Consider the following 122,376-nt stretch of genomic DNA (forward strand, 5'->3'; position numbering starts at 1 on the left):
GAAGTGACCCCAAGGGAACCACCCTGAGATCTGACTGAAAATCTAGCTGAAAAAGTGACACCATAAGATAAAAGTGAGTACTTTTCAGCTGTATCAGCAAGCTGATCAAACTCACCTACAGCCATCCTTTTACTCATGTTGATACAAAGATAGAGGTGAGGGAAGACCTTTCAGTGGCAACATGTTTTTAAGTAACTTGAAAACAACTCTAGTGGTGCAGGTCCACAGAAATGCAAGCTAAAGTCATGGCTGTCACAGTCCTGCCCTCCCCTTCCTTCTGCCAGGAGGTCTGGGCCGTTCCTGGGTCCTGCTGTGGATACTGGGATGGGAGAGTGCTCTGAGTCGCTGTGACTGCAGGCAGTGGGAGGGCCCTGCCCTGTGCCACGTTCCCCCAGTGACTGTACTACTGAGCCATCTTGGTCTTCAAAGGAAATTGTAAACCATTCATAGAAGACTGGAGTCAAGAATAAGCCTTCAGGACAACATTTCCCTGGAGACAAGTTGCCCTGGTAAGAGCTAAAGCTGCCTGAAGGATCCCTGCCTTTTGCTGCCCTCATCTTGTTCTTGCAGCTGGAATCACTTCTGAGGAAGGAGATTCCTGTGACTTCCCTGTCTCCACAAACTCTGCTCCTCTGATGTCTTCTGTCTCTCTTCAGTCACAATGTATGGACTATGAACATGAGCATAACCCTGCTTTGTCTCTACCTGGCAGACTCCTAGCAGTCTGTGCCTGCTCTCACAGGCTTGACCTTATCCCGCCACCATTCCACCAAAATATAATTAACTCCTGTATGGATCCTGGCATTCAACTTAGCCTTCTCCCCATGGGAACACTCAGGAAACTTCATAAAAAATAACTAAATTTACTAATCCCATTCCCCTCTGGGCACTTTCAGCTTGAAATAAAGTCTTAGTCAGATTTATCTCACTGTGGGATTAAGTAAACTAAGGGAAATTAAAGTTACTTAAAATCTGAAGGTCTGGTAAAACCTTCTGTGGATTTCATGGGAGGTACTGAAGGCATCATTGCTTGCCACCACTTGTCAGCTGTATGTTACCAGCTTAAGTTGCAGTGCTGGAGCAAATGAAGGTGTGAATGCTGTGGTTAGATCAAGTGGTCTTCCTTGATGGTTGACCTGAGGTAGCTAACTTTGCACTGAGAAAGAAGTACCATAACAACAACAGTGTCTGGACGGTGGACAGTGAAAACTGGGGAGGAGGCTGCTGCCCAGAAGAGGCTACTAGATAAGAGCTCTCAGTGTAACTTCAGTACTGAGAACTGCCCTCTTCCTATAGCACAAATCCACATGTCCCCTTACTGTAGCTATCTTGGGGGAAGATAAGAGACTTATGCTGTAAGAGGAACATATGCACCCTTAAGGTCACCTCTCACAGATAGCCTGTTGTTGGATGTCACAGTTTTGGTCTATGCATATTGGCTGTAGCCCTGTGCTCCCTAGGGAAGGGCAGATCGAGGCTTGGATGTATGGGGGCCTCAGGCAGAGCAGGGCAGTCTTTACTCCTGCCACCTACGCTTGAGGTGATGTGCACCCCTGCCTAACTTAGCCTGTGGTGACCCTAGTGGCCTGTGCCCCTGGGCCACTGTCCCAGTTGCTCCCCCCTGAAAAACCCATTTCTGGGCACCTGGTCTGCAGAGTGAAACAGCCTTTGTGTGATATTTTGTCAGCTACAAATAATTGAAAAAGGCCTACATAAAGTCCTAATTGTGCGACAGAACAGGCTCTCCAGTCATCCATCTTCCTATTAAACTTGTGAATTTCAGCTACTCAGCCCAGTTGGAGTTATTTTCCCCTTCCCCTCCTCTTCTTTTAAGCTTCTATTTATATTCTCTCAGTTGTCTCTGCCAGAAGATCTCATGTGGATACATTAGGCCTTTTCAAAAGGAAAGTTGGATTACAGCGATTTTTCTCCCCGTAGGACACAACAGCTTCATCCTTCATAACAGGGCAATACACTATAACTTCATTATAGATGGCATGAAGCTGGCCTATTTAAGTAGAATACTTAATGACAGTCAGGAAGGCAGGAGAAATTGAATTCCACTGGTCTATGAGGGAAAAGGGAAACTGCTTTTGGTATTTACCAAAGATGACTTGACTCTTGAACTCTCACAAGAAAATAAAAAAAAAAAAAGATGCAACAGACACAGATGAGATCTGTTACCCAGGAGTTACTTCTACTTTGGCAGGTAGTTTGAAATATCCTGAGAGTTAATAGCAGACAGGGGGGCTGGGAAAGAAACCAGTAGTTAGTCTCCACTGAAACAAATTCCATTTTACTGGTGCTCTCCTGTATGGGCCACAGGTTCTTTTTTTTTATTATTGCTTTTCCACTTCTGCAATACTGACCTCAGAAGTGTGCTCTGCTTATTGACTTTGGCTGGGTAGAAGTAGTTTAGGCCTAAAGAAAAACGCAGGACTAAAAAAATCTCCTCTTTGGGAAAAAGCCAGAATAAACAGCCTTCTGTGAGCTCACAGCTGACATCAAACCACAGTTTGTGGTGATGATGAGGCAGGCTTAAAAAAACCCCAAGATGTATAAATTGATGTTTTCCCATATTTTGGAACAACTAACTTTTCCTCTTGCCTAGTAAGTTTTAGTGGTGCTGAAAGATGCAAGAGTTCAGCTCTACCGAGGCAAGTCCTCCACTGAGAGCTTGACAGCCCACAAGATTTTTTTTGTGCCAACCTAGGAACAATATTACTCAACATTGTTTCTCTTGAAGAATCCATGTGGATGAAGCTCAGCTGACAGCCATGATTTTCTATCCCATCCCCTCAAAAAGTAGGACCATGACTATTTATGCACCTTCATCAAAAACTCTTAGGAGGCTGATGGCCATCTGCTGTGGCTACTGTGGGTGTTATATGATGAAATATAGTGTATTGGTACCAAAGGAGTTCTTCTGGTTTGAGGGTCCCCAACACTGAGCTTCAAAGGGAGTGGAACAACAAATGCTTTCTACTTCTTTAACTAGCATTGAACACTGTCAAGGGAAGGCTAAGGAGCTTCTTGGAGCTGGGGGAAGAAGGTCTGAAGTTGAAAACAAGTGTAAGGAAAGAACAACTCCAGGACGAACAAATGCTCAGGTTGTTGAGTGCATGGTTGTGCCAGCATGTATCACACTTTGGCCAGAAATAGCTACCCTATCCAACAGGGGAGAGAAAATAATTCGTGCTATTAGAGCTCCCAGTAATTCGTCCTGGAAGCAGTTCCGTTTGACAACTGAAAAAGAAATGTCAAAGAATGGGATGCCAAGAGAAGCTCATCAAAAAGACATCTGGTCCTGCTGTCCTCAATAGGAAATTCCCCCCTTCCTCTAGCCACCCTTTTCCCAGCCACAATCTTTTGAAACAGTTAGTTAATGTCTGAGAGAATCCAAAATATTGCTGGAATGTATCAGCAATGAAGCTTTTGTATAGCTGAGCAGCTAAACAGCTCTGGTTTTGTTTGCGTTAGGGCTGATTATCTTGCCTTTCATTGGTGAAAGTCAGAAGTAGCTGGACAGCAGTCAGTGGAACAATACCAGCACAAGGCCAGTTTAAGCTGTAAAAGAATGTGTCCCTCTCTTTTACATGAAGCACTTCACAAGGAAGCAATAAGACTTCAAAAAGAACAGCATAGGATGCTTGCTAATCTTCTGAAATGAAGAATGCATGTCCTGTTTTCCAACAAAGTTCTCATCCTTCTTCTACTGAGAGCTGCCTACCTTTCCCTGCAACAACCATGCTACCATAGACAGTGACCCATCTGCTGCTCTGCTTCTTCTAACCCTTTCTTCATTGACTTAGCCCTGGCAGGCTCCCAGGTCCTTCCTGGAATCAGAGAATAGTTTGGTCTTCTATAAAGCACTAGTTATCTCTGGGGAAAAAGTTTCATTACCGTTCATGCTCCTGAATGGGTAGCCTGGGATTCTTAGAACTGTTCTGCAGTAAGTCACATGGCAATGTAATTTATTACAGCTTGTTTCATAAAACTGTGTTCCAGGAGTCTGGGTGGCTAAGGGTTTTGTAATGAGGTGTAGAGTCTCTAATCATGTGAATCAAGACAAAGTTAGCAGAGTCCAGCAGAGCTATTCAGAACTCCCCGAGGAGTAAGTGGAAGCCTCAGTTCAATTCCCCAGCACCAACTATCCCCTCAACCTGCCAAAAAGAAATTCCAGAACACAGGCAGGATTCAGTGGATCAGGGTCAAAGACATTGATGGGAGCCCCATAAATGTACTGAATGTCTTGTCTGTGTCAGCTCTTTGCTCCTGACTAGATGGGGGATCAAGGAGGACCATCAACAAGACAACTGAGCTTGCAGTTGTTGAAAGTGGCAGTCCCTCTTACTTAGTCATGGTTGTGTGGTTCCATCTGCTTGCCTGGACCTGCTGTAATGCTCATATAGTCTCTTTCTTCCTTTCAGATGTAGATGCTTACCATTTACCTGGTACTAGTGCCAGGTTTGTGAGGCAACTCGGTTTTCTAGCCTGAGAGAAGAATCTGCCATTTTAGTTTTCCAGCACTTCAGCATGAAAGCTGATCCAAGAATTTTGAAAATGATACAAGGAAGGAATCATGTAGCCATAAGCAGGGGGAGGAGAGGAAAAGAGATCTCTGCCTTTCAGATATAGCAACGTTGTTATGTTTGCTCAGCTCTCCGTAGATCCAGAGTTTTGGTTGCTGTTCAGAAGGATCTGAATATAGACGAAAGTAACAGTACAACATCTCTCTGTTTGGCAGAAGTCCTGTGTAGAGCCCCTGTACTAGAAGGGAATTGTCCCCCTGCTCAGATTATGCCAGCATTTCAGCCTGGCACTGCAGCCAGGGAGACCAAAGCGACGATCAGGACATTGCTGTTAGCTTCTCTGTTTCTTAGTGTTTCACAGAACACACCTCAGCTCAAATCTCCACTCAGAACTGCTACAAAACCTACCTCCACTCATACCTCTCACATTAATTGGTCTGAAATAGTTTTATGCCTGCTTGAACACTACTATCCACAGGGATGTTACACCCTTATCTAAATAAGTACCAGAGCTGGCATTTCAAAGAACAGTGGGGTGCAGACACTGTTGATCCGAGCACTTCTCACTGGCAGCCCTCGTCTGCAGAATCACAAACCACCGTCTTCCTCCATCTCTCCTCCAGGTGCCTGCACACACAGCCACAGTATTTTGGTATGGCTCTGCATCTTTCAGAAACTTAACCAGGACAAATTAATTTCACAACTGGCTGAACTTGGTCTTGCTGAAGAAATTCCTGAACAGCTTTGATAAGGACTTGGGGAAGAGGGAAAGGAAAGCCTTGTGAAAGAACAGATTTCCTTGAAGTGCGGTGGAAATGTCTCCGTTTTGTTCCATTATTCCAAATTTGGAATATTATTCCATTTGGAATATTTTCTATGAGGAAGTGGCAGCTTGCAGGTGCCAAAGGTAAGTGTAATGGCAAAAATATTAATGAAGCAGTCTGCACCTGCCTGGTTAATATTTAGGAAAAAAAAAAAGATATTTAGCATCATTCTGTGAACAAAAGAGAGGACCAGGATCATGTTTCTGCACCAGGTATTTAGCAAATCACGTAAACTGTTGAAAAAGTTGGTTTAGGTTTCTAAAATTGTATTTGATCTGCTCCACAGCAAGCATAAGTACAAAAATGATAGCATCCAAGGCCAGAGGAGCTGAAGAAGTGGCTCATTAAGGCATCTGATTAACTTGAGACAAAAGCAACCTACCACATGGGTTTGAAACCTGCAGCAGGATATTTGAGATCGTTAGCCAAATGGTGATAATCTTACTAGCAATCAGACTGTTTATTAATGCAACATTAACATATAGCAATGAAAGAAACATTAAAATTATAATCTGTGCACTCTGATCCTGTGCACTGAAGGACATGATGTCAGTCACAAAAAAAAAAAGGAAGGACTCAAACAGAATGAGATTGGTCCTCAAGGTTTATCATGAGTCATCACTCATATGCAAGAAAATAGCATGGAGTATATGGACATACATATTGAAATATGTGGTTGCCTGTTAATTTATTGGCTCCTGAGAAGCTCAGATAGGAAAACCAATAAGCAAATATTTATTCTAGTTGAGCATAATGGTAAGCTTCCAGATTTCAGCACTAACATTGGGAATTTTAGCTTCTTGCACTAAGAAGTGTCTGTATATTTCCTAGTTTGATCAAAGCCAGAGAACAACAGTCTGTTTGAAAAAGCAAGTTCCAAAGTATTTTAGGGTAGGTAATTCCTTCTGCAAAATGAAGAGGACAAACAGGAAGAATTTGAATTCCCCTGGCATTAGTATTTGTCCCATTGTCACTAACTCAGCAATTGCCATGGGCCTGGCCAACAGTCTCTGGATTCCGGAGAGTCCTTATTGTAGCAGGAGGGAAGGAAAGGGACATAGCAGGTGAGGTAAGGGCTCTGGAGTCTGAAGACAGGAATCTCAGGTATCTAAGTTCTTGATCTTTCAGATCATCTTTAACTAGTTTGTTTAATGGCTATTATCCTTAGTTAGCATTTCTGAGTTCAGAGTGACTACCCACTTCAAGATACATGCACACTGACAAAGTTTGCGAGATCAGGGCCTTCACTGCTAAATTTTGAAAACTAGACCCAAGAACTAGCTCGGGCTGTAAGAAAAGTATTGCTACATGACAGATCTTATTTTATTTTACCTGTTTCTTCTCTAGTCACTGAAGACTGACATCTGCTTGCTGGATCTGATAGTTCAGAAATGTGGATTGCCTGTCTTATGTGGTAGTTATGAATTGACCACTGGCTAGGTGAGCGCCAACTTCAGCTGCTACGAGTTGCAAAACTCTTTATCAAAACTTCTTCTCATACCAAAAATTTCCATTAGGTGAAAGTCACTTTCTGGTTCCAGCTGGTACACAGATTCTCTCTGAAGTGTCACCCCCTGTCAAGCACAGCCTCAGAGGATGGTGAGCAGAAGGGGCACATGGGGACCTGGTGGGTGGCAGAGCAATGCCATTCCAGCTGGGCTGCTCTCTGCAGCTGAACAAACATGCCACTTTCTTCCCCTCTGTGCTGAGGGAGCCTGCTTATTGCAATTTTTGGAAAATGTGAAGAGGGCCATATGATGCAAGCTTGATTTCTTCTACACACACTTGTATTTCCCATGGCTGCCTTAGACCACAGGTGTGAATAGTCTGTGTGTTGACAGGTCCAGAAATTAGGATATATGGATTCTGTGGAGCTCTTGTTTGGCTTTGTCTAACTAACTCTCCTCATCTTCCTGACTCCATGACCCAGCTATTGCACAAAAATGATGATACTCCCCCGCTCTGTCTCACTCAGCTGGATATGTGGAAATTAGCATTTGTGAGTACTTCAGGCCCTGTAGATGTGGGCGGATGGCCAAGAGCTTGACTTGCAGAGCAAAGTCAATGTGCAAGGGATTGTGTAGTTTGGAAAATCCACTCATCTGCCTTACAGTGTGAGGAGCTGTCTGCAAGAAGAGGCTCATTTCCATCGCACCCAGGCCACACCACCCAGCCTTTACCTTCTTCCTCTCCTCTCTTAAAACCCCAAGCCAGGCCCAAGCTCCCTTTTACCCAGACTTCAAAGTCTACTAGTCCCTTGAGGATTAAGGCAGTCGGATGAGGAAGAACCTCAAAACAACGTGACCTCAATGGAACCTCATCCTTCAGTGGAAGGAGGATTAGAGCCTCCCAGGGAGAGCCAGTGGCTACAGAAGATGGCGAATATGCTCTAGTGCATGATGCAGAGTTGATTTCTGATTCCTTGTTTTTCAGCTCTTGGGGATGTAACTTGTATTTCTTCTCACAGGAACAGTGAAACTGCCCTTCTAGATCAGATTCCTAGCGCATCCTCTTGCTACAAAGATCCTGTATGGACATATGTACGTATGGCTTCCCTGTCCTCACAGGCTTAACGTTAATTCCTAAGAACCTTCTTTAAAATCTGTTTTCTTCTCCTCTATAATTTTTGTATGCATAAACTATTGCAACTTTAGACATTCCTATTACTGATATAAATATTAAATTCCTCCTGTAATATCTCCAAAACATTGACCTCAGGTATAGATTTTGCCCTGGGCCTGCCCTGGGCAGGCAGACCAGGTGCCCACCTCTCCACTTGTTATTATTTGACACACTTTGGCCATGCTAGCTGTATCTGCTGCAGTGAAAGTCAAGTAAGAAAAATGTTGTTGGGATCCAAAGACAGGGACAGCTTCCTGTGAGATCAGCTCTGTCCAAGAAGCAGCTCCTACCAGGAAGCACTTAGCAAGCTACTGCAAAGGGAGAGGGCAAACTGATGAGCTCAGGGTTACAACTGGAAAATCCCCAGGGAAGATGGGAGGAGAACCCAACTTTCCTGACTGCCAGCCGCTAGCAGTGCAGGCAGTGGGTCCCTGGCTGGCTCCTGTCTGCAGTCCTAGCACAGGGGGCCACTGACACCACACATAAAGCTCTCCTGGGATAACCAAGGCCTTTCTCTCAGGATCCCCAAGGCCCACTGCAACCAGAGCAACCACCTTCACTCCATCCTAAAGACGGGAAGCAGACAAGGTGCCTCCACAACGGCTGCGGCTCCAGGGAGCAGCAGGGAGCCCATGCCCACACCCTGCCCTCCCTGGGCAGGGCCTCAAAAGCCACCCCATGGCCTCAGCCCAGGGCTCCGCACACCCGCTCTCCTCCTCCTCCCGCCTGTGTCACCGGCCCTAGGCCCGACGTTTTCCCTGGGGACCAGCCGCCAGAGAGGAGCCACCCCCACGGGGCAGGGCGGGGCGGAGCGGGGGGCGGGGCGGAGGAGGGGCAGAGCAGAGGGGGCGGGGCGGAGGGGGCGGGGCAGAGCAGAGGGGGCGGGGCGGGGCGGGGCGGGGCGGGGCGGGGCAGAGCAGAGGGGGCGGGGCGGGCCGCGCCGGCGGATGCGGCGCCGCCGGAGTGAGAGGCTGCAGGACCGCGGAGCAGCGGCGCCGTGTCCCGCGAGCCCCTCGGCAGCCAGCGGGCTGTGGCCGCCCGGCCCCCATGGATAAATACAAAGGTGAGGCGAGCGCCACGCGTGTCCGTGTCCCTGCCCGGCCCACCAGGGTCTCGCCGTGACGGCGGGGGGAGCCCGTCCCGGGCGCGCCTGGCCCCGCTGTCCCCACGCGTGGGCAGCCGCGGCGCCTGTGGCGAGTGGGGCCAGCTGGGGGGGTTCGTCCGTGGCCGCGAGTGGGGCCGGGGGCAGGCTGCGGGGGCGGTCCGGGTCCCCGCGAGCGGGGCGGAGGTCGGCCGTGGGGGTCCCGGTCCCCGCGGGGGGCGGCGCGCCTGTGGCGGGGGGCGCAGCTCGCGCGGGCCGGGGCGGTACCGGTGCGGGGGCTGCGCGACCCCCCGAGCCTGCCCCGGCGCTGGGCAGGGAGCAGCGGGGAAAGCTCGCTGCGCGCCGAGTCCGGTCTCGCCGCCTGAGCAGCGTCGCTTCGCCCTCCGCGGCCGCTGAGTTTCGCTAGCGCCTGCTCTGTTTTTCTCCCGAAACTGCCTGTCTGCACGGAGCCCCCTCGTGCCTTCCCCGGCGTAGCGCGGCGGCGCTGCGGTGCGCTGTTCCCCGAGCGCCCGCGGGCCGCGGAGGAGCTGGCGGCCGTCCACAGCCCTCCTGCTCCCGTACGGCCGGTCCCGCTGGCGCTTCCTGCGTGGTGGTGCGTGGTCACTGAGCACCGCCGGTCTGAAGTGCGTAGTGCGCTGGGCAGCTCTTAGGCTTCTTAAACGTCGGCGGGGGCCGGCTGGGGCGGAGAAGGCGAGGAGGAGCGGAGCGCCCGGGCCTGGGGCGCTCAGGAGCACGTCGGCGCTTCTCGGCTTCTCCTGTTAGCCGCTGCGCTCGCAGGGCGCGCGGTCTGCAGTGAAACCTGCCTCTTCGGAGAAAACGTGGCTCTGCTGGGGGGAGAGTGTGAGCTTCCCGAGGGGGCACCGTCCCCCTCGCGAAGCTCCAACACCCGAGAGGAACTTAATGCTACACAGATATGTTACTTACTGACCCAGTTTGGACCTGTTGGCATCACACTGGCAAGATTTGGTTAGAACTGAGCAGAGGCACTCAAGTTGCATAACTTACGTTCATTATTTTTCTTTCTTTGATGGGGACTTATTATGCTAAGGCATCATATTTTTTCTAGGACTTTTATTTATTATGCTATGAGAGTAATTTAGTGTTCTGATGTGGTTGTTACCATATTGCCTGTTGCATTTTGATCTGTTCCTTACAGTTGATATTTTGCAGGTGCGATACTATTATTTATGTGATAGTAATATGCTATTAAAGATAATGATATAAATACTGTATAGCCTTTTTTTCTGTACAATCCTATTCGCTTCCAGTAGTATAGCAGTACATTCATTAAAACTCAGCTATGTTTTGTACATCATCATCTTAAACATGCACACTGCTCCCTCAGAGCAGCAAGAATGTGTTCTGCACATGTGTAATGAATAGCAAGTGCCATAGATTTGCAGACACTTGCTAGTGCTGTCTGTAGTATTGGTAACAAGTGGGTGTGTGGGAGCCAGCATGCAGTAATGAGGGTACTGAGGCATCTTAAGCTCTGCAGGGCAATTGCAGGTGATTGCAACAGCTGGTTTAATGGGGGAAGGTGAGGCTAGTACCAGCCCAGTGCAGGCACCTGGTGCTGAGCAGGAAGGCAGGGGGAGGGGCCAGGTTATATGTGAGAATTGGGAATCTTTGGGAGCAGGTGGAGAAAGCAATTAACTTATTACTCCTAATCATGTACAGGGGATCTGTGGATATTTCTGGTGATCCATCTTAATGCATGGTTGGGATCTGCTGCTGCTGGCATGGTTAGTGTGGGATTCTTCATCCTTGCCACTAGCCGGGCTGAGCTCTTGTGCAGAAAAGTCCTGTCATGATAGAGAGCACAAAGAGCATTGTTGAGCAATATACTGGTGCTCCTTTGACTCTTAAAATCTTTCCTGTTAGCTTAAAAAATAAAGGTTGTAAGCCTCAACAAACAGCACGACTTCTTTCCTTTAAACGTAGTCAGGGATGTTTTTAATTCTGCCTCTTACCTGGGGTTCACAAGAGGTGTCTCACCTCCTACTTCAAAGGCATGGTGAAATAACCACAGGAGGACTGTGGAGAGTTGGAGGAAGGCATGGGGGGGCATGGCCTGCAAGGTGACATCCAGGGGGTGAGAAGGGCTCTGGGCAGTTGGACTCCTATGATAGGAAGTGAAGGAAGGAATGTGAGCACTCCTAGGAGGAAGTTTCCTTTTCTGGTCTCTGCAAATGGAGATGCAAGGCAAGCTGCTGAGGAAGAAACTCATGTTAGGTTACAGGAGCTCAGAATGGTGGTCTTGCTGTGTGGCAGCCTCTCTTTCCTGCCAGACTGCAGTAAAGAGTCTCTTCTCCCTTTAGTGAAGATGGTATCTTTAAAGAAAAAAAGAAATCTATGCTCTCTTCATGATTTTAGAAGTGTGTATGAGGCATGAGGAGCAATAGATGCAACAGCCCAAGGAGACAAAAGAGAGACTTGCAGGAAACAGAGGGCACATGTGAGCAAGAGGCAGTAGCTACACCCGCAGCCTGGTGCTGGAAATGACAGAGCTGCCTGACCTTGTTCCTCCTCTGTTTTTTGCAAGCACTCTCTCTCTTCCTTCCTCCATATTTTGTCTTTAAACATGAGATTCATGGAACTGTCCCATTGGTTCATTGGTACAGCAGCACTGTGGCTCCTTGTCTGCTCCTTAACCTTGCATGTCAAACAAGGCTGGTTTGGCGTGATCTGTGACTGCATGTCTCCAGAGCCATGCCAGGGGAAAGAGGAGCTGAGTACGCGGTGTTACTGATGAGGGGTGCATTGGTGGCATGCTCGCCCATCTCCTACCTTGTGTTGAGGCCTCTCAGACCAGGCCCTTGCCACTATGGTCACAGGTGATTCTGCTGTGATATGACTTTACATGTACAATCCAAAATGTCAAATAATATGAACCTTGAGAAGTTTTAAGACTGTTATTGTATTTTTAATTTTAGAGCTCTATAAAGGAAATCAAAGACTCATTGCAGTCTAGTCGTTCAAAGAAGGGTAGTTAGCATTCTTGTTTTACTGCTTCTCTTAAGCAAAGACGCAAGCATTGCATTTCTTCTGATCTAAGGGTTTCCCAGGGCTCTGCAGGGCATTGCTGGTATTTGCAGTGCTCCCTGTAAGGAGTTATAGAGAAGTTGTCCTCTTAACAGAAACAGAGTTTAGTGTAGAGATGGATTAAAATGGCAACTTGGTAGAAAGATGAGGTGCTAGCTTGCTTGTTTGCATGTTTTACTCAAGGGGAGGGAGGAACATTGTATGGGTCTACCTGGGACTTTGTGCGCAAGGTTTATGCACGTGTTTTAGCAAGTTCTTGCAAATACGAGGGATATGTTTGGGGTTAAACAGTAAAGCAGGGACAAGAATACAAGACAATAGCTCTGATAACAGTTTGAGGTCCCTTTTTAAAATCTAGTTAATCTGCAGTTGATTCATACTAACATGATCTAGTTTATCTGTAAATGTATGTGGTTTCTCTAAAGCTGAGCGTCAACACAGCTGAAGTCAATTGTCTTGGAGTAACTGGCAACTGGAGAAAACAGGGCAATGTATTGTCCTGTAGACCAAATCCAATACAAAACCAGATGAAAATCAGCATCCTGAGTAGCTCCGTAACAGGTATAATAACTTGCGCTTACGTAAGAGTGACCCTGCTGAGTTTTGGAGAAGGGAATGGACCCTGTTGGGGAAATAGCAGCAGGAGTGCAGAGTTGCTTACTCAGCAGAGACTTAGGAGATGAAACCTTTTTATGTGACTGAAGCCACAGCCCATTTCAATTATACATTTACCAGGTCCACCCTACCAAGCCATCCCACACAGTCATCCTTGCCAGTATATTATTTCTGTCTCTTCTAGCACAGCTGCATTCTTATGTAAACAGGGCAGCCAAGGATGCTCAGAGTTGACTGTGTGTACATGTATCTCTGGTGTGTGTGTGTGTGTGTAACTGCCTGGCCTGGGGATGTTCCCTTTGCTGTCTTTTGAAATAGTGCTGGGACTTGCCCCTGCACCTGAGACTAAGGTGCGGGAATCTGTGTGCAGCAAAGGGCAGTGGATGCAGCACGCCTTTAGTTTTGCTACTACTGTATCTGTGCCTGGTTTTGATCATTGAACAAGATTGCTGGGAAACTGCTCCCAGAGCTATCAGTGCTCTGAGCCTTTGGGCACCTGCTGGAGGCCGGCAGGAGCTTTGTGGCTTTTGCTATGTGTCATTCAAGTCTTCCTGTAACTCTTCCACACCTTTGCTGCTCCCTTCCACTCCCTGAAGCATGCTCTGTTTGCACTGTGCAACTGGGGGACCAGAGGTTCTGCATGTGAATGAATGTATTGTTCAGGGGCTTTCGCTGATCCTTTTCACCGAACACCCACAGCCCAGGAATACAAGGAGTGTCTATGCAAAAATGTCTGTACTGCTCTTCTTGGAGTATAGCACCCTCAGCTCCCAGCAGCAGCCATGGACTGGTGTGGTTGGACAGCCCACGCTCCTCCAGGCTCAGCTTTCTTGTACGCCGAAGCACTGTAGGCTTTTGAATCTAAATTCTAGACATCTATCTGATCACTCCAAAATGTTTCTGTCTCAACATAGAGCACATGTTAAGGATCTAAACGGCTTGACTGAATTTCTTAAGACTTTATGGTAAACCCAGAACCTAAACCCCGAACTCCCTAATCTGTGGCCAGTGCCTCATCCATCCTGCCTGGATTGGAGGAAAATGCTGTTCACTTCAGAACTCCTTTTAAGTTTCAAAGTAACTTGCTGTTACCTCTGGAAAGGCAGGAGTACACTTGAGGCAGGGAAAGCCTATCCGGGCGATAGCAACCAGAGAGCCCAGAGCAGCAGGGAACACCTCAGAGGACTGGAAATCAATGAGGTGCACCTGTGAGAAAAGATGCAGAGCATGAACAGATGGGAGATGAATTTTCCTCTGTGCAACTACCAGGTTGAAGCAAAGATTCAGACCTAGCAAGTAAACTTGAGCCCATTTGATAATCTGTGTGATGTTGTTTACTTGTCTAGGAAGCTGTCATGTGAGTTTTTCTCTCAGGTCAGCAGACCAGACAGACTAGCCCAGGCAGTGCTGTCAGCACACCTCTGCCATTTAGGTGTGATTGACGTGGCATTGCCATGAGGAGCTGCAGGTACAGATGCCAGCACTGCTGGCTTCTGGGCTGGAACCACTTGCTTGGTTCTGGCTTGAGAGGGAAGAGAAGTCCAGTGAATGGGTAAGTCCCTTGTTAGGAACTGGCAGAAAGCATTTCCATTGCTGTATTGCAATTTGAAGGAATGTAATTAAAGTTCTTGCTATGAGATATTGTAGATAGTAAAGCTTTCATGGACTGAAGAAATGACTGTACAACCTCCCAAAAACTATTTTGAACTCTTCAGTAGGAAGATGCTTCTCTGTAACTGAAGTTCTTAAATCTTAAAACCCCTTAAAAGGGCAAGCTGAGATTTACCTGAGCACAGGATCCAGAGCTCTAAGAGAAAAAGTCTGAAACGTAAACACAAGTTGCTAATGCTGGTAAAATGAGCCCTTTCTACATCCCTTGACTGTTCTTTGCATGCCCAGTAGCTGGTTTCTTAAACCTCTGCCAAGGTGCTGTTTGTGCTTTGTTGCAGGTAAAGCAGTGCTCTCCCTGTGCCTGCATGCACCCTTCTGCAGAACTGAATGACTTTCAAAGCAAAATGAGAGAATAACTGGGGCTGAATAGCATTGAGGCTGAGGAAGAAATGACAGGGGTAGTGACTGGAGTAGTGAAACTTACGGCTGGTGGGCCAGGATCACTGTGAGAACAGCTGCTGCTAAAGGAGAAATGAGCTTTGTAATAATTACTGGCAAGAGAATTGACTTACTGTCTCTGCTGCGCTGCTGGCTGGGAGGTGGCAATGGTGTTCAGCTGTGGCAATGTAGGACCCACAGTATAGCAGAATCCTACCCGAGGGAGGCCCTGGGAACTGCGCTGGTTTGGCCTAAAGTTCAAAACATGAGGGTCAGCATTCACTGAAATACTTTTTTCTTTTTTCTTTTTTCTTTTTTTTCTCTTTTTCCACTGACCTATTGCCTTCTTTGTGGGCAAGATTCCATAGAAAGCCTGTCTGATGATGGTTTGGTGTATGGCAACATTGTCTTCTGTTATAAACAGCCCTGTCTGGAAGTAAATATCTCAGAATTATGGGATTAGACTGAAACTCCCACATAGCATACAGATTTGGCTGCTTGAGATTTAATAAAGCCAGTATTTTTTCCCCTTGGGTAGACTGTGCTATGTCTTGCATAGAAGTTTTTCTGATATGTTCTTCCCCCTTTCCCCCACCTTTGGATCTGGTTAGGTTAAAAACATAGTGAAAGGCTTATGAAAAGTCTGGGAAATAGAGATCCACAAGCCTTAGCTGGCAGTTCAGCCCGTGGGCTTCTTATTTCAGTGTGTGTGGGGAATTTGAATCTCTTGAGATAACCAGGAGCAGGGGTGATGCACATGTTTTCCCCAAGTGTTCTTGTGATTTAGGAGACTAAATCTTTTTAAAAAATTATATTTAGACTCTAAGTCTGACTAATAATTAATGGATCTAGGCTTCTTCAAGCCAGCATTCAGTTTGAGTGAAGAGGTGGGCTGCTTAGCAGTTTGGAAGCTTTTTGAAAATGTTTACATAACACTTTGGCAGCAGTGCTTTCAAAGAGGTGGGCCTGAGCCAGGAGAGTCTTACAGCTCCTGCTTAAGTTGTGGCTTGAGACCTTCTGTCTCAGACTGAGTTAGATGGGGAGCAAGTTTTGGGTTGCTGATAGGATGAGATTGCCCTCCTGGAGCTCGCGTGCGCACTGAGGCAGCTAGCTTGGTCAGGTGATGATGGAAGGTATGTGTGCAGGCTCCGGTGTGCTGAGATAAGATGTCTGCAAACAAATCTCTGATCCAAAGTCATTCTGCAAGTCTCATTGTTTTTTATCATTACAAAGTCTTAGGAAGAAAGAGCTGGCTCACAGAGGACATGAGTTACCCAAGGCTTTTGCCATGTCACTAGTGGCTTAGCTGAATGTCTCTCCATGTCTGTAACTTGAGACTTTCTTCTGCTGAGGAATGTTGGTGGGTCAGCTGCAGCCTCACAGACTTCCAGCAGCTCCATCAACTTGTCGTTTCTGTGGAGCAAACTACTGCAAACCCCCAGTGCCAGACAACTCCAGCTTTTGATGGGCCTGTTGCAAATGGGCTGAAATCAGTAATAATGTAAAGGGACACTCTAGTATCTGCTGGTAACAGGTATACAGTCATGGTGGTCAGGTGGACAAAATGTATTGTGGCAAAAGACTGTAAATGCAGGAATCGGGGCTGCCCTTAAAAGTCAAGATGTGGCAAACCAGACTTTTGCAGTGGCTTATGGTGGCTGGAGTTGCTCTGTCCCATCCATCCCATCAGGAGCTCTTTCCTGCTACTTGCCCAGGGAGTGTGTCCTGTCTCCTAAGTTCAAATCCAGTGTGTTCAGGAATATTTTGCATTTTACTACAACCTCTAAAAATGCGCCTTGTAGTCTTGGATGGTGGGAGTTTGTGCTACTTTTATTGTCATGCTTCTTAGACTTCCGTATTGCCCTGGGGTGTACAGAATCGGGCAAAGAGTTGAGATTAAAACGTCCTGTTCCACATCTGTTATAGGATTGCTTGATTTTTTTGGCATCTGATTAAGTATGATAAAGCCCAATATGAGAAGAAAAGTGTTTAGTCTAATTGTACGCAATCTATAAAACAGCTAGATCATCTTTCTTTGGTGTAGTTAGCTGAGCTAAAGGATGGGGATCCACTTCATCTAACTATAGCCAGGTTCTTGTTTTCTGCTGGAAATTCAGTGTGTGCACACATGCCTGTGTGTGACAGTATCCCTTTGTTCAATTTATTTGAAGTTATTTTGTGGAGATCACAGCAGCTGTCTGCTCTCATTGTATGCAGTGCTTGGTGCCTTGCTTGTGAAGTTGGATGAGAGGTCTTAAAGTGTTCAGTAACTTGTTTGACTACCTAGTGGCCATATCCTCTGCTGAACCTTGCTCTCATGATGCCTAAAAAAGAGAGAACTGTAAAATGGTGAGGATGAGCTGTGTATGAAACTGCGTGAATCAGATCAGAGGGATGGGATACAAAGCCAGCCAGTCTGGCAGGCTTTGCAACTCCCTGTGGGCTGTGAACCATCCTTCCAGAGGCCGAGACTGCAGCAGAGCCGGCTGCGTGCTGGGCAGGCAGGCTCTCACGTCATCGTCTGTTGCTGCTAGGGTCTGGTAGCCCGTGTTCGCGAGGCAGCACTGTGGCTACGTGCTTCTCCTGAATTTTGCAAGCCATGTAGATGGTTTACCTTATCTGAGACCTGTTATACTTGATGCCTGGGGCTGTAAGTGTGATCAGTGCTGGAGCTGTAGTGGCTTTTAGAGTTCAGTAACCTCACCCTTCTCTTCATATTAACAGTCACCAGTACCGTAGAGGAGTACAAAATCTGCAGTGACCTGTGGGTGGGCTCCCTGCCTCTCCTGGTGTCTGTGCTCATCCCTTTCTTCTGTATTGCCCTTTTGTGTTGAGCAGCAGGCAGAGCTGAATGCTCTTGTCACTGATGTGCCGCCTGTGTGCAGTCCTGGTATCTCTAAAAGCTGGTGACCTCTGGAACAAGCAATCTCAGCAGAGCAGCTTCTCGTGTGTGCTCGATCTCCTTCATCCTATCAATTCCTTGCTGTAACTCCTTTGGCTGGTCTATGAGGCAGCTTTAGGAAAGTGGAAGGCAGCACTGGAGTAACTTTGCTTGTCTTGATGGTCCTAATTAAGTGTTAGTAGGTTTGTCTATAACTTAACTCCTCGGTGTTATGATGAGGTTAAAAATACAATGCCGTTTCTGCACACCAAACGAGCCCGTTGCCTTTTGGCTGATAAGGACCCACGTTGTTGCAGGCTGAGTGCTGTTTGGGATAAGGAACAACCTAAGGGCGTGCTGAGAAAGTGCAACCCAAATGTCTTCCTGGGTTTTAGAGGAGATGTGCTCACCTTCATACAAAATCAAAAAGCTGAGTTTCTTCTTTCTTGTACAAAATAAAGTCAACTTCCATGCCATTTAACACAGTATAGTTTGTAAATGATTTACTCTTGAGCTAAGCATAGTATAATTTTATATAAACACAGATTCTCATTACTGTTTTAACTTTAGTCTTTCTGTTTCCAGTCATATTATTTGATACATGTAAGTGTGCATGGGTGTGCAATGTCTTTCAACTTTCTAGCAGTGCCTGCTGATGGTTGCCTAGAAGCCATGTCAATTTAATTTTCTTGCTGCAGGTAAAGCTTTGAAATTGTTCCCCTAGTGGAGACATGACGCTGCTTTGTGGAATTAGGTTATCTTTCAGGTGCAGAAAGGAATTATTTGCTTGTTTGGTACTGATTGCCCTAATGCAATACTGTGCAGACAGTGGCTGATTCAAGTATATCCTTAAGTGTATCAATTTTTGCAAGCCAGGCATGGGTTGCAACTGATTCCATGTGGCTTCTAAGGCCTGGTTTAGTAAATTGATCTTTATGTATGTATTTATGCTAACCTATATTTTGAGTTTTCTAGGATGCTGAATTGTAATTCCTTCTCTGATTTTGATCTACAGATACTGAAATGTTAATGTAGTCTGTCATCTGAGTGTTTAGATCATGGTAGATAGTCACCCTTTTAGCTCAGCAGGCTCTTGTGATGTGTTTTCTTTCTTTCTTTCTTTTTCTTTTTTTTTTTTTTTTTTTGCCTGTATATGCCAAAATACTGATCAGCCCAAATATATAAGCCACAGTAACCTACTTATATATTAAATCAGTGTAAATTGGTAATAAATGAAGCAAAACAGACCTGAGTGAGAATGCAGTTGGTTTAAGTCTGTGTCTATATTGGGAATTTGTACTGGTTAAGCGAATTCAATTTAGTTCTCAGATCAGCCTGTTTAAACAGATGCACTCCCCTACCAGAAGAGATCTATTCCTGGAAATTGAAGTGGGAGTTGCAGGGGGGAGTGGAAAGGGAAGGAAAATGGCAGTCAGGATTCTCACAGGTTATCACAGACCCCAAATTCCCTTGTCTGGCTAAGAATGGAAACAAATGCTCTCTAGACCAAGGAGGATCAGCATTCCCAACAACAGAATGATTTATTTCCAATTCTGGTAGCTTGCTAGACTGGTCAAACCAAAACAAATGACAGTCTTATCACACCCTTTAGAACTGAATATAGAGCAAGCTTTGGGCAACGCTGGGGCTGAAAAACCCGTGGCCGCTTCAGGGAAGGAGTGCGGGCATACGCGCTGGTCAGGCACCTCCTGCACGCCCAGCCTGCTCCGCGCACACCTAGTCTGGGTCCAGGGCCAGCACCCATGGTTTGAATTTGGCTGAAACTTTTTAAAATGGCATGGGATTTAATTTATCTTCCTCCCCTTTACCCCAGACTGGCTACATTATTTAAGTGAAAGAATTGAGGGAACATTAATGTTATTCCCCTTAGGTTATGTGTTTTTTCATTTGCTGGTGATATCATTTCAGCTATGATGATTCTTCTATTTTTGTGGCAGTTGGTTACAAATACCACAGGAATTTCAAAGCACAAAGTGGATAAACAAGAACACAGCCAGTTGTTCAAGTATAATACGAGAGGGTTTGAAGATTTTACGTCGGATACCCTATTAATGCTGTGCATATAATAAAATGGAGTATCCTTTCAGCTAAAGTAGGTAGCTTAATACCTATTTGAAACTAGTGTTGCTACACAACTAGTACAAAAACAGTGGGCTGTTGTGTACGATTTCCAAATTACACATCCTTCCATCATTCAGCTACCTAGTGTCTCCAGTAAGAAATATGTATCTGGAAGATGCTCTATTTCAAAGAAATTCTTGTTATAGTTAACTCTAGTCAGACAATGTCACACTGACTCTCCTGGTCAGCTGTAAAATCTTTTCAGTTTGCTTTTGTTCCCATACTGAACTGAGTTTTTGTTGGAAATGCTCAGTTTTCAGCATATGTTCTTGTTTTTCCTGATAAACATAAATCTCTCTTGGCCCATACTTAGATGGGGTGGAAAGGGAAAAAAATAATTCCTTGTGTCATTCTAGCATAGTCAATGAACTGACCACAAAGATCAGATTGGATCTAAGACTTATATTAGGTTTACTACAGGTTTACCCATTTTATTGATACATCACTTAACTATGCTTCTGCTGCAATTGATAAAGATGCTTTTGACATGCCAAAAAAATCTAACATAACAAAAGCTGACTGGTGATAGAGCAGGGATGTAGAGATGGCAACTCATTAGCCAGATAAAAATGCTAATGGTCTCAGGTGCTAGTGGAACAGACCTAACTGACCCTTGCTGCAGACATAGTTACTTGGACCATGAAAGATGGGGAGGCTCTAGCACCCTGGAGATGTGCTGTATTAAAATGAAGCCACGTTACCTGTGGAGATCTCGGGAAGGGCTGAGGGCCCCCTGGTGTTAAGAGCTGCAGAGCAGACGGTGGGAAAATGTGCCTAGACGTTGTCAATATTTGGCATCTTGAGCTTCTCTGATGTCCTAAACTGAAGAGACTTCTGATAGAATTGTACTCTTGAGAATTTTTCCTAATCCCAAATTCTATGTTGCAATTTCAAAATTTCATTCAGAACTTAATTAATGATTACCTTTCCTTGTGCATACATTCAGTTTTTGGTTGTGTTATTTCCAGTCATACAGGCCTGTTCTGGACATGTCACAGTACAGAAAGAAGGTAGTAAAATATTCTATTTTAAATTTGTTAACAGAGTTGCTGCTTAGCATGAAGCTGTTGACTCTTCTTGATGAGTCAAATGGCAAATTTTTGATTTGAGCTGGGTAAGGAGAGGCTTTGATCTAGAAGAGATGATTTGGTTAGCAGCAAAGGACAATTCTTTTAGAATGGGTTTAGAAACAAAACTCTGAAATTTAGGCTATGATGGCTTCAACATGTCAGTCATGATGTATATTTGAGAAAATGAAAACCGTACCTTCTGAAATGAAGTGTGGAGGCTTTTCTGAGATAGTGGCTGAGAATCCGGAAAGGAGCGCAGGTAGGGAAAGGTCGCTTCTATTGAGATAGGAATAATAATCAGTCTGGACAAGCCAGAAAGGGGAAAGACTTAATTTCAGCATCACAACTCAAGCCAGAGGTGGAGCTGGGGTTACGGTTCAGGTCTTCTGTCTCTGAGCCAGATCTATAACTGATGTACACTCGCTCCTCTTCATCCTCACTTGATCTATGTTCTTTATCACTGCTTGCAGCTTACTGGATAAATAAGTAGAAGCAGTCAGACTTGTCTCAGTGACAAAATCAGCTTCAGTTGCATGGAGCAGGGATGGCCAACTTCTTGCTACTGAGCTGCTTTTATTTAGAGCCAGGTGTTCAGACCCAGATCAATACAGCTGTGTTTGTGTGGCACTGCAGCTGACCAAGTAAACACAGCTGGACCCAGTCTGGGTCTCTATGCCAGCCACAGCACACATGAACACAGTGAGCTGTGTGATTTGGTTGGTGTGCTGCACAACCAGGGTCCTGGGGATGTGGTGAAATTTATCTGGATCCTAAGCCAGCTGTTGGCAAAACTTAGTACAAAAGAAAAGTGTCCCCAGTGTGCCTTTCTTCTGCAGCTTTATTCTACATCCACCCACTGGCCTGTGTTTTGTTCTGTGCTGCTCGTCTTTGTAGCCTAGCATCAAATGGGTTATCTATCAAGAAAGCATCAGAGAGCATTTCTTTGTTCTTTTTAGTGATTGTGTGCAGCAGATGATGGAGATGTCATTGGCACTGTTGCCTTGTGAAATGTTGTCCATCTAACAGCTTACTCCGGCTGAGAATGATGGCCCAGTCCTCAGCCTTACAGTCCTGCCTCCTAACCTGCACTATCTCTGGTATTCACTCTCCTTCCCACCCACTCAACCAGCAGACAGCTATTAACTTTTTTGCCAGGCTATTATTCCGCTAGCTTAACTCACTGACAGACCAGAGGGGCAAGGGAAGTGAAAGCAGCAAAATTTCAGTGTTGAATGTTGCAAGTGATGTGGCTTCCCTCAGTTCTCTTGTGAGATTGTTGCATGATTTGGGAGATCTTATTACTTCTAAGAATGTGATGTAAAAGGGTTGTGAATTATTAGTACTGAATGTATATAATGGAAGAGTAAGGTAATTTCTTGGCATGGCAAAAAAAAAAAAAAAAATCCCCCTCTCACTAATGCCAAAGAACAGCTAGTGCTGTGCTGAGAATTGGAGAAAGTGCATCTGTTCCAGGGGATGCACTAAAGATGCAGCTATCCACACTGCATGCTCTTACCTAATTGGAACCATCCTGGGTCTCGAGTGTCTCAGCCAATCTGTGCTCAGAAGACAGCTGCTGCCCTCTTGTAGTATAACTGTGCGGTTAGCCAAGCTAGTATAAGTGTGAGTGCAGAAGTTGTTCTTGTAGATGATTCAGAAGCCCAAGGTTTGCAGAAGGGAAGTGGTGTGAGTGTGGTTGGAGGCAAGCAAGATCTTCGCCTTCCCTTGGGAAGGCTAGGCTGTGGAGCTGGTCTGTGGTCAGGCAGTGTGGACGGGACAGCAGGAACTACCCTCATTGTGGCCAACAGTGCTCCTCAAGCTCACTGTTGTTTGGTGGGGAAGGCCAGGGCAGCGTTGCCTGCCTCTAAGAGTGTATGGGCCAGCCTTGTGTGCAGATGAGGGACCAACCCTTGCTGCTGTACAGCAGGGCTGATTGCATCCTCTGCTTAAGGAAGGAATAGGGTCACAGGTCCTACCTTCATCTTTTTCCCCTGGGGTTATGTGCCAGAGGGAGATGGCACCTGATAGCTGTTCTTCAGCAGAATGGACTGAGAGATGTCAATATTATCAGATCCCAGCTCCTCTTCCAACTACTCTTTGTATGTATTACCATATTTTATTTTGCTGATGTATTTCCAGGTGTTATTCCCATTTTCAAAGTTCTGCAAAGATACACAGAAGGGAAATGCCTTCTCGGAAGGCTTGAGCTAGAGATAGTCCCATTTATTTATCTGAAGTAGTGTTAACTGTGGCAGTGGCTCCCATACCACGTGGACAAGACTTTGTCAGACAAAGAATCTGTCCTTTAGGTTGTCTCTGCCCTAAATACTAGTCTCTGTAATAACTGGTTCAAAACATATATAATGAGGTTAAATAGTTTTATGGAACTTTTAGATATATATATTCAGAATCAATTTTGGAGACTAGTAGTTATGTTAAAGGTGGAAAATGAGTTCAATGAAGTCAGAAAGGAAAAGGGTACTGCGGGGATATGAATGGGGTTATATTTGTTGTTGGAGATTGGACAGAAAACTAAACTGTTGTATATAAAAAAAATGAGAAACGTAATGGACTGAAAACATGTCACAGTTCTAACTAATCCCAAATGAACAGCCAGCAGTGTGTAGCATGGCAATACAGATGTACTCCTAGTTATTGGCAGTATGTTTGTTCTTCCCCTGCTCCAATTCACTCCTGTCTTGAGTATACAGCACTATCTTTACATAAAGAAGTATTGTGGAAATTAGTGACTTAATGACACCACACAAATGTTACAGGAATCGTATATTCTAGTGAGTAGCATTGGTTATGTATGTTAGCAAAAAGATTAGAAACAGGGATTCCAGTCCTACAGGGAGTAGCCTAAATGAGACTGAATGAAGCCACTGTGAGCTCTTCACACCGGATGAGACTTTGTGTTTGACAGAACACTCCTTTCTCTTGAGTGGTAACTGGGTAATATACAGTGAAAAGATTCATCTTCAGCCATAAAACTATAGCCTTTGAAATTTGTTTGAACAGCTTCCAGGTGTTTATGAATTATAAATGGCAGTCAAAGTACTGGAGAACTTTGGTGCCATAATGGTTATTAACTACTCTTAATGTATGCTGTGACAAAGTATTGATTCAGTCCATAATCGATGAAAATCCTCAAAGCTATAGATGTGTTTAATATTGCAGTGTTGTTTCACAGCCTCTTTCAAGAGGAGGGAAACTGATGTGATAAACATTGTATCAGAAAATCAAAACAAGGCTACTGAAATTTCTGTTTGACAGCAAAAAGCATAATATTTAAATAGTAGGGCAAAAGGATAATAAATGCAGTAGGGAACAAGGAAATCATGTAGTAACTGCAAAAGTTTCAGACACATGGAAAATTCAATTCTATGGAGAATTAAGTCACTCTTACATAATCAAGATCAATGGCAATGAGCTGGTGTCAGTATTGGACTGGCTTAATTCATGGATGGAAAATTGTGTCCTCTCAAAGGCCTGTTAATAGAGTAGAAGTTCTACCTACGAGGGGCCTGATCTAAACCCAGCAGAAATAGATGATCAGTTTCAGGTTAGTAGAAATCTTTTTAGAATAAGACCTCTCCCCCTCCCCCCCCCCCAAAAAAAAAGCTCAATAGTAGACAGCAAACAGTAAGAACCTACAATGAGCATCTGCCCTATTACTGGTTGTTCAGGGTGAATCCCTTGCTTTCCATCAATCAGCCTTTTGCACTAAGGATCGCTTCCTAGTCAGTCCAGATAGGACTTCGTAGGCCCAGCAGCCTTGGGAAACCTTTGTGCAGATGGGATTTTTCTTTCTGGAGCCCCAGCTTTTGGTTGGAAGGGGCTGTTCCTGGCCTCAGTGAGAGGGAGGGTTGTCCCTGGTGCCCTGCCCCAGAATCAGAGGAGGGGATGTGGAGACTCCAGCAGCATTGCAGAGTGACAGCATTGCAAAAGTGTCTGCAGGCCTCCCAGCCTTCTCCTGTCATGATTGTGGTCCTGTGAGACAGAACACATGATGAGGGGATGTGGGGCAGGAGAAAAGCCTCTGCAACTGCATGAGATCTGCCTGAGGGGAGCATGCCCCAGAGGCACCCAGGGAAGGTCCTGCACTGAGTGCTGTGCTGTGACAGAATTTGATAGGAGCAGCAGTCTTGGGGCTTATCCCTGGAAATATGCAATGATAAGCCTGGCAGCCATATAGCAAATGACAGAGCACTCTTTGACGTGAGCATACTGTGGTTAATGTTATCTGGGGATGATGTTATCTGTCCCCCCTGCAAGGGACAGTAGCAATGCGTAATCATGGAAGTGCCTGGCTGGTGTAAGGGAATATGCAGCCCATCAGGAGGAAGGGGCACAGACAGTGCTGCAGTACCTGACTCCTGGAAGAGCTATTTGGGTTCAGTATGACTCAGAGCAGCCCCCCTTTGGCCACCTTAAATGATGCTGGTTGTTGAGTGATCTGCTGGACCTGAGAATGCAGCCAAGCATCCTTGCTGCTGTTTTGAGAACCTGAAGGAGGTTCTGGGCTGGCTGATTGGGGCTTTTTATTTTTATTTGTCTTCCTCCTCTGTGTGTGTAGTTTTTTTCTGTTTGGGGAGGTGTTAGGTGAAGATGAAGTAATTAAGTATGGTTTAGTGAGAAGATTACCTTCTGGGTACCTCGGATGCTCTGAGGTGATGCTCAGGGTGTTGTGTTGGGACTTGCCAAAGGTGTGTCTCAGTGGTAAGCATCAGCCACCCATTGATTGAAAGGGATCCTCTAGTGAGTCAATGGTCCCTGAGAGACTCTTACCCAGATGAAATGGGTTTGATGTCCTGGACTGGTATATAAGAAAACATGCCTGTGAATCAACAAATTAGGGAAAATGTCAGCTGTTAAATGGAAGCGGATGGAGCTGTCACATGAAGTAGAATGTGTGGATAGGTGAGTACTAACAGAGAAGTGCCAGATTTGGGGGGAGAGTGAGAGAAAAAGGGATGGGATAATCTGACCTTTGACAGTTTCCACAGCAGCAAAAGGCTGACGGGAGCAGATGAAGCGGCTGTGAGGTGTCTAAGGGTGTCCTCCCAGGAAAGGACCTGAGCTGATCAACACCTCTGCCCCATCAAGAGGGCACACCATCCTTAACTTTGGCTCCTGGTTGGACGCTTCAGCTGCTTACCTTGTGCCAACTCTGATATTCATTCCATCATTTCCTGAGCCAATTCACCTGGGCAACCTAAAAAGATTCAAAAACAACCCTCTGCATTAATCTTCTTGTGGGTTAGAGTTGATATGGTGCAGTGCAGGGTGTGACTGAATACTCTTGCAAATGCAAGGAAGGGCTGAAACTGTGGCCAAAGGCAGGGAAAAGGAAGAAGAAAGAGTAGCACAGGAGTTATCATTAGTTCTGTGGGTTCTTCATGCAGAAAGCTTCTTAGAAATTAAAATAACCTTGGTCTTCCTCTAGGTTCACTTGTGGAGAAACAAAGTAGGAAAAGAATACAGAGGAGGGTATAACGTAAAAACAGCAAATAAACTTTCTGTTCAGTGTCTTAGATGTTTTTTCTGAATTTCTTCTAAACCTCTTAAGCTTAACCAAATTGTTTTCTGCACTATGGAATAATCACTCCTAAAAATGGTGCTAGGGAGGGGAGGACATCGTCAGATTTGAGAGCAATGTTAAAGTGACTGCATCTACTTCCTGCTCTGCAGATCTGTTGGAAGTTGGCCTATGTCTTTCCTGAGAAACAATTGCTCAGAAATTTGGGAGGAAAAATATTATATTCTTCACATTTTGGCAGATTTGAGACCCACCAGCTGGCTGAGGAGCCTGCCAAGGCTCTGTACTGTTGTGGAAATCTGCAGTAACTGGGCATGAGTAGCCGTAAGCCCATTTTGGACTTAAGTGAGAAAATGTCTTAATACTGGGAAGCTGTTGAATGCCTCTCTCAAAGTGGAAATAAATCAGAAGGGAATGTCTATATCTCTGCCAATAAAAAAAATCTTATTCTGGGGAGATCTGCAAAGCAGGAAGTAGACTCTGGAGTCTTTTAGGCTCTGCCCCTTGGCTGGAGCTGTCCAAGGCCTCCGAGGCCTTCGTGCTGTTAATGTCTATACTTGGAACTATGATGTTCAACCTAGAAAACTGATTCTTAAATTGATTTTTTTGAGTGATTGTATCCATTTTGTGCTTCAAATTACTTGCGTTATTTCAACCTTGGGACAAAATTTTCGTGATATTATGGGAAATCTCCCACTGCCTTCAAGAAGTTAGGCTCTAATCTGAACAGATTGAATTAAATGAGCAGAAGTAGATGCAAGACTTATGTTAAAGTGACTTTGCTATACAAACTCAATTTCTATCAGATACATATTTTAATACATATGTATTAAAATATATATATTAGGTAAATATTCTGATTTGCTTTTCTTAACTTCCCCATCCCCCATGTGGAGAGAAGTTTAATGAAGTATTTTGACTGCTGTCAGTCAAAATGAAATATGTTTGTCTAACCCTATCAGAGGGGGAGGGGAAGGACAAGAAAGAAAATATGATGCACTAGTGGAAGGTGTTCAGAAACTTCCAGGATTGTGTGATGTAACTTGACACAGTGCCAGTGTTTCAGCTATAAGCTGAATGCAGGTGATTGCTGATTAAAATGAGCCTGCCTGAGTAGTATCACACTACTTCATCTGTTTGGTTTAAGATAGCATCTAGAAATACAGGTGAGGATACCAGATTCCGTCAGTCTGGTGGTATGTATGTATTCTTATCTATGTATTTTAGTTCTAAAACACAAACAATCCACCAATATGCTTATGTTGCTTTCTAAGCTTAAAAACCCCAAACACACCTTACTGCTTATGTTTACTTTTTGGAATAGTGTTCACCTTAGTACACGCTATCATATTACAGTTTTGAGGTGTGAAAGCCTCCCATGAAATGACTGGCTTGGTGAATAATGGAAGAACAGTGAATGTTGTTTAACTTGATCTTAGTAATGCTTTTGCTGCTGTGTCCCACGACATCCCCAGGCCAACTCATGAAGCATGAGTTAGATGAGTGGACAGTGAGGCAAGCTGAAAATTGGTTGAACTGTTGAGCTCAAAGGCTTGTTATCAGCTTGAAGTCCAGTTGGAGGCCGGTCAATAGTGACATAACCTAGGGTTTGATGCTGGGGCAAATACCATCGAGCATATTCATTAATGATGTGGATGATGGGACAGAATACACCCTCAGCAAGTTTGCTGGTGATACAAAACTTGGAGTAACTGATAAGCCAGCTGGTTTTGCTGCCTTTCAGAGGGACTTCAACAGTCTGGAGAAAGGTGCAGAAAGAAACCTCATGAAGTGCAACAAAGAAAAGGGCGAAGTCCTGCACATGGGGAGAAATAACCCTATGCATACAGGCTGGGGAGTGACTGGCAGGAAAGCAGCTTTGCAGAGTTTGTGGTTTGTGGAGTCTGCATCCACGGAGATGGTCAAAATCTGACTGAGCATGGTCCTGGGCAACCTGGTATAACTGGCCCTGCCTGAGCAGAGAAGTTTGCCTGGACAATCTTCTGAGCTCAGCCATTCTGTGATTAGTGACGTACTGTGGTCAGGAGCACAGTACAGAGTCTCTTTGAAAGGACTGCTGCAGTCAGTTGGAAGTCTGGGACAGAGCATGATTTATTCTAGTGCTAGCACCTGCTGATACTAGGTGCACTCTTATTTTCAAAGGTGAAATTTGTAAACAAAACAAAAGATGCAGGCCATCTTATGAAGAATTTCCACTGAAGTACAATCTATCTTCATAAAAGTGTTACTGCTTTGTGCAGGGCATATTTCTATAATGTTACAGGGTTGCATGAATGAACTATCATCATATCTAGATCCCATTGGACCTACTTTTGGCATGCTCCAGGTGGAACTTGTGGCTATTCAGATATCCTACAGACAAATCTCAAATGTTGAGAGTGTAGTGTCAGGACTAGGAAAAGAGGCTTTCCTGTGCTAACTACTTGCTGCCTCTCTGATTTCCTCTTTGTACCACTAAATGTTGTGCAGAAAGGTGGTTTCATCAGCAGTTCTGCTTGGCTGGAGGAAAAATAGTCATTTATTCTTTTTTCAGCATGGGGTCTCTTGTCAGGTCAGCTACTTCCCATGCACTTGTAGGTTGTCTTTTTCAGTTTCTTTGCCATGAGTGAAAGGTGAATTCATACTCCTGTCAAGCAGTGGAACTGATCTGGGGAGAGCCTTTAGCCAGGTTGTTTTCCAGCCCAGCTGACTGGTTATTTGCAATCTGGATTCTCTTTGGCTGCCCTCTATTTTCAGATGTTTGGAGGTGTTGCTGGGATGTTCCTTGCCAGATGATATGGCACACTGGATCTCCTTCAGGTACTAGAGTTCAGCTGAGCAGAAGGACTTTCTAGTGTAAATGCACATCTGTTGTTCCTTAAGTGTGACCACTGTCAAGGTTTCCATCTCTCCAGCAAGACAGTCCTTTGCCAAAGCCCCGGTAATCTTTGATTTTTTTTCTTTTTTCCTTTTTTCTTTTCATCAAGAGGAGAGAGGAAGTCTTCAGGATAGCCTTTTCAACTGAAGAGATGAGTTCTGTGTAAATCTTAAGTTGATGTTTGTAACAGCCACAGCTGTGCTGGTGAAAAGCCACTGGAGGATTTGTTTGGGCAAAATCCCATTTTGTAGCTTTGAGAGATGCACCTTGGAAGGTGCTTTGCTTGTCTACAGAACTGCTCAGAGCTGACACTGCAAAGCTCCTGGGCTTTTCTCCTGTGGGAGCATTCCTGCCTGAGGGATGGGAGTCTGTCCAGGTAAACAAGTGATAGTGTTGCATGGTGTAAAACTCCTCCACCTACCCCTCTGCTGCACTGCTGCCCATATATCTGCTTTAAATCCTGAAGGGAAGCAGCAGGCTGAGTCATCTGGAGCTCTGTGTGTGTATTTATGAAGCAGAATGGTTGGAACACTGCAGGGGCTGGGAGAAGAGTATGTACAGAAGATCCTGGCCAGGGATAGTGGGTTCCCCCCCCACACACATGCACACTCTCCTCTCCTGTGTTTGGGCTTGATTGCAGACTGACATGTTTGAAGTATGAGATGATCAATAGGAGTTGGTTCAAGAAATCCATTGACAGAGCATCAAGCAAGTGGGCTAAACTTGCTTAGATTTTCCTTGCCAAACCTGATTTGTGAGCACAAGGGAGGGACAGAAGCGTGGAAAGTCTTTGAAGATTTTTGGTGCCAAGATAAGAGAACTGATTATGTTTTTCCTCCTCTTTCCACGGCACTGACTGTGATGGGGGAGGCTTAGTATGTAGCACTAGTAATTTCAGCTGCTATTTGTATTAGTTACAGCCTGTAGCAACCTGACTTTGATCTCACTTACACAAGAGTAAGCGAGGGGGAGTGCTGGACCAGCTCCCCGAGGCGCTTCGGAGCGGCACTGCCTGCTGCGGCAGGGTTTGCCCCTGGCTGGGAGGAACCTGTTTTGGAGCAGACTCTTCCTGCTCTGCCTGCCGGCTGTGCATCTCCTCCTAATGAGCCAATTTGCCCAGAGATGCCATTTATCCCAGGGAGCCAGTTCCTACTGCACTGCTATATTGATTTGTTGTGGTAACTGCACATTAAACCTCACTTGCAAGTGCTGTTCATCTCTCTCCCTGCTTTCCCTGGAAAAGCTGCTTTTCAGCAAGAGGTAGCTGTGTTTACAAGGTTTTCCCTTTCTGGAAGGGGCAGGATGAAGTGACCCTTGGTTGGGAGGTGGAGATGGAGAAAAGGTACGGTGGAGAGGGATTGCTCCTTTCCTTTCTGTTTATCCCACCCACATTATGAGAACAGGGAGTTAGCTGCTGAAACAAGCGGGCAGGAAATGGGAAGCGAATAAAGGAAAGGGCTCCTTTGCGTGCTCTGAGTGCGACCTGTGGGCAGGCTGCCCAGGCCAAGGAGTCAGTGCTATTAGTCCAGCTTTGAAGAGGGCTTGGTCAGCTGATAAAACCCAGGTCTGCCAGGCCTTAAGGTACTAAAAATCTGCATTGTACCTTGTGAGCAGACACTGTTAATCCACGTACCCACAAATCAGATACGTTGTGGATTCCCTGGGTGGGGGCTCGTACAGCAGCTGACAGTGGCACGGACATCCAGGCACACCTGGAAAGCCGGAGCCTGTCCCTAACAAGGCAGCATGCTCTAGGGAGGGAAGAATAACTCTCTAAGGTGTGCTACAGTATCTCAGTAATGACTCCCTGCCCTGTCTGGGCTGGGGTCTGTTATGTGCCATGCTGAGACCACCAAGCCCCCACCTGAACCTTCTGCCCTGCCACGGAGCCCTATGGACTCTTTGGAAGGCAGGCCACTTTGTGAAGGATCTGCTTTGCTTTGGGGCATCAAGTGTCAATTTGAACTCCTTGACTGAATGGATTTTTTTTGTTTAAGAATGTTTTGCTCACTTATTCCTAATCGTATACAGCTCTGATCACTGTCCAGGCCATGGGTTTCAGCTCTCTTGAAATGAAAAGAAAATACATGGTTGTCTTCCAGCACCTTGGGAGCCAAGGGAAGCCTTAGCCAGGGCCAAGCTGTAACGTGGCAGTACAAGCGCTAATATCTGATGTTTCCCCCAAACTTGTAATTAAGAGCTGATGCCTTTCCTAAGGTTACCAGAAGGACACTGCCTACAGGACCCACTTGTTTGGCTGCCATAATGCTAAGCCTGTTCCTATGGCAATGAGCTGACTGCTGTTTTCTGTGCTGATTTCAGGTTTGTTTATTTCTTTTAATGTGTGCTGCTATATATCTCCCTTTCTCTTACTTCTGGCTAAAATCAGACCAAGCAGCTTTTAGGTGAATGTGCTGTGTCCTCTGCTTCTTGTCTCCAGCAGTGCTGAGGAGCCTCTCAGCAGGGCTTAACCTCGGAGCTGGTGTGGAGCAGTGGGTAAGGAGGTGCCTGTGGAGCAGTAGGAAGGGCAGGGCAGGTGCTCTGTGCCCTGCCTGATGGCAGGCACCCTGTGAGCCTCCTGAATCTGGGCTTTACTTCTAAAACTCTCCAAAACAACAGACTAAGACTTTTCCCCTGGTGTTTGTGAGCCCATGATGCTTGCTTGATACTCCCCTCTCAGCCCAAGGACCTGCCTGCATGTATGATCAGGATCTCCATATAACTTACTGGTAGTGCAGCAACCCATAAAGGCCACAGTCAGCGAAAGGCACCCTGGGGGAACATCAGGAGAAGCAGACCTTTTTCCAAAGCAACTTTCAGACTAAGTGAGATCATGTAGGTGAACAAGGCCTGTGCAGCTCCAGTGACTGCTGCAGGGAGCTGAGCTGGCTCTGCTGCTCATTCATTCTTTCTCATAGTATTTTTAGTGGAGGAATGCACCTCCTGACCTGCTGATTGCAGCACTGCCTGTGAAAGCTGAGCAGTGGGAGGCCTCCGCTGTGCAGAGAAGTGAGGTCCCAGGCATGTTCCAGCTGCAACTTTCCAAGCTGCTTCTATTTTGGGAATGGCTGGTGTTTCCAGGTCCCCTGGGTGTTCTGTCTGTCTTCTTGCCTTTGTTAATACTTCTTGGTCGATAGTAAGGACCTCAAATGTCCATAATTAATGATCCTTTTTTTTAGTGTAAACAAGTAACAGAATGCATTCTGTTATTACCTGACCCTTTCTGAGAAGGGTTGTGCATCTCTGTGGGTAGGTGGATGGTGGGGGCTGTGTTTGTGAAGGAATCAGCTAGTTTTTCTTGCCTGATTCATGCTCTCAGGCTGCATGTAATGTGGTGAGCAAAAAGAAAGGAGTATTTCTATCCTGTTGAAAAACTACCTCTTGATTTGTGTCTGCACTAAAAGATGACATGTTTTGGGAATGAATGCTGTGCATCTTAGGGGCAATTCCTGTTTGTCTGCTGATTGGGATGCTTTAGGAGGGCTTAAACTGGCTACAAATTGGAAAAGCACAGGCATACTCCTTGCCTGGTTTACTGCTGATACCTCCCATCCTCCCATCTTCCCAGAACTCTAAGCATGGGCTCACATCCATTACAGACTTACTTGAAAGTGAACTGTGGTGTAAAAATGCATTGTAAAGGGATGGAGTTAAGCATGTGCTCAGTATCTCTTGTTCAGTCAGGGCCATAAATAGGCCAGTTGCAACAATACTGTGTTTTGCAAATGTCTGCACTTTTCCTGAGTTACTAAGAAGATGGGCTTATTAGTCATGGATTAGGGGTAATGCATGAATTTGACACAGCCTTCAGATCATCAGTCTGTTGTACTTGGTTCAGACTCCTTATGGCCCAGCAGACTGTGCTTTAGGTTATGTCTAAGCCCAAATACTTTGCTGGGTGGGGATGAGTGTGTGGACTAGTTCCTCATTGTTCTTCAAAATCTTGAGCAAATTTAAATTCTCTGTTCACATGACTGCAGCGGTGTATTTCAGGCTTTTCATTTCCCTTTTCCTTTTCTTCATAGACATAATGAAAAGTTTTTGTTCAGCATAACTCTGATGCTGAAGTCCTTCTGGAAACCAGATGTGTCAACTCAGTAAGACATCCTGTCTAAATATTTTTCAAACAGAAGTTTAGGGTTGCCTCATGACTCTTCATTGTAGAGTTGCTCATTTGTCAGTGTTAGTTTTCTGTCTTGTTGCGGAGAAATAGCCAGAAAGCCAGATTCTTCTTCCAGTCTGTCCCAAGAACAGCTTTTACTGAATTAGGCTGCACAAAAAGGGAGGTTGGAGTAGGCTACTTTTTCCTCTGAAAGATGGCTAAGACTTATACTTTTAAGTGTTTCCTGTCACTGGGAGAATAAGGGATCACAGTAACTCAGCTGAAGCTACTGGGCCAAGTTTATTGGTAAGTTGCAGCTGCTTGGTGCTCGTGAGCTAATGCAAGATGCCCATAAACTTAGTTTTAGTGCAGTTAACACTGCCCTGCTTTATAGCACCACTCTGGGATGAAGTTGTCAGAACTACCCTGATAAGTTTGGCCCAGGGGAATTCTATTGGCATAAAAAGGTCTGATCCATATGTCCTTTTACACTTGCAGATAGTAGAAAGCTTTTCTGCTTTTTGTCTGAAAGTGCTGACCACCCCACCCCACCCCCACCGAATGGTGTTAGACTCAAGTTATTTTTCATGGAAGTTCCTCAGGTCCAGGTTGTAATCTGTCATAAACCTCCTTTCTGTGTGCACGCGTGTGTGCGCATGTCCCAATGAGAGAACTGATCCAGAGGAACTGGGGTTTGAAGTCCAGAGGAGTTGTTTGCAATGCTGACAAATCTGAGCTCAGTTTTGATCCATTCTGTAGGAGAGTCTTAGCAGCCCAAAGGGATTATTGGGTATCCAAGAATGCTGGATTCATTTTCTTTTGTTTCTTAAAAACAGAAACCCTGAAGTTTTGGCTTCACATTGAACATAGGGTGGCTTGTGGTTTCCTCATTTAAATGAGATATAGTTTATATTTCTTTCATTTTTGTCTTGTTTTTGTTGTGGTGTTTTGGGATCCTCAGAGTTGGTCATCTGGACCTCTGAAATGAATTGGGTGATTTCTTCACTGTTTGCCTTTTGCCTGGATAAAATTGAAGCTTCCCTGTAAGGTGGCATCCTTCTTTGCTTAAATGAAAATTTTATTTAGGTGGCTTTAGTGGGACTATATAGACTATACCAAATGAAGATACAGCTCAGGTAGGTATAGCTTGTGATTGTGAAGCACACTGAGATCTTTGTATACTCAGAGCACTCCTGGATTCTCAAAGGAGCGCTCATTTTATATGTAACCCAATTCATGTTTAAACTCTAAGCCCCAAATGTTGGAGGCTGTGTATTTAAAACCGTGCAAATGACCGTGACTTCACAGCCTTTGGATCTCTTCCCTGCTGGCTGCTTGACAATTCAAATTTGGTGGAGTGGGTGGGTGGTGGTTGGAAGGTGTGGGTTTGGGTTTTTTCTTTTTTCTTTTAGTCAGGGACTTGATGTTGCCATTGCATTAGCTATTGTGTGTGGGTTTTGTGCTTGGTGAAGGAGGAAAGATAACACTGGATCTAGCCAGAAGTTAGAGCAGTGGGATTAGATGATACCTCATCTAGCCTACAGGCTGCTGCTAGGAAGTTAAGCCACTGGAGTTCTCTGAACACCTTTGAGCCCTTGGGGTGAAAATCAGATCAGATCAGTGCCTTTTGCAATGTGGCTGGCCTGTTTTTGAGTCGGCATGGAAACACTGTCACTATATCCTCTTGCTGTGGCTCTTGAGGGGGCTAAAATGGACTGTTTGTGATCATTACGGGCTGCTTTTACTGTGAATGTATTGTGTTCCTGAGCCAAGAGTATCAGCTCCTGAGCAAAGATGACTATTTCTAGTCTCTCTGGTATTCAGAAGCCACCCAAAAAGATTCTTCAGGTGTTCTAGAGTTTTCATTTTGTGTTGGCAGATACTGACTACAGAGAGCTAACTACTTCATTGCAGTTGCCACTATTTTTCAGCAATGTCTGTGGCTGTGCAAAAGACAAGGAGAATGGTATACTGCTGCATGCACAGAATAGCGAGCTAAAATGCTTGCCAGCTTCTCAGCCCACCTTTCCTTTCCCCACCATTGGCCATTTGAAAACTGTCAGCAGTATGGTGTCCTAGCAGTTAGTTATAAAAAAACAAGCATGGGCTTAGCGATGCTTGTGCCAGTGGATGTTTCTATGTGGAGATACAGTAACGTGTGTGGATTTCTCTTTGGCAAGAAGTGGCCAGACCTCCAAATGCTGCTTTGGAAACGGTGCGCCTTGGTGTGACGAGTCAGACCCTGGGCTCTGACCCACATATATGCAGTGAGAGTGTTCCCAGGGATGGAGCTTGCAGGAGTGGTAAAGGTAGTGGTGACTCAAGTCGCCTCAGTGCCTTTTCATTTCTAGGATGCCTCCTAGAAGGTGTGCAGAAACCACAGGGTACACAAGAACAGCTTTCTTATCCGCCTCACAGACTGGTATGATAGGTCGTGCTCTTCATGTACCTCTCACAGGCAGATGAGGTTTGTGAGGCAGTTTGAGGGTAATATCATCACCTTTGCATTGTCTACTGGGAAAATCCTTCTCTTGTCAGATAAAAGGCTTTTAGTGTCCCTTTTCCTCTGCTCTAGCATTTTACCATGGCAAACATGGCTGGCATGCTGGCACTGCCTGCTATTCTCCATGCTCTCTTGCATCCCAGTAAGTAACTCCCCTTTGTCAGCTTTAACACCCCCTTTTCATCCTTGTCCACCCAACTGAAGTCTCAGTGTAAAAGCAGAATTGTTTACTTGAGTTTTCAGAACTGCAGGTGGGGTGATACTTTTGAGCAGGTTTTGTTTTGGATAAATGTGCATGTTCAAACGTGGTGGTCATGTGCGGGCAAAGCAGAAACAGAAACCAGCAGTTCTGCAATAGTGAGCTATGTCTACAGTGCTGCAGAAAGAGATGACATGTTCTCCCCCACCCCCCCCATAGCCCCACCACAGGATCTCTTTGGGCTTTAGTGTGATTCAGGTCTGCTGTCCCTGCCTCAAACAGAGCTGGAGGGCGTTGAGATAAGCAGGGAGGAAGAACACATCTATGCGCTGTTTTAGGGCATGTATCTTTGAGGCTCAGCTCTACTGCTTTCTTTGTGTATAGGTGGTGTAGGTGTTGGAGCTGTGGATTGATTCTAGTGGTAAGTGATGCCCCAGGGTAAGGGAGAAAAGTGGGCTCTTGATGAGAGTCCATGCTTTTACTCTTAGGCTTTTTGATGTATGAATAAAACCACTGCTCACTGCAGATCTCTTCCAGCCACTTTGTTTAGAGCAGGATGCTCTCCATAGGCACCCACATTTCAGGCAGGACTTGGCAAATACGTTGGTTTATCAGCCAGACTTGTTCTGTTATGAAATCATGCTGCTGGCTTTACACTGTGACTAGTGGTGTGCCTACATCCTCTCAGCCCTAACAAACCAAGAGGGGTCACCTCACAGATGAGTATCACTAAATGGTAGCCTAAGCTGCTAAGTGTGATGATACTCTTCAGTCTCAGACAATTATCTGGGCAGAGGGCTGAAGCAGCTCTGGTAACATCATATCATTTTTCAATTAATTGTTGCTATTATATAGCCTAAGTGTTCTTGTCTTTTGAGTGGTTGTTTTTGTTTTAGGCTTTTTGTTGTTGTTTGAAATGCAGGAATAGAATAGCGTGATGGGTAAATTCAAATCTGCTTGCAGAATTTCCACCTTTCTCAGTTAGGTTTCCAACGTACCTCCCTTGTCCTCAGGTTCTGGTCTGAAGCTGCTGCCTTGCTTGCAGTGGCTGTGTCCTAGGGTCAGAGCAATGCTCTTACTCACCTGTATTAGCCAAGGATCCAGAGCACATGCTGAGCATGACAAAAGTTACGAGGAATATGGCAAGTATGGAAGGATACTCCTTCCATTATAACCTTCCAACTTGCAGTGCAAATCCAAAGATCCAAGTAAAACTATCTGTCTCATTGTGCTGATATAACTAAGGAATGTCCATTTGTAGCCAGTAATTACAGAGCTGAGCATGGTGAGCAATGTGACTAGTTACCTTTGATTCGTGGCCCAAATGACCAGGTGGCTGCTTGTATCTGGGTCAGGTTGATGTTGCCATTGATACCACCTGGGGCAAACCTTTGCAGTGATTTCTGTGAGTTTCGTAGCAGGATGCCTTTGCCAGTTTGCTGCTGTGTCCTGAAATGCAGCATTTTTAGTCTACCTTGTGATGAGTCCTCTTTCAGAGGTGGCTATGCTTGTGCAAAGACTATCAGTTTCCCTCACAGCCGTGTTGGAAATTTTTGAAAGACAAGCCCTATGAGACTTCTGGAGAAAAGTGACCTAGGAGGGAAACTTTCATTTCTTTGAGATTGGGTCTACAAGTCTGAAGCAGATGGGATCCAACACAACTTGAACTAAACCCACCAGAAACATTTAAATGCTGAAACAATTTTCAGTAAATGCCCTGCATTATGACATCCTGTGAGCTTCCTCTGAGTGTTACTGGAAGCTTGTTTAAGCTTGCCAAATTTCCAGCAATTTTTTTTCTTTACATACTTGACAGATAACAGCTCCAGTGACTTAACCACAGTGACCCATTCAGCTAGGCAACTTTTAGCCTCCTGAATGTCACTAGCTCTTCTTCCCATTTGAGCAGCACCTGGCATTAGTGCTAGGACACTGTGGGCACCCTGGCCTGGATATTTTAGAAAAAACAAAAGTTCTGGCAGACAGATCTGATTTGAAGCATAGCTGCAGGCTAGGCTAACATGACTTGAGGGAGGCAGGTAAGAATTATGATGATGAAATGTTAACTCATGTCAACTTTCAAACCTTCAACCAGAACTCTACAGTTAATATCATGCCTCTTATTTACACATGTATATAGTTCAATGGTAGGCACATCAAGACCTAACAGCTCAAGTACAAAAAAAGTTAAGGCTGAAAGGAACACAAAAATCCCTTGCTGCGAAATAGCTTGGAGGGACTGGTTTAGGCTAGTGCACTTGCTGAGAGTTTATTCCTCTGGCTTAACTCTCTAGATCTCACCTGCAACAAAATGAGACATTCTGAGCCTTTTACCTTTGAAGGGATGTTGATACATTTTAATAGTTTGTCTGGAGACAAGGAGCAGAGGAGTCTCTACTGCATGGGAAAGCATCAAGAAGATGGTCATTAAAGCCCTCAGGTAGGGAATAGATCATAAGAAAGAATGGCCCTGGTACAACACCTACTTTGACTTCTTTCCAGAGATGTAGAAATTTTATGCCCAGGCTGGCTCAGGATTTTATTAAAGATCTCTAGCTTTTGGTTCTAGCTCTCCCATATGTGCATAGACCTGCTGGTGAAATGGGCTAAGCTTCAAGTGGCCTTGAGTTGATTCAGTCAGCTGAGGAAAACTAAAACAAACATGGGGGGTTTCAGCTGAATTTTTGCTATTGAAGCCTCAGATTCTTTTGAATCCTCAATTCAAAAACTCCAGTGGCATACCACAGGCCTTGAAGCAGGAGGAATTTAGCACTGATCCTTGGTGACTGGAAACTGCCAGGTGTTGCATTCAGTTTAATCTCTAATGTCCCACCTCTCAAGCTGGAGTGGCCCTTCTGACCTAGCAGGTCACTTGCCAGTGGAGCCAGCATCACTGCTCCATGCCCTCGGAAGCCGCTGAAGCCTTTGCTTCAAAAAAGCCACTGGTCTCAGAATAGTGATCAAGGGCAATAAACTGTGCTGTGTCTGTACAAATCCTCTAAGAAATGTCTGCCCTCTGAGGGGTTTGCAGAAACCTTGTCCTATTTGGAAATGATGGATGCAAGACAGCTATTAATACATTGAAAAGCAAAATGGGAGAGTCATCTAGTTTAAGGGTGGCTTCTCTCATCTTCAGTAACTGCAAAGGTTCTCTTTAATGTTTTGAGATGCTGACATTCATGAAAATGCATTTCCAGTATGGTCTGGGGAGCACTGGGAAAGCTAAAGAAACTTTTCTGGCAGCAGTTCAGCTTTTTTAGCATACTGTACTTGCCCAATCTATGTCCCTTTTAAATTCTAATGACTTCCTCAGGCGTACCACAAACACTCCGGCCCTTGTCACTGTTTCCTTTGAAGTTTGGTTTTCATAATGCTGCCTTTTCTGAAACGCTCCTGCTGTCAGTCAGCTAACTAGTACAAAATTTCCCCCTTCAATTCACTTAATTCCTTTTCAATTACAAATAACAACTCTGCTGTTGCTTGCTGCTGGCTCATGCAAGAAAGGTATCATGTGTTGTGTGAATGCAGAGAGCATGTCCCTGCAGCCAGCTAAAATAGGGCAGAGAAATTGGAGTGAGATGGGCGAAGCAGGAAGGAGAAGTGCAGATGCAGTGAGGTATGTTGAGAAGAAAGTGCCTCAGTGAAGCCGGAGTCTGAGCAACAGTTGGTGCTAAGTGCATATGCTCACCAAAGCTTTAGAGTATCAGCCCCATCGTTGAAGTTTTGCGCTTTGGCTTAAAAGGCTGCATGTGAGGAAGGGTGAATACTGAAAAATGTGCATTTCTAAGAAATGACTACTTACCATAATATTTGTCTCCTCCTTGCTGCTGCTTCTCTCTGACTAGGTAGTTTATGTAGTTCCCACTGCTATAGCTTCAGAGTGCTAAATCCTAAGTATTTAATTGCAGAGTTGCCTTATCCCAGGTTAGCGGGATCAGTTTGTCTGGTGGCGCACAATGCGGGTCTGCAGTTCGACCCCGAGGTGCTTAAGCTGACAGAGGCAGCTGTAGGCAGCAGCACATGCTGTCCCAGGGCACTGTTTTTAGGACTCTAGCATGGTCTCTGTACAGCACCATGTTGTTCGAGCTTGCTGATCTGCTCTGGGCTAGCTGGAGGCTCTGCCCTTTACTCTGAAGGAGGACAGGTCATCACGGGTAGGGAGAAAGCAATGTATTGCTGTGTCGCTAAGACAGATTCATATATATTTAACTTCTCTTCTATGAACCTGTCTCCTGCACAGGAGGTGGAACTTGTGTAAGTGTGAATTAGCATGTCTCATCTGGAAGTTTCAGACATATTATTCAAAATGGGAGTGAGATTTAGGTCATGCATGTTTTGAATGCTATGGAGGAGCTAAAGAGGTTGATAGCTTAGGCAGCCGTCAAGCAACTCTTGTGCCGGTAGTATTCATTCTGCATTTCTTGCAGTGTAACCTGTTCAACAGTTTACCTAGGCAGCTGTAACAGGAGGTACAGGGGTCATGTTAAAGGCTGAGACAAACCTAATCTCTGTTCCCTGTCTTTTTAGTCTGGCTATCCAGTCTAAAGTCTGGCCGAAGACATGACTTTGCCTCCCTGCCTCGAAGGAAATGGGAAGAAGGCAATTCTATCTGTGAATCCAGCCTCCCAACACCTCCCCTTTTTGCTGCTGAAACAAATTAGTGAAATAATTACTTTTAACTTAAAGATCACTTTTTAAATCAAACATTTAATAAACATATTTAAATCAAACAAAAATAGATCTGGCCCTAAAAATAGGAAATGTTTTCCCATTCATCTGCCTTTCCTTTTCTTCCTCTGTCTGTCTACTGCTTAGAGAGCTGGGGCAAGCAGATAACAATAAAATGAAATTGAAACAAATGACAACACAAACAATCCTTATGTGTTTTTCCTAACCCAAGAAGATTTAAAGGCTCTGTGGCTTTGTGATCCCTGTCTTACCTTGGCTTTGCCTTTGGGGCTGGAACTGAGGTGAAGAATTGATGGAAGGGAAGTCAAAAGGTTAAGTAAATGTGTGTGGTGGCTGCCTGCATGGGAAGGGGCTAACACAATGTGCTACAGGTGTCTGGGGTGAGGATTTTGGTAGTCTTTAAGAGACAAGAGCAGGAGATAGTAACTGATAAGATCCTTCTCTAAGAAGTATTTGAAATATACTGCTCCTCAGAGAGATGGGCAAATCAACATGGTTAGGAAGGAGATCTTGGGCACACAACTAGGTGCTACTCTTTCTCTTTTCTTGCCCTGTTCTCTGGACCATCAGCAAGTTGAGTTACCACCATTTTTCTTACTTGTTTTTATTTTTTGGCTCCTTCTCTGCAAAACTGGAATGCTGCCACCCTGGTTGTGGCTTTTTGTTTACATCTATCCAGAAGTTTAAGATGTGCATCTCTATGTTTGTGAGTACTAGAAAACTGTCTCAAGGGCATTTCCTGTTTCTGAGATAATAATCATGTCCTTGACTGAATTGCCTCCAGCACTGGAATCAGAGAGGTTTATTAGCCAGGATGTGCTTATTACTAAGTTAATAGAGAGTTCCCTCAAGTCAATACTTTCATTAAAAACTATTAATTTCTTAGCACAGACACTTAAATATATTACCTTCACTTTTTGGATGGAAAAAAACCCAGCAATGCTGGCTTTATGTGAGGATAACATGGCCTGCCCTGGCAGCAAGGAGTGGGGCAGAGAGCTGCTGCTCCCCCCAAGCTGCTTTCAGCTGCTCACCGCACCCCTGATGCAGCTGTGAGCGTGACTGCTCCCCATCTAACCCAGGTTAGTGGTCCTCTCTTCTGCATACTGGCCTGGCCTGGCCCAGCCCATGCAAGCTCTATGTGCTGGTTGTACCCGCAGAGCTGAAGAGTTGGGTAACCTGCTGGAGAGGTGGTGAGGAGAAGCTGAGGGTAGTGATCTCTTGGGTGGGAGGGACGGAATATGAGACTGCAACTAGATGCAGAGGGTAAATTACTATGAACATTGTGCCATGCCTATTTAACTGGAGCTGACTTGGATACTGGCACTCAGAGCAAAGGCACGGAGCAGCCTGGTCCTTTGAAAAAGTGTTTTATCCTGTGTTGCATTTCTTATTCTCTTTCTGGACTTCCCATGAAGCATTTCTCCTCACTGGGGAGAGCTATGAGGATGAGGTAGGCTGCACAGTGTCCTGGAAGATGTAGAGAGCCGTGTAAGAGCTGGAAGAAATTATTTGTTTGAATTTTTTGTTGGCCTTTTTACTGGACCTGCTTAATTTCAAGGAAGGATCAATCTCTGATCCTGAGTCAGCACTCTGAGTGACTCCAGGCTGGGCTACGGTGAACCTGTCCTGATACCTCTCTCTTGCCCTCTCCTGCTAGATGGCAAGGCTTCTGACATCTGGGGAAAGTTCAGCCGTGCATCAGTGTCAAGCTCAACCTCTGCTGGTCAATCTTAATTCCTAATTGAAAATTTGGAGAGTGGAAAAAAAGTTTGAGAGAAAGATGTTTGCAGAGGCAGCATCTCCATTGCTGATGATGACATAAGTATTCATTAGAGTGTAATGCTGAGAAAAAAAGAAATAGCCCGACTGGCTAAGTTAAAGCTAAGCTGCAAGGGTCCCTTAGAAGCCTGTTAAAAGAGAGATCAGAATCAAGGATGAGTTTAAAGTGCCAGGGAAGCTGAATTTGCTGGAAGGGCTTGAATTTGTTCATCAGCAGTTTCTCATCACAGGCTTTCTGCTGAAGTGGTAAATGAAAATAATGATCTAACTCTTAAATCTATGATCGGATTAGTGATACCTTTGGCATATTTATGTAATGGGTTTTGGAGGTTTAATTCAGAATGTTATTCCCACTCTTTTTAACTGGCTCTTGTTCATGTAAACAAAGCATAAGATGGACCAAGTAAGAAAATCTTTTCTTATCTGGTAAATGGTTGTTTTGCTGATTTGGGAGTTGTCTCATTTCTCATGCCTCATAGTTTGGATAGAAAGGGAGGAGGTTTCCAATTCGCATGGGAAGGAAAGAAGTGCAGATCTTTATCTATGTTCTGTGCTCCCGCAAAGCCCCCAGACCCTTGAGGGGAGCTGCTGGGAAGAAGGCAGGGTAACATAAAGTTAACTTGTCCTGATCCTCCTCTTTCCTACCTGTGCACTTCAGGTAAATTTGACTTCCTGCTTTTCAGTGACAAAGGAGAGAGGAAACTCAAGCCCAGTGGTGCAGGTGTTTGCTAATCTTCTATGACCCTAGTGGATAAAACAAGATTTATCTGTCAATCTTGGCAGCTTTGTCAGTGACTTCCTCTCTGGTGCCTTAAGAGATTCCCCCACAGAAGAGCGAAGTAGCAGTGGGACAGGTCCAGCACTTTGAGCCAAGCTGAGTCTCGTCCAGGTCGCAGAAGAAGTTGCTTATCTCAGTCAGTAACAGCTGTCCTGTGGCAGTGAGCTCAGCAGAGGAGAGAGTAGTGCTATGTGGCTGCTGCGTGTGGGTCATCTTTTTACTTTTTTTATGGGGAAGAGGGGAAGGTATATTATCTTCTCTGATCCCTTCTCCATGAGCCTGACCAGTAACACTATGTGGGGCCTGGATCTGAAGGAAAACAAATGGGAGCTCGTGTTGTGTCTTTCCATGCAGCAAATGGAGCTCTACTAGTCTCCATGGCACTGGCATCCTATGCTTGACTAGTTCTGCACTGGTTTGAGAATTACCATGCCATTTAGCCCAGTACACTCCTAGCTCACCAAGAAAAGTATTTTATCACTGTTTTGCTGCTTTGACGTTTGTTTTAGCAGAGCATGCTAAAACATCTTTCACATGATAAGCAGGTAATCTGTGTTGGAAAAGTACGTATGTAATAGGCACCTGCATAAATTGGGTAGCTTGGGAGAGACTCTTCTGATGGTCCTTCCTATGACTGACACCTGTTTTCCTGAAAGCAGCTGATACTCATTTTTATAAGTATTTGACAGAAGTCCTGAAAGGCTCTACTAAGAAAATACATTTGGCGGTTTCTTGGGCAGTATGAATTAACAGCACAGGCACAAATTGGTACCAAAAGCTTGAACTGTATTTGAAAACCTGATGAGAGAAAGGTGAAGTTTGGGGTCTGAAGCAGGGCAGAGCCTCTGTTCCTCTAGAACATCGCTGCAACATTAGGATAAGACTAGCGTTCCCTGACAAAGCGCCGGTGCCTGGCTTACACAGTGCCCAACTGCTTTAGGAATGAATAACTGGCAGTGCTGTTGGGTACTCCTGGGAGGCTGCAGTCCCACCCAGAATTCAGTGACATCTCATTTCTGTGGCCACTGAACTGGTGTGGAGTAAAGACATCGTGCCTTGAATTTAAGAGCAGGGATATCCAGTCCTGCCCTCAGGACACCTTCCCATATCGCTGCCCTCCCTTTGTGGGTGGGTGGGAGCTGTGGCCTCCTGTGCTGACAGATGTTGGAGTCCTGCTGGGGCTACTTGAGCACTAGTGACTCATTGCAGGAGGCAGTCTGCAATTTGACCTCTGAAGTGACTGCTCAGTCATTCTCAAGCCTCTTCTTCCCACACCTCTACGTAACCCTTAACTGAAGTTTAGTAAGTTTTGGTGTTCTTTGACTCCTGCTGTTGTTAAGAAGGGTGAGTTTTGCTCCTGTGTCATGTATGTAGGTTTTTTTTTTTTTTGTTTGTTTGTTTGTTTTTTGAGCAGGTCTCTGCTGATGTTTATGTGCAAGGATTCCAGAGGAAGTATCTGTTTTGCACATTGCTGTAATAGGTCTGCTCAGTGCCTCTGCTGTATGCTCCCTCCTGGTTTTTAGGCTCCTAAGCCTAAAAGGAAGAGGTGGAGGAAGAGGATGGATAAGGACTGCACAGAATATTTGGACAAAGAATTGCTACAATTCTTCCTTAATCTTGCTCAATTAACAACAGCTGCTGCAGTGTCCATCAGCCTGCCTGATACACTTCGGGGTACTTCAAAAGTCCGTTCCCCCCCCACACACACGCACACTAGTGCAGTAGTCTTGTGTAGTCATTCTGTTTTGCAGCTGTAAAAAAAGAGGCTGAGCCCTTGTGGTTATGGCCAGCCAGCATGGCTAGAAGGAAACAGCACGGAAAAGACTGGGGACTCCAGTTCTCTGCATCTGTCTCTCCCTCTGACACTAGCCCCTCTTGCTTTGTTTTGTTGAACAATTGCTTTCCCCTTGCGTTTCTGCTGTTTGTTGGAGAAATGCCATTAAGTCAGAGAATGGTGGGAAAATGCTTTGACAGAAGGTGTTCTGAGGGTGTGTGCCTGGGTATGTGTATGTGCATGTCCTCCTTAGAAAAAAATAAAACCTCTGCGTATCTAAGAGCTTCCTTTAAATTCTTTCTTGCCTGCAGGAAAAATCTACCCACGTGTTTTTGGCACTCAACCTCCTTTATTTGCATTGATGCAGTGCAAACTGCAGGGTGTTGTTCCAGAGCTGTCCTTTACCACTGTGATAGCTAATGTTATTAGGACCCAGTTACTGTTTTTGAACATGGTACCCCAGGCTTGCTTTTTCTACAGAAGAGAGCAATCTCATGGCCAAGGGCTCTGTCAGGCTTTAGGAGAGCAGAGTATTGGTCAATATAGCTGCTATTTTATGTTGTGGAGAGTGATGGAATATAGCCATCAGGATACACCCGGCCTTCCTCTGGATGTAACCGCCCAGGGTGATGAATAAGAGCAACAGGCACAGTCTGCTTCAACATTTTAACTACGGTCATGCTCAGGAGTCCCTCTAAGAACAGCTGACTTTCTCCCTAGACCTGGAGCAGCCCTACATTTGGGCTACTCTAAAACCTTCTTAGGGAGGAAATTCACTTTTGGGAATCAGGATCTGGATGCAATAGAGAGGCTCTGGGTTTTTCCCCCAGCATTAGTAAGGAACAGAGCTGAGGTGCAGGAAAACTTGTTGCCTTCTCTGTGGAACAACTGCATCTTGTTCAACTGATTTATCAGTGACCTGGATGAAGGGACAGAGTACCACCTCAGCAAGTTTGCTGATGATACCAAACTGTGAGGAGCAGCTGATGCATCAGAAGGCTGTGCTGCCATTCAGAGAGAGCTGGGCAGGCTGGAGAGTTGGGTGGAGAGAAACCTCATGAAGCTCAACAGAGGCAAGTGCAGGGTCCTGCACCTAGGGAGGAATAGCCCTAGGCACCAGTACAGTTTGGGGATTGACCTGCTGAGAAGTAGCTCTGCAGAAAAGTACCTGGGAGTGCTGGTGGACAGCAGGTTAATCGTGAGGCAGCAATGTGCCCTTGTGGCCAAGAAGGCCAGTGGTCTCCTGTGGTGCGTTAGGAAGGGCATTGTCAGCAGGTTGAGGGAGGTGATCCTCCTGCTCTGTTCAGCCCTGGTGAGGCCTCATCTGGAGTAGCGTGTCCATTTCTGGGCTCCCCAGTACAGGAGAGACATGGATCTACTGGAGGGAGCACAGCGTAGGGCTACGAAGGTGATGAGGGGACCGGAGCACCTCTCTTATGAGGAAGGGCTGTGAGAGCTGGGCCTGTTTAGCGTGGAGGAGGGAAGAGTGCAAGGGGATCTTGTCAAGGTATGCAAATGTCTTAAGGCAGGGTGTCAGGAGGGTGGGTCTGGACTCTTTTGAGTGGTGCCCGATGACAGGAGCAGAGGCAGTGGGGACAAAGTGGACCACAGGAAGTTCCCTCTGAACATGAGAAAAAACCTCCTTCACTGTGAGAGTGACAGAGTCCTGGAACAGGCTGGCGGGAGAGGTGGTGGAGTCTCCTTCTCTGGAGATATTCAAGGCCTGCCTGGACGCAATCCTGTCTAATGTGCTGTAGGTGTCCGTTCTTGAGCCGGGGGTTTGGACTAGATGATCTCCAGAGGTCCCTTCCAGCCTCAACCATTCTGTCCTTATGTGATTAAGGAAGGTAACAAGTATGTTGCGAAGGCTAGGTGGTGTGCCTCTTTGCACTGGATTTGAATAGCACAGCCCCACATGCTTGTACTGTGGCTTTTATTTCTTTGCATGATTTTTTTTTTTTGACTTAAGCAGCTGTTGTATTTGTTCAAGTACTTCCTAGTACCTCTTTCCTGAACATATCTGTGTTATATAAAGGACAACCATTTTTTGGTATCTTATGTTATATGTCAGGTCATCCGCAAGCCCTGAACAGTGAAGTCAGCCACATCCTCTTCTAGAGAGCGAGGTATGGAGTGGGGAGCAAAACTTCACAAGACAGAAGAGAGAGGAAGAACCCTTACTTCAGTTTTCTGTTAAGATTTGGGAAAAAGCAGCAGAAACAGCTGTGGGGTGAGAAGGGAATCAGTGGTGGCAGCTTTAGAGGAAATTGTCTTTCTGTGTCACACAACTGAAGGCTTCAATGGTGCTTCATAAAATTGGAGATTTTTTCCCTCACCCCTGGGAAGGGAGCCGACTCTGGCGTGTTCTTGAGGATACTTACCTTAGGAAGAACACTCTTAATTCACACCCTGACCTACCTGATATGGTCTAAATTTTTCCAATTCATCTTCATTTCTGATTTACTTTAATCCAAATCTTTTTCTTCTGGTTACTGCTCTGATCTCCTTCCCCCTGCACCTGCCCCACCTCCCCCCCCCACACACACACAGTTGTTTCCCTGATGTTGTTCTAGCTTGATTCTGCCCCAGAACGAATTACCATTTTATGTAAGTGGTATATGACCTGGTCTCACACAGTTGGAGGTGCAGTGCTTAGCACAGTGACAGTCCAAACTACTCCAGGTCCCAGTACAGTTCTCCACAGGATTTTGAGGACTTTTACATGATTGCATTCACTGATGCTAGCTCATATTGCTAACAGCCTGAGCACAAACATGTAGTCTGTAGCCTAATAAAACTCAGGGGACTTTTTGAGGTTGAGGGACACACTGCTAATGTGGCATGTTATAAATGGAAGAGGCATTGATTCCTTTTAGCTGTAGTCCAGCAAATTAGGAGGGCAGTGTGAAACCTCCTGTGACTCACAGCTGGTGGGTCTTGGAAAGACTGAGACCCTTTGCAAAGGGATACGTCACTCTATTCACCCCCAAGTTTCATGCATGTACCATCTATTGTATATAATAAAGTACTGTGGCACAAATAGATCTTAAGATTGCTCAGTAAAAACTCCTTACGACAAAGTAATTTTTATACTTTCTGTTTCTTCTGTCTTCTTTTATTTTTTATTTTTCTTGGATGCTGTTTCTCATCTCCCAGCAGAGGGGAGAGAAGTCTGTTTGTTCAGCAGACTGAAAAGCTTTGTGTGTGCTTTCTGCTGCCGTGTTGTTAAAGTTCAGTGTTCCTAGGTTAGAGCTGCCAGCTTCTCAATGTGATTCTTGTTCGAACTTCCAGAGCAGCCTACGCAGAGCTGGTTGGGTTCATCTGTGCAGTTCACAGCCCACAACCAGTAGGCCCCATGTTTCCCTGTCTCCTTCCATGATTCATACTTTGCAAAAAAGGCAAGCCTAGTGCTCCCAACTTGTGTGTGAAGCTAGGTGGTACCGGATTTTAGGTGCATCAAAGAAACTGTCTCTGTTTGTTTGTTTTTCTTATTTGTAAGCACTCATCATTTTTGAAAATCAGACAGCTTTATGGCAGTAGTCATAACTGCCTAACATAGCATGCTAAATAGGGGAATTATGGTAGGATTTCTCTAGTTTTAAAATTTTCTTATTTAGAGGAGTTTGGGGTTGTCTCAATTTTGTGACTTTCCCTTTTTTTAATCTAGTAGTGCTTCTGCAATACACTGTTTACTAAAAGTTTGGTTTTCTTCTCTGCTTTGATAAACTGCAGTTCTCATTTTGCTGTGGGGAGGCTCCCCCCCCCAGGTACTTATGGAATACTTTTCTATGAAAAATGAATTTTCAGCTGGCCAGCAATGGGCTGCGCTTCAGTAAGTGCAGGCTTAAGTGCGAGAAGCAAAACCTGGTTTCTAATGATAAAAACCAAGTAAGCTTTACTCCACGTGTGCTTGCATTCGTATGCCCGCCAGCCAGGGTGAATGCCAGCAAGGTTTCAGTGTGGTGGAGGTGTGTTTCAGAGGAGTGGCCTTCTGTAGTTCAGTGGAGACGCTCTCCTGTTGATCGTCCTACAGGCAGTATTACGGGCAAGCTGATGGCCACATGTAATGGCCGTTTTGATGTTACGCTGCCTGAGTGTGCTGGAGTTGAGGGCATTCAGAGCAGGGCAGAGGAGTTCTAATGCTTTGGCCTTTCTGTACCGGTTATTTCAGTTCTCTTTGCTCTTCCCTTGCAAGACTCTGAAGCAGGCAGGATGAGGGGGGTCTATTTGGTTGAAGAAATATCTGCTTTGTTGGTTTGGAAGGCAGCCTCACATGAGGGTCATCCAGCTGTTACAGCTGTCACTGTCAATACATCTGTATTTCCTCACAGTTAGGGAGAATAGGCTGCTTTAGCTGTCATCATAGATGACTTTTTCTCTCTTCCAGCAACAGTCAGCCTTTGCAAAGCTCTAAATTAGCCTAGGATGCCTGGACTGGGTCCTCCTGAGCTACTCACAACACTGGCTATTCAGTGATCTGAATGCTGTCTCTATCCCAGCCTGTCCTTGCTGCACACTCATCAGCTGGCCTATTGATTTTATGCAGGGAGATAAAAAGAAACCAAGGCAGAAAAGTAACTGCTTTCTGCCAAAGCAGCCCCTGGAGAATGCAGTGCCGCTAACCTCGGCTGTTCAGGAGGGGAAACTGGGGACTGAAAGGATGCCACAGGAAGTTTCCTCTTGGCACCCTGCAGAGGAGGTTCCTTCAAGGGAGGCTGAGGCTGCACGATTCCCCTCTAATGGCTGCTTGGAAACTCCTGCACCCTCGTACCCTTCTGAGTGCCCTTGCACGGTTACCAGTTCCACTGTCTGGACTCTGCAAGGCTTTAGAAGCAGGCTGCAGCACTGCAAGTATTTACAGGTTCCCCCCTCTCTCTGGCAGAGAGAGATGCCAGAATCTGTGCTGCCTCCCCAAAGCTTAACTCGGTCCGATTTAGCAGATGTGAAGCAAAGTCCTAAATCTGACTTATGCTTTTGGCAGGAGTGTGGGAAATCTCCCAGTGCTTCAAGATTCAAGGGAGGGCAATTTGGAAGTGAAAGCTGCAGACTGGGACACAGGAAAACTAGGTTGCGTTCCTGAGGAGATAGAGAATACATACATATCCTTGGACAATGGCTTAATTTTTCTGCGCCTTAGTTTCCTGTTAGTAAATGATACTCCTTATCTTCCACCTCTCATCTCAATAGAGGAAAGAGTTTGTCTTCTAGTATGCATCTTTACCCGGTGGCTGGGGCCCCTCTACCTTCATAAAATAAATAATTGAATGTAGATTAAATGGTCTAATATAATCCTGCCCAGTGGTTACTAAAACACTTGAATGAAAGTTCGTTCAGAGCCCATCTTTCCAGTTCCTCATAAAGCCAGGACATGAAGTAATTACATGTAGACCTAGGTTGTTATTGTAGGAAAATGACAAAGATCAGTGGTTATTGGAAGGAATGGTTTTTATAATCTAGTTTAATGGTCATTTACCTTTCAGTGACCTTGGTGTCAGGCAAAATTGGCAGCTCTTTTATAAGGAATGTGCTCCCTCAATGGAAGCTTTGCAAGCTGCTGCATTTTTGGCTCTAGCTTCACATGAACTGGGATAGCTGCTGCTATAGTGCAAGAGACTTTCTGTCTGCAAAGAGTGGCTGTAGACTTGTGCCAAAAGAAGTCCTTTTCACTGTCTTACTGCCACTGAATTGCCATTGAAACAGATCAGTCAAGTTTCAAGTAATTCATTGCTTATTGCTTCAGCCAGAGTTGCAACATTCATACAGAGTGTCTTCTGTTGTCAGAGTGCTTCCTGGGAGTTTCTGTAAAAGCGGTTGTGTCCTATTGGAGTAAAAGGCAATAGAGTATTTTACTGGTGTAGTTCCCCAGTCTCTGCTTGAATGCATTGAAGGAACTGATGGTTCTATTTGTAATCCCCACCCTGTAAGCTTCTTTCTTACCTCATCAAAGATAAGTGAATTCTATACATTTTGAAGTTTGCTTTCAGTGATGATCATCTGCTTGTTATAAGTGCAAATTATTCATGTGTTGACTGTGATGCTCCTGCATCTCTCTCTACCATGTGTTGGGAAATCCTTGTGGTTTTATGCAGTGACTGATGCCTGTGGTCATAGAGATGGAGAGCGTGGTATGAGCTGTGTTTTGCTATGTAGTACTACCACTTACTTGCGCTTGGGAGTGCTGGCTTTGGTAGAGGTTTCCAGGGTGACCTTGGCTAAGTCTGAGTTTTTAACCTTACTTTCCCTAGTCATAACTTTAGAGATAACTTCCTGGTTTTGATGAAGTAGTCTTCTTGTCATTGTTTTTCTACTATGAAGGTATATGGTTGCGGTAGCATCAGAAAGATTAGTTCAGTCACGTTCTACTTGGGGATTTCTAAAGAAATGCTATGAGACTTAAAGAGCTATGTAGCTGTGGAAGAAGGTTTTCCAAAGCACCTCTGAGAATTGCATGGATGTGTGCTTCTATTGTCTTCTAAACTCTTTTTTATTCTGCAGCTCCCACTCATTTGATTTTTGCAAATGTGTTCCTTGCCTCTAATTGTTGCCCTACAGAGGCAAACAAGCCTAGCTGCAGGAGTTATCCCTTTACATGACACATTTCTAAATTACTGAGATAAGGAGGGCAAAACAATGCAGCTTTGAGGGAGAGCTATCTATTTCAGGCTGCTTTGAATAACCACCAGCCTCATTTTGCCATTAGTGGGTTCAACATCCTGTCACCACGGTAGAGCATGATAGATTCTTAGGTGATGCTAGGTAGTAGTTGTAAGCACTCAAAATCCTGAGGTGGTTTGATGTACATGGATTCTGAGTCCTATTAACCTGCTGGAACCCTACTGTGGTTCTTGCATGCACAGAGACTCTCTTAGACGTCTTTGTATTCATCCTTCTTCCTCTTCGCGTTTGTCACCGAGTACTGACTTGTTCTCCTGATACAAGAGAATGAATGGTCCCATTCATTTCAATGTCGGTTTATTTTTGCAGGTATCAGTTTTGGATAGGGAATGTCCAGCTGAGATCAAAGGGATATTTGCATGGAAGCAGATGGGTTTTCATACTGCTTCTTGCTGAAGAAGAGCAAAATGATTCTGAATCCATTGAACTCTGACAGAGTCTTTCCACTGACCTTTGTGGCCCTAGGATCACGTCCTAAATGAGTTGCTTTGAGTCAGTGGAAGCCTGAATTCAGATCTGGTGGGCTGGAAAATGTAACCTACTGTATGGACTGTGTTATTTGCAAGAGCTTGGTTCTGTGTGTGTACTAGTTGTGAATGCTTGGGAGAAGAATGAAGTCATTTTCTGCAGTAGTGGGGGTGGGAAAGGGAATTTTTCCCTCTTCCCCAGAAACTTGGTAGCCTGAGTTCCATGCAGACAGCTTTGGGAACTTGACCCCCTTTTGAAGCTTTGAGTTAAATTTGGTATTTCTTGTGCTGTGTTTCTTCTGATACCGTCTCTGACAAGTAAATGTCCTGTCCACTAGTATGAGCTAATAGGAATGAACTTGTACGCCTTGCCTGCAGCAGGAACTGACCCCAATTTAAACTTCCTGAAGCAGGCCAATGAAGCAGGTAAGTGAGTATAGTAAAGCTGTGATTTACCATGGTGGGAGTTTCTCTCCTTGAAGTTAGAAGAAGCATTGTCCTTGAAGCTTGAAAGAAACAGGTTGTGAGTGTGTGCGCCATATATGTTTACAATGCATTGTTCAGTCATACTTATTAGTGACATCCAATCTTATTGTTACCAAGTAATACCTCTTTCCTTACAGCTTGTGAAAAATGCTATTTCTTCTTGAAATGGGTCTTCCTTTCTCTGGATAGCAACTGGCTATGACTAAATAAAATGGAAGCTAACAAAAACATTCAAATTTGTGCAGCATGGTATAGGCATTTTCTGTTCTCCACTGGTCCTTAATCAGACCAAAGGAGAACTGATTGGGCATAGAGGGTATAAAATGAAGCATGTAGGACCAGTTGATAGTTTCCTCTGGAGCCGTTATTGATTGATCTGGGCTCATTAGGCTGTTTTACAGTCAAGCCAGTGAAGAGCAGTAGCATTTTTTTTTCTGAATTAATGTCTAGCACCATAAAACTTCACAGTACTTTGGGCTTTATTTATCCATCTCTATTTATCCATATACTGTGTGTGATTCTGTGATGCTCGCCTTAGGAGAGGAAGAGTTGCCAGGTAGTTAAAGATGTGGAAGAAAGTAATGGCTCTGTCCTGCTCTTACACAAACGTTCTTTGTGACTTGGCGATAGCAGCACTTAAAGTAGATATGATTGAAGTGTTTTACCCTATAAAACCAGGATATTACCATTTTTTTTGTTCACTGCTATGTACTGTGGGTCTCATAGATACCATGGTAACAAAGAGTATGGAAATGCTGTAAGTAAAGGGAAGTAAAGTAACTACCCTATTTAAATTATCTATATTTCACAGCCACACATTTCTTGATGGTGTGGTAAAGAATTGCAACCTATTTTATAGCCTGACTCTGAAAAGCAGAAGCTTGCTACTTCTCTTCTACAGCTCATTAACATTAGGAAGTGATTAAGTAACACACCAGGGAGAGTCCAAAGAGGAGGAATGGCCAGAGTTGGCGTTCTCCATGCTTTTCCCACACGCTGTCATTCTTACACTGCACTTCCTTTCAGCACATAATATTCTGTTATTTCCCCTGTTATATCCTGCCACTGCTGCTTACTTAGCCCGTGACAAACTTGGGAGTGAACAAAAGCAAGTAATTAAATGCCTGTTCCTTCAGTGTGAGTGCTGTCAGAGAAGTGATTTATCAATGGCAGAGCTGAGTAGTACCTCCTTAGAAGGAAAATAAACCTAGTAGCCTGGCTTAGCCTTTAGATTATCTTTGGTTTCACTGAGTACAAAGATCACTGTGGTCACCATTCAAGCAAGATAACCTGAGAAATTACTGATTTCCTAATTATGTTAGAGGTTTGTCAGCGAGTGTGTGTACAAATGTTTCTGAATCATTAGACTGAGAAAAATAGGAAGAAGGCATGAAAGGAGGAGCCAGAAAGCAGGGCTTTTGGTAGATTCCAATCCAGATGAGGTCCAAATGAAGCTTGAAGGGACTCAGATTCCAGAGTCAAGACCTTGCCAGCTGCTTTCATGGAATCTCAGCCCTAATGCTCAAAACTTCTCCATACTTTCTGTGAGCAAAAAAAATCCTCTAGGAAGAATCTTATAGATGTTTGGATGTTTGCGTGGTTTTATAGTGGTGTCTGAACAAATTAAGAGAAGTTGGAGCCTTTTTGGTTTTGAGACTCAATTTCTTTTCAAAATGAGTGAAAATTCAGGCTGATGAATTAAATATGACTTATTCTTGGGCAGAAAAATCCACGGGATTTTGGAAAATGTAGAATCAATATATATTCTCTCTTTAACCCCCACCAAACTGCTTTGCCAACAGTTGTCTCTGTTGCTGTCCTAGCTCTCGAGCAGCTGCTCACAGAACTCGAAGATTTTCTGAGGATACTGGAGAAGGAGAACTTGAGCAGCACGGCTGTTGTGAAAAAGAGTTTTCTCTCTGACCTTCTGCGGGTGTACACCAAGTCCAGCGGTACGTGGAGGGAAGGCCAGGAGCGGAGTGATGGGCTCTTGTGAGAACTGCTAAGGGGTCTTAAAGCAATGTTTTCTTGGAGGTTAAGAGGGAGGGGAGACATGAAAATTAGAAGGAGAAAATGAAATAGAGATTATTTTTGCAGCGACCTCTAATTGTTTATGTAAAATTACTATGGCTATGTGTCCAGCTTTACAAGCAAAAGATTCCCAAGATTCCCAATCCTTTCTGTTTTTCTTATTAAACCTTAAGTTTATTTAATCCACTCTGTAAGATACACAGGATGTGCTGTTTGGCCAAGTTAATATTTAAGAAGAAATTTTAACTTACGGAATTTCCTGGCTATACAGCATTTAATTTTTCAGCTTGTTATTACTACTTGGAGATTTTTTGCACATAGCCTCAACCTACATGTGTCCTTGCATATGCACACAGCTAACACTTTTTGCATCTGTCTTTATGGAAAATCTTAGCAGCATGAAAGCAGGGGTTAAAGAGCCTACTTTTCCCTTTGGTTGCAGGTGGTGATGAAGAATATATTTATATGAACAAAGTGACCATCAATAAGCAGCAGGGTGACCAAGAGAAACAAGACAAAGGTAGGAGACTGATGACTGATTTCCTCATATCTAATGGTACAGTAAAGGCACGTGTGGTTAGATTAGTCTTTTACTGCGATCGATGGAGGCCTTTCCCAGAGCTCTGAGGGCTGAGGCAGTTGACCATGTGGAGGGACTGCCATTTTTGTTACATTCCCCTGGAAATCATGGTCCATGTCAAGACTGAGGTTATTCCTGGAAACAGCTTTTGAGGGTGTTATTTTGAGATAAATATGTTGCCTTCTTAGGCTTACAGCTCCAGTGCTTGAAATACTTAAGGAAGCCCTCATGTTTCTTTTGGCCATGAAACAGGTTGCCTTGCCTCTTTGAGACTTTGAAACTGTCTGACTGACTAGCCCACAGGATCCAAGCTGTCGCGACCTAGCAAGGCGAATTCCCGGGGCGTGCAGTCTGTACCCTCGCCATCTGTGCAGGCAGAGCAGCTGCATCTCCTGGGGGATGCTAGAATTCTGCAGTGCACAAGCCAAGGAATTAAACCTGGAGAAAATATTCATTTCCAATGTTTATTCCCAGGTTTTGAATTTGTAACATGGTAAAGAACATCATAACTCTTTAAAAATGTTCTTTCTCTTTGATATTCATTGCAAATGTTGTTTTTGGTAAATGCGTGTCAGTAATAATCTGGTTCTACAAAAACTTTTATGCACATCTACTCAAAGGTGGACCCTACCCCAAAGTTTCCAACCTAAACAGACCAAACAGCAGAATGCATCAGTACAGCCTGCAGTTGATGTGCTGGTCCTGCAATAGTCAGAATAGTTCCATTTTCAGAGTTATATTTTTGGGGGGTTTTAACCACATACAGCTGAAGTTAACCTAACTTTCAAGCCAAACACTCTTGAAAATGGGGTCTCCTGCCAGGCTACACCTACAGCCCCAGCGTGACCTCTAGGCAGGGCCCTGTCAGTAATGCTGTGATGCTCCGTAACAGGATTGCACAGCCTGTCAGTAGCTCCTGGTAGCTGCATAGTAACAGATATATTTCTTTGTATAGGTTCTCAGTTGTGTGGATAAAAACAAGGCTTACATACTGAAGCTCAGGGACAAATACCAGGCGACTTATTTTTAGAGTTGCTTCTCTTATTTCAGACTTTTCCCTATCAAGACCATGAGTCTACCCACTCAGACACTCCCTGTGGGACCTGTTGCTTCTCTCTTTCTCTGTATTCAGCAACCTCCCTAGTCCAAGTCAAACTTCTGAGTTAACTGGAAATGCTGAAGTCAGTCACACACATGCATGGGATCTCAGCCATAGTTACAGCTGAGTGTACTGCCCTGAGCCTTCTGTGTAGCTGGATAGAGAGGTCTGTGTGTGTCTGGCCACTTGTGGGGTCTGCAGGTTCAAGTTTAGCAGATGCAGAGGGCCACAGTACTCACTGATATCATGGGCCGTGATGCAGATCCCCCAGTGATTTTACAGCCTCCCTCTCTTCACACTCCTTATCCACTATAGCTCTGTGCACTTTGCTTCACCTAAATCCTACGATGGGATCTTGTGATGACACTACTGTGGCTGAGATCATCTGAACATCTCATTCTCTGCAGGGTTTCCTCGCTGCTGTGTATGTGCTTTAGCAACACAGGATGAAATGCTTCCTGAAATGATAATACATCAGCTCCAAGATCCTATCCTCCCCCCCCCCCCCAAACCTTAAAAATGCTATTACTGAAAAAAAAACCCTCACATTTCACTACTCGCTGTATCTACTTTTAATTCTGTCAGTAAGTACACAGGCATCTCAAAAGAGCTGAATTGTTCAGCTTCTTTCTGGCACAGTAGTTTAATTCATTGGAGCGAGTGATGAAGGCACTTACTTGAGAAATACAGCAGGTCTGTAAGCTGCAAGTCTGTGAGGTTCTTCAGTGAGCCAAATGCCATCTGTCTTCTTGAAGTCACCACAGAGGCAGGAGTCTGGGAGATGACACTGTATGTGTGGTATAGGGCTCCTGGTGGCACACACCATGACCATTTTAGCTCAGGGTGGTTCTGGGAATGATTCATTTTGGCAAAAAGCAGAGAGCAGAGACGAATAACAAAATTAGTACAGATGAGAATTTTGACAATCACTTTGTCTTTTTTTTCCTCCTTTCTTCTCTCTTCTAAACACTCTCCAAATTCCATGGTTTAGGGAGACATTTTTATCAAAATACCTGGAAAGTGTTAATGCTTGTCTAGAAGAATGTACTTCTCTCCCCGCAATAAGGTAATAGTGTTTTGCTCTGTGGTGCAGATGTTCCTAGCAGCAGAAAGAAGGGATACATGCAACGCACACTGTGTAGACTTTCTGTAGCAAAAACATGCTTTAGGTACTTGTCCTCTATTGCTGAGTGCTGGGCACAGTGATAGCTGCCCTCTCTAACCTCAGAACAGAAAACCCCTTGGCTGTTTGTGTGTAGAAGGAAGGTGGCTGAAGTGTTAGCAGGTGACTAAGGGAGTTAGAACATCAGGTCAGTGTGGGTTTTGGACCTAATTCCCATGCCTTACTTGCTGCATTTGTGATACTTTAACATTTTGGCAAATATTTTGAAAGAAATGGAGCTAAGAAACACTATCTGTAAAAAGGGACTTCTCTACTGCACAAGAGAATGCCTTCAGAAGAACAAACTTTGGCCTCTTCAGGGACCTTTTTGGAAGAATCCCATGGTTTAGGACCCTGAAAGGAAGGGCAGTCCAAGATTGCTGGTTAATATTAAAGTATCACTTCCTCAAGAGCAGTGCATCCCTGTGAGTAAAAAGTCAAGCAAGGGGGGCAGGAGACCTGCATGGATGAACAAGGAGCTCCTGGCAAAACTCAAACAGAAAGTACACAATGTGGAAAAAGGGACAGTCCACTTGGGAGAAATATAGGATGTTGTCAGGGTATGTAGGAATGTGACGAGGAAGGTCAAGACCCATTTGGAATTAAGTCTGGCAAGGGATGTCAAGGACAACAGAATGGCTCCTTCAACTACATCAGTTGGGAGTAGGGAGAATGTGGGCCCACTACTGAATGAGATGGGTGTCCTGTGACGAAGGATACACAGAAGGCAGAATTACTGAATGTCTTCTTTGCCTCAGTCTTTACTGCTAAAGGCAGCTCTCGGGAATCCCAGAGCCTGGAGACAAGACAGAGAGTCTGGAGAGAAGAAGACTTTCCCTTGGTTGAGGAAGATTGGGTTAGAGATTGTTTAGGCAAACCTGACATCCACAAATCGATGGGCCCTGATGAGATTAACCCACAAGCACTGAGGGTGCTGGTGGATGTTATTGACAGGCTGCTGTACCTCATCTTTGAAAGGTTGTGGAGAATAGGAGAGGTGCCTGAGGACTGGAAGAAAGCCAATGTCACTCTGGTCTTCAAAAAGGGCAAAAAGAAGGACCAAGGAAACTACAGGCCAGTCAGCCTCTCCTCCATCTCTGGAAAGGTGGTGGAAACAGCTCATCCTGGATGTCATCTCCAACTATGGGAGGAGTGGCTGATGCATCAGAAGGCTGTGCTGCCATTCAGAGAGAGCTGGGCAGGCTGGAGAGTTGGGTGGAGAGAAACCTCATGAAGCTCAACAGAGGCAAGTGCAGGGTCCTGCACCTAGGGAGGAATAGCCCTAGGCACCAGTACAGTTTGGGGATTGACCTGCTGAGAAGTAGCTCTGCAGAAAAGTACCTGGGAGTGCTGGTGGACAGCAGGTTAATCGTGAGGCAGCAATGTGCCCTTGTGGCCAAGAAGGCCAGTGGTCTCCTGTGGTGCGTTAGGAAGGGCATTGTCAGCAGGTTGAGGGAGGTGATCCTCCCGCTCTGTTCAGCCCTGGTGAGGCCTCATCTGGAGTAGCGTGTCCATTTCTGGGCTCCCCAGTACAGGAGAGACATGGATCTACTGGAGGGAGCACAGCGTAGGGCTACGAAGGTGATGAGGGGACCGGAGCACCTCTCTTATGAGGAAGGGCTGTGAGAGCTGGGCCTGTTTAGCGTGGAGGAGGGAAGAGTGCAAGGGGATCTTGTCAAGGTATGCAAATGTCTTAAGGCAGGGTGTCAGGAGGGTGGGTCTGGACTCTTTTGAGTGGTGCCCGATGACAGGAGCAGAGGCAGTGGGGACAAAGTGGACCACAGGAAGTTCCCTCTGAACATGAGAAAAAACCTCCTTCACTGTGAGAGTGACAGAGTCCTGGAACAGGCTGGCGGGAGAGGTGGTGGAGTCTCCTTCTCTGGAGATATTCAAGGCCTGCCTGGACGCAATCCTGTCTAATGTGCTGTAGGTGTCCGTTCTTGAGCCGGGGGTTTGGACTAGATGATCTCCAGAGGTCCCTTCCAGCCTCAACCATTCTGTGATTCTGGTTCTTTTATTCAAAGTCCTATATTTTTGACAGTTTGGTGCCTCCTTCCTTCTTATTCCTTGAGTATTGTTGTATTGCACTGCTCTGAGGTCATGGGATTTGGAAAATTGTCTGAGACCACCCAGGAATTTTTCTGGTGGTGGAAGAGGGACTGAGCACAAGCTTTCTGTGCCTTAAATTAACCCTTCAGCCAATGAATCATTCTGCATTTAACTCTTTGGAAATTGACTTTCTATAGCCAGGCTTGGAGAGTCTGCACCCACACACTCTTTCCGATGTTTGAGGTATGCTGCTTTAAGAGCATCTCATCTTCAGTCGGTAGTTCACTAGCTATTAAATTGTAATTCATGGCTGATCTTGAGAACTCATTTGGCAGCCTAGATATGCAGCAGCCATTGCAGTTCATACTGGGAGTTGGGTGGTATTAGCTCCAGTTTGTGGAAAGGCAGTGGAGGTGGTGAGGGTTAGTGATTTGTCTGGTCACAACAATAAGTGTCAGAGTTGAGCAAGGACTAATACGCTGAAGACTTCCAAATACTGTCTGCTATTTTCCCACTACGTATCACTGCTTCTCAAGATCCTTTGAAGTTTCAGCAAGCCAGTACTAAGGTTTAATTCTTCAGCTATGGCTCACTTAATGAGAGTAAAAATTCAACAGACACATCATGCAAACTAAATCCACTCCTCCCATTGGAGCGCTGGGCAGACTGTGTAAGCAAATGCCTCTGAGGGAAGAACTCTGTTCAGCATCACTTTTGAAGATCACACTTTGCACTGCATTCAACAGAGCACTGCTAAACGTCGGGCATCTTGCTTTCAAAGGTGTTTTGAGTGGTGCTAGGAGCATGCCTGCAAGTTAACCCATGTAGCACAGAAATAGGAGGGAGGCGTTTAGAGCTGTCGTGACATTAGTTCATGTTATTGCCACTCATGATATTTTTGAGGGTGGGGAGGGAGTCACCCTATTTAAAACAGTCTAGGCTTCACAATTTTCCCTCCAGAATGAAAAATATATGTAAAAAGTAGAGGCTGGTTCTTTTGCTGGTTCTCCTAGTGCAATATTTCTGGATATAGCCTGAAATGACATGGTTGCTCTGCTGCACTGTCTGCAATTATCACGCTGCTTCTGACTTAAATAGCACCTGCACAGCACTGGGCAGCAAGTGCTTTGCTGGCAAATGCCACGTGTTATAGTTATAATTATTTCTGGCTTGCAGCATTGGATCGGAGAGATTCCTTGACCAATGGAGACTTAGGATTGCATTCGTCCCCTCCTCAGAAGAGCCTGCCAGACCTCCCCCCTCCAAAGGTATGTTTTACAACTCCTTTCCTTTTCACTGCCAAGCTCTTAGTCTGGGAATTTGAACCTCTGAAGGCTTTAGGGCCTTTATTATGTGGTATGCAGTGTGACTATTTGGGCGGAGCTCTGCCTGCTGTATGCAAATATTTTTTTGCTGAGTAAAATAAATAAATAAAGGTCCATCTAGTGTATGGCTTCCTGGAACATGTCTCTTCCTTTTCTCACCTGTACTTCTCGTTTTTATAAAAGATGTAGGTCTCCATGCCTAGTGTAGACCGTGAGGATGACAGCTCAGAGGCAGCTGGCCATGCAGAAATTCCTGTTGTTCACAAGGATTGTGCACAAACTGGCCAGAGAGCATGTGCAGCGCTTCTGGTAGCCTTGGGATTCCTGTGCAAGTGCAAGAGAGCTGTGCAAAACAGTCTATATTCCCAACCAGAGAAACCCAGACTAGCAACATGGTGATCCAGGCTCAAATAACAAAGAGGATTTTGTTTTCAATTTTTTGAAAATGATCACAAATGTGATGCTGGCTCTTTGTTGCTGCTTTGGAAGTCTCCCAGAAGTGTAAAAGCAGCAGCCATGGTTCATTTGCCTGGCATGAATTTACAAGGGCCAGAAATCCTTAAGCTCTAGGGCAATGGGGTGATCCCTGTGTAATGTCAGGTTTTCCCTTTCTTGTAGAATGTTGTGTAATTTGGTTGTTAGCAGAGATCAGGATTGCTTTCAGTTGCAGCACCTGACATTGTCTGTACTTTGAGTGACTGTGCCAGTCGTTACACCCTGTTTTCTCCCTCACCTGGCCATTGCATAGCCTCGTGGATCTGCGAGAAGGGAGCCCCAGTCGCTGGGAAGGTGTTGGACCTTCAGCCTCTGTCATTCTGCTTCATCTGGCTGCCATGCCCTGGCTGAGCGTGGCGCACAGTGGCTGGAGAACAGCAGCATGGGAAACGGGGTTATACAGCGTTACAGAGCCTATTTTCCTACTTTCTTTCAATGCTCCTTGCCTGTATGAGAGACAAACTGTGCTGCATTACAGTTCCCCTACGGTCTGCTGCAAAAAGCTGCAAAGTGGCTTTAGATTGTTCCGTAGGGTAGTTATTAATCTAATCGGGATACAGTTCAACATGATCAGCTTTCAGTGGGATTCTGTTTTTATGCCAGAAAGCCAGCCTGGATATCCTTGAGAGAGACTGGGCAGGAGGGGGGATGATTTACTGTTCAGTGGTTGATTAGACATGGGAATTACAGTAGTTGGGGTTTTTGATGTGAAAGGAAATGAGGGTAAAAAGTGTCATATGGAGGAGTTGAGGAGGAGAAGGGTGTGTTCAGAAGCCTTCAAGGACAGTCTGCTCCTCTCCTGGGAAGGAGGACTCAAAGGCGTGGACTGTACGTAAGGAGCTGAGTGGCTCAGCTGGTGTTAGCTAGAAGTGCTGGGGAAATGAAGGAGTAGGGCTGAATTGAGGCAGCAGTGTCCCAGATGCTCTGCACTTGTCTGCAGGGAGCTGTTCCGGTTCCCAGGGAGGCTCCTACCCACACGGCAGGGTTGGAAATGCAGCCAGGGAGCAGGAGTTGCCTGGGAGCAGCGGTGGGAGCAGGAATTGTGTTTTACATTACATTACTCAAAACCTGAGGAGGGTGATAGGTTGGGGCAGGGAGGTGGGTGGAAGGGAACACAGTGTGGGCTATCAGAGCACCCCCTGCAAGTGGAGAAATGTGCTTGGCTACCAGAAAGCAGATGCAGCTCTTGTCGGGTGGCTGGTACTGGGAGTGGAGCTGCCGCAGCTGCATTGCCAAAGCAGGACCCGTTGGCTCCCGCTATGGGAAAGTGCGAGGCGGCGTTGCCTGCTTTTAGTGGAACGAATGCAGGAATGTGCTGCAGGCTGGCACAGTGCAGGCCTGGGAAAGGCAGCAGCCGTCTGCCTCTCCTAGGTGTGTCCCAACTTCTGCTTGATGAAGCCCAGGACAAGGGCACCAGCACAACTCTCACCTTGCTCTGCTGACTCAAACCAAGCACCAAAAGGAATAGTGTCAATAACAGACCTGTCCTGTCCCTCCTTGCAGGGGTGATCTCAAAGGAATGAGGATGATATCAGGATGATGTTTACTTTCTTTATCTTCTTACCTGTACCATCCTAATTAAATTCAGTCTGTGCCTCTACTCTTCCAAGGACTGGCTTCTCTTGAGTTACTGAGTGCAAAAGCATGGTGCTCTTCCAGGGCATGTTCATGTGTTGCTTCTCTGTCTTGGAACCTGTGTGGTCTCTGCTGAATTTCTGAGAGCCAGTGCATCCAGATGGGTGAGGAACATGCAAGGGAGTGACTGAGCCTGAAATATATGGCAGGAGCAGGGAGAAAGCTGACCCTGCCAGCCAGTGCAGAAGAGTGTGTCAGTGCTTACCAGGCCCTAGAATATCTCTGGCATATCTGCTTATGCAAGCTGGGCTGGAGCCACCTGTAAAGGTGGCTGCTGCTCTGGTGGGGCAGCCTCTTCCCTAGCCCAACATCTGACTGATACTGAACTTTGAAAACAAAACTCACAGCAAAATCAGAAAGTTAAAAACACTTTCTTCAAACATTGTCTTGAGAAAGGTAATGGCTGAGCTAGTTAAACTCCTACACACACTGCAGAGAATGCTTTCTTGGGGAGACATCAAGCAGCCCAGAGTCTGAAGAGTCTCCCCCCTGTTCAAGGAGTCAGTACTTCTTGGATGTTGATAACAGATCTATTGATGTTTCTTAGCTTCCCCTGAGAACTTCTGTTCTGAACATCTGGTCACAAGTGTTGGGTATCATGAGATGGCTCTAAAACACCTGTTATCTTTCCAACATGGCAATCACAAAGTCAGAGAAGGGGACTGGAAGAAAACAGTCCTGAATGACAGACAAGAAGCTTAATTAAATCATCCCTATGCTCCAAGACAATCTGCCTATACTGAGAACTACTTCTTCTGCACCACTAACCACCAGAACTAACTTCATTTGAACAAAACAATCAAGTACCTGCAAACTGAGCATCTGAGGAGTGCCAGCAATCTGTTGGCAGCAAGGATAGCTAAATACTTCAGTGTACTTAAATATTTCAAGGAGTGTGACTAGTTAGAGCTTTAATGTGGTCCCAATTGGCCTGTGAAAATCACTGCTGTGGGGAAATGACTCTTCCCTGTCTGTCTTTACTGCTCCAGGTTAAGGCAAGATCAATGTGGGAAAGAGGGGACCTGAGAAATGCATATATTTTAACTCTACATAGAGTTTTCTGTTGCTCAGTGATGTTAAGGCCGCAAAAGTATTTTAAAGGTTTCTCTGATGTGGTATTTCAGTTGCTGGCAACTGGGCCTGTGCTCAGATAGAACAGGATTAACTTCTTCGGTTTTTAATTTAAACAAATGTTAGCCAAGCATGCTCAAGGGTGAACCATAGGGTTAGATTGGGGTCTTCTGACTAGCCTGGGGTGAAGGACAATGAAATGTCATGGTGCCTTGGAAACAGAGCCTGCCAGTAAAAACCCCAGGAGTATAACTTTGTTATTTTAAGTGTCTGCGTGTAAGGGAGAGAGATAGAAAGAACAGCAAACAAATAGAAGGTGCCATCTTGTAAGCAATGGAAACTGTGTCACTGGGATTTAGGATTTTGTCATTGCGATTTTCAGTCAGAAGAATTAATGACTAGAGAGTGCTGTTCTTCTAAAGGCTGTGAGTTTGATGGAGTGAGACCAGTGGAACTTGGTTTTCTGAAACTTACACTACTGAAGTCCTCAGGCCGGAGGACTTGTCTTCCCCCTTGTATGGGGAAGATGCTTGTCTAATAAAGAGGAGACACTGAATAAGTCTGCATGTGATCAAGGAGTTTGGACCCATGGAGCTATCAAGTGGTTGTCAGATTCCTGTGGTGTTGCTTTATGTTTTTCTTTTGAGGCACAACAAAAGTTTGGTGATGAAGCTCTGTAGAAAAAACTGCCTTCAGTATTCACTGAAACCAACAGTTGCCTGTGTGCCTGGTACCATATGGGATGGCCTGGCTGGATCCTGGCATTTCTGAATTTCTTTGGTATTCTCCCAGAGCTGCCTTTAAACAATGAGTCGCCTGGGCTATGGCTCAAGACCTTGATGTCCTTTCATTCTCCTGTAGCCCTGACAGCTCTGCTGCTTTCTGTAGCCATCCACTGAGGAAGTCACGTGGCATGGACGCTGGATTCCCAGGATTGTTCCCCTGTGGCTCACGCAATATTTATTAGCGTGCTCTGTTGTGCCATAATGTAGTAGGCAAATGTACTGTGAGGACCATGCTGGGTTAGGTAATGCAGCACACACACTTTGACCTAGGTGAGAGACAAAAGAAGTACGTGCCTCTAGGGAACGAGAAGAGAAAAAAAATAGCTTTTGGGGCAGCTGAGGCACAGTCCCACCTAGTCCCTGTTGGTTTCCATTGTCTGTAGGAAACAAAGCAGAGCAGCCCCTTTCCCCACCCCTTCCCTGACACTTGTTGGACGGTATCAAAAAAAACCCACAGCATTTCTTTGTGTAGACAACTTGTTTATGGCTGCAATACAATGTGAGCTGGCTGCACACACGAGGCTACCACAGATGGCAATTGCAGACAGATTCTCTGACTAGGAAGAGGGTTTAGTAAAGCTTTGGAGTGTCTGGGTTTGTTTCTCTTTCCTTAACAAATTAGAGTAAGTTCTTAAGCCTTTTAAGTATTTGGAGGCAAATGTTTTCTGACAATGTGTCCTACGTGGCTCTGGAAAGCAAGCTTAAAGTCTGCTCACAGCATCTGACAGTCCTGTGCAGAAGGGAGTTTTCATTGCAAGATACTTGCAGTTTGCAAGGCTGGCAGAGCTACACGCAGCTCGTGGATGGAGGAATGGAGGGGTGTGTGGTTTTGGCTGGAGCTGCATTCAGGGTATGCTCAGCATAATGAAGCCCCATGGGCTCAGCCTGCATCCCCTTCATGGGCAGTTGTTGACCAGAAAGTCTTTTCTATCAAAGCTTCCTTTCCCCTTCCGGTAGGGCAGCAATACCTTTTGGTGGCAACATGCTGGGCAGGAGGGAAAGCTATGAACTTGCGTTTGATGATGCTGGATGATGACCTGCAAATGGACTGATCCTATATATATCTTGTGATATCGGTGCTCAACTGGGCCCCCCTGCCCAGTCTTTCTCCAGGGCATCTGGAGCAACCCTGTGGGAAACCAGGAAGGAGCATGTAGGCTCCGTGACCTTCAAAGAGGTTATATACATCTTGATCAGAATCCAGTTCAAGCACCTGTGAGCCAGATCCTACTGTTTTCTAATGACTGAGGGAATGATTTTAACTGGGTGGCAAGAGGACTGGTGGGGAGTGATGGGGGGACAGTACAGTCAGATGGCAATGGGTGAGACATGATGCTATTACATACTTTGGGAACAGCATAATCTGTGGGTTCATCCTGCTGTGATCTCTGATTCTGCTGTCTCATATTTGACAGCCATGTGAATTACTTGAAAAGTAAAAAGCTTGTTTCTTAGCTTCTCCTTTTTTTTTTCCTTGTGTGCTGGTATTTCTAAAGGATCAGGACACTTTTTCCTGCCAGCTCTTGTTTGTGTTTAGGGAGGGGTTTGGCAGGCACCACAGGGATTTTCCAGCTCTGGACTCTTTTCAAAGGCTTATTTTCCATCAGTGTTATTTATCTATTTCCTTCATTTTTTGCTCAGAGCACAATTAAAGATTCCTGATACAGTTCCTAAAACAGAGATTTTTAGTGCTGGTTTGTTACTCGCCAGGGACTTTGAGATATAGTGATTGTTCAGGCTATAACTTCAACATAGTCAGGATTGCACCAAAAATCTGCAGTTCTGATTCCCTCTTAATGTAGTAGAAAACATTGTCCCCAGTTAAGAAGAGTAGCTTAGGAGGGATTTGTATGGCAGGAAGACCTCCCCTTTCATGGTGAGGCCCACAAGTTAGAATTACTGCTTATCGGGAAACATCCAAGTGGATCCTCCTAGGGTTTTCAGAAAAATTAAAGAAAACGATATTTATGGCACAATTATACGATAGCTGCCAAGCTCCTTTATACTTAAACTACCTGTGTATTGGAAACCTTCACCAGTGCAGTACTTGGTAATCCTTCTTACCTTACATCTCAACCTGTTCATATAAAAACGCTAATGTGCACATCTGAAAGGTCTCATCTGCTAGGCTGCATCTTGATGCTTAAAAAAAACCTGCCCCATTGTTTTTAAGCATCTATCTTTACCTAAAATCACGCTTCTCTTATTTATTTGTTCTGCAGATTCCTGAAACAAAGCAGCCTTTGGTCCCCAAGATCGAATCCCCAGAAGGATATTATGAAGAGGCTGAGCCATATGACGTCTCTGTAAATGGTATATCTGTAACTGTCTAGGGGTTTTACGTGGGATAGAGAACTTGAGGTTTACGAGACACAGTACACAAAAGTGCATACAGTTCTTCCAGCTTGTGTGGCAAGTTTTTTACTGATGTTGGTCATGCCTAATATTACAGACCTAATGTTAGTTGGAAAGAAAAGGCTAATGAAGCACTCAAAGTTTTAAGCTTCTGCACAAATAAGTAATGGTAAACACAGCATCACTGTAAAATATTACAAGCAAATGTGTATTCTTTTTGCCTTGGTGATTTTCTTAGCTGTAGTCAAACGCAGTACTTTGGATTTTCTTTTTAGGAGTGATTGGTGAAATGTATACAGAAGGTGTTCGCTCCTTCTGTGCACACTTGCTCATCACCCTATGTCTGCAGCTGCCAGTCATGTATCTAGCAGCCTCACTGACTTCTGTCACCTATGTATTCCCCATCCTCTTCAGGACATTATGTGGCTTGAGTTCACAGATGTTCACTCCTTAAGCTGTATTCATGCATCCTTCCTTTGTTCAGTACCTTTTAGGTGAGATTATTACCCTCTGATCTGATAGCAGAGCCGATCTTGTCATCACTGCAGAATCCATTTGAGTGCAAATGTGAGAGATTATATCACTCTTCTGGAAGAGTAGATCCCTGGTCATCAGCCTCTTCTGCAGCAGAGTAGGGCGTATTCCTGTACACAGCACAAGGGCAGATTGGACTGGGGAGGCAGGCAAAGAATGGAGAGTTAAGGATGAAGGTGTGTTTGGGTCTAAACTCCTAGCTCTTGTGTCTGAAGAGAAGCGGAGTCCTCTCTGGCCCCGGCAGGCAACTTTAAAGTTCACTGAAAGAGAAGCACTGATGGTACAACTGCTGGAAATCACATGGGGTTAATTTATCTTAATGGCCATTACTGCAGTGCATGTACCTTGCACATAGCGGGGCAGCTTGTAGCTCAGTGTAGGTCAGTGTTCTTGTGAATGCTTACGAGTTATAATCCTAAGCAAAAAAAGAACAATATTATCAGGGGGAAGGTTTAGCTCAGTTAGAGTGTGGTGCTGCTAATGCCAAGGTTGTGGGTTCAGTCCCCGAACAGGGCTATGCTGAGGGTTGGACTAGATGATCTCCAGAGGTCCCTTCCAACCTTACTGTTCTATGATATAGAAATAACTTCACAACTTCACTTTCCTAAACCATCCCATTTTGGCAGCAGCTAAACTAGATTGCTGCTGGTTTGGGTGAGAAAAGGTAGAGATACATCACAGCCAGGGTGAAACATGCTAGTTGGTGCAGAGGAGAGGTTGAGCTGGAGCTTGCTGCCCCCCAGGTCTGCCGTGTGTTGTCACATGCCAGCTTGCCTTTGCCAAAATAGCCTGGGTTGTTTCACTGAGGGGGATGTGGGGTAAGGCTGTGAGCAGCAGCAGGGCAGGAAGGGCTGAAGCCTTCCTGCAGCCAAGCAGCACATGTTGCTGCAGCCTTACTCTCTGGGGTTTTCCAGTTACAGCAATGTAAGATAAACTGACTTTTTTACCCCCCCCCCCCCCCCCCCCCCGCTGCATGTTGGAAAGAGGATAATACAATTAAGCTAAGAACTGTAGCACTGGATTAGCTGAGTTACACAGACACATCTGTGGGCTGGATAACCCAGGTTATGTTATCCAGGTAGCTCATAAACTCACATTGTATTGAAAGCCTTGGCTGGCAGAAGCGATAAACTGAAGCCCAGCTTAAAGCTCTGTTTTTTTCTTGGTAACCTGCTGCTCAGAGATGCACATACACCTATCGTTCACTGAAGTCCAGAGCAGTTAGACACCTAAAAAACTGAGGATCAGAGCCCTGCAAGTATGGTAAAAAAGGTCTAAATGATGGGAATGCTGTCAAAATGAGGTAATTCTGGGTGCTCACAGAGGGGCCTGTAATAGTTGTTTGACCAGCTGACTTAGTGTTTTACAAGTATAAATGCACAGTGTGATGCTACTTATCATGAGTAAAAGTATTGTACGCTGACCTTGCAGTCCCCTTGGCACGGTGTTAATAGCAGTCTTAGACAGAGGCATTCCCTTTGCTCTGCATCTGCTGCTGACTGCACTTTAAATGAGGTTATTCTGATAAAGCCAAACTGTGATTAGTAGGACCCTGGAGCAGAATCTGGGAGCTTGTAGGAAAAAAACATCAGGAAACATCTGTGCTGTCACCCTGTTCTCCCTGGTTTTAGAGCCCTTTGCCAGTGTATCACAGGCCCCATATGGCCGCCCACAAGCAGATCCTCCTGTCATTTGCCATGAAGGGGGCAGGATCTGAATGCTGCTCCCTGTTCACTAACTGGAAACGGTGATAGCTACCTGTCTCCAGGGTGGAAACAAATCCCAGCATGAAATGAGAGTCCTGTTATGTCCAGCTGCTGCTTCGGACTGTATTTTAAGGCTTAGTTAAATGAAATCCTTCAGTTTCCAAGCCTGGTTTCTCCTGTCCAGTGAATGCCAGGCACCACTGGATGCTAGCTGCAGCCCTAAAGAATATCATGGCAGTTAGAAAGAGATATGAGCCTCTAAAGTTAAAAAAAAAAAAAAAAAAAAAAAAAAAAAAAAAAAGGAAACATGCAAGTTCAGACAATCCCCCACTGCCACAGTGTGTCATGTCTTTACCCTCCTATTAAATGCTAAATCACAGGTCCTTTCTGCAGGTCCCAATGGGTCCCTTCTTACACACAAAACCATCTTCTGTATTATGCACACTCCTTTTAAGGTGATTAGTGCAAGAAGGGTAAAGACATTGTGTTGCTAAGAGTCTCCATGGCTTTTTTGGTAAAATCATGTTAGGAGCGATTCCTAGGGGTGAATGGGAAAAAGGACTAGGCAAAGATAGAGCCACAGGGATGTGAGAGGAGCAGGCGGCAGAGGAGTGCAGGGTGGGCAGTGGTATTGTGAAGCAGTTGGTGCTCCTATTTGATTCAAGAAATCAGAGCTCAAATCCCATGGCACCTGGGTCAAACCTACAGGTCTTGGTTCTGCCCATTTACATTTAACAAGTACAAAACTGGAATCTCTGTCCCTTCCCCTTCACCTTATTAGATGGTAACAGCATCTCTTGCCGGTCTTATGTGGAGTGATGCTTTTTGCTACCAACCACTTTGAGATCTTAGTGTGACTGATGCTATTAAGGGGCAATTCCTAACATGTGTGGGTTTGCCCAGACCTTTTCTAGCCAATATGCTAAAATATGACCCCATTAACTGTTCAGGCCCTCTTTGCTCCCCCTCCATCTCCCTGACCTGCAAGCTGAGTCAGAGTCAGGCAGTCTGGGGAGCTGCTCTTGGCATTTCTGGCAAAGCTACAGCGTGAGCCTTGAAAGACACCGATGTATCTCCAAACAAATGGGAGTAGTGAAATTAAGCAAAAAATAGAAACTTTAGTAAAAGTACTGCCTGCCAAGAAAGGACATCAAAGCAGTTCTCCAGATGGATTGAGGAGATAGTCATACAGCATCAGAGGTGGAACTGCAAAACGATGTAACAAACCATGGTTAAATTAATGAAAATGAACCAGGGCAGGCAAGATTATTGGGTCTTGGGATCCCTCTTTCATCATCAGGATTCCCGCCTCTCCACTGAGGCTGCCTCTGTCCTTTATTTTCCAGCTTCAGTAATTGCTACTGTTTCCCTTTTCTCCTGGGCTGAAATGTGTTAAACAGTTATCATTCTTTTCCTGTGCTGCATTTGCATAATTGAAGGATGTGATAAGAAATGGAGTGAAAATGCAAGGGGCAATGTGACTGCCAACTAAACAATAATTATTCCAACTGAAAAACTTCATCTGCCCTCTCTTATTTGAATTACGGTGATAATTATTTTTCCTTAAAAGGAACTGCCTTGTTCAAAGGAACTAGTTGAAAATGTCTCCTGGTCTATCATCACTCTCTGAAATTTTGTTGTGCAGTGTGCTCCCTTCATTGACACAGGGGATGGGAGCATGGGCCTAAGCAAGGCTGACTTGCTTGTTCTTTGTAATTGTTTATCTGTGCCTTTCTCTCTTTTTCTCCTTTTCTCTTTGCTTTTGACTGTGCAGGTCTTTTTGGTAGGCTTGCTGCGGCTGGACCACGGCCAGGGTTGCAGGTTACTGAGGGCGTTATTTATGCCACAATAACGATGGGTATGGCATGTTTTCAAAACCTGACGTGCCTTCTTTGTTTTTTGTTGTAGGGTTGGGGTTTTGTTTTTTGTTTTTTTTAACCTAGAATTTTAGTAAATATGGTCAGGTGCCTCCCACTGGCATTGCCCACTGTGTGCACAGAAAGTAACCACCTCTCCTCTCTGCCTGTCCTTGCTGCATATACATAGGGCAGCTGCTATTCTTTGTTCTCTTTCCCCATGCCCAGTGAAGAGAACTATCTTAGCCTTTATTTCCCCATTTACAGTGACTGATCCAGAGCTGATGCGTTGTAACATTAGCTGTATCGACAAGTAGTGTTTCAGCGAGTATTGTAGATGCTCTGCAGTGGTAGAGGAAGCTTTGACCTGCTGGATTGTTGTAATTTCCTGCATGACTATATTGATTAAATTACTCAGTAGCCTGTGGGAAGACCAAACAGGAAAGCAGCATGGTGGATCTAGATAAGGACATCCCAGAATGTGTCTGAAAGCCTCCTGGGTGTTTTTTTTTCAAAACCCTGTCTGATTCCTAAATAGTTTGCAAGTGTCATTTTGCAGTGCTGACAGTCTGGAAATCTGAATAATTCTAAAAACCTTGAGAGGCACAAGAGTGTCTTTTTCAGAAGCGGTCTAGGGAGATGGGGAGGGAGTGAGCGTCTGTGCAGAGGGAGTCAGAGGATTCCTGTATCCAGGAAACTCAAGGGGAAATGCATTCTGTTTTTGCAAAATGTGTCATCAGAGCAACTCTGCACTGTGTCATAGACACTGACCTTCTGCCCTACGGAGCCTGCCACTAATGTCCAGCAATGAGAGGATAGGGCTCTGGTCTTGGTTGAAAATACTAGTAGGTTAAAATGACGGTCTTGTATTGAAGTGTATGAGTTACACGACTCAGGATGGAGTGAGCTCTGGTAGCAGACAGCTAATGGCAGTGTTTTCTTAAACCACCTAAGCAAGGTTTGTCCCCACTTGCCAGCTATACCGCCCAGGAAATGCCTTCGTATCATGAGGCTGGACTAGTGCCACTGGGCCGGGAACACCTGCAGCTCTTTAAGTAGAGAAAAGCTCATCTCCTGAGGCAGCTGTGGCTGGTGCACAAAAAAAACCCAGCCAAGGCACCTGCTGTCAGCACGGAAGAATGTGTTACTTCCCCAGGAGAAAGGTGGCAGTCTGAGGCCTAACGCCTAGGTGAGGGGTACAGGGATGCCCAGAAGGGCAATAGCCCCATGTTGATAAGGAGGGAGATCTTAGAAGACAAGGTGCACTTAGATATCCTTGCTGCTGCTACATAGGGAAGGGTCCCTAGCAAGGCAGAGGCCTTGATCCTCGATATTTCTAGGAATGAAGAACCTTGCTGCTTTTACTCCAGCTGAACTTCTGCCCTGGGTCCCGTGTGGACTTGATCTAGCATGTTGATAATGCATTGCGGAGGGAATGTTTTCTGTAAAAGGTGGATGCCTGATGGGTTGATGGTAGGGACATGGTGAGAGCAGTATGCTGTAAAGGGCATTTTCAGAGCTTTTAGATGGAGATATCTGCTCTTTAATAAGTTTGTCTAATTGGTGCAGTTTTGTGGTGATCGCTTGCAGGTTGTTGTAATGTGAGATTTTACTGGAAGAGAAGGGTAAGGCCGTAGCTTTGTTGCTGCATCTCAGTTCCTTTTATTTTAAGAAATAGAAAAACAACTTAAGACTTGCTCTTCAGTGAAGCTCCTAAGGCTTTTTGCTTTTTTCCACTTTTTTCTTTTTATTTTGCACCAATCTGATGATAATATTTTTGTGCAGCTATTAAGTTCTGATGAGAATCACTTCAAAGCCTCTTGCTGTCCATTAGATGCTGAGTAGAGATCTGTTAGCCCAGAAGGGGGAAATGGAATGACATCTGAAATACAATAGATCATTGCTTGTTGCATGGCCTTGCAAATATCGTTTTTACTTCTGACATTCAGAGGACAAGGGCTGATTGTAGCTTGCAATTGCCTTAAAAATTTTGAGTATTTGGCTTGAAGTGGAAAGCAGAAAAAGCATCTTGGCTGGGGGGGAAGCGGCAGACATCAGAAAATGTCTAAGGGAATGTTCTCAAACTTGTGATCAACTGGGAAGTGTCTATTGAGTGTTTGCTAATTGAGACAATTAGTCATAAAATGTCACAATGAAATTAATATTGGGCCAGAAAGGAAAAAGACGTTCATGAGGATTATTTTTCTGTTGATTGTCCTCCTGCAGGAAATCTTCAAAAGACACATCCTTGCACTGGGGGCTTTTGCATGTGTGAGCATGGCTGAGGCAAGCAATAGGCCCAGAATTAGCATAGAAATGCATTTACTGATAAAAATTTACTTTTGTTGTAGAAGATGGTGAGGCTGTTAGTAGCTCCTATGAATCTTATGATGAAGAAGAGAGCAGCAAAGGCAAGTCAGCAACCCATCAATGGCCATCTACTGAGGCTACCATTGAACTGATGAAGGACGCCCGCATATGTGCATTCCTGTGGAGAAAGAAGTGGCTGGGACAGTGGGCAAAACAACTCTGTGTTATCAAGGACACCAGGTTGCTGGTGGGTAAATCCTCCATTTTCTGCCTAAAACAACCTATTTTCTTGAGCTGGAGAGGGAAGTGGTGCCTCAGGTCATGTTAACTAGCTGCCAAAATAACGTACCTTTAGAAGTGAGGTTTCAAAAAATGTCAAAGGAACTTGAGAGTCTCAGTTCTGTTTTCTAAAATGATGTAGGTATGGGACAAGGGACACGAGGGCACGTCTTTGGTCAAATTTCCAAGGTATTTGGATGCCTGGAGATTCTGTCTGGGGAAACTTTCTCACATGCACAGGCTAACCACTTTCATGACCTGTAGCAGTATGTGTGAGATGTACTTAAGACTATATATGTGTGTGTGTATATATATATATGTAGATATGAAATGTATGTAGGCGTGTGTGTCTGCATACATATACAGATAACTTGTGTGTAGTCTGTGTAGCTAGAAGCCATTGCAGCCTTATAGGACCTAAATCTTCTAGCATTCAGTGCACTTAACACATGTAGTTGCATTGACCACTTCTAGTGGTGAGTTCAAGCTAGCAAGCAAAAGGAAAGTCTTCTGTTCAAACTTTTATTTGACCTCTCTTCTTCCTTTCTCAGTGCTACAAGAGCTCCAAAGACCACAGCCCTCAGCTTGATGTGAATTTGCTGGGCTGCACTGTCATTCACAAGGAAAAGCAAGTGAAGAAGAAAGAGCACAAGTTGAAGATCATCCCCATGAACGCTGATGTCATTGTGCTGGGGCTGCAGAGTAAAGACCAGGCAGAGCAGTGGCTCAGGGTCAGTGGAGCCCTCTGGGCTTGCCCTCTTGGTGCTCTCCTACTTTGCTTTAGCTGGGGCTATGTGGTGTAAGTGCCTAGCTAAGCAGGTGGTGGGGGCAGGCATCAATGAGTGTTGCTGGTCCAAGTGCTATATGGCCGTGTTATGGGGCTCTGCCAGAAGCTGCAAGACAGGCAGGAGGCATGCAGCATAGCCAGAGCAGTAGCTGTGCCTGGGCACAGTATGGCACTAACACAACTGTGTGGTTTCAGTACTGGAGCAGTCTCCAGTCTGACTGGTTCAGACCACAGGCAGCACAAGCCGGCATCTGTGTTAACCTGTCTGTGTTGATGTGCCCCAAGTTAGTCCTTGCAGCTTTTGTACATGAAGAATGTAACAAAGAACATATGATTTAAATTCTGGCTGTTGGAGAAGGCATTTCCCTGAATTGCATTTCCTTCAGGCTTTTCCCAGGGCTAAACTGCTGCATGTGTCATAGCAGCCCAGTGGGAGTCCTGCCTGCTGAGCGGGGAGCTCCTTGCTTCCCTCTCCGAGCTTCACAGGCTGAGTCTTCTGAGCAAATGCTGATGCCTCCACATGTGGAGCTCTGGCTCAGCCTGTGGGAAAAAGTATGTAACCAGAGAAAGAGGCTTTTGAAAGAATCCTCTAGAATTATTTTTTTTCGTCATCTGTTAATACAGAGGGAAGGTAAGAAAGAGGGGACAGAGAGGTGGAATTGCGAGGGCCCTATGTGCCCCTAGTTCCTATGCAGGGTTGTACATCTCCTAGAGATGTTCCTTTGGCTAAATTCCAACAAGCCTTGCTATGACTCCATACCTCAGTCCTGTCCTTGCATGCTCTGGCTCTCTTCCTCATTGCAACCCCATATACAAATACACCACTTCATTTTCATGTCCTGGGTTAGCTTCCTCCTGCAGCTCTCTGCTGCCTTCTGTTTGCAGGAGGCTGCAGAAGGACTTCCCAACCCAACCAATGCAACAGGAATAAATATGGTCTTTCAGCCAAAGAGCCCTGGACTCTCTGTACCAGCCTATAGGAGGCTTCTTGGGAAAGGCTGCAGAGAGAGAAAGCCCGTTTCTTGTCGCAGTGTGGGGGGCTGTTGAGTGGAAGAATGCCAGACGTGAAGTGCCTGTGGACAGCACAGGAAATGGGGCCTTTCCCTGCAACAGCAGGAGAACAAAGAGCCTTTACAGAGCTTGGGGATTAACTTGGGGTGCAGAGGCACTGGGTGCCTGCTCCAACTCCACTGAAGTCACCATGGGAGCATAAATCAAAGTGGGATTTAGCATGCAGTATTCTGGCTCGGGCAGTGGGTGTAGGGGTGCGAGAGGCTGCCCTGTTACTGCACTATCCGTTTTCCTAAGGCTTTATGCCAGTGACAGTGAGAGTCTATGCCTCTGAATTTACTTTCTCTTCCACCTCTCCCCTGCCTCAAATTTATGCTCAGCCAATTTATAGCCCCACAGCTTTGAGCCCAGTTCTGCCAATGTACCTCACTCCACCCGAGTCCACCTTGGCATCCCACAAGCTGGCTTGCTTTATTCATTTGCTTTCGGAAAGTGCTAAGTCTATCACTTGTTCTTGGCAGGCCCAGGATATTTTGGTTTTGCTGATACCCGAGTGCGAGCTCCAGGTGCTGGATTGCTCCAGCAGCAATCCAGTTCCAAGCTCCAGTGCTGTAACATGGCACAGTCTGGGGTGAGGGTTGCCAAAATTTGCCACATATCTCCTGTACTGCTGTAGTTTTGCCTCTTTGGGAGGAGAAGGATGGAGGGGGGAATTTGTTCTATTAATGTAGCTGTATTCACAGGCTACGGCTTTGTCTTCTGCACAGGTAATCCAGGAGACCAGTGGTCTCCAGTCTGAAGGAGGCAGTGAAGGCAACCAATACATTCCAGATTCACAACGTCTTAATTACCCAAAGGTACATCTTGTCTCTACAGAGAGGAGAAATAGCACTTTCAGTACTTCTTTTCCACCCTGTTCTTATAATAAATAACAGTCAGAGTTAAGTACAGTAATTTTATCAGGGCAGAGACTGATACAAGTGTAACCAAACTCTTATTCTGCTGAAAGGAGCTTTTTTGGCACAATCTTAATTTTCCTTTGCAGTCTTAAGTTTGTTGCAACATTTTCCCCCTAAAACTGACTCAGCACTTGGACTCTCCCTTGTACAGAGAGCAACCGTTATCTCATCCAACAGGACAGTGGGACCAAGAGTGTTTTGAAGGGAAAATAAACCCTTGGATGCAAGGGCTTGAGTGAGTCTTTAATCCAGGTTAAGGCGATACTCCCCTGGGGGCAGCTTATTGCAAAACAGTCAGAGGAGAAAGCAATCTTCATAAGTCTCTGGTGGACACCTGCAATAGGACTGCTCAGGCACCTGGCTATTCCTCTGCTAGTCCCCATACCCTGATATGAGGCCACCAGACAGGCTGAAGGGCAGCTCAGAACACACAGACTTAGACTGGGCACCAGCAGCACAGCTGCAGCACCTCAGAGGCGAGCACAGCCAGGGCATTTCGCATGCTGGACTCTGCCTGTGCCAGGCATGCTGGCCTGCACTGCACAGACACCCACGCTGTGCTCAGAAACAGTGGGGAGGGACACATCATAGACAGGAGGAAGTTGCAGCTGGAGATCTTTGTGAAAGCAATGGAGAAGGTGGGACCCTACAATTTACGAGAGAGGACGGGGTGCTGAGAACCACAGGCCTCCAGAGATACAGCTTAGGGGAGATCCTGAGCTGATGTAAGTCAGCAAAGGCTGTGATTTCAGTGGAAAAACATTGATTTCTGCCAGCTAAAGTCCTCTACCTGCATGTTTGGCATCTGCATGTATGATGTACTCTGGCGCGCCCAGCATCTGTGGCTCTGTCGGTCATGTGTGCATGTTTGTGGTCCCAAATCTGTACTAAGTCTGACTTTACTGGTATCAAGTCCTAAGCCTTGGATTTCCTACCCAAGCACTTTCTGCCAGAAAAGAAATTCCTTGCTGGCACTTGCTATGTAAGGAGGGGTTACATGCATCTCTGTAGAGCTCACGTGTGGTGCTTTTTGACAGGTAGAACTATCTGAGAGATATTCTGCAGCCTCAGAGAGTGGGAGCAGCACAGATGGCCACCCGGAGATGACTGAAGGAAAAGATGGTAAAAAAACAAAACAGAACAAACAAACAAACAAACAAACAAAAAAAAAACTCACCCTGGGGAAAAGCTGAAAACCAGGCCATTAACCTTGCATGGAATGAGGGTTTCTATAGCTTCCCTACTGCTGTCACCTCTCCTCCTTGAACCCCAACTGACCTGATGCAGGGTGAAAACTACACATGAATTCACTGTCTGTGAATTTGATTTCATAGCTTTTTCTGAAGTGACAGGTGGATGTTGGGCACTTTAAGCAGTTACAGAACTACCAAGGGCTCAAAAAAACCATGCGTTTGATGCCCTGCCTTACCTCATAGATGCTGTGTGACTTTGGGCAAACCACTTCGGGACATTTTTGGATAGCATAAATGCATCCAAATGCATCTTTCTGCATAGACTTTTATAGAGCAAATTGGAGAATCTATGTAAAATGATGAGCTGTCTCCAAAAAGAAGAATCAGACCCTCACACTAGGCCATCTGACTCTGAGCTTTAAGCTCTGTTCCCCCATGTATAAGTGGGGGTGGGTAAGTACATTAAAAGAAAAGATGCTCTTTTAGAAGGATGATGGAGCCCATCTACATATCAGAGAGGTAGAGATCTGTGTTAAGGACTTGCTGCAGCTTTCCTAGCCCAGCAGATGGACTCAGGCTTCTGAATCCCTCTATATTAGTACTATATAATTTTATTATGATAAAGAAAATCTGGACTAAAAAAATCGAATTTGACTTCTTACTAGGATTCCCTGGTTATTATACAGCCACATGTTCACACACTGACTGATATTCCTGCCTGGTACCTAAATGCTGAAGAGGCTGTTTGGAGGCCTTCTTAAAAGGAAAAGAATTATCTGAAGACAATAAATATTTATGGACAATGTTTTTTAATTTAATTCTTTCTCATGTAAGAAAGTGAAGGGAGATTAGCACCTGCAGAGCGAGATCTGTGGAGACAGTCTTCTCGCAGCTCCAGCAGTGAACGGTGGGTTTTGGCACTAACCCAAGTTTAAAGCAATGTAGGCTAAGTGTCTTGCTCTGCCAATGATAAGCGATATGATTTTGGGCAAATCACTTAGCTGTCTGAGATTAATGGTGCTAAGAACTGTGCCTTTTTGCTCTTCATCTCCCTGTGCCTTGGAACTCTTACCCTGAGTTGCAGGCTTGCAACTTTGCTACAGGGCAGAATGGGAGAGGCTCAGATGCTGTGGGGGTACAAGCTGTGAAAATACAGAAGCTGGTGACTATAGCATGCTTGTGATGTATGTCCTGCTGATGTTTGGTACATGACCCCAGGGCAGGCAGCTTTGGGGCAGGATATCCAGCTGGGACAGCAGGTTGTGTATCTGACTCAGTCAGAAGAGCCGTGTCCAAGTCTGTTTGTTTGTTTTGTTAGTTAAGAAGAAAGGTACAACTGGCCTAAAACTAAGCAACCTGATGAACCTTGGGAGGAAAAAATCCAGCTCCATAGACAGCCCAGAGAGATCTCTGGAGACATCAAGTAAGTGACAGCATGCACTGCACGCAGTGACTTGTCTCAGGGATGGATCTTAATGTGCAATGAGGACTGTGTATGGACATACATACTCCAAGTTGCCCTGCTAAGGAAGGAATAAAGGCCACAGTCCACTCAGTCCCTACCAGTAAATCCATGCAGATTAGGTATGTCTTACACATCAAGATGACTGTATTACTTACAAAGTAAGAGCTTGCAGGATGACCCAAGGGGAAGGGTAAGTAACATCAGATACATACACAGAGGACACCTGTGGGATTCAGCAGGATGTGGGATATTGCAGCAAGAAGGTTGTGTGGGTAGACTGGAATTCATCTTCTGGGACAAGCTTTGCCCAATTATCTGCAGCCAGCTTGCTGCTCTACAGCTGACTGGAATTTCAAGAGCCCCATTTTGAACAGTTTTTCACCCCTTTCATCTATTTTTATGTGACCTAGGGTATGCCTTTGCATTGTTTCTGTGCTTTTGCTCTTTGTTGCTGCCTAACTGACTTTGTGTTCCCCAGTGATCCCAGCACTGACATACTACTCAAATGTCCCAGTACATGAAATGAATTTGAATTTCCTCTCATGACGGGGTTGAAAGTATGACTAAGTGACCTGTGCTTGCTTGCAGGTTACCTGAATGTGCTAGTGAACAGTCAGTGGAAGTCTCGCTGGTGTCAGATAAAAGATGGTCACCTACATTTCTACCAGGATAAGAATCGAAGTAAACAGGCTCAGCAGCCCCTGAGTTTGGCGGGTTGTGAAATTATCCCAGAGCCAATCCCTGATCATCTCTATTCCTTCCATATCCTGCACAGCGGGGAAGAACGGGTCACTCTGGAGGTAGGGTATATATCTCTTAGCCAGCTTGGCTTTAAATCATCAGCTTGGGTATCTTAGCAGGCCTAAAACCTCTCACTGCCTGCAGGTTAAGTGCTGGTAAGCTCCTCCAGAGAAGCCCTCAATCCAGCAAAACAGAACCTGAAGCACAGGACTTCAGTTCATCAGACTTTGGTCACTTAGAACGTGTCTAGTCTACGCTGGTAATCCAGGCTGTCTCTGATGCTGGCATCTCCAGAGGACCATTCAGCCTTCATCTTAGGCACTCATCTTAGGATGGGATGAAGGGTCCTCTGGAGGTGCCCATCTCTCTCCACTGGCTGTAAGATAACGTTGGATGACTAAGTAATATGGGACACAATTTAGATGGTTCATGTTAAGTGAGAGGAATCCCACTCTAGGGATTTAAGACTGTGGTTAAGAGAAATGGAGAGCTTTTTCCTTTATCTTGTGAAAACAGAGACCCACAGCCATAGCTTATGGGTGCATCCTACTTAAGCCAATCACAGATTTGCCCTTGAAAGTGCAAGTAAATTCATCTCCATCTGTTACTTTCCTTTGCCTGCATCCAGGACTGTTTATCTCTAATCTTAGTTCTCGCTGACGACAGTGCGATTACAGTAGGAGGTGGACAATGTGAGCAATTTCCTGTATTTTTCCAGTGGGTGGAATATTTACAGCCAAACAACTGACTTCAAGTGCCAACCATGGAGTCTGAACGTGTTTTTGTTTAGCTTGTGAATCAGGTTATGTCTATGGGACCTATGTCTAGGTCTAAGAATGGGAAGATTTGGGAATGGGAAAATTTACATTTTCTGAATGGGAGTAACCACATTTTGTTAGGTTGTCAGTCTCAATGTACAGACTGAATGGCTGGCTGACTTCCCAGGCACTGAAGTTTGTGCTAAATAAAACAAATTGGAAGCTTAAAATATACTTTCCAGATTGGGATTCACTTGCTCTGAACTTTTTTGTGTTTCCTGGTAGAACTCCTAAAATCAAAGCAAAACATATAGGCATCAGTCCATTTTTTTCTTGCTTCAGGTAGAAATAATTTGCTACCAGGAAGTACATGTGGCTGTCTGCTAGAGCCAGTTTCAAGGCACAATGTTTAACTCCTAATTTTGCATATCCCAAAATGTCCGATTGTTGACTTACATCTGAGAATTTGGTACTGACCATGTTAAAGGTGGGGGCTCTCTTCAAAGTCCTTCTCTGATCACATTTTAAATCCTTTCCTTGCTGCCTTCACTGTGCAAAAACCTGTGGAAGAGTTCTGACATAAGGAACTTAACAAGCTCTCTAATGTGCTCAGGTACCTTGCATGTGTGTGTTTGGAAATCACATTACTGCACTCTATTGGTGCAAAATAAAAATGTACTCCTTCCTCTCCAAAGATGGCTCACCTAACACATGTCCAGCGATGGAGAGAATTTTTTTAATTGTGTAGGCAATGGAGCACTTGCACTATTGAAAGGAAAAAGCAGACTGACTATGAGTTTCAGCAAGGACTTAAGTGAAGAAATGCATTCAGAGATCTTCTAGATTTGCAAATCAATCCCACCCATGGAGCAGAACTTTCCTTCTTCTTCCTGTTCCCCCTTTATTCTCCCTTTGTTCCCCTTTCCTCCACTTTCTCTAAATTTAAAAATCCTGCAGTTCATCTTTCTCCTTGCAGGTCAAGAGGACTATAAGCTTACTTCCCTACCTCAGACTTGCATTAGCCTTGCTGGTCCAGGAAAACTGCCATTGCAATCTGTAATGATCTGTCTGATCACCTTGCAGGCCAAGTCCTCGGAAGAAATGGGCCATTGGCTGGGCCTTCTCTTATCGGAGTCAGGTTCAAAAACAGACCCAGAGGAATTTACCTATGATTATGTGGATGCTGATAGGGTTTCCTGCATCGTTAGTGCTGCAAAGAATTCCTTCTTGTAAGTCACAGTGGTAATGTGTTGGTCCCTTCGTGGGTGCCAGAAGCTGATGGAAGGGGAAACAAGCTAGAGGGAGGGTGAAGGCGTCCCTTTGTTTGCCAGAAGCTGGCTGCAGAGGAGATTATGTAGCTCATTTCAAAGCTGCAGCTTGGTCGCTTTGAAGGCTCAGTGCCAGTTTGGAGAGCCCTTGTTGCCATCTGAGGGTAATGTGCCTAGCTTGAACTGTAGCTGCCATGGGGCTTGGGGCATGTGTCTAAGCTGCTTTTGTTAGGGCTCAGTTGATGGAGCCAGGCTGCTAGCTGGGGGTGCAGCACTGCAGGCATGCAGCCACGCTGCTTGCAGAGCTGCTGTGCTATTGCAGCAAGCTAATCACCTTTGCGCAGGGCTGTACTGAAGGCTGGATGGGACAGAGTTATGGGGAAATACAGTTCCCTTCCCATGGATGCTGCTTAATGTGAAATCAGTGCTGTGGTCACATTGCTGCACGGCTTTTGCTTCTCTTCTCCTGTATTTGACCATGTGGCCCTGTGCAGACCTCAAGACCACTGTGCACAGATGCCTAACAGACTGATATGCCAGTGGAGAGCCCCAAATTCAGCATAGGAGGTGGCCTGCCATGGCTATGCAGCAAGATTGATCACTCCTGATAGGGTTTTCTGCTGATTGTTCACAGCTTAATGCAGAGGAAGTACTCTGAGCCCAACACCTATATCGACAACCTGCCGAAAGGGAGGATTCAGCAGGAGGAACTCTATGATGACGTGGATCTGCCAGATGTGCCTGTGGTAAGGTCTCATAGCTATAGCACCCAGCATGCTTGCTGAAATGCTTGTGGCCTGCAGGTAGTCACCCTGTTGCAGAGAGCTCTGCAGAGACTGAATTTTGCTAGCAGTGCAACAGAAAAATTCAGTGGTCAGGGTCAGAGGTGGCTTGGGTCGAGGCATGTGTGAATCACAGGCAGACATCTCTTGGCTGGGAAGAATCTTGCTGCAGCGGTGAAGGGAGAGGTTTTTCCAAAGCTACAAACACCTGGTGAAAAAGGGAATTCCCAGCCTGCGGGGAAAATCCGGGCTTTTACAATGGTGCAGAGGTAGGTGCTGATGAGGAACTACTGTGGAAGGCAGGAGAGTTTTCCAGGGAAGCTCTGGAGGAACCCTTAATAAATGAGTTGAGATGAAATTTCACAGTCAAAGTCTACAAACAGCAAAAGCTGGTGGGAAGGTAGAGAAGGATGAAGACAAAGCTGTCAGAGTGACATGAATTGTTGGTGATGGTGGGTTGTTTGGAGGCTGTTCTAACAAAATTCCTCCTGGTGCATGGTCCTAAGTCTTTTCTTAAAGACAAGAAAGGCAGGCTGTGGGCAGAGGAGATTACCCTGGGGAAATGCAAAGGATCTGGCAGGGGGCTTCTAGAGATAGATACAATAGCATGAGACCCTAGTGAGATGCTGGTGTCACCTTTGGAAAGATCTGTTGAAGGAGAGCAGCAGACTTTCCTTTAGTACACTTAAAATTTCTGTAAGGAATGACTTAAAGAATGGGAGTTCTTGTTCTTTGGTCACTTACGAGTTTACGGAAAATATCCTGAATTACCTGAGACAATGCTGCTCTCAAGTGAAACTTGGCCTGTACTTCAGGATGCAGCAGGGCCCTTTTCAGCTAAACATTCTCTTTTTGCAGGAAGAAGTACCCAAGACTGAAAACAAATTTGAAGGGGACCATGACAGAGTGTACCTGGATCTCACCCCAGTGAAATCGTTTCTACACTGTGCTGGCAAACAGTCATGCCAACCTTCACCTCTAAGCTCTCCATCTTTACAACGGGCTGACAACGAGAGCTTAACAGATACTGTAACTGAAACAACCCTTGTGGCTAAGGAAGCTGAACCCTCTAGAAAGGCAATGGAAACCTCAGAGCAGGTACTGTCCTGAACTGTGTTCCAGAGCCAGGCTTCATCAGCAGGCCAGTTTCCCCTGCCACATCATGCCATCTCATTTCCCCTTCTCTTCTGCCCTCAGAAATACCCAGAGAAGTCAGAGCCTGAAGAGTTGTTATCAAGGACACCCACCATCAAAATCCAGACCCAGCAGCAGAAGATTGCCTTTCCGCAGACAGGCCCCGAGATCATGGCCTGCACTACGGTGGTGGACAGCCCGCAGCTGATGCCCGCACACAGGGACAGGCTGGAGCGGCCCAAGCTGGCACTGCCCAGTGAGTTCATGGGATCCTACCATGCATCATGCTGGAGGGGACACAACATCCCTGGCTACAGGCTTGAACATGCTAAGTGCGAGCTTGCTGTGGCTGGTGGGGTTTCCTTTGCAGATGTGTAATGGCAGGAGCTGGGAGGTGGCTGCTGCAGGGCACTTCGATCACCAATTTTAGCCCATTTAGCATTTTAGGTCAGTGCTTTGCCCTCCAAAGTAAGCAAAGTGGTGACTTTAGCTGCAGCTAAGATGAGCCAAAGAATGGTGAGAAGCTGAAGCTAATGTGAGCTTTTCCCTTGGAGTTTGGTGTGTGCCTGCACTATGCTGGCTTTGCTGTGCTAAGGCTAAAATAGCCTGATGAGTTTTCTCGTTCATTATTTTCCTGAGTCCTGAGTTTTGGTTCCAAGCATCTGAAAGCATTTTCCCCTCAGACTGTGCCATTGCTAAGCTTGTTTTTGTGGATTGTGTTTGCAGCGGCAGCAGTGGAAACCAAGCTAGGCAAGAACAGGACAGAGGCTGAGGTGAAGCGATTTACAGAGGAGAAGGAGCGGCTGGAGAAAGAAAAGGATGAAATCCGGGCTCAGCTCACCCAGCTGCGGAAGGAAAGGCGAGAGATGAAGGAAATGTTAGCTGGTTGCACAGGTAGAGCTGGGCAAAAGGCAAAGTGTTGAAATGAGCCAAGGTGGGATTAATGGGAATGGTGTGTGGCAGCTTTTTCAGGAGGGAGGGTGATGAACTTGGCCAACCTGGGAATAGAAAGGTGCTTTGCAGCCCTGACACTACACGGAGGACCACAGACACATTAACAGTGGCTAAAGTGCCAGAGAAATCAATGCTGAAAACAGCTTTGAAGTGGACCGGGAGCCACAGTTTCTGTTCCACAAAATGGGAGGGACAGGCTTACCCTGCGCCCTTTTGCTGAAATAGCAGAAAAGCTATCCTGTGCACCATGGCAGCCTGGGCAGAAGTAGTGCTCTGAGCCAAAATGTGCAAGCCAGACTGCATTAGAGCTTGTTCTGTCTTGGGCATTGCTAATGTGCTTTGGTCTCTTGCTGTGGCTTATAGTGAGGTGGAAGTAGCCCAATATTTTGTGTCAGTGTTATGTATACTCAAGGTTTAGGCATTTGTGTCACATGTCTCATCTCTTTTGGGACAAGCTATAAGGTAAACCTATGTGGCAGTAATATAAGCTGTTTTTCATGTTCCCTCTTCCCACTCAAAGTCTTCTCTTCCCCCATGGCTGCCCCAGTGCCTCACACTGCTGTCTACTGAGGAGCTGCTGTGCAGAGCTCCCACCTCTGCCTGGGTGCTTGCTGCTGGTGCATCAGCTGCACTCCTGGGAACCTGCACAGTGGTGGCTCAGCAGGAGCAAGCTACTGAGTTATTCCTGCCTTTGCAGATAAGAGCCTTGAGCAGAGGCTGAAGGAGATAGAAGAAGAGTGCAAAAAGAAGGAGAGCAGGAGGGTCGACCTGGAGCTGAGCCTAGTAGAAGTGAAGGAGAACCTGAAGAAAGCAGAGTCTGGTCCTGTGACTCTGGGCACTGCTGTGGACACCACACACCTGGAGAATGCAGCCCCCAAGGTCTGTGGAGGGCATCCCACTGGGAGCCAGCTGGCCCCAGGCAGCAGGCTGTCACAGCAGCTTCTGTGCAGAGCCGGGGGTTTGCACCTCACCTGCAGAGCCCTGTACCCCAGGAACTGTAGAAACAAGATAAACAGCCATGGTACAGGAGCTGAAAGGTGGCCGGACTCAGGAGGTCCAGCTTTATTTCTCTGTGGGACCTTGAGCAATACATTCAACGGTCATGCTGTTTTGCTCCTACTGGGCTTAGCTGACCAAAGGGTCAGTTTTCTCAAGGAGATTTAGGCACCTAAATTCCTTTCTGAGAATTTGGTTCCTGTAAAACAGAAATACAAGCCTTTCTCTTATAGAACAGACAGAAAGTATGGCTATATCAAAGACTGAAAGGCTTCTGAAACACTAAAATGACATGGGAAAGATGATAAACTATCACTCACATCTTCATGAAGCCCTTCTCTGTACTTCAGCTTAAGTTCCTCAACATGCTAATACACTATAAATGTACATTACGGTGTTGTTTCACATTTGCATTTCACTGAAAAATGCCTCTCAGTACAAGTGGGCTGTGGCTATAACTGTTGAGCTTTTTTCTAGGAAATGGTGATGAAAGACAGCAATCTTTTCAGTCTGAGGTCATCACAATTTTTATTATTTTTATTGTAGATTCAGATGAAAACCACCAGTCCGGCAAATAGTGCAGAGAACTCACCAGTCAATTCAGCGACAGCTTTAAAAAACAGGCCTTTATCTGTCATGGTAACAGGAAAAGGGACAGTTCTACAGAAAGCTAAGGTAATGCATGCAAAAATCAATCTTGGATGGCTGCTGCTTTTTTGTCATGTAAGGCGATGGTGCTGCAGGCTGGGAAGTTCTTGTGTCTTCTCTGTCTGGGAAGTAGCCAAGACTCAGTACCAGTCTTTGAGCCCCGGGGGGAAGTAGTGAAGCAAATCAGCCTTGTTTTCCTTCAGTAGGTCTTTCACCTGGGCTTGACCTGGCTGCAATTTAAATTAAGAACTGCAAATGTTCTCCTATAACTGGAGCTGAGCCATGCTGACTGTTAAAAGCAGCCAGAGTAAACTAGAGATTTAATTTCACTGAAACAATGGTGAAATATTTTTCAGTTTTAATTGCAAGGAAGTTCAACCCAGTGGCAGCCACAGCAGGGATCTCCTTATTCACCTAGGAAAATAACGTGGCCTTCCTCAGCCTTTGTTTCTATTCCTACCAGTGTAAGCCTCAGCTTCCTTGAGGAAGCAGCAGCAGCACTGCAACAAGAGTTTTATTCACTGTAGCTTTCAGTTCTGAAAATAAGATAGCTCAGTACACCCCATTTTTCAGAGGCTGGCTGATAAGCAGCTGGAGGCTGGATAACTTTCCATCAGGCAGTCTGCTCCTGAGTACCTGAGAAGCGTGTGAATATTTTGTGTCTTTCAGTGCCTGAGAGGGAAGCAGGAAGACTGCTTCCACTCAGCCTGTAAAATGCCTAGCCTGCTTTAGCGTTCTCCTTCTCTTCCCCAAGAGACAGCAGTTCAGTACAGGCAGAAAGAACAAATCATCCTTCTCTGCTTCATACTTGATTCTCCTTATTATGATCAGTCTTTATAATGAACCAAGGAAGCTCACTGAGCTTTTCTCAACCTCTCCTTCAAATGTGCCACATGAACCTCCATCCCACCTCATGGCTTCTGCTTGCTTGTTTGGTGCTTCATTGACAGTGGCACTGCTGTCTGGAGTATAAACTCTATGATGAAATTATTGCTTATGACAGGGGGTGATCCCTGCCCACCCTGCTCTGAACACTGGCTTGGGGTGTCCAAAAACACTCCAGGTGTCAGATACCATTAACTGATCTGATGCACATTAAAGCTACTTGACAGACTTGCCTTTTGACTAATTGATCCTTTGGTCTTTGGCAGGAATGGGAGAAAAAGGGTGCTAGTTAGAACTACATTTTTCAAGATGGACTAAAGACTGGAATTGCCCAAGCAAGGACAAGAGAATTCAGTCATCTGGAGATAGAGGTTGGATGTGAAACACAATCGCATACCTAGCACCTCTTCCACGTCATGTCAGCTGCTCAGATGCAACAGTGGAGCTAACAGCTACCATCACAAATGATCAAGTGATCTTGCTCCTTCCACACAAGTCCTATCATATAGCTAAAAGAGTAACAACCAGTGGCAATCCTTGCATCAAATTTCTAACCCAGTTGATGTAAACAAGAATGTTATTGTACATAGGGATGTTTTGTGTAATTCTACTCTGAAGATTTATCAATGAGTTATTAAGGTTTCTATATTAGTGACATTAGTGGATTCAGAATGGGCCTCTGCTATTCTTTATACCCTAGTGGTTTTCAATCTGTCATAGTAAATTACAGTCAAGTAAAGTCTCACCTGTCTTGCTGCCTCTCATCATACAGCTGCAGATGACTCAGCCTTCAATCAAGGGCAAGAAGTAGAAAGCCAGACTGGAGTGATGGTTGAAACACAAATGAGAAGCGCACAACAGCATGTCCAGTGGGGAAACTCCTCTCAATTAACAGTGGGGAAACTATACATACAGATGAAGCAGATATTTTTAATTGGTGACCAGATGCTTCATGCCCTGTGCTTTATTCCTATAAAGCTACCAGCCTGCTGCAGGGTTTGATTTGCCAGAATAGCAAGGAAGATCCCTGCTCACTTTCTAACTCTGTAAGATGTCTTACAGTCTACCGGCACTAAGAGCTCTGGACAAAGGAAGATCTTCCAAACAGATGCAACTAATTTGTTTGAAGATAATCAGCTACTTCAGCTGAGGAACTCATTCTGAAAAATTACATGTGAAGGCTTATTAATAAATTGTCAGTGGCCTAGGCTGGACCACCTTTCAGATGAGTAAGCTGCATCCCAATGCACTCTTCTGGGCTAACTCTTTCCAAGGAGAGCAAAAAATTATGCTGTCCACAGGCTCTTCCCCAGACTGTGAGCAGTGCTTTGCTGCTGCTGACCTCTGCTCCCCACCCCCCTGAGCCATGGCAGACCAGGCTGCCCCAACCACGGCCACAGATTCTCTCACAGACTCATCCCCAGCCTGGTACGACACTGTCTTGTGCATGCTGGCTCTGTGCACCTGGAGGCCTCAAGGATCCTAATATGACTTCTTGTTGTCACAGGCAACAGCAGGAGGGCTCATGGCCCTATACAGTCCGCCTGTGTCTGATGTTAAAGGGGCCTTTCTGAAGCAGCAGTCTGGCCAAGGCTAGTCTCCGGGGAAAGCAGGTCCTGCACCCATCTGAGACTGACTGGAGAGTTTTCCCTGCCACATCTCCAGCTGAGCCATAGGCAGCATTGGTGCTGTGGTAATGCTGGTTCAGCAGCAGTTGTGATGAAGTGCTGCAGAGGGGTGACGCTTCTATCCAAATTATTAAAAGAAAATATAGCCCTTGAGCCCAACACTGTAGCCTGCAAAGCTCAGGCCTCTGCTCCCTGGTCAAGCTTTCTAATGATGGATATGGGACATCTCATCCTCCTAAACTTAGAGACCATGAAATAGAAAAAAAAAGAGCGGGTCAGAAATCCATGCACCCACTTCCCTCTCCTCCCTGGGACTTGCTGCCACACCTAATGGCCTCTGATACTCCTTCACACCTTGAGTCCAAGCTTAGTAACTGAATTGATCATTGGGTGGAGGGGGAGCTGCAGCTGGTTTCTGGCCCTGCAGAGGCTAAAGCAACAAAGATGATTGATAACCTGATTAGGATACATGAATTGTTCTGAGGGCCCTGTGGATACATCGATGAGCAGTACCTGAAGCCAGGATAAGAACAGACAGGGGAAACGCTACAGCTTCCTAACCCAAATTGCTCCTCCTATGGCATTTCCCCACTTGTAAACACACAACAGTCAGTTCTGTAGTGCTCTGTGCAGCAAAGGGAAAGGCCCTGCTAGACCCATTGATCTGGATATTTTTTTAAGTGCTAGAAAACCTTTGAAAGGCCTGAGGCACAAACCATCTCCAAGGGATGGTCCTTCTCCTAGAGGACAGGAGTACAGGTACAAAAGCCTGATTCCTGGGGCAGCCTGTGCCTCCAGGAATCACTGCACAGGTGGCTCATGGGTGAGTGAGGATGTTCTGTGGAGAGGCTCTAGGCTCACATGACACTGCCATAGAGCTTGCGTGCAGCCAAGCACTTGGTCAGAGTATCTTGGCAGTGAAAAAGGTGACATTCCTCCCATTTTGAAAGTCTCTGCTGAAGCACGGACTAAGTAACCTGCTAATCCCAAGTATTAGAAGGAGTTCATAGGCCCCCAGCCTGTCCCTATGTAAGGTCTGCAAAAGGGAAAAAAGTCTTGCACAAAATTACTGAAACATCTGGCTCAAGACCCAGGTAACTTTACTCTCTGAACGACAGAGAAGCCATGTACACCATGAAACTTTTGTTTTGACACGTGAGCTGGCAGAAGAGCCTCTCTCTACCCTAAATATATCCTTAGTACCATACCATCACCATACAACCCCTGGCAGCTGTCCTCTGGCAGTGGTTGTCCAGGCATTTCACAGTAGTATCTAGACAGTGATGGTGGAGAGCTGCTCTGCTTTCCACTCCACAGCCTGCTCAACATCAGTAGTGCTGCTGGGATATCACTAGCAGGGAATAGTGAACAAACAAACACAGACAAGTCCTGAGCAATACACTTACTTACTCCAAGACACGAAACATCATTAAACAACGTCTCTATGTCCCCATTGTTTTTCTAACTCAAGGCATTCTTTTGTTGTAACTGTGACCTATAAAGTGGCTTTTTAGAGGGTTTTATAATAAAATGTCAAGTGTATTATGTTACCAGTCTATTTTATTTGTAATGATGTGGCTTCCATGAATACATGTGTAACATGCTCTTGCCTGCATTTTAGGAGCCAGCCCTCTTTCCTACACAAAACCAGCAGGCAAGGAAAATGCATCTACTACCTCAGTCTGTCCACTAGATAGCAACTTTGTGCTGTGTTCAATGCTTGCTGGAATGGCTGAAACGAAAGTCAGGAAGAGGTTTAGCTGGAAAGGAAGCAAAAGTGTTAGTAAAGTTGCTAAGGCCAGTCATTACAGAACAGGCACCAAAACATATAGATACATGCATTTGTTAGATATCTTTTAGTGGCTATGGCACTACTAACTCCACTCCCTGGGAAAGCTCAGCAAAGTATAGCAGCAAAGACCTGGGGAGGGTTTGGCTCTCCATCCTTTCTTAACCAGTCCATTAAAACCAATTTGCCCTCTGAGCCCTGGAATCCCAAAAGGGTGCCTAGACTTGGGATTGAGCTGGGGGGGGAGGAGGTGGGGATGAGAGGGGAGAGATTTGGGGGAGGGAGAGAGAGAGGGGGAGAGGGAGAGAGTGAGGGGGAGAGAGTGTTGAAGGGGCAGCAGCAGTTGCATTTGTCCTTCACAGTAATTCTTACCTCTGCCTATGCCTGTTTCCTCAGTGCCTCCGTAACTGCTCAAATTTCAATCTCAAATTGCTCATACTGCAATAACAAACCAATAAACAAAAAACAATAAACAAACTGGAAAGAGGGTCTTTCAATGGGAATCAAGAGTAAGACTAACCAGAAAACCCATTCCCAGCCCACCTTGCTCAGAGATAGGCACTCCCTGCATAGCTGCTGGGCAGGAGCCTTAGGAAAGCAGGGACTCGTAGAGGGCAGGGCCAACAGCCTTGCAAGCCTCAGGGCTTCTTTAATGCTTATAGGCACCTTCAGAAACTGATGCAGAGGGCTAGATGTAGCTCATCCAGCATGCAATTCTCATGCCCATCACCAGAGTTCACAATCATCTGTGGTTCTTGCTTCACACAGAGCAGTTTTTGTCCATCTGTGCTTAAAATGCAGAAAACGATTTTCCCTAGTTTACTGCCCAAACAAGCAATCTGTTCCAGTAAAGCCCATCCATACACTCTAAAAATGTTCTTACTAGCTATGCATTAAAATAAAAAAAACGTACACGTGAAGGTTACAATTAAACTACGTTTGCCGTGTGCCCAAGTGCTCAGCAGCACTGTAAAATGTGCAGGCAACATATATAGAAAGGAAAAGGCTTTACACAGCTGTATGAGGCTAGGAAAGCATGTCCCAGCTTCAGAGCTGTGTGCTGAACAAGGTGAATGTGTTTAAGTAAGTTTGAGAGAAAAGACTGAATCTGCAGAGGACAAAATGCTGTGAAGAGTGAACTAATTTCTATTGCTATTCAAAATGTCAGCCCTTCAATTAAGCCTCTGTTTTGCTTTGCCTTACACACCTAAGGACATAGACAATCTACTGACAGTGAAAAGAAAGTGGAAATTCTCTTTCTTCCTGGATTGTTTTCTCCCACAAGGTATAAGATAGTGTTACCTTGTCTTGGTGCCAGCTTTCAGCCCTAACAGGGCTTTAGACCACTCTTCCTTTGACAATGAATCTGAAGAATAATTTGTGTCTCTCTTTGTACATCTAATGTTACCATTCAAACGTGGGGCCCGGACATCTGAGTGAAGGGATTTTTCTTTTCTTCTGGGAACAATAGATGCTATTTTCATTAGCACCGGCAATCACAGTTGTTAATGTCTCTGCCTTGGCTCTTTCCAGAGCTGCTTTGGTCTCTGAAGGTGAGGGATGCCATGGGAAAAGCAGCAGAAAAACCACACAACAGTGTGAACTAGGTGGCCCTGGGGGAGGAATTATTTAAGTTGAATAGTTTCATGGGCAAATTGATCTAGCAATCCAGTGAGGCTGATGCTCTGAAAGATGCAGGCATGAGGCCAAACTGTGTCTTTGGGCTTGAAGCATCACAGCCCATGAGAGGCCCAGCTGGCACTGTGCAGACTGCTCCATGCTGGGGGTGAATCAGCTTTAAACAGTGAGAGGAGGCTGAAGTGCCATTTGACTACTCTGTTTGGGTTCAGGTCAGGTCAAGCACCCTATTCTGTACAGCCCACCTCTGAAAGGAAAGTAAGGTGATATGGTAAAGCTCAGAGCCACAGAAGAACCCTGAAAGAGAGTATGCTCAGAAAGATCATTAAGAATTATATCTTTCATTAAAAAAGACACCAGATCCAGTTCCCAAGCACCTGTGCCTCATGCAGCAGGATTGGGGGTACATAAGGAGCCAGGGGGACCAACTACCCTACTCCTCTTTATCTAGCAAGGATGTATTAAGCTATAGCATTAAAAATATATAGACCAGACAATTTAATTCTCTAATTTTTCCATTAAAATTCCATCACTTCTGACTGAGCTCAATCAGTTAGATTTAGAAAGACAAATATATCTTTTTGCTGGTCCAAAAATTAACATCAAGATTACAGCTGACTCAGAATCTGATTCAGCTTATGGTTTCATTTTTTTCAATACTCTCTTAAAAACATCCGCCTTTGCAGCTCTGCTTGCCAGCATGTAATCTACATTAACCCCTTTCACCAGGAGCACCAGAATTACTCAGACTTTTACTGTATTTTTAGACTAACTTAAAGATCTGTCAAGAAGTCTGTTAAAAAAAAAATCCCACGGCACTAGAGTCTGGATGAGGAAACTCAAAATACCAATAATAAATACTTAAACACAAATATCTACTTGATACAAAAAGAAAGAGAGCACTAAGAAGCTCAGCTTGTGTGATGGCAGGAACTGGGAACAGTATCAGCACAGTCTCTGGGCCAGAGTAAATTGGTCACTGCAGAGGACAGCAGTGGCTTGTCAGATCGTGTCTGCAAGTGGCCATAAGCAAGCATTCCCAGGAGGAGAACTGGAGCATTCAGTGCATCTCTCTCAGTGTTTCCAATCCACACACTTTTCGGTATGGCGGGGAGCTCTGGAGAAGTGCTGCAGCCTATGTGGACTCTGCTGCACGTGGGAGACCAGAGGAAGGACTAGTGATCTTGGAGAATCACCCCTGACAATTCCTGTTGCAGAATAGAAATGGAGCAGCAGAATAAGGGCTATAGGATCAAGGAATTAACTCATGATCACTTTCTTACAACTCAGCAAGCACACCTTTGCTTTTACCTGACAGATGTTACAGGCATTAGGGTGGAAGTCAGAGCTCCTTGGCTCAGATAAGTGCAAAACTCAGCTGGGTGGGATGGGGAGTGGGAGGTTGGGAGGGAAACCTCTCACCTGAGAACTTCCTGCTGTGGGCACAGTGCCAGCTCCAGGGAGGCTGGAGGGTTGCTGCCTTCTGGCCATTGCTATATTGCTGAAGAGCTGGAAAACAATGGGAGGCTTTTGCACCATGAACTTGAAAGCCAAGAGCAATACAGGATCACAGTCCAAGACAGACAACTCTCTCCCATTAAAATTAGGCCAGACCCAGAGCAAGGCAAAGAGAGTGTCTACTAACAAGGTCTATGGAGAAGGGGTGCAGACCGGAGTGGAAGAAGAATAGCAAAATCATTAGGACTTTCTTGAGCTTCCTTCAGAGTCAGCTTGCTTTGTAAATGTGTAAGGATGCAACTTCTTGTGAGATGTCCTCATTTCCCCTAATGCAGCAGGGCCTGGGCAGGGCAAGCACTCACTTAGAAAAGATCACCAACCCAAACCTCTCTACTTCCCTTGAGATGGAGACCATGTCAGCACCAAGGCCCAGTCACAAAACAGCTATCAGGGACTTACTGCTTTGTCCTCATGCAAGAGAGGGGTGCAGATTTGCAAACAGTTGAGAGGAACTGGACAGAACAGGTGATATGTGCTGCAGGTACCATCTGCCAAGCCTTACTGCTTTCACAGTGGGATCCTTCCTGTCCATGACATTCGCACCAGTAGCTCCCAGGCCCAAGGATGCATATGCCCTGGTTCATACATTGGTTGGGTTTGTGCAGGTTCACAGGGCTTTTTGCTTCTGCAACAAACACAAGAACAAGAGCAGGCTCAGGCACATCTACAGAGCATTAATATCTAGGACCTGCATTCATCAAGAGTGCTGCAAAAAATGGCAGCAATTAAATACTCCAGGCCTAAGAAAATGCCATCTGAGGCTTCTGGGCTGGTAAAACCACATTAATATGGGAGGAGAAGGAAAGCCCACAGTCTCATCTTTGTAGGCAAAACTTGCCTATGTTTAACCTAGAGAAGAGGAAGAGAATAGCTTTGCTAGATGTTCTGATCTGGAGGCTAATATAAAGTTTGAAAGAGTAACATCCCATTAGGCTGAATGTCAAAGAAGAGTAGAACACACCATCTTCAAAGCTGTGTATTGAACACACATTGATCTCTAAACCCCTCAGATCCAGGCATCACAAAAGCAGAGTAAGACACATCCCTTGCTCCAACTAGTTTATAATCCCATACTCCAGCTCCAGCTGGAGCCCACTCTGTCTCTCCCCTGGAGAGAACTTTAGGTTGCATCAGTGAGAAGCAGACACAAGTCAGCTGGAGTAGGGATGGCATGAGTGGAAAACAATTTCTGGCAGGAAAAATTTCTGGCCAACTTTCTAGCAGTTTTGAGAGAAAAGCTTGCAACTACAACCCACATTGTTATTAGCTCTGTTCTTGTGAAATATATGACAGCTTTCCCTACCCTTTTAATGCACCAAACCTCAGCTGTTGGCAGGGCAGGGAGTGTTTCATGATGCTTTGCTGTGAATATGTTAGATTAAGTAGCATCATCCCAATGGGATCTTCTTCCAAGTCTTTTGGCAATTCTGCCATAGCATTGCTAAGGATGCGAAATTCCTTCACTGAACATCCAGATAGTATAGAGTTTGGACCTTCTAACCTAGCTCTTCGCTCTCCAGTAGCAAAAGGTAACAGAGAAATTCAGAAAGGAGGAAAAAACACAAGCTCAACCCCCTATCCATCAAAATGATTACTGTAGACGATAGCAGATTTTTCTTGCTCTCTGTAGAGATAATGTTGACATATGCACATCAACTCTCAATCTACACCTAAATTAGGCAAAACTATCATCAAAACTCAGTTTCTCAGTAGCCAAATGCTAGGTCTGAGGGATCTCAATCTTCAATTATTGTTTATTTTATATAGGCCCAAGTTGGCTTCAATAACTTTTTTTTGTCATCTTCAGATATGATCTCCAGAGGTCCCTTCCAACCTCAACTATTCTGTGATTCTGTGATATCCCAGACAAGGCCCTACCTGACAGTGGATCTCCAGGGAAGGAGGTCTTCACTTTCATCACAGGGTGATAGAGTCAGTGGTGATGAAAGTGGAAAGGATCTCATAGACCCAAAGCTTGGCTTCCAGGCCTTGGGCTTTTCCTGGTGCTCTGCCGGGACATTCTTTGCTCAACATCCCATACAACTACCACTTCCATCCAAGATAGACCCACAGTGTAAGTGTTCTGTTTGGGGGAATCATGCTATTCAGACAAGACATCATTTTTATAAGCCTACTGATAATACAGTGTCATCTTAAATAAGCTTGTCTCACTTCAGGGATTTTACCCTTTGATGATTCCAGAGGCCTGTATTGCCATTAATCACATACCATATATATTTAATGCTTGGGATCTTTCCTTCTAGGTCCCTGGATAATTTTTTACTGGTCTCCTTAAAATTAGGTATCAAAATAAAATGCAATATTCCAGGTGTTCAGAGCCAGGGTCTGTTTTTCATACACTTTTATGACAAGTCATAATTTTTAAAAGTCATGGATGATTCTGTTATTGAGTTTTGGACTCAGACTAGAAGACTGAATGAAAGGCTTATCTGTACATCAACCCTGGTCCCAGCCCATACAGTACAAATACTGATCACCTGCACAAGAAATAAAAGTAGTCATTCAGTCTCAGGAAATGATATGTTATTATCCTGAATCACCGAACTTTGTCATCTCTTTCCCTTCATCCATGGCCTTGTGGTTAATTTCATGGTACAGTAGACTGTTTTTATAATAACACCACTGAAAATATTGCTGCAATACAAGCACACCGAAAAGCTCAAGGCAGACACTGTCTGCAAAGGTCTACCAGGAGACAAACTTCTCATTCAGAAGAGACAGTTCTCTAGTTCTTTCCAATCCTAAAAGGGCCAAGGGCATGCCAAAAGATAAGAGTGATCTTTGTGCTGCTACTAACAGTACAGCTCAACTTGCCTTTTCACTTGATCTTACAAAAGGCCAAATAGCAAGATGTTAAAGTTGGGCTATTCTGAATGAGAAATAAGGCATGGAACTTTTGAGTGGGGAGAGAGTAGCTGGTGTAATAAGCAACTAGAAGCACTTTCTCTACCACCAATATCTACAAAGTAGGGCTGTTTGCCTTTCCAAAAAGCCATTCCTCTTGAATGCTTTGGAGATAAAAATATGGTCCCGCAAACAAAACTAATCACAAGTTGTCTAAAGACCTCCATTTACTTAACAGTTAGCAGGCTTCAAGTTCAGGCAGATCCTCCTTTTGGGATTAAGTCCAAGGCCTACTTGAAAACTTCAGTAGTGGGACACTGGCTAGAAGCAGGAATGATGAGGTTGAAACAGAATTTTCAGATCTATTGCTTTGCAAATGCCCAAGCACAAACCTGTTGAAGGAGGCATCAGAACCCTCACTCCAGGAACCAACATCATCAGCTGTGGAAATGTGTCCCCTTAAACCTCCTAACACACTGCATGGGATACAATAATGCATGGCAAACTTTACAGGTTTAAAGCAACATCAAAAACAAACTTGTACTTGCAGTGAATGCAGAACCTAGATCTGACAGATCTGGAAAGAGCCAATCACATGGAGCCTGGATTGTAAGAAAGCTGGTTCCTACTACTATAGGATTGCTTTGGGCAATCACCAGATATCGAGGTCATGGATTCCTCATCTATTAAATGTAAATGATAATATCAAACTTGCTCTATAAAGCATCAGAAAATCTATGATTACAAGGGACAAGAAAGTCCCCTCTATGCCAATTTTACAAGGTTTATGATCAGGCCGTGGCAACAGTGTAAGCAGTGAGGATGGGACATTCTTACCTTCACAGATTCTTTCGATGATAAGGTCTTCATAATGCTGCAGGTCTTCATAGGAGGAGATGCGGACCAAGTAGTTGGGAGACGCAGCAACTCTCAGCAGCAAGTCGCTCTGTGCATCTCCAGCGACAACCACAAACATCAAGATGCCATTGTTCCTCAGCTGCCAAGCTGGGGAAGCTGCGTCCTCCATGCCACCTCCATTTGTGAGCATCACCACCACCTTGCTGACACCAGGCCTTGCTCCTTTCTGCACAGTCATCACGTCACCATAAATATGCAGCAAGGCACTGCCAGCAGAGGCTGAGCCTCCAAGGAAAGGCAGCTGGTCAATAGCTTGGAGAAGAGCTGAATTGTTAGTGTGAGTGTCCAAAACGAACATGGTGTGAGCTTTGCTGCCATAGACCATGAGGCCAATTTGGGTGATATCACAGTTGATGCTGAAGTGGAAAGACCCACTTCTGACAAAGTCTCCCAGCTGTAGGAAATTCTCCAGGCCAACTACAGCCAAAGCATGAACTGCAAACATCAAATCGAGGGACTGAGCCTGGTAGCCTGGATTAAAGAAAGTAAACACTGTATTTTTTTAGAATACATATACTCCTTCTGGACGAAAAAAAAAAAACAGGTGTGGGGCAAATACTAGGCAAAATTCATCACTGCTAATCACTGACTGTGAAGGGCAATCCATGATCCTTTATCACCAACAGATACAGCTCCATCATAAAAAGTGGCAAGGGAAATTTAGTCTCTGGATCTATGACTAACACAAGCAAACCAAAGGCATTCGGTCTTTTGACCTTCTCTCCTCCTCAGCAGTTCAGAAACACCTGTTTCCAGTTTGACAAACTTCTCCTGCAATGTGCACACCACAGCCTTCCTTACCTTCAGGATTGTCTACACTGCAGATTCTTTTCTGCAGCTCTGGATCTTGTTAACAGATTCTGGGGGCTGGAATAGATGATTGCCTGCTTTGGATTGCCAGTCACCTCAGCCAGCTCTGCTGTCAGAAAGCTGCCGCCTACGCCGATCAGGAAAATACCTGGATCCCTTGCACATTTAGCTGCTTCTGCCATTGGATCTTGAGAGTCAGTGGGCAAGACAACTACCCGTGGAAGATAATCCTGTACATCTGCGAAGACTGGGGTGCTCCTAAAGCCCTGCTGTGCAATGTACCACAGGGCTCTCCCTATCAAAGTTCTTCCTCCACTGAAATTCAAAGCCTCAATGCTCTTCATGAGACCAAACACATCCTTGTGCTGCCTCACTTCAATGGGTATCTTGACATGATTATTGTACCGGGCCACTCCCACATTCATTGGTGAGTCTGGACCCATCACAGCTTCAAGGAACCTCTTTAGGAATGCCTTGAAACATAGGAATCCCTCTAGCATGATCCCTGCTGAGCTGTCCATGAGGAAAAGAAGATCCACACTGCACTCAAGGGTCACCTTTGGTGCTGAAAAGGGAGAGGGAAATTTGTTGTATGCAGGGCAAAAAGACAAGCACATTGGGCACCTCAGCTGTGGTCTGCTGTAAGCGCTGAGGCATGGTAAAGGGCTGTTCTGTCTAGCAAGCTAAATGGTTTGCCAGGCATTGCATGAGCTGGAGGACAGCTGTGCCAGGAATGTTCTTCATTTTGGTCAGATACCACATAAGTCTTTAGGGACATGAAATATTTAGGGGATTGCTGATATTTCTGATGGAAAACTCTGCTCTTCTAGTATTCCAGGGAAATCACTCAGAGTTTCAGGATATCATGGAGAAAGGAGAGAGACTTCATCTCATAGAATTTGAGACAATTTAAAGGGCCTTGATTTGAGGGGAATTAAGTGCTTACCATTTTCTCAATATAGGACCTTCCTAGGTTTCTCTTGCTAAATCCCCAAATCTGGAGACCCTTACAGACTGATGTGTGCAGGAGGTGAGCCAACATATACTCTTTTGCTATAACTCTCCCAGCTTGCTTATTCTGCTGCTCATACTGTGCCTGTGTTTAGAAATAAAGGTAGATACATCAGGGTGTGACCTTCTTCTGTTTTGGTGCTCTCCATATCTGTAAGATTTCTAGGCAAAATGTCCAAGTTTCCTGGGCCTATCAGTGACTAATCAGTGATGTTAAACCAATGGGAGAGAAAACTCAGCCCGTATCCTGGAATAAAGCCCAAAGGCAGGCTACAGCCTAATCCCAGCCATCTGTATGGCAATGCAATGAGCATCACAATGGCAGGACATAGCCAAGAAGGAAGGAGAGAGAATGCAGGTTCACACCTACTGCAGTGGATGTCTCCTCCATACCCCACCAGGCCCCGGCAGTGGTATTTGTCTAGCCCCTCTGGGACACAGCTACCTCCATTCTGGCATGGCTGGGAGTCACAAGGGTCTGAAAGGAAAGAGAGAGAGTCAGCAGAAAGTCTGCCCCTTCCCATCCTGTTCCAGTGTGAACATTGCCATAAATTGAAAAGGGCTCAAACTTCAGCCCATCATGCTGTCGAGTCCAGCATATATGCCCTCAGTCAACTTAAAACAACTTCACTTAGAGACATTGGTATGTCTCTAAGCATTTCCCTATGCAAATAACAGATGGCAAAGCAAAATTGTGAAGTTTCTGTATATTTGCTAGAGTGTTATTAATCTGCAAAAGATAAACTGCATTAACAACTTGTCAGATTTAGCTTGCTTGACCTGAACGAACCCATCCCCCATACAGGCAGATCCAGTCATTTAAAGAGTCTGCTTAGCAAGTGCTATTTGATAGCTCTGTTCCAGTTCACTATCTGTTCATCAACACTGTTCACTTCAGAGTGTGGGATGGCTCTCAAATAGGTAGCTGTGAAGAAAACAAGTCAGACTGTGACCTTACTTCATTTGCTTTGGAATAATTTCAATGAAGTTACATTCATGCAAATATAGAATAATTACTAAGATTAGCACAGCCCTTCCAGATTTCAACTAGCAAAGAAGGAATCAAAACTGGTTTCTTGATTGCTCGTATTTTGTTTGGCAAGGTGTGTTTGCACCATTAAGATTTGATAGGTTCAGTATATCTTATTTTTCTTTAACCTTTGATTTCTCTAACACACTCCCTGAGAAACTGAACTGAATTTTGAACTCAAATGTCCAAATCTGAAGGGATATGGAGTTCCACTGTCTTGAAATTTTTAAGTGTAAACCACAGAGTTTTTAAAACAAAACATACTCTACCTTGCAAACACTGAGATAAGGTGAAGTAGTTCTGGTCAGGTGTTTGGTACATGGGGAACAGCATCACTGAAATGTTCAGTTTCACTTAGAATAAAGAAAACTGTCTCCTTAAAGGCTAATGCTTAAATGTAACACCAACATCACCTGAGTTTGTCCAGTTAGACAAGCTGCTGCTAGTTAAAACTGGTGGCAGCAGTGTGATGAGAGACACACAGAAACCATCTCTCCTTTATCCTCATTTTACTCAAACTTTGGTTATTCCCTATTATTTTGAAGACTCTTTGACATTATCAGCTGTAATTCAAGATTTTGCGTGAACTGCTGCTTAAGAACACAACCCACCCAGGGCCTATCTTGCTGCCTGCCCCAGCAGTAGGGGCCACTGCCCATCCCCACAGACCTGCCTGTTGCCTGCCAGGGGAAGCAGCCCAGGCAACTGGAAAGCCAGCAGTAGTGTGTATCACAGGATAACACTGCATAACAGTATATTAGGATGGCAGATGCTACCTGGCTGTTTTAGGGCTTCCCAGTGGAGTCTGAATCCTGGCTCAAGTCCAGGTTCCCAGGAGAAGGAAACTGGGGTCCTGAGAGCACAAATTTGACACCGAGGTGCCCTGATGCTCAGGCACGGTGCTGCTGGCTGCAGTGTTTGGGAAGACTGCCTGCCCAGGCTGGCAGAGCATCTGCAGGGCCAAGTACCCAAATCATCAGTCAGGGAGCACAACAGTTCCCCAAAAGTCCTGCTTGCACTAGATTGAATTTAACAGGATATTTGGTTTCAAGTAATCAGCACTTCCTGACCAAAGCCCTCCTTCTGATCATCTCTTGCACTATCATTGAACATCTTCCCTCCTACCCTATTCTGATCATACCCTAACACCCACCTCTAAAGCTATATGTTAACAGCATAAGTAGAGTAATTCTGAAGTGATCCATTTCATTCTCAATAACTAATCTTTAACTCATACATTATATTCATGGCAGCAGAATTCTGCAAGAGAAAGGAAACTGCATATACTCTCCAAAGCAGAGAATTAAACATGCAGCCTTGGCACCAATGTATTGTCAAAGAAAAAGCCATTTGAAAAAGCACTGAGAAGGAGTTAAGTGCAAAACTCAAACTGCACTCAAAGTGTAACTATTTCCACGGTCAGAAAAAAACATTGACAATTACCAAGTGTCAGGTTCCCTGCTAAACTGGTGATGCCCACAGTACCAAGTGTACGGATGGAGGCATCTCATCCCACACTCCCTTAGCTGAAGAACATTAACTCCCAGCAGACATCAGTGAGCTGTGAGAGCCTCAGTCACCAGGAATATGAGCTAGTCACAAGTGAACAGCTCCTCAAGTGAAAGGATAAATGATGGGGAGATATTTTAATCCAGAAGAATTCTGGTCATAAGTAACAGTGAGGCAACAAACTATGATGTAATGTCAATTTATTGCTATGGATCACAATCCCTCACTTAGGAGCAACACTTTTAGAAGTGAGAGTAGAACCTCATATTTTTATTCATTATTTATTATTTATCCTGTGCTGTAAATAGAATTTCAAAAAAGGTAAGTCCTACCTGGACATACTGTTTGGAAACACCTGGATGAGTGTTTTTATCAAGACTCTTTTCCATCTGAAATAGGAAGATTAATAATAAACTGAAGAATAAAACCTATAATGAATTAAAAGATTAACAAGTTATTTTCAAGGTTGACCTCACTGTGTTTTCAATAGAAAAAGATTTCTCTGGAAAAGGTAATTTTTCAGAACAAATATTTCATAACAAAAATGTCTATTCTGAGTGGGAAACAAAAGAAAAAAAATAATTTCATCAAATTTATTCTTTTACTTTTGAATTTTACTTTAGCATTTTACATCCAATTATTACAGATGTGTTTCAATGGCTCCAAATGATTTTTTTATTTGCTATAGAGATTTTAAACTTTTTCCTCTAATTTGGAATGAAAAGAAAATTGTATTTAAATGTTAATTCTGGCTTCCAACTGATATAACTGTAATGGCTAGTGGACAGGCAAGGTTTAGACTGGGAAGAAATTCTCAGATCTAGAAAACCCATGGCACAGAACAGGTAACAAACATGTGCAAAAGCGTTTGCCTCAAAGCACCCTGGTTGCACAGGGCAAATGCAAATGTTGAGAGCTTCTTAGCATACCCCTGGGAACTCAGGAGGACCAAATACAAGGCAGGCTTTCTTCAGGGCTTTTCCAGTACCTTTTATGCTACCAAAGCAAACATTAAGAAAAGCTGCCTGATGTTCCAGTTCTTTAAATCCACACTAAATTCAATCAAAAACAATACTCTCATCTGCCAGCTTGCTCACCAGCAGTGTTGGTATGATAGGGAAGGTATACCAGCTGCTGGTGTATGCACCAGTATACCCAATACCCTGTGGCCAGCCATCTAGTTCTCTGACTACTGCCACCTGCATTTTGGAGATGGGATCACCCAAAATAAGAGTAAGGCCATTAAATACATAGCATAAATTATCCACTTCAGTTCATTTCTATCTCAGACACCAAAGTTGCCTTACTCCCTGCACTGTAATGTGTCCTGAAGTCTTGGAAGTGACTGGGAGCCCTCTAGGCTGGGGTCTGGGCTATCATGGAGTGTGTGGGGAGGAACTCTGCTCTGGAAAATTTATTTCCATCTATTCCTATTCTCTGATGCAAGTCAGAAAGTAGGATGAAGATAATCCAGTCATCCTTTGTTTACAAATAAATGGGATAACAAGAAATGAAAGGCCAGACTTCTTTTAAAAGCTGCAGACAAGGTCTTCTGAAAAATCTGCACATACCCACTTGCCCTGAAGGGCTCATTGACGGGCTTTGTTCTGAGGAGTAGGTGTAGGAGTAGGCCAGACCTGCCAGAAGGGGCTTGAAAAACTCTTCCCTATGCTGTCATTAATCACATTATAGCAGGACACTGGAAACTTTCTTCCCACAGCATATCATCCTTCACTAACAAAAACAGACCAGGATGTATTTTTTTTAGCACACTGTGAATTTAAGACCTCACTGACATGCACTGTTCATTCAGCTCGCTTCCTGGGGATATCACGCTGCTGGAAATGTTCAGACCTCAAAATGCTAGAGATCATTCACAACACAAAAAAAGGAGAAGAGCTGTAAAATAAGCTGACCTAAACACAGTCTTCTTAATTCTCTCTTTCACTCCTTGTTTAGTTAGATACAAATCCAGCGGGAATTCAAGGTGAGGAGTTGAGCTAAGCTGTATCATTCCCACATGGACCTAAAAGAAGAGGTTAAAGAGTATGAAAGAGAGGTATATGGGAGAGTTTTTTGCTCCTTTGATCAGTTTACAGATTTGGGAACACTCAATTGTTTTGAGACAAACACTGTTCTGCACATTAAGTTACTGGCATTTTAAATGGACTTTGAAGAGAACATACACCACAGACTTGCCTATATAGACTACATGTTTGACAAAAAAGTCCATCTACAAACATCATGGGAGCCTCTGTTGCAGTTACAGGCCAGTTCAAGATCTATATTTATCCATTTAAAGGATCTAGTAGCCTCAAGGACAGTAATATGTTTGTAAATAACACTTTTTATATCAAACCATTTAGGCACTATGCATGCAATCTTTCCATTACGAAAAGCAGCCCCCTCTGGCACTGAGCACAGTAGGCAACACAAGGCAATTATTTTTCCATTGCTTTCCCTAAGAACATTTTCTATACTTAAAAATGCCTGAAAAAATGTAAATAAACAGAGTAAATGACCTGTACTAAGTAGGACATCCAGAATATTTCACTCAAGCCTTACAAGAAGTTTTATGGAATGTGACATGATCAGAGATGAAAAAGGTACTGAGTTTAGGTCCTAGATACATAAGAATTTACAAAAAGAGAAGGGAAAGGGGAAACAGAGGATGGTATTTAAAAATAATAAATTCAAAAACTTGCAAATATCAAATGTCCAAATTCTACATTTGCCTAAGTCTGCACTGCAGTTGTTTCCTGGTTGCAAGTCTCTACTTCCAATCAATTTACTGTGTGCCAGAAAAGGGAATACCTATCTAATCTGAGTCACCTAGCATCTGCCAAAGCCTCATACACACACTTTGACTTATTACCATCATCACCCAGTCTGTAGAGAGTCTCATACATTATGTAGCTGTTACCTGAGAGACGAAAGCTGAAAGATTTCTTTGAAGAGAAAGTGATGGGTGGAATGGTGATTTCAACTTCCAAAAGAAACTGAACTCTGTAATAACAGGCAAAGCAGCAGCTTTTGGTTTTAGGGCTTGGAATAGTGACAGTAGTTGGTATGGAGGAGATTATATTTTGGGTGCAAGTCTAAGCATCCCTTAAGAGGGAACCAGAAGCAAAGGCAAGGCTTGGCTCTTCCTCCTTTACTCCCAGACCTCTCTGAAGAATCAGACACGGACTAGAGGATCCTCAAAACTCCAGCATGCCCTGCCATTCCTGACCCCATCTCAGCTTCCTCATCCTGCTGCACAGAGACCTGACATCTCTGCCATGTCCTTCCCTAACGACCTGACATTTATTCAGAGGCTCCAAGAGGGAACGACGTTCAGCAATCATCACAACCTACTGCAAGCCCCCTGGCTAGGGATGGCAGAGGGCTGTGAAACCTTGCCCCATCATGTGCTCCAAATCTGTGTAATGAGGAACTGAATGTGCAGCTGGAACTACAGCCAGGTCTGGCCTGAAATCCTCAGAGACATATCCCAAGACCTGTTGATTCAGACACATAGAAACTACAGGTTGGCTCCAGGGAGCGGGTAAGACCTGAGAGTGCCCAGACCATGCATGTGAGGATGCTTACAACAAGCAGTGCAGCTCCTATCAATCCTTTCAGTTGCTCAATGCCCAAAATCAGACTTTGATTTGAGGCACGGTCTAAAACAGGAATGGACAAGAACTTGACCTAGCCACACTTGCCCATTTATTTTAGTTTATTTTATATTGAGTACATGTAAATAACACCTACTTAGACTCTAACTTAAAGTCCCAGCTAGTCAGTCCCCACTGTGTCTGTGGACCACCAATATTTAAAAACACTGTGCTGCAGCCCTTACATTCAGTGGTAGGAGCCCTGGTGTGAGGAGATGGTGCTCATAGACTTGCTGAGAGAAAGCATCCAAATTTTTATTGAAGAAAGAATTGCAACTGCACTGAGGAGGGAAGTGATGCAGACACAAAGGAACAGGGCACCCAACTGTGACCTGCTGTGTTGTACAACTGTGTGGTAGTGGAAGATCTAACAGGAATAAAAATATCCCCTCCAAGTCACTCATGGCAGCCATGTAAACTGTAGCCCCACTGCCTTGCAATGAAATCCTTCCCTTCTACCCTTCTGGGCTTATTTTGGAATAGAGATCTTCTAGGAGAACCAGGACAAACAGACTGTATCACTAACATCTGTACAGAGAGGTGATTAACTTTCCAGAGATAAATTCTGCTACTCCCCTGGGGGGAAAAAAAAATCAACAAAAGGATCCAACTTTTTTCTATATTTGCCTCTGAGCATCCAAAATCAAATAAAAATTACTTAAAAACTCCAAATCATATTCTTCAGCCTGAAAGATTACATCCTTTCAAGACCAAACGGAACTGTTTAAATCAGTGAAGAGCTCAGAAGTGCTATTGAGCCCCACTAAATCATACACCTTCACTGTTTCTTTCTGAATAAATATTCTGACCCCACAGTAGCTGCTGGGTTGAATTTTGGGCTTTCACTCAATGTGTTATCATTGGCTTTTACAAAGGCTGCCAAGCTGCTTTGAACTAAAATGAGACATTTCTGACACTCTCCCTGTCTGGACTGATGTCCAAAGCATCACAGAGTTTGCCTGCAAAGTGCTTTGACCTTTCAAAGCTTTCTTTGCCAATGCTGTAGGAGCCATCCACGAGGAAAAGGATATCTACTGAACCTAAGCACTGCATCACTAGGAGAGAACAAGCAAAATACACACTGTTAGACTGTGTGCTCACATTCGGACTGCACTCATATGTGACTGCAGAATTCAGGTAGGCAGATTTTATAGAAAACAAACCAAAAAAGGGAGAAAGAAAACAAAGTAAGTAAATGAATTTTGCTAGTCTCACTCTCTGCAAGAAGCAAGCAAGCAGCAGAAAATCCGGACAAACAGACTTACAGAGCACACGCCTGGGCAACCCCATGTTCATAGCAAGAACCCTGCACACATTCCTACTCTACAGCAGTGCCAGGGAAAATTCAGCCCTCAAAGTTAGCAAGAGCTTCACCCTGGATTTCAGGTTCCCAGATCAGCTTTATTAGTTCAGTGAAAGGAAGATGCCAACAGGTCTAAGGAGCCCACTCAGTGATAATATTAACAGCAGGGACAGCAGCTCTGTGAGGATGGGGAGGGGGTGAGCAGCAGTGAGAGGTGACAGTGTCTCATAGGTGCAGAAGACCTGCAGTCTCTCGAGGTCTAAAGTACAGACATTAACAAGGAGGAGTCCACAACCTGTAGACCAGTGTACCCAGACGTGTTTCATCTATGAAGAATTTTTCAAACCACACTCTGTTTGTCTAAAAACAAACTCTCTGAACAAGCCCCAAGGTACTGTCAGGAACACATTTCACAGAAGTCTGCCTCTTATTCAGTCCTCAGATTTGTCCTTGTATCACCTCCACCTGTGTGAACATGCCTGCTCCTAAGTGCAAGTTCCTGGGGTGGGTGCACTGAAGTGGAAGCCTTCAATTTCACTGAGGGATTAAGTGGACAATCTGTGCAGACTCTGAAGATATATTTTCAAAGCATTAACACAGAAATCTTTAAGTCATCTCTGCAGCATTTCCTAAAACCATGTTCAAGAGAAACTCAACTGAAAAGCTGAATAGAGCTTGGAGGGAAACACATCAAGTATTTCCTCTGGAACAAGATTTTGAACAGCCCAGCCGTAAGGAGCACTTTTGACCTACGCCCTTCCACAATCCACATGCATTTTCTTATCACCATTTTTTCCAGATCATTCCTGCTTGCAAGAAACTGAATTTATAATTAGTGTTTTCTAATGCCACATTATGAGGGACTGAAAGTTTTAAAGCATTTCCTTCTGGGTCACTGGGTTTTGTAACCCTTCAACCTCACTCACCCTTGAGCAGTGTCCTTTGTGAGCCAGCTCCACTGCCCCATACAATTCTGCAGCAGGGACCAGCCAGTGCAAGGCCCCTTTGCCAGCACCACTCTGGTTCCTTCAGGCTTGTCTTCACCACTGAGACCCTTACACAGCAATGCAATAACCAGAGTGCCCACCTGCACCCCCACTTTGCAGATTCTGTCTGCTCTGCCCAGGCCTTCAGAGAAGGCTTCTGAGCCTCTGTCCCAGTAAGGACCGTGAAAAATGGCAAATGTGTCATGGAGAAATCATCTCTTGAGTTGCTCTGGAGTTTAGCAGTTTGTCCTATGCTGGCTCCAGAGCAGGAATTCTCCTTTCTGCAGCTGCACAGATATGGCCATGAGGCACTTACCCAGGTATGGTAAGTAGCTACAAAACAGACTACTGAGCAGGATGTCTGTAGCCCATCAAAGGACTCTTGACGATCTGCATAAGTGAGAAACATCCAAATATAGGACAGCAGAAAAGTCTGGGTTGAAAGCATGATGCTATGGAATGGGGCTGGAGGGAATATTTGGCATAGGAAAAAATAGAATTTATCACTTGACAGACATCATAGAAAATGATGGCTAACAGGAGAACACATGATACTGTTTATAAGTAGCTGACTGCATGTACATCAGGGGAGCATACTGACCATTGGCTGGTCTGCTGGCCAGCAGGAGCCCAGTGAACAGTGCTCACAACATTATGGCCAGTACTGACTTTAAAATCAAAGAAAATCTTTAAAAAAAAAAATCTAAAAAAGGTCTGATCTTGAATTGAGTCTATAATTAAATATGACTCCTTGAATCAGGATCACTGGAAATAAGCTCTGAAGGAACAGATAAAAAGACCAATTGGCCAGCAAATTGCCAAATTTGGGGAAAAACAGGGTGGGTCACCATCCAAGGAATGCTAATACTGATTGGGGAAAAGCCAAGTGAGGGTAAAAGCAGACAAAGGCTGCGCTTGCCAGAGCATTGCTGGGAACTTTGAGGACTGGATGGGGTCTGCTTGTGGTGTTGCCTGTTTTACACCCTTCCTCCATGCAGCCCAGACCATGATGCACTACAAATAACAAAAAGGTTGGCTGCCCTCAGTTCTCACTCCACCTCTCACACAGGAGATACCTTCTAGGAAGAGTCACAAACTGATACCCTGTAAAGAAGGGGGAACACACGGCTCATATCCATCTTGATATGCACAGCAGTCTAATGGAAGCTCTGCCTGTCTCAGCATGTGATGACCACAGACAACAAACACATCAAGGGTGCCAGGGACCAGGTCCCCCCAGAACAGCACTCCTCACTTCAGTGCTTACACTCAGTGGCCATGTCTGCCCCAGGGATGCTCCCCATGATTAGAAGCTGCTGGAAGAGGGAGGGTGAAGGATACAGCTCAACACCACCTCATCAAAACCAGTTGCTTTCTTCTTTTACATCACAGCGGTCCTCCTGTATTGCTGTTTCTTCAGCATGGTCTAGAGCAGTATTAAGAAAAAAATATACAGACAAGAGTGGCTGGAGAGTGTTCCATATTTTTTTTTTTTCCTACATGCTGGGGCTTTACCACCTGAATAGCAAGTTGGGCAGTGTTACAATCATCATCTGGCTGCAGAGGTAAAATCCGGGCATGTCATTGCTGTGGGATGACATCTCTGCCTGAACTATCATATTGTCTCATGTTAAATACATGATGTATTTCCTGTGAGAAGTGAAAGTTTATTACACCGATATACTACATAGAGTTCAGAGTAGGTTTTTCCAGACAGTAAGAGGTGGCAGAACAGACAGTAATTAAATCTAAGTACACATGAAGGATTAAAATTGCATGGCCCAGGAAAGCCAGGAGGCACTGCTGGAGTAAGCATTACAAGTTATGGCCTTAGAAGCAGAGATTTCATAGAATCACAAGCAGAAGAACAAGCGAAGAAGGAATTTAGAAAGTATAAGCCTTGCTTTATAAAAACAAACTAACACTGGCCAGCAGTTGAGATCTTGACAATCACCTCCTGGGCCGCATGAATTTCTTGTATACCCAACACCAGCAAAACTGTGGGATCAAACAGACAAATCACTCATGAAGCTGAAGAACTGCCTTTAAAGCAAAACAGACATACACGCTTTAATCTAAAGTAGCAAACATGCTGTTTTGCTGGCATTTTTACACTCACCAAGAATCATTTAGTGATACAGCACAGCAGTGTATCTAAGGGAAAAAAAGCACTTCTGGCAGGGACACAGAGAACATGAGGCCCTGAAAACAGTCAAGGACCTCATTCTAGGGCAAAGAAAGGACAGTCCCTCTGCTCACTACATGCAGGGACATAGCGCTAGAACAAGAGTTAGGCCAGACTTGGATTCTAGAAATTATACTCGTAAGTATAGGACACACAAAATAACTGCACTGGAGGAAACATACTGCACAAATTATCATGTTTTTTCCCATATAAAATACTCTTTTCACATACAAATCAGTCACATGTGTTCGAATTCTCAGAAAAGCTGTTTCTTCAGATATTATTTTCTCCCTTCCTGTGTGAAACTATGTTTCAGAGATTTATATGTAAACCTCCTGGAAAAATACTCAGCTCTTCTACCATGGAGCAAAGAACTCCAGCTGGAGAGAGAGAAAGTGTCTGTGACAGAGCCACCCTGATGCAAAAAGGCAGTGTTAAACGTACCTTGGAGAAGCAGAAGAATGCAGATAGACTCAAATGACAATAAGAGGTTCATGGTAACAAATCTGAAAGGGGGGAAAAAAAAGGAAAGTAATATTAATTCAATTCCTAAAGCAGGTTTTCGTAGCTGCAGCTAATTATCTCCTTATTGGTTATCTCATGTGGTGAGTTCATAAACATTTGATCTAAGAGGCAAAAGCACTGCAGGTATCCTGGGGAAGAGGGTGGGAAATAGAAGGAGAAAAAAACATGCAAATAGAAGGAATGATAGGAAAAAAAGATCTCTGTATACTCTGATCTCTCGTTCTCTCAAATCCAGAGAAAGCAGGCTTTGCAGATGAAGGAGGGACCTACCCAGTCTCTCCTCCTCAGCTTCCTTCCACAGCCACCCCTGGACCTCTTCTCCCTCCCTCTTGCCTCCATGCAGTTTCCTCCACTTCTATATCCTTTTTCAAAATGAGCACCCCTGAGCCACCCTGTGCTCCCCCCCGTGCTACTGCCCTGGGGGAGGCCAGTAGAGAGCTGAGTGCCACCCCCCCGCTTCTCTGGGGCTTTGCATGCCTCTGAGCGTGGGGGCAAAGTTGTGCCCGCCAGCACCCGCCAAGGCTTTGGCTGCACCGACTAGCCAGCGCTACTGGCAGTCATCACCCCAGGCCTTCATCCACACTCCACCTTTCATCCCTTACATTTTCTGAGGACTGACATATTGGGGAGATGCTTTTATATATAGCTGGTCAGCAAAACCAATTCTCTGATCATTTTTCCCTTGAAATCACAAAAGTTGCCATCATGTTGTAGGTGGACTTCAGTGACACTTTCAAGCATGCCCAGATTTAGACTAAGCATGTCTGGCAGTGGCCTAGGCTTTCTATTTAGAACAAGTATATTTATTTTTTTCTGTAGATTAAAAGTGTTAGGTACACTCAGTAGAGCAAATTTGTCCAGATTCAGTCTGGGTTTCCCCTTCTCAATGCGAAACGATTTTCCATACGTAAAGACAAATAAGTGCATTTCTTAATGACTAGCTCCAGTGAGCAGCTGTTTTTCCAAGAAAATAGGGCGATCTTTTTCACAAGAAAGATTTGTCTCCGCAGCAAATTAAATATTTAATAAACAGTCAGGAAAAACCTACACTTGTTACTGAAATCATCAAAATAGGTCTGTTCCCCATCTGTCCAAGTGCCAGTTACTTGAAAGCATAATCTGGCAAGCCTCACACTTCAGAGAAACAAGAGACCAGGAAACAGCTTTCCTGGAGTTTCCTGTGTGGTCCATAATTCAATCTTTGATCATTATCAGTTTCTAACACATTTCTCTATATTACCTCCTACAGGAAGGAACATATTGTAGGAATTAGAGGGAGGAACTGAACACGTATAGGTTCTTCTCCTGGTCTCAGATTTGACTTGCTGTTTGGTCTTGGACTTACTGTTCGGTCTTGGACTTGCTGTTCAATTTTAGTTTCTTGCTTCCTCAGTTTCATCAGTTTGTGAAACAGCGTGTCAGCACCTCATATTTAGAATTGTGAGAATTAGCATACAGAAAGTGCTTAAAGCCACTAAGTTTTGATTTGTTTTAGTAACTGCAATGGATTTCCTCTGCTTAAATGAAATTACTTCAAAGCAGGAAACAAAATGAAATTATAGGTCATCTTCTAATGCTAGAGAAATTTGTGCTTATCTCCTAGAGTCCCACTGGTTTTCTAACTAAGAAGCAACAAAAGCCAACATCAAAGTAGGCAGCAATTTTTCTTTCAGATGGAAGTCTTTGGCGGCTATTTCAAGCCTGGAGCAGGACTCTTCCTGCACCCTTGGCATTCAGAAAGGCTCAAACTACACAATGCAAGTCCGAGTAGCAAAAGCAGCACATCAGCACACAGCAGGTGGGGATGCTTGAACAGAAGACTCAGCCCAGGCTCCTGCCAGCATGGGACTGGGGAGCTAGCTCAGGACTAGCCAGGCTTGCTAGAGGGATGGAGCTAGAAGTGAAGGATCAAGCCTGAGGCGGTTGATAATAGTGCAGGAGGAGAGGGATGGATGAAGGGAGCTAGAAGGGAGCTAAGCCTGTGGCATTTGTTCTGGGTACTATTTTAAAGCAATTATAAAATTAGAGAAAGAAGCCATTTTTTACAGTGCAAGGCACCATGGTTTCCTGAAAGCAGTACTGAGAAGACATATACAATAGCTGATTATTTGGTACAGAAAATATCAGAACTAGGGAAAACTATAGCTTTTTTCCGAGACAGTAGAAGATAAATTCTAGCAACTGAAATAAGATTATAAGAATATCTAAAATAATCATTTTTAGAGATGAAATGAAACTTCTTTATCAGCTTTTAGTCTTAATCTTGCAAGACAGGTTAACAGCAGCTCCTGAATTGGCTTTAGCAGGACAGGAATAGTCCCTTTGAGGCAGCTGCAGGAGCAGAGCTGAGCTCCAGATCATGAGTTAGATCTGGCACTCATCAGATGCAAAAGGACTTCTCCCATCAACTTTGGCATGCCTTGAATCAGCTCTTGCAGCCTAATAAAACAACCCCACAAAGTCAGTGCTTTCTGAAGAGGCAAAAACCTTTACTCAGTTGGAAGCTTACAAGTAGCATTGGTCAACACAGATATAAAACAAAATACTGCTATTTGTGCCTAAAGAAGAGGCCCTTGCTAAGATTTTCAGTTGTTTAAAGAAAACTACCTATTTTGTACTACAAACATCAAATGGAATAACAAACATTAGTAAAAATTACAATGGAGTGCTGATCTTTTGCATTCAGACAAAAATTGAGGACTCAGATGACTAGGATCATTCTCACGCACAAACGACTCCAAGGTATCCAAATAGTTTTGGAAATCCCTCTACCATACTGGGTTGCCTTGGGTAAGTCTGCACACATTTCTGGGTCTTGATTTTCCCATACATTGAGCAGAATAGTGCAGCTATTGTCATTTTCCTATCCAAGGTGAAATTACTCAAAAGACGCACTAGTTTCTAGTTAGCACTGGTCAAGAAATTAGCTAGCTTCAGCAAATTTCAGGTTTACATGAATGGCAAGTTTACACAGGTGGGAAGATCCTGTCAATGCAGAAGCATGCAGCCAGGAGTCTAGGGACCTGTAAAGCTTTGAATTCCAGGACACAAGCAAAGCTTTAAGCCATAGAAACTTCTCCGGGCCAGCTGTTCTGTAATTTTTCTTTTCAGAAGAGTGGGTGAGAAAACCGAAGCACCTGGTATTCTGATTTACACTGCAGCATTAGTTTCCTGGAGAAATCGCTAGCACTCATCCCAGACATACTTGGACAGACCACAGGTTCTTTAAGCCTATGCCACCCTACAGCCCCTCACACCACAGCCAAGGCAAGATATCATCAGCATAGCACACTCAGTTACCTACACAGGTCTGTGCTGAATGAGGTGTGTGCGTGTGTGCACACGCACGCGTGTAAAAAAGTGTCATTAGGAATTATTGACACAACAATGCTCACTCTTTATTGTGTTTTGGGTTTCTTTATCTTGTTTCAGGTGCTTTACAAACATCTGCCTTTAATGCTTTTACATGGAACACTGGAGGACTGAGATGCTTCTACAATTTGGTCTTATCTTGGGCTTAAATCAACTGATTTGCAGGATGAATACTTTATCTTTCAGCCTAGCTACACTCCCACCAGCTGAAATCAAATGAAGGCTTCATTGTTACCAGCTGCTCACCAACTCTAGTCCAGGATTAGCAGCAGTCAAGCAAATTTAGACAACAGCTTTGCTGGGGGGAGGGGGAAAGATGACTGAAGGACCTATTCATTTTATCTTTCTGTTCATAAAGAAATTGTATTTCAAAAATGTCTGCATTAGTATTGGGTTAAAAACAATCATTTTTTAAAGACATGCAGTAAAAACTCATATTTTTGTATGCAGATTCCCATGTGGCCACCTAAATATGATGACCACTTATGCAAACCAAAGAGTGTAACTGTGCCTTCTTTATTTGGAGGAGTGAAACAGGAGAGGGGAGAGAGAGGTAGAGGGGAGACAAGTTTTTCCTGTTAACAAGAGAGTCTTGTCACATATCTTTCACCATCCAAATACCTGAGTTACACCATTTTTACTGATGAGAAGGATCTAAATTGTGATCTGAAAACATAATGAATCCAAAAAAAGGGGCCACTACAGTCAAGTGGATGTGGAACCAGATCTGAACAGCACAGCTATACCCAAAACTGGCTAAGGGCTTGGCTGAGGATGTATCTAAAAAACTATATGGGCTGGTGTTTTTGTAAGAAATCAGAACAGGTTTGCAGTTGGTTGTGATGTGTCCTGCTCATACCTCATTGAACTTACCTGGCATGAAGCAGTATCATCAGATGTTATCACACATACACCTACATAAACAAACACACCCTTCCCCATTTCTACAGTCTTATCAAAACAGTTAATATCATGTGTACTACTTCGGGGAAAATGTTACTCTTGTACTGGAACATAAAGAATGGTATTTAAAAGTATCAGTCAGCTGCTTTAATTAAATACCACCTCTTTCGATCTTGGAGACCTGGCTTGCAACAAAAGCATCCTCCAGCTCATTCTTCAAGCTCTCCTCCTTTTTAACAGTAAGAGAAAAAGTAGAAAAGATTACGCCACGTTTTCATTAAAGCATAATCTTAATAAAGGCAGGAGGACAAAACAGAAGGAAGAAAGGTAAGCAAAGGCCTCTTCCACCACACAGCTGAGGGCAGCTAATACTCCACTGTGACCCATTTCTTTGGCACCTGGTAAAGATGTCCTGAGCGCGTTGACATTAAGGGCAATGCAGATACTGCCTCAGAGCAAGGATAGTATCATCACATGCCTCAGGCCTTGAAAGGTGTCACACCTCTGCCAATAAATCAGTCATTTTTATTTGCTTCATCTTTTAAGGCTTGTCACTACCCAAAGATTTGCAGGTAGTGCAACACATCTATTGTGAATTCTAGGTGTCCTCTCTGCTCTAGCTGAATGCACTTCCACAGCAGAAATGGGAGCCAGGACTGAAAGAGAAAAGGAGAGAAGATAGGGAAATGTTTGATTTTTGTTCAAACACACATCAAACATCCCAGTCTAATACTATTGACTTTTTTCTTCTTCAGATGATAAACAAGATGTGACTTCCATAAAAATTTCTGCAAAAATTGCTTGTTTAGTCAACACCCCCCCACACACCTTTGCATTAAATAAGTTTTGACAGGCTCTTTTCCCCAGTGAAATGAGGGCTCCTGTTCATAAAGACACCTTGATCCTGAAGTGCTGCTCACATGGGGTATTGTCAAAGTCAACCTACTGCTGATGAGGTCCTGTACAACCCAAGAGTTCCTGAAAAAAAAAGACACTTTTCTGACTTGTGAAGTTGTGCTAAACTAATCACATAGTTTTTTCCTGACAGAAATGCACATGCTACTGACTTTGCCTGTGGCTAGAGCTGCCGGAGGGTTTCCACAAAAATCTGATCTGATTTATCCTTTGCTGCATGCCATGTACAAGGCCACCTTAGGGAGAAAGAGCCTGTCTTAGCATCTCAAGCACTGAGAATTTATTTGCAGTAGCAGATAGCTAGTGGGGATACTGGGAAGAAAAGCTCTGCAGGGTGCTTGAGCCAGGGGGTAAAGTAGTCTCTGTGAAGATGGTGTCTTAGGATAAACCAAGGACAGCATGAAAAAAAAATGACTAGGCAAACAATAGAAGTATCTTGAGGTTATGAAAACATACAGCTGACTTGGTCACATATGCTGCTGGGACTACTAATTCAAGGCTATGGATTCCAGTGCAATTAGTGTTAACTGTCCTGTGTCACATGCCCAATTGTGCTTGTCTGAAAAGTTTACAGGTGGTGCCTGTCTCAGGGCCTGATCTCTATCGCCTTGTATCAGCCAGAACCAGCCACACCTGAGTGCAGGCTTTCCTGTCAACTAGCAATTTACCTACACCACAAGCAGGTGTAAATGATTTCCAAAGAAAGTGGTAGAAAACAGTTCCCTGCATCTTTACGTAAGTATCATCAAGAAGACACGTATTTTTGCTTAGAAATAAGTCTCTGACTTTAAAAGGAAATGATTCCTCTTAGACTAAACCCAATTAAACAAACATCTTCAGGAGCACAATGTGGTTAACTGTCCTAGCATAATGTGTATGAAAACTGGGCTCAGCACATACCCTGCATGATCCAAAGTACACAAAGTCTCTTTATCACACCCGTCTCTGAAAATTGTGAAGTGGAAAATTGTGATTATACATGGGACAGGTCTCCCGCTGATGCCTGACCTTCACTAGGCAAATTAAACAAAAAAAACAGGAGGCAAGTCAGTGTGAGCCTCCATTAAGCTATTTTTGCAATTTTCAGCTCACGTTTTTAATGTCTGTTCCCATTTTCCCCACTGACTTAGAAGCAGGGTTCTGCTAACTCCCTCTCCCCTTTCCACTTCAGATCACAGTAATGTTTGCATCTCATGGTTTCCCAAATAGCAGCTCCAAGGCAGGCATCTTTATCTCTATTTAACCTATATGGAAAGCAAGATATAAAGAAACGAAGTGACTTGCTTATAGATGCATGAGTTTGTAGCACAACTAGGAACTTGACACTCTATCCTGCTCCAGCTATTAGACTACATCAAGCAGAATTGCTATTGTGCATATTGTGCAGGGGCAAATCTTGTGCTCTTAGTGGCACTGTGCAACTAGGCAATGGGCACAACCTGTCCAAGCTGGGGCAGAATCTGGTTTGTTGCTGGGTCTTTTCCTGACCTAGGAAGGGAGCTCAGTAGAGTTTGAAGGCTTCCCCCCCCCCTTTTTCTATCCATTTGTAAAACAGGTCTCAAGATCTCTAGTGTAAAAGCAAAGCCCTGTCTCCTCCTGTTTCACCAGCAGTAGCTGTGGGATCCCAACTCTGCCAGTATCTCCAAGCCAAAGAGATTGTGCCCAAAGGTACCTGAGCTGGAAATCAGAGTTTGTGTTTCCGAGCAGAAAAGCAAAGCACGTTTTGCCTTCCAACCCCGCCCTGCGGACAGTGATTCACACCCGGCCTGCTGCAGAGGGCCCCCCCCAGCCCCAGCCCCGCACCGCATGCAGCACCTGCTTTCTCCCTCTTCACAGCACCCTGCACAGCTCCTGCGGCCACAGCTTTGCGGAGATCTCCGCGGGGGGCTTTTGGGAAAAGCTCTGCCGCCCGACCTCAAGCACCGCTGGAGAAGGTAACGCGGCTGCGGCAGACGGCAGCCGCAGCGCACAGGGGTCCCTCGCCTCCCCGGACGGGGGAGGCCCTTCCCCGGCTGGCGCCGCGCCGTGCCGGTCCGGCGCCGCGGAGCGCCCCGCCGCTGCGCCCACGCCCGGCCGAGGGGCCCAGCGCCGCGCTCCTTACCGGCCGCGGCGGGACCCTCCGAGCGCGGCCCGGAGCACCCACCTCCGGCCCCGGCGCCCCCGCCGCGCTCCAAGCGCTCTGCGAGCAGCGGCAGGAGGAGCCGAGGAGGCGCCGCGCCTCGGAGCGGCCCCGCGGCAACGCCCTGCTCCCGCGGGGGAAACGCGGGGGCGCGCAGGGACCCGCGCAAGCGCCGCGCTACCTCCCCCGAGCTGCGTCCTCTCGGCGGCCGCGCCGCGATGCGCCGCAAACGGCTCCGCAGACATCACGCCCTGGCAAGCGACTCCACCGCTCCCCAGGAGGAAGTAGGAAGGTGCGGAGCGCACAGCACCACGCAGCAGCATCTCTGCCGGGAGAGGCAGACGAAAGGGACCATGAGCCTCTTGAAGTTATTATTTTCTATGCATTAAAACAAACAAAGGCAGAGTTTTTGTCAACAGCAGGTCTGATTTGCTAAAAGCAAATTCGCTTAACTTAATGTAAACCTACTCTCAGCTTTCCCACCTTGGGCTGAGGGTAAGCACAGCAACAGTCACGTGCAAAAGAAGGCACAGAATCAAACTGCAGCTTTACTTTGGTTACGGTTTCTTGCATCTCATTCCGTGCACATCCTATGCCCCGATTTACCATTTTGCTCACAGCTGTCTCTTAAAGCAGAGAGGAAGAAGTCACAAATGACAAGAGGCAAAGTGACAAGAAACCGGTCACACTTCTGTGTCTACTCATCAGACTAATTTCAGCACACCCAGAACACCATTCTGGTGCACAGCTCACAGGCGTGCCTGCAACACTGGACATAAGCATAAGCACAAGACTGCAGCTAACTTTGCACTGCCAGAAGTTATAATGCAATTTATTTTATTTAGGAGTTAATTTTTCTTTAATGTTTGTTCTTGGTAAAGAACTACTATCCACATGTGAGTGAAAGCACCACATTCATACCCATTACAACTAGAGGAATAATTTAGAGTTAGTTTTAAAACTTCTGTATTTCTCACAACTAAGATGTGCAAACATATGAGCAGAAAAAGAACTCCTTCTAGTTTACATTCTTTGAAAAATGTTAATCCCATATATTTCAGATTGGAGTTATAAATAGCCACATTCAGAATAAATTGGCGTTTAAGAAAGATTATCTTAATAGTAATCTATTTTAAGATTATTCCACTAACAGAAGCTATACTTGAACAGGCAGATTCCATTTCTAGATCAGCTTTTCCTACTGCTTTTCACTTACTCTTTCAGTTCTCCAGCAGTCACATGCAACACCCTATTAAACAAATCTTCACACTTAAAAGATGAACAGAACAGAAACTTGCCATAGGAACATTCATAGAGTAAGAACAGGGATACAAGATGAGCTGTGCTGTGGGCACGCACTTGAACCTTGCTTCGTGTTTGGCTGTTCTGTATTCTGTAAAGGTCTAAGTAGAATGAAAAGATATATAATCAGGTATAATTTTTTCCCAATCAAGAAGTAGCTCCAACAGCCAAAGAAAAAAAGTAGAGCAAAACAATTAATTTTAAATGCACTAGCACTGTAGAATGGTCCAGATTTGGAGCAAACATCTCAGTCTTACATGATAGGATTGCTACTGCACAGCTGCTACAAACCTGCAATTAAAAAACAAAAACAACATTAAGAGGATCACTGTTACTCTCCTGTATTTTCATCCCTTCCCTACCAGGTAAATTTAACAGATTAGAGCATTAATTAATCTAAACAAGTTTATAACTACTGTCTTGAGTTTCTTTCTATAGGGGAATGCAATTCTCAAAAGGTTACAGCAACCTGGTCCAGCATAGCCTGTCAGGTGCAGAATCCCTCTACAAAGTTCTGCTTTACTTGTCTCAAGAGCCTGCTGCACTGCAGTCAGAAGTGAACAGTTAACCACTGTGATGCATATGCTGTGACCGAGCAACACTCTTGTACATGAACCATATTGTCAAACACAGTAAAGATAAACTTAGGAGGGAAGGAAGTGTGAGACTCCTTTACATTAAGTTTTAAAGTAGAAAGCAAGCAAGACTTTGAAAGTCCAAGACTCGAGACTCTAAAAGATTTTCAAAAGCATTCTATTGCCATAAACCGAAAGGCTTACAGAGCATCTCCAAAATGCACAAGTAGTGGTAACTGCCCAAGATTAAACCCTTTTGGCTAAATTAAGTTGCTTATTTCTTTCATATACAAAACTACATACACAGATAAATAATTCTGTTACCTGCAAAGAGGTAACACTATCTGGTAACATCATGGTATTTAAGTTAGAAAAAGAGTGCAGTATCAAACACTCAAAAAAACCCATTAAAAATTCTAGTTCCTACAACAGTGATCCATAAACGAGAAACAAAAGACTGAAATGAATCCCTATTGTTTTTCAGTGCTGTATCATTTTTAAACTTACACTATTTTACTTCAAAAAGTACTGTTATTACAGAATCCCAGTCCATACCTCTTTTTACAAAGAGGACAGGATTACGGTATTTTATTTACAAAGAGACTGGATGTTGCAGTTTTGAAGATGTCTTATTTCATCCCTTGCTCAGACATGATCTTCCAAATTACATCCTATCATAACATTTAGGTTCCAGTTAGATAAATTCTATCAGTCTTGGATTATGCTCACAAGAACAGGCTTCAATTTCATAATTTAAAAAAGCAAAGCAAAGCAAGTGGCCCTATCAAAAGTCTAAGAGGTTTCCACATTTCTTTCTAGATTTGACGCTACACCATTCTTCCAGAAATTTTTGTCAAAATTAAGCAGTGAATTAACTCTGAACCATGCCAGGTCTTTTAATTCTCCCTTCCTCCTGCGATCTAGAAAAATATTGCCAAATTCCTTGGTACCACACACTCCTCACTACGTGAAATATCAATCACTGCTTTCCAGGGTTTTTGATGGCTGCATAGGACAAATGAGCGTTTCCTCCTTCAGAATTTTCTTTTTCCTGCTTTTCAAACATAGATGAGGTGACTACTTCTGACTATTGCCATAAAGTCATCTTATGAAAGAGAACAAATGCTTGCTGTATATTAGTTGCTAAGCTAGGAAATACATGGAAAATTGAACAAAAGCTGTAGGAGGACTAAAGAAGCAGTGAATTTTGTTTTGCATATGGGCAAATGCTTTTTAAGGTCATAGTTGTCCCAGGAAGATAAAGGACACTAAAGACAGCCATAATCTTCGCTCAGAATAAGGGGGCAAAAGAACTCTAGAGAACTAAGTACAAGATTTAGTCTAATTATTAGACACTGAAGTGTTAGAATGCAAGAAAAACTAATAAAAGGCAGGAAAAAAAATGAGACAATTTATAAATAAAACATTAAGTCAAACAAAAACATTTCACTTTCAGAACAGGTTTAATCAAGATAGTTCCAATTTGAACAAAAGCTTTTGTTAATGTATTTACTTCAAAAGAACAAAAATGTTGTCAATGTAGCTTTAACAAGCAAATATCACTGCGGTCTGTGAACAGTGATTTGGAACCCACTAGAATCATTGCCACTGGGTTGAGTTAGGAATAACAATTAGGTATTAGTTATATTTTAGAGAAATACTGCATCAACATTTATTGATGGACTTCCAGTATTTTTGTCATATCCCAGCATGTGATCTTTTTATTACGACATGAAAAAATTGGCAGGGTACCAGTCTTAAAGATACAGCTACCCATAACACAGACAAAATCAAGAGATCCATTAGAACTCATTTCAAAACAATATTCACAGGTGCAAATTAAACAGCATAATTGTAAATACTTCTGTGCATTTAAATGTTTACTGATTTTAGGGAGACAGAACTATCTATACACAGTCCAATTCAAGATTCAACCTTTAATGATGCTGAAACCAAGCTTATAAAGAATGATTTTCAGTCTATTAACTTCAGACAGACAGGTAATAAAGTTGAAAGATGACTATAATCAGAAAATATCATTTTTCAAGTAAAATGAGAGGCAATCAATCAAAGCTAAAGAAAGCTTTATAATTATAATTGTTTGAAATTCAAGTATGCAGAAGATGATTACTTTATGAAATGTCATTGCACTGTAGGTTATGTACATTCAACAGCTAAATAAAAGCAAAAGAGTTCATAAACATAT

The 122,376-nt window shown here is 44.7% G+C and overlaps 2 protein-coding genes and 1 long non-coding RNA gene across 4 annotated transcripts; 2 read left to right on the forward strand and 1 right to left on the reverse strand.

The window, feature by feature from the left end:
• The first annotated feature begins 3,232 nt into the window (after positions 1-3,232).
• Positions 3,233-8,062, forward strand: LOC134143039 (uncharacterized). The gene is made up of 3 exons (XR_009959010.1): positions 3,233-5,439; positions 6,704-6,796; positions 6,874-8,062. It is a non-coding gene; the product is annotated as an uncharacterized LOC134143039 (long non-coding RNA).
• Positions 8,063-8,912: 850 nt separating this feature from the next.
• On the forward strand, positions 8,913-90,780 carry AFAP1L2 (actin filament associated protein 1 like 2). Of its 2 annotated transcripts, none has more exons than XM_062579595.1 (19): positions 8,913-9,041; positions 54,581-54,709; positions 55,231-55,308; positions 60,855-60,946; positions 67,212-67,302; positions 73,792-73,997; positions 74,581-74,760; positions 76,595-76,684; positions 77,824-77,908; positions 79,298-79,402; positions 80,033-80,244; positions 82,027-82,172; positions 82,846-82,957; positions 83,852-84,091; positions 84,191-84,383; positions 84,854-85,021; positions 85,779-85,960; positions 86,624-86,752; positions 87,877-90,780. In XM_062579595.1, exons 1-19 carry the CDS (start codon positions 9,026-9,028, stop codon positions 87,901-87,903), a joined length of 2,481 nt encoding a protein of 826 aa, XP_062435579.1. In that variant the 5' UTR covers positions 8,913-9,025; the 3' UTR covers positions 87,904-90,780. The 2 variants fall into 2 exon arrangements, with proteins under 2 accessions (XP_062435579.1, XP_062435580.1); XM_062579596.1 differs by having other exon boundaries at positions 73,795-73,997.
• A 2,959-nt stretch (positions 90,781-93,739) lies between these two features.
• On the reverse strand, positions 93,740-110,961 carry VWA2 (von Willebrand factor A domain containing 2). The gene is given in 11 exon segments (XM_062580388.1): positions 93,740-93,873; positions 94,686-94,808; positions 97,886-98,437; positions 98,768-98,811; positions 98,813-99,341; positions 100,158-100,265; positions 102,659-102,690; positions 104,243-104,352; positions 106,901-107,040; positions 110,198-110,272; positions 110,904-110,961. Coding segments are annotated over 11 exon segments (1,899 nt in total). The 5' UTR covers positions 110,956-110,961.
• Between the last annotated feature and the right edge of the window lie 11,415 nt (positions 110,962-122,376).

The sequence above is a fragment of the Rhea pennata genome, chromosome 7, assembly GCF_028389875.1.
Source record: "Rhea pennata isolate bPtePen1 chromosome 7, bPtePen1.pri, whole genome shotgun sequence".
In the NCBI taxonomy this organism is placed as follows: Eukaryota; Metazoa; Chordata; class Aves; order Rheiformes; family Rheidae; genus Rhea; species Rhea pennata.

Coding starts and splice junctions, on each gene's coding strand:
- AFAP1L2 (XM_062579595.1), top strand. Junction 77,909..79,297: donor GATGACTGAAGGAAAAGATG/GTAAAAAAACAA, acceptor TTGTTTTGTTAG/TTAAGAAGAAAGGTACAACT. Junction 84,384..84,853: donor GCCCAAGCTGGCACTGCCCA/GTGAGTTCATGG, acceptor TTGTGTTTGCAG/CGGCAGCAGTGGAAACCAAG.